The 111,579-nt window shown below is 50.2% G+C and overlaps 6 protein-coding genes across 18 annotated transcripts; 3 read left to right on the forward strand and 3 right to left on the reverse strand.

The window, feature by feature from the left end:
* The first annotated feature begins 12,637 nt into the window (after positions 1-12,637).
* Positions 12,638-15,430, forward strand: Hyi (hydroxypyruvate isomerase (putative)). 3 transcript variants are annotated; one of them, XM_076564913.1, is made up of 8 exons: positions 12,638-12,885; positions 12,957-13,176; positions 14,260-14,374; positions 14,555-14,633; positions 14,722-14,771; positions 14,868-14,937; positions 15,118-15,172; positions 15,270-15,430. In XM_076564913.1, the coding sequence occupies exons 1-7, from the start codon at positions 12,687-12,689 to the stop codon at positions 15,129-15,131; spliced, it is 747 nt and encodes a 248-aa protein (XP_076421028.1). In that variant the 5' UTR covers positions 12,638-12,686; the 3' UTR covers positions 15,132-15,172; positions 15,270-15,430. The 3 variants fall into 3 exon arrangements, with proteins under 3 accessions (XP_076421028.1, XP_076421026.1, XP_076421027.1); XM_076564911.1 differs by having other exon boundaries at positions 12,655-12,885; positions 15,038-15,172; XM_076564912.1 differs by having other exon boundaries at positions 12,659-12,885; positions 12,957-13,068; positions 15,038-15,172.
* Szt2 (SZT2 subunit of KICSTOR complex) lies at positions 15,425-62,050 on the reverse strand. Of its 3 annotated transcripts, none has more exons than XM_015987600.3 (72): positions 61,908-62,050; positions 58,430-58,555; positions 57,604-57,777; positions 57,183-57,353; positions 53,030-53,161; positions 52,078-52,219; positions 51,637-51,743; positions 47,529-47,739; positions 47,155-47,325; positions 46,506-46,740; positions 46,219-46,348; positions 45,407-45,549; positions 45,080-45,232; positions 44,829-44,943; positions 44,394-44,611; positions 44,092-44,307; positions 43,740-43,818; positions 43,448-43,542; positions 43,023-43,191; positions 42,769-42,883; positions 42,561-42,674; positions 42,189-42,359; positions 41,930-42,024; positions 41,583-41,706; positions 41,313-41,477; positions 41,022-41,226; positions 40,656-40,771; positions 40,287-40,533; positions 39,358-39,499; positions 39,106-39,198; positions 38,903-38,981; positions 38,506-38,799; positions 38,187-38,328; positions 37,977-38,084; positions 37,828-37,891; positions 37,432-37,617; positions 36,939-37,106; positions 36,775-36,862; positions 36,583-36,654; positions 36,196-36,397; positions 34,963-35,062; positions 32,849-32,978; positions 30,548-30,700; positions 30,366-30,468; positions 30,171-30,276; positions 29,972-30,083; positions 28,931-29,049; positions 28,659-28,823; positions 28,390-28,474; positions 27,914-28,078; positions 27,640-27,807; positions 27,118-27,251; positions 26,579-26,745; positions 26,213-26,310; positions 25,999-26,131; positions 25,700-25,830; positions 25,474-25,574; positions 25,228-25,404; positions 24,786-25,053; positions 24,605-24,684; positions 24,381-24,506; positions 24,075-24,274; positions 22,082-22,172; positions 21,801-21,881; positions 21,650-21,724; positions 19,157-19,370; positions 18,659-18,812; positions 18,374-18,496; positions 17,859-18,264; positions 17,622-17,738; positions 16,327-16,395; positions 15,425-16,223 (listed from the first exon to the last, which is right to left on the reverse strand). In XM_015987600.3, exons 1-72 carry the CDS (start codon positions 61,932-61,934, stop codon positions 16,080-16,082), a joined length of 10,299 nt encoding a protein of 3,432 aa, XP_015843086.3. In that variant the 5' UTR covers positions 61,935-62,050; the 3' UTR covers positions 15,425-16,079. The 3 variants fall into 3 exon arrangements, with proteins under 3 accessions (XP_015843086.3, XP_042127680.2, XP_076421023.1); XM_042271746.2 differs by having other exon boundaries at positions 25,700-25,833; XM_076564908.1 differs by lacking the exons at positions 53,030-53,161; positions 57,183-57,353; positions 57,604-57,777; positions 58,430-58,555; positions 61,908-62,050 and adding an exon at positions 52,461-52,777 and having other exon boundaries at positions 25,700-25,833.
* Med8 (mediator complex subunit 8) lies at positions 62,001-68,215 on the forward strand. 4 transcript variants are annotated; one of them, XM_076564917.1, is made up of 7 exons: positions 62,001-62,130; positions 63,674-63,792; positions 64,463-64,607; positions 65,197-65,337; positions 65,510-65,591; positions 66,100-66,339; positions 67,151-68,215. In XM_076564917.1, exons 1-7 carry the CDS (start codon positions 62,125-62,127, stop codon positions 67,213-67,215), a joined length of 798 nt encoding a protein of 265 aa, XP_076421032.1. In that variant the 5' UTR covers positions 62,001-62,124; the 3' UTR covers positions 67,216-68,215. The 4 variants fall into 4 exon arrangements, with proteins under 4 accessions (XP_076421032.1, XP_006994141.3, XP_076421033.1 ...); XM_006994079.4 differs by having other exon boundaries at positions 62,002-62,130; positions 66,100-66,348; XM_076564918.1 differs by having other exon boundaries at positions 62,124-62,990; positions 66,100-66,348.
* Positions 68,017-85,964, forward strand: Elovl1 (ELOVL fatty acid elongase 1). 4 transcript variants are annotated; one of them, XM_076564914.1, is made up of 9 exons: positions 68,017-69,530; positions 80,840-81,636; positions 83,890-83,949; positions 84,117-84,307; positions 84,454-84,534; positions 84,629-84,685; positions 84,774-84,879; positions 84,963-85,099; positions 85,250-85,964. In XM_076564914.1, the coding sequence occupies exons 3-9, from the start codon at positions 83,904-83,906 to the stop codon at positions 85,469-85,471; spliced, it is 840 nt and encodes a 279-aa protein (XP_076421029.1). In that variant the 5' UTR covers positions 68,017-69,530; positions 80,840-81,636; positions 83,890-83,903; the 3' UTR covers positions 85,472-85,964. The 4 variants fall into 4 exon arrangements, with proteins under 4 accessions (XP_076421029.1, XP_006994144.1, XP_076421031.1 ...); XM_006994082.4 differs by lacking the exon at positions 68,017-69,530 and having other exon boundaries at positions 79,720-81,636; XM_076564916.1 differs by lacking the exons at positions 68,017-69,530; positions 80,840-81,636 and adding an exon at positions 83,163-83,240.
* A 277-nt stretch (positions 85,965-86,241) lies between these two features.
* Cdc20 (cell division cycle 20) lies at positions 86,242-90,227 on the reverse strand. Of its 2 annotated transcripts, none has more exons than XM_006994081.4 (11): positions 89,982-90,227; positions 89,665-89,853; positions 89,416-89,564; positions 89,230-89,326; positions 88,993-89,121; positions 88,695-88,891; positions 88,515-88,609; positions 88,154-88,382; positions 87,841-87,966; positions 86,791-86,908; positions 86,242-86,484 (listed from the first exon to the last, which is right to left on the reverse strand). In XM_006994081.4, the coding sequence occupies exons 2-11, from the start codon at positions 89,843-89,845 to the stop codon at positions 86,306-86,308; spliced, it is 1,500 nt and encodes a 499-aa protein (XP_006994143.1). In that variant the 5' UTR covers positions 89,846-89,853; positions 89,982-90,227; the 3' UTR covers positions 86,242-86,305. The 2 variants fall into 2 exon arrangements, with proteins under 2 accessions (XP_006994143.1, XP_076421024.1); XM_076564909.1 differs by having other exon boundaries at positions 89,968-90,128.
* A 5,449-nt stretch (positions 90,228-95,676) lies between these two features.
* On the reverse strand, positions 95,677-110,747 carry Mpl (MPL proto-oncogene, thrombopoietin receptor). Of its 2 annotated transcripts, none has more exons than XM_006994084.4 (12): positions 110,669-110,747; positions 110,366-110,498; positions 109,892-110,070; positions 109,053-109,171; positions 108,523-108,685; positions 108,172-108,298; positions 102,823-103,007; positions 102,455-102,597; positions 100,185-100,344; positions 99,905-100,001; positions 97,549-97,636; positions 95,677-97,166 (listed from the first exon to the last, which is right to left on the reverse strand). In XM_006994084.4, exons 1-12 carry the CDS (start codon positions 110,745-110,747, stop codon positions 96,915-96,917), a joined length of 1,725 nt encoding a protein of 574 aa, XP_006994146.3. In that variant the 3' UTR covers positions 95,677-96,914. The 2 variants fall into 2 exon arrangements, with proteins under 2 accessions (XP_006994146.3, XP_006994145.3); XM_006994083.4 differs by having other exon boundaries at positions 109,053-109,351.
* Between the last annotated feature and the right edge of the window lie 832 nt (positions 110,748-111,579).

Here is a 111,579-nt window from a genome sequence, read left to right on the forward strand (position 1 = left end):
GCACTCGGGAGGCAGAGCCAGGTGGATCTCTGTGAGTTCGAGGCCAGCCTGGTCTACAGAGCGAGATCCAGGACAGGCACCAAAATTACACAGAGAAACCCTGTCTTGAAAAAACAAAACAAAACAAAACAAACAAACAGCCCCTTCACCAAAGAAAAGGGTGTCTGAGCCCCTGGAGCTGGAGTTATAGGTGATTGTGAGAGACCCACCATGGGTGCTAAAAATCTCAGGCCCTAGGCAGGATCAGAAAGTGCTCTCCAACCCCCATCAAGGGTTTTCTTAACCCTTGTTTTATTGGGTTTATCTAACAGGGACTAGGATGACGGAGGAGGTGGGGTGACCGGCAGATTCACACTGGAAGGGTCTGAGGCTCGGTGGTCTTGACTTTATTGGGCTGCAGTTTCCCGCTGACCAGGACGTTCCTAAACATGGTCGTCCCTGGCACGTGTTGTGCAGAAGGAATGCAATTTCCCCTTAACTGACGGGATTCATCAGCCCAGACCAGAAACCGCCCTTCCTCACTCTCCTGTCCCAGGCTTCTCTCTGTGGGCTTGCCTCAAGTTGCTTGTGTCCTTAGCCTGAGGGTCTCTTGTCCCCTTAGCCATCCATACAGGATTTTTCTCCTGGATTTCAACACTGCCTTTGGCACCTTCTTGGACCCCGAGGCCCTAGCTTGCTACAGTATCTCATGTATACTCCTCTGCCTCCTGCCCACACCTTCACAAATAGTCCCATTATGAAACCTCGGGAATGATCCTAATTTGAATATGCCATCTGTTTTCTGTCTGGGCTCTGACTGCTACAAGAACCTATTAGGGATAGACACAGGGCCACAGCAGACAGGGGCACAAACATTACTTATTTTACCATCAAAACTGATACTGGACAACAGGGCTTAGGTCTGGTGGTAAGCGTGTTTGCTAACTCGTCACTCCGAGGTCAGCCCTGAGAGGCCTTGTCCCTGTGGTGCCCTGGTGTGAAGAAATGACAGAGGATTCACATTTCTCACTCAGGGAAAGACCCAGCTGAGTGGAGCAACTCCACTCTTTGAAAAGATGTGTTCTTTTCATGTGTATGAGTGTTTGGCATGTATGTATGTGTGTACACTCCATTTGTGACTGGTGCCCATGGAGGCCAGAAGAGGGCACTGGATCTGGACAGTTGTGAGCCACCGTGTGGGTTCTGGGAATGAACCTGGGTCTTCTGCAAGAACAACCAAGTACTCTTAACTGTTGAGCCTCAGCTCCAGCCCTGGACTCTATGCCAAATTACCAGCAGCCAGTTAAATCAGTCTCAGCCCCAGGGCAAGACCAAGGAGAGGAGCCAAGGGGCCAAAGACTCATTCTGGAAGGACTCTGTGCTGAATAGTTTCATGTCAACTTGACACAAGCAAGAGTCACTGGAGAGGAGGGACCCTCAACTGAGAAAATGCCTCCATAAGACTGGGCTGTAGGCAAGCCTGTAGGGCATTTTCCTAATTAGTGATTGATGGAGAAGGACCCAGTCCATTGTGGGTGGTGCCATCCCTGGCCTAGGGGTCCTGGGTGCTATAAGAAAGCAGGCTGAGCAAGCCATGATGAGCAAGCCAGTAAGCAACTCCCCTCCATGGCCTCTGCATCCGCTCCTGCCTCCAGGTTCCAGGCTTGCCTGAGTTCCTGTCCTGATTTCCTTCAACGACGGAGTATGATGTGGAAGTGGAAGCCAAATAAACCATTTCCTCCCCAAGGTGCTTTTGGTCATGGTATATAGCACCAGCGTCTTGGACAGTGAATGACGTTTTAAAAAGTAACAGGAGCCTACCACAGTGGCGTTCAACTATAGTTCCAGCATGTGGAAAGCTGAGGTAGGAGATCACTTGAGCCTAGGAGTTCAAGACCAGCTTGGGTAATGTAACAGGACTCCGTGTCAGAAACAAAGGGGTGTGTGATAAAGAAAGCAAAAACAAGCAAAGGCTCTGAAATATTCCGATTATTTATCATTAGAGCTGCAAACTGCTTAATTAAAACACCAAGAATCCCACTGAAAAGTAGACAAAACCTACAAATGAATATTTCACATAAAAGGAATGCAGGTTTTTGTTTTGTTTTGTTTTTCTTTTGAAATGCTGGAAATCAAATCCAGGTTCTTACACATGCTAGGCAAACACTCTACACCCCAGCCATGGAAATAAAATACTAATGGCTTAAAAAAAAATTGTGGAATGGTGCAGTTATTCAACTTCAACTTAAAAAGAAGTTTCTGGGGGTGGGAGGAGCTGGCTCAGGCAGCAAAGTGGGTGTAGACCCCCAGCATCCACATGAAAGTTAGAGCGTCTACAGTCCCAGGGCTTGGGAGATGGGGGCAGGAAGATCCCTGGGGCCTGCTAGCCAGTTAGTCCAGCAGAATCTATGAGATACAGGTTTAGCGAGAGACTCTGTCTCGAAATATAAGATGGAGGGGCTGGACAGATGGCTCAGTGATTAAGAGCACTGGCTGTTCTTCCAGAGGGTCAAGTTTGATTCCTCATGTGACAAGTCACAACCATCTGTAATCTAGTTACAGGAGATCTAAAACAGGCCTGTAAGTGGTGCACAGTCATACCTGCAGGCAAAACACCCATACACACAAAATTAAAATAATTTAATAGAAGACTAACAAGCCAGGCATGTTGGCACATGCCCCTTTAATCCCAGCACTCAGGAGGCAGAAGCAGATGGATTTCTGAGTTCTAGGCCAGCCTGGTCTACAGAGGGAGATCCAGGACAGCCTGGGCTACACAGAGAAACCTGTCTCAAAAACACCAAAGGAACAAAAAAACCAAAGTGACTTGAAAACATTATACCTGTATCCTATTTTAAAACATATGTGCATGGGGTGGGGTATGTGTGTGTGGGGGGGGGCGTGGTATTGCTGGGTTTAGAGTTTTCATGATGACATGCAATTAGTCGACATTCCATTAGGCTGCCAAGAGCCTTTGTTTGTTATTAAGCATGCATATGCAAGAGAGGGAAAGAAGGGCTTCTGGATGTGATCCAGCCACTCAGTAAGAGGTTAGAAAGGAAGGATAAAGGGCCAGTTACAGGAGCCCCCTTTGAAAGAGGCACGCATGTAACAAGGAATAGCAAATATTGTAATATTCTTCCGAGAATATAGATAATTGCTTATGCAAGTGCAAATTTTGTAAAGTGATTCAATTCTGTTTTGTATAATGATGCTATTATTCAATGTATGGTGCATGTGAGATTATTCTGTTTAAATGTGCTGACATTTTAGTTACAGGGTCCCAAATGTAGATGTATCATGGATATTCCTGTATAAATGCTTGGGTACAATAGGAGGCTATGAAAGAAAAATTTTACCCAAGATTTCCACTCCTTTTTTAACACTGTCACAAGCTGCCGTGTATCCATGTGATATGGACTATTACTGCTAAAACTGAGTGTAGTCAGAGAGTCAAATTCTGAGGAGTTAGAAATATAAGGCTCAATGGTTCAAAAAAATAATAGCAGAGTGACACTTGAATGGGGATATTCTTAAATGGAAGCAGCTATAACTGAATACATGGCCGGATGTGGAAATATATAGTGTGATGTATAGGCTCTGATTTGAGCATATTGTATAAAATGATAGGAAACTAACAGTTCAGAAAAAGAAAGTTGAAGAGAAATGAAAATGTTCTTGTACAGGGCGAGATAATAAAGCACTTAATGAGGAGAGTGAACTGAAAACACTGTTATAATCTGTGACTATGAAAGACAAAGGTCTCCTGTTAGACACTGGAATCTTTACATCACTCTTGGGGTCACCCAAGTGGAAATGCTAGTTATGTGAATTATACAGATTCATGAAATGATGTAAATCCGTAATCCCAGTGCCCCAAGGTTAGATCTTTACATTGTCTAAGTTATCTTCTGATTGCTGTAATAAGATACCATGACCAGGCAACATATACAAGAGTTTATTTGGGGCTCACAGTTTCAGAGGGTGAGTTCATGACCATCATGGTGAGGAGCAAGGCAGCAGGCAGGCAGGTGTGGCGCTGGAGCAGTTGCTGAGAGCTCACATCTTGAGCCACAAGTATAGGGCAGAGGGGCACTGGGAACAGCTTTTGAAGCCTCAAAGGCAGTCCCCAGGGACACACCTCCTCCTCTAAGGCCACACTTTCCAATCCTTCCCAAACACTTCCACCGACTGGGGACCAAGTATTCAAATCTGTGAGCCTCTGAGGGCCATTCTCATTCAAACCACCACCACATCGCTCTTTACAGAGGGACTCAAAGGTTTATTGACATGCACTGGGCTGGAGGCTGGGAGCCGGGAACATCAAGTTAGTTCTGGGACATCTTGATTTCTGGAAAGGGTTAAGAGAAAACAAGGCAGGTAGGCTGGTTGTTTCCCTAACAGAGGCTCCGAGTGACAGATGCAGTACTTTGCTTTGCTTTGCTTTGCTTTACCTCTGCCCTCTGACATCAGTGCTAGTCTCCTGGGCTGACTGTCTCCACAAGCATGGTGATTTTTGCCAAGGTGAAGATAAACTCCATATAGAATGTCTTTGATGCTCATCCTCTTCTCTGAAGTAAATCAGTGCTGCCAGGAGCAGGCTTGTCTCATTGTCCAGAAAGTCTAAATTTTTAAAACATTTAAAATGTCATATTCTGTAAGTCTTTGAAGTATTTGAAGATTACCTACCTATCTGAAATATATCTATGTATACCTAGAAAACTTAACATGACTATAAGTTTAACTATCATAGAAGACTAATTATTAATCTGTATTTCTTAATTATCTATTCCAATCTAAATGAGTTACATAAACATAATACCTATAATGAGAATAGAAATATATATACAGTATAACAAAATTAAGTTTAAACTTGTATCAATAGACTAAAATCCATAGCAATGTAAAACATTTTAAACAAGTTGTTGTTCTTTAAAAGTAGGTTCAACAGCCAGGCAGTGGTGGCACATGCCTTTAATCACAGCACTCGGGAGACAGAGGCAGATGGATCTCTGTGAGTTCGAGGCCAGCCTGGTCTACAGAGTGAGTTCCAGGAAAGGTGCAAAGCTACACAGGGAAACCCTGTCTTGAAAAAACAAAAAAACAAAACAAACAAACAAACAAACAAAAGTAGGTCCAACAATCTATCCTTTTATCCTATCATTATCTATACTATCCCCCTTTCTTCTTTAGAAAAAGATATTGTATTTATAATTAACCTGTTTTAAATAAAAATATTGGTTTTTCTCTGTCCCACACCTGAGGGCTCTTCTGATATGGGACAAAAGAATCTCTCAACCTTTTATTTTAGGAATATGCTTGGGTTTAGAGAGGGAGTGAGCCAATTCCACCTCCAAAGACAGCTTGGTATATTTGGGAATTTGGGCGTAGCTTCTCTTACTACTTCCTGCTGGATGGGGGCGTGCTGTACCTTATGGGGACACAAAGAAAATTTTAGGATTATGGAGTAGTCTGTGAGGGTGTATCGTCTGAGCCAGTTGCCTTGAAATGGTTCTGGATGTTGGATCATCTGGGCCTTGGTGTTACTGGAGACCTTTCAGGGGATCTTGGCTGGTCAAACCTGATATATCTTAATCAGGAACAAATCCATAGCCTCTGGCTTTCTGTGGAAACAAAAGCAGAGCCTCTTTTCCAAAGCAACATATCCTTATATCCAAACTTTGAAGTCAAGGTACCTTTAAAATATACATATTGGTTTAACTCAACAGCTTTTACCATCAAATATTTTTCTGCAGTTAAAAATCCCAAAGACAACACAATCCAGATTCTCTGTGTAATATCCATCTTTACGTGGTTTATTTTTATACTACCTTTACTGTCTCTTTAAAGACTTTATTTTTTAAAACAATGTTTTTCTTTGTATAACTGTATATATCACTTTTTTTCCTTTCAAGCCTACGTATATTTTACACACATTGTAAAGCATTTAAAGTCTTGTTCCATCTGAATCTGTCTTATTGTGAACCTATTGCTTTAAAATGCAGCATTCTAAGACTGAAACGGCACTGTGGCTGCTGGCTCTGCCCACCTCAGCTTCCCAACATGGCAGTGGTACAGTTTACCACCAGCTCTGGGTCTGGAGTCATGTGTACCATCAACTACCAGAAGCAGTTCTATCAAAGCAGCGTGTAGCCCAGAAACCACTTTTTTTTTTCACTTTTTTTTTATACTAGCAAAGACTAAATCCACACAGCAGTGTAATGTGCCACTTGCAGATGCCTCATTTCCGCCATACTGCTGGTCAAACACACATGCCAGGAACCCGCCAACTTGAGAGAGACAACTAGGAAGCTATTTTTAGCTCCGTTTTGAATTGCTTTTTAAATATTCTCAGGTTTAAGGTGGAAACTCGAGCTGTTGGGCGCCATTTGTAGCTGGAGAGTTTTCTCTCTGGGTCCTGCCAAGCCCCAGCAGTCCGACAGCCCACTTATGAAATAAACACACAGATGATTATAGTTAGCAATTGCTGCTAACAAATTATCCCCAAACTCAGAGCCAAGGAGCTTCTCTGGGTCAGGAAACCAGGTGTGGTTTAGCTGGCTTTCTCCCACTCAGTGTCTCCTACAAGGTTCTACTCCAGCTGTTGGCCACTGGGGGAGGATCTGCTTCTGGGCTCATCCTTGTGGCTCCTGGTCAGCGTCAGACCCTTGCCAGCTTGGGCCAGTGTATCTGTTTGGACTGGGTCATGATTGTATTTTATGTTTCTCCCAAAGGCCCATGAGGGACATACTTGGTACCAGATTGGCTCTGTTAGAAGGCAGGGGAATCACTAATGTCTTCAGATATTAGGGAGTATAGGACCCCCAACTCCTCTCTTTCATTTGCTGGCGGTGAGGTGAGCAGTTTTGTCCACCAGATGTACTGCTTGTCACAAGCCCTAAGTATCAGGCACAATCAAGGACCACAGCCTCAGAAATCATGAACTAAGTCCTCTTTGTGTGTGTGTGTGTGTGTGTGTGTGTGTGTGTGTGTGTGTGTATGGTGTGTGTATGTCTCTATGTGTGTATGTGGGTGTTTATGGTGTATCTCTGTGTGTGTGTGTTTTGTTTTATTTTTGGGGACAGGGTCTCACTGTATAGTTCTGGTTGGCTTGGAACTCTCTCTGTAAACCAGGCTGGCCTCAAACCCATGAGGATCTGCCTGCCTCTCCCCCCACCCCTCAAGTGCTGAGATTAAAGGTGTGTGCCACCACTGCTCGGCTTCCTTTTTCTTCGTAAATTGGTTAGCTCGGGTAAGGAAAGCTAACACAGACTGATGAATTAATTAGCATAGCTTCGATGGCTTTAACAACAGGTATTTCTTAGAGTTCTGCAGTCTGGTAAGTTAGAGACCCAGGTTCCTGGGGAGGACTCTCTTTTTTGCCTTGCAAATGGCTGCCTCACTTGATGCAGAGAGAGAAAACCCTTCTTGTCCCATGGCGCCTCTTATTATAAGGACACTAACCCCATCTTGGAATCTTACTTTCACAATCTTATCTACATCTAATTATCTCCCAAAGTCCCCAGTTCTAAATACCATCATGTTGGAAAGTAAGAGCTTGTAAATGGTTAATCTTAGTTATCGACTTGATCTATTGAGAGATGCATAGGTCCTTAGGAAAACACACCTGGGTGTGTCTTCTAGGGCATTTCCAGAGATGATTAGGTCACGAGGTTTAATCCGAGGATGGATTCTAAACTTGAATATGAGCTGTGAGAGGTGGGGCCTGGTTAAAGGAAACAGGCTGCTGGACTGTGGGTTTGAAGGATGCATAAAGCCTCACCCCTTTATTTATTTATTTATTTATTTATTTATTTATTTATTTATTTATTTATTTATTTGTTTGTTCATTTGTTTGCTTGTTTGTTTGAGACAGGATTTCTCTGTAGTCCTGACTGTCCTGGAACTGGCTCTGTAGCCCAGGCTGGCCTTGAACTCAGAGATCTGCCTGCCTCTGACTCCACACACACCTCTCCCCTTCCTCTTAAGCCTCTCTGCTTATTGGCTTCTGGGAGGTGAGCAGCCCCCTGTTCTGAGCCTGTGGTGATATCCTGCCTTGCCTCTAGCCTAAAGCAATGCATCCGATGAATTTTAGATAGAAACCTTTGAAATCATGAGACTAAATAAATCCTGTCCCCTTTCTATTGTTTTTCTCAGGTGTTTGTCACAACGATAAAATGTCTGACTGACACAGAAATTCAACATGTGAAAAGGTGGGGGGTGGGTGACATATTTTGTCATAATAACCACAGATGTCAGAGTTTCTAACATGTAGTTTTTTCTGCAGGGCCCTTTACAACATGGTACCTTCCTAAGAACAGGTGAGCAAGATACCCAAGACAGAAGCCACAGCTTTTTTTGTTTTTTGTTTTTTTGTTTTTCACTACGGGGTTTCTCTGTGTAGTTTTGGTGCCTGTCCTAGATCTTGCTCTGTAGACCAGACTGGCCTCAAACTCACAGAGATCCGCCTGGCTCTGCCTCCCGAGTGCTGGGATTAAAGGTGTGCGCCACCACCGCCCAGCCAACCATCTAATTTTTTTTGCAAGTGAGTCACATATTCAAGAGTAAAGGGGTATCCGGGCATCTGGGTACCAGTAGGCACAGATCACCGGGGACCATGCTGTAGGATGCTTACTATAGCATCTGAGCAGATAATAACTAAAAGGCCACCCCGTACTGAGCAGTGACAATCTCAAAAACCATAATCATAGCCCAAACTATACAAATGTTGCAAGGAAGAGACTGAAGCAAAACCTTGAGATTCTGATGATCCCACAATGAAAATGTTAACATAGAACGCGCTAGCAGGTGGTAGGCATGCATGCAGAAGGTTTTAAAGTTCTGTTTTTATTAAATATGAAACAGATACACAAGATGGGTGCCTATAAAACATGTGTGAGTGATAAAGAAGCGTGATATTATTAGCACATGTGGCTGTGCCACCAATCTAAGGCAAGGGGTGACAATGACTTTCTAGGTCTCTGCCCCACCCCTCAGCACAGTCATGCTGTGTTTTGTGGTCGCTACTCACGTTATTTTTTTTGAAACAGAAATGTTTGTATCTCCTCATGTGATATCGGTTTTTCCCTGCCTTGTATGAATGGAAGCAGGGCTGCTGAGGCAGCTTAGTGGGTAAGGTGCTTGCTGCACTAACCCGGTGACCTGAGTTCAAACCCAGGATCCCATGATAGAAGACGAGAATCAAGTTTGGGTCCCAGCACCCATGTCCTGTCTCAGGGAATCTGACACCACAGGCACCCACACTCACACTCACAGACCCACACCCATACTCACACACATACCCACACTCACATGCACACACCTACACACTGACACACACATAAATCAAATCAAATATTCAAAAGAATAAGACCGGAAGCAAACTGTGCACATTTCTCTCAAAATTATGTTTCTGAGGTTTTTATACCATCACATTAGTGTTTGCAGTTGGAGCCAAACCTCAGATCCTCAGCTCCACCAAACTCCACATTGCTCTAGTACAAGAGCAAACTCAGGGCTGGAGAGATGGCTTAAAGGCTAAGAGCACTGGCTGCTCTTCCAGAGGTCCTGAGTTCAATTTCCAGCACCCACATGGTGGCTCACAACCATCTGTACTGAGATCTGGTGCCCTGTTCTGGCCTGCAGGCATACATAATAAATAAATAAATAAATCTTTAAAAAAAAAGAGAAAACTCAATATTTCATTTGAGCCACCTCTCTGTGTGACACGGTGTGACTGTGCTACAACTCATCTACATGTGTCTCAATGGACACATGGCTCGTTTCATCCTTGTGCTGTGTAAACGTGCTGCTGTGAACATCATGGGGCTTGTTCCTGACACACTTGTGCAAATGTTTCTTCAGGGAATACACCTGGAAGAGGAACGTTGGATCAAGGGCATACCGGCTTTAGGCGATCATGCCAAATTGTTTTCCGCAGTGGTTAGAGTGATTTACATTCCTACCAACAGCGAGGAAGCACCCCAGTTGCCTGACTTTCATTTCCGCCAATCCGGATGGCATCAGATGGAATTTCACCGTGGGTTTAATTTGTACTGTACATGGGCTTGTGAATGTCTCAATACCGCACTGGCAGAAACGATCACGTGACCAGATGAGACTCTGCACTCTGAACTCTACACTCAGGTTTTAGCTGTCATCCATTAACATTTACAGGTTGTTGATACCGTAATGAAATTCCTGTGCAAATTCTCTGGGTAAAAGTTAAACACAGTCGAAACTTGAAATGATAATTTAGTACAAGCCCCATGGTGCCGAATGCTAGAAACTATAGACGACCAAGTTAGGAGTGAAGAAAGTAGTTTGTAGGCTGGGATGTAGTTCAGTGAAGAAGCATGTGCTCCACGTATAGTCGCCTGGGCTCAATCACTAGTAGCATGGGGAAAAAGAATGAATTTCATGGACATTATGCCATTATCTATTTATTTTAGTGAAAATCATAAGGGAATTGAGAGAAAAAGGGAGTCCTGTCCATCTAGTTCATACACCCTGTCTGCCGCCATAAAGGACTAGGAAAGAGGGTGTGGATCACTGTGGGTCCGAGCATTTCATCCCTGATTCAGAACTTAGGACGTAGTGGTGCTATTAGGATTTAAGAAGAATTACCTTGGTACAGGTGAGGGATTTACAGTGAAGAGTTAATAAAGGAATTCCTTCCCTTAGATGTCATCCTGGATTGTAAACCTGCTGACAGATTAAAAAACCTGAACTTAGTAAAGAGGCCACAACCTCATCAGATTCAAGCCAAGAAACATGCTCCAGAATAAGCCAAAGGTCCAAGAGAAAATTCAACAGTAAATGGGTAAGAAGTCAGGCGAGCTGGTGGGTCTGTCCTTGAGACAGAGCTGCAGGAGTATAACCTCCAATCATGTGGCTTAAGGCTGAGAAGAGACTGGACCCGGTGTCTGTGTGGGTTAGACTTGAGATGAGGCTGAACAGGACAGTGGGAGCTGGCTGGGTGCACTTGGAGCTCTCAGAAAGGAGGCTGAGATGAATTCTACTTATGGGGGATGTGTGGTATAAAATTATGTTTTAAAACTACTTTCTTTCTCTCAGACAAGGTCTTGCTATGTTGCTCAGGCTGGCTTTGAACTCACAGTGCACCCTGAGCCAGTCTCCCAAGTATTGGGGATTATAGGTGCACACGATCCTTATGAATTTACCCTTTCAGAAAGCACTCTAGAGTAACTATCAAGAATTCAAGGGGGGGCTGGAGAGATGTCTCAGAGGTTAGAGCACTGGCTGCTCTTTTAGAAGTCCTGAATTAAATTCCCAGCAACCACACAGTAGCTCACAAACATCTGTAATGAGATCTGGTGCCCTCTTCTGGCCTGCAGGGACACATACAGGCAGAACACTGTATACATAGTAAACAAATAAATCTTTAAAAAAGAAAAAAGAATTTAAAGGGGGTTGGGGCAGATGTGCACTTCCAGGGGACCCAAGTCTAGTTCCCAGCACCTAATTAGCAGCTAATTCCAGGAGGCCCCATGCCCTCTTCTGGCTTCCGTCGGTACTGCATGATACACAAATAGGCAAAACACCCACACACATAAAATAAATTAAAAAAAAGAATTTAAGCGTGTTTCCATTTATGGACTATATAATTCTATGTGGTCAGTAAGTTGGGTTTTTGGTGGTGAAAGGAGATTTGTTCAAATTGTTTCAATAAACACGGGAGGCTTTGCAGGTGAGGTGGCATCCCAGCCAGGGAAAGGCCCCAGCTGTGGAGCAGCTGGCCCAGGACAGTAGGTTTTCCCGGTGCCTTTACTTAAGGGCTCCATTACACTCTTCTGGTCTCTGTTTCACTTAATTAAAAAAAAAATTTTTTTTTAATTAAGTTTCTACATACCCAGTCTTCTGGCAAACCCAAGTCCAGATAAGGGGATCTTGATTGGCCAGGTTGGCTGCCCTTGGAGATCCTCCAATCAGCGGGGGAGGAGACCGCCCCGCCCCCAGCTGCTGGCCGCCGTTACCCTGGTGCAGCAGTTACTTTTATGGACAAACATCCAGGACTGGCAAGCACTGTGATGGACATCGTTAAAAAGAGAATCTAAGAAAAAGATGGGGACCCAGAGGTGCTTTAAAATGCTCCTACAGTCCGCGCGCGCACGCACCTCCCCCCCACATCCACAGCGACATGATAATTATGGGTTGTCTGAGTGTGCAGTGCAACAAGAAGCAGCGATTGGCATGAAGAGTATTGAAGAACACGGGGGATGCTAATAGACGTCGTTTGAAAAAAGATAGGCTATAAAACGATATACAACATGATCCGAATTTTCTGAGAAAAAAAAATTGCTCATACTGTGTTTCATCTGTAAGGGAAAACCAATGGGCTGGCGGTGTGATAGCTGCTGGTATAAAGATCTGAGTGTGGTTGGGGTAGGCCTGTAATCCATATATACTGAGGCTGAGGCAGGAGGATGGGGCGGGAGTCCTGGGCCAGCATTTGTGACATTGTGAGACTCTGACTCAAGGCGATTTGCTCACAGCTTTCGGACGTTACTTGTTGCAAAGCTGCCTCCTTTTCGCCAGGCGACTCGTTCAGAGGTCCCCCTCTCTTTGAACCCGGCTGGGGCTGCGGCTTCCAGCGCGGTCACCGCCGGGGCGGCCTCGCTCCGCCCCTCGCCGGTCGCCCCGCTTCCTGACCCGAGGCCGCGCCCTCGCCACCGCCTTCCGCCCACATGGCTCCGCTGCGCTTCTCGGCCAACGTTTCCTGGCTGTTCCCGGAGCTCCCCGGGCTCCCCGAGCGGCTGCAGGCCGCGGGCCGTGCGGGCTTCGAGGCGGCCGAGGTGGCCTGGCCGTACGTCGAGCCGCCCGAGGCGCTGGCGAGCGCCGCCCGGGCCGCGGGGATGCGGCTGGTGCTCATCAACACGCCGCGGGGTGCGCACCGGGGCGGGGAGCGGCAGGGCTGCGGGGAGCCATGCCTGTGCTGACGCTGGTTCTCTCCGCAGGAGACCAAGAGAAGGGGGAGATGGGGCTGGGGGCCGTCCCCGAGAGACAGGCGGCCTTCCGAGAGGGGCTGGAGCAGGCTGTGCTGTACGCCAAGGCTCTGGGATGCCCCAGGTACCCTGCCCTGCCCTCCCTTGACGGTGGGGCCGGGTCGACAGAAGCTCGGAGCGGAGACACCGCTGTGGGCTACCGTCTTTGGAGACAGCTTTTTGTATTTCTTCTGTTAGTGTCGTTCTGTATGCCATGTTTCCAGGCTCATCTCATACTGGGATCCCATGATGGGTGTTGGGGTCTGATGAGGGATTTTAACAAGGACGAGAAAGCTGGGAGCAAGGTGGGAGTGGGAGGCGGGCAGGGCGGGCACCTAACCCTGACTAGAAGAAAGCTGTTTGCAGAGAGTGATGCAGGAACTGAATCGGGCAGGCCCACGCATCCACTTTATAGGGAGAGAGCTACGCTATTCAGGCAAGGAGGCTGGCTGGGCCAGAGGAAGGTTGTGTCCAGTTGAGTTAATGGGGCGAGGGGTGGTGAACGGAGTTCCAAGGGTCTGAACGCCTGCAGGGCCTGCGGGGGTTTGGATGTTGCTGAGATGAGGAGGTGCTGTGCTGCAGTCTCAAAGTGGGATTACGGGAACAGGAGTCAATCCCAGAGGTCAGTTAGTGCTGGGAAGCAACCAGCGGCAAGAGGTCAGCAGCAGGGGCAGAAAGCATTTGGGAAGAGGCTAAGAGGCAAGGAGAAGAAGCAGCGTTAAGCAACATGGACTGTCTAGAAAGGGCAAGGGTCAAAACCACTTTTAAAAGGTGAGCCTCAGGGCTGGAGAGATGGCTCAGCAGTTCAGAGCACTTGTTGCTCTTGCAGAGGACCTGGGCTGGGTTGCCAGTACCCACATGGCAGCTCACAACCATCTGCAAATGCAGCAACAGTAATCCAGTAACACCTGACCCCCAGGGGCACCAGGCACACACTGGTACACATAGACACCTGCAGGCAAAACACTCACACACAAATAAATTTTTAAAATCTGAAGAAAAAAAAAAAAGTGAGCCTCAAGCATGCTTTTGAGCTGAGCAGGAACAGGGACAGGAGAGGTTCAGAGTCCTCTCCTTTGATAGGCAGGGGCCCTGATGGCGACTTGCCGTGGGCTGACACAAGTGTGGGAGGCTGCTGGGATGCCTGGGCATCATGCCTCAGATGGTCTGAACAGAAGATCTGGGGAGCTGGGGGTGAGGCTGGCATAGTCAGAGGGCATCTAGAAGATGCGCAGGGGGTTGGGGGCCTGAGCCCTCCCCACCGCCTTCTCTACAGGATCCACCTGATGGCTGGCCGAGTGCCCCAGGGCGCTGACCGAGCTGCCGTCAAGGGTGAGATGGAAACAGTTTTTCTGGAGAACCTGAGGCATGCAGCTGGGGTTCTGGCTCAGGTAAGAGGTGGAAACACATAGCTGACGTGTTGGGGAGCGGAGGGGGTACATAGTGGGGACAGTAGATGAGGGACAAAGCTGAGCAAGAGCACAGGTCAGAGGAACAGATGAGGTTGCTGACCAGTGACCGACTGGGACAGATGTGGGGAGGAACCCTGACGGCCTCCAACATGGTTCTAGGAGAACCTCGTGGGACTGCTGGAGCCCATTAACACCCGCATCACGGACCCCCAGTACTTCCTGGACACACCCCAGCAGGGTAGGACTCGAGTCCTACGCCACCTCCTCTCCCTCTTTAATTCACATGTTCCAAGGCCTCATGGCTTTCTCCCTGGCTTTCCCCACAGCGGCAGCCATCTTGCAGAAGGTTGGGAGACCAAATCTTCAATTGCAGATGGTGAGTGAAGATGGGTGCTTCTTCGGGTCACGTCTTCCAGTCTGGGGAGAACTGGGGAGGACACCCAAGGGTTCTGACTGGTGTTCTCTTCCCTAGGACGTATTCCACTGGCAGATCATGGATGGGAATCTGACAGGAAACATCAGGGAGTTCCTGCCCATCGTTGGTGAGGGCTCCCCCTCCCAAGCTCCTCCCGGGTTGATGCTGTGTCTTGTGCTTGCTTCCCTTTCCACCCCTGTCCCATGTCTCTCCTCATCTGTCCCCAGGGCATGTGCAGGTGGCACAGGTCCCGGACCGAGGGGAGCCAGGCAGCTCTGGAGAGCTGGACTTTTCTTACCTGTTCCAGCTGCTAGAAGATGAAGGCTACCAAGGATTTGTGGGCTGCGAGTATCGGCCTCGAGGTGAGGCTTGGGGAAGGGGACATTGGAGGGACGGAGGTTGGCAGGGGCTGTCCTTTCCCTTATGGGTTGAGATGGCATTGTCTCTCTTTTACTGCAGGAGACACGGTGGAGGGTCTGAGTTGGCTACGTTCATACTGGGACAGAAAGGGCCGCCCACGGACTGGCCAGTAAGGTTCTACAGAGCACCTGGATTGCCGCCCTGGGGCAGCGGACGAGTGTCCTGAGGCTCCTCTGAATTAAAGACACACTGAGTGTTTTCATATGTGTATATTACAGGGGGGGGGACACACAGTGTCTAATGCTTCAATGTCTCTGAGTTAATTCCCTCCTACTGAGAAGGGACACACAGCCCAAGCTCAAATCCTCCAGTTGGTGCCAGGGTTACTGTGGCTACAGAGAGCTTCTGAGCCTCCTTTTTATCTACAGACAGGAACCAAAGGTCCCGTGGGGGTGGGGTGGCAAACACTGGTGACAGGCGCTTGAGAGGCAGGGCCAAGATTAGAACCAGTGTTGCAAGAGTAATGTCCAACAGTGATAGCCAAGTGGGAACAAAGACCAGAGGGCCAAGGATGCAGGTGGCATACGGTGACAAACTGTGAGTCAGGTCACTAGCAGAGCTCTAAGGGGCCAGTGCCGCCAGTTCATCTGAGGCTCCCTGGGACTCCACCAGCTGGGCAGGAAGAAGGCCTTGACTTCTGGATGGGCCCAGGGGCCTAAAGTGAGTCCAGGCTGTTCAGCAGCTGTGTTCGGGGAGGGCAGTCCCTGTTCCAGATCGTAGCAGCAGTTCCCCAGACACACTCAAATCCCTGGCGTCACTCTGCGTCTGAGGACTTGGGGTTCATAAGTGCCTCAAATGGGCAAGCTTATAGGTCCACAATTCAGCCAATGAAGTCCGTGGTCCACTTTCTCAGAGGAGGCGGGTCCAGAGGGTGAAACAGGCGGTGTTGATGACAGACTCCAAGTGGTGGTAGGTGGAGACCAGCTGGGCCGGGGGACTCTCGCTGTCCTGGGGCTGCACCGGGAAGGGCTCTCGGAAGACCACCGTCAGGGACTGTGGGGGGAAGGCAGGTGAGAGGGTGCGTGGGAAGGACGGAGAAGGCTGAGGGGAGCACTGGGGTGCAGCCTCCAGGAAGTCCCTCGCCCTTTGTCCTCACCGTCTTTCCCAAGTGTGAGTCCAGAAACACTAACACAAAACAGTCAGTGAACTTCTGATTCAGCACAACCTGAAGCAACAGATAGAAGAGAAGAGGGAGTGAGGCCCGTCTCAGGCGCGTGGGTGTGCGCCCTCCTGCAGGCCTTCTCACAGAGGCAGAGGGTGAGGCCTCCTTCTGTCACAAGCTGATCCTATCTGCGAGCCTGGGTCCCTCAGGATGGTGTTGCCACACCGGGCCTCAACCTGTCTGTCAGCGGCCTGTCACAGTCTTGTAGAGGACATGGCAGGGAGGCCAGTCAAGGAAGGGCAGTTCTAGACCTTGGCGTGACCCTCCAGCCAGTTCTAGGCCTCCTACGGCGCCTTGTCACAGTCTTGTGGAGGACATGGCAGGGAGGCCAGTCAATGAAGGGCAGTTCTAGACCTTGGCGTGACCCTCTAGCCAGTTCTAGGCCTCCTATGGTGCCTTGTCACAGTCTTGTGGAGGACATGGCAGGGAGGCCAGTCAATGAAGGGCAGTTCTAGACCCTTGGCATGACCCTCCAGCCAGTTCCAGGTCTCCTATCGCCTCCTGACGTCAGCTGCTCCCGAGCACTCAGCTCTGGATTTACCACTGCGTGATTTCTCCTGGGGCTTCTGTACCACCTACTAATCTCTCTCTTGATCCCAGATGTCCACATTCCTCACGGAGGAGACTCAGCCTGCCCCAAGAGCTCACCACCCTCCTCTGTCCCGCTCCAGCTCCAGTGCTCCCATCACTGGTACCCCTTGCCCCTTTGATGCCCTGCTGCAGCCTGGCTTCTCTGGCTGACCTGTGGTCGACCAGACACATCTTGTTCCGGGCTCACTCCTCCTCTCACTCGCGGTCTCCCTACCCACGGCTGTGCCCATCTCTACTCTAGTTTCCCACGCACATTCTCAGCCCCGGAGCTTTCCGCTTCCTGTCCGTCACAGCTGTGCCTTCACGTCAGCGCGCACAGACCTGGGGATGGTGCTAAGACACAGACCCCAAGACAGTGGTGGAGGGCGAGCATCTGCCGAGTGCCACACTGGAGTAGGCATCAAGAGCCTTGTCCAGGATCTCAAGCCAAGGCATGGCACTTCCCAGCAATCATGCACTCAGGCTCACTACCCACTGCTCAAAGGCTTTACAGGCCGGCCATCAGTGTGGCCAAACTCCAGCAAGACATCAGTGTAAGGCAGAGTTTGTTTGGTAAGCTTGGGCTCCTGAATGGTCCTGTAGTGTCAGGTGAGGATTTCTGCTGGTTTTCCTTTTAGAGTGGGGCCAATGGGACTCACCAGGTACTGGGTTCCCAAGTCCGGGCTCTGAAAATGGCGGCAGCTTTGGGGGAATCGGCTCAGGAGAACCTTGATGAGGCTCTGGTACCAGGAGACCGTCATAGACAGGAAGCAGTCCTGAGGGGGGCCACAACCCTGAGCCTACCACTCCAGAGTCACCCACGATGGTCCCTCCCACCCAGCCACCTCGGGAGCCGCTGGAAGCAGTGCTGGCCCTCGTGGGGTCAGGTCTCTTACCAGCTGGGGGTCAATGTCCGCGATGGACTTGGCGTGGACTGCCTCCAGGAGCTCCTCCAGCTCTGCCAGGGCCAGGCGGCCCCCTAGCCTTAGGCGGTCGGGGCCTGGTGGCTCCAGCAAGAAGAGGCGCTTCCAGAGGGTATCCCGCCGGCAGTGCCCACCAGCCAACCTAACCAGCTGAGCCAGCCGTGCCCGGGCCATACCCACTTCTGTGGCCAGTGGTGGGAAGAGAGGAGCCGGCCCTGGGGCCAACATAACCCCTGATGCTTCCCCAGGGCTACCAACCAAGCTCCCAGGAGCCTCTGGCTCAGGAGGAAGCCTGGATGGTTTCCGGAATCTGCGCATGTCAGCAGTGAGTCTTGGGAAGAGTTCTCGTTGGCTGGTAAGCACCACGAAGAACTGAAGCCTGGGGAAGGGAAGGGGCACGAGAGTGGGAGAGTGTCACAGCAACAGACTTCTGGGTAGGAGGAGAGGGCAATCTGAGAAATGGGTACATTCGCGGTAAGAGATCTGACCTCAGAACATGTCGCTCAGCTTCTCCCTGCTCCTCAAAGGGTGCAGCAGAGTGACAGACAAGCAGAGACACATCAAAGTCATCCTGATGGCGAAGTCCCTCAGAGTCCAGATAGGAGCCAGAGCTGTGTCGTTGGGGTGGGAGAGATGTCAACTCCGAGGCTCTGACGAAACCAGTCCCAAGCCTTATGCCCAAGAAAACATCCATCTTCCTGCTCCAAGGATGGCCCCAACCTAGGCCTAGCAGGGGCGTGTTGTGTTGGAAGCTGCCTCCCAGCCTTACTTACCTGTGCCACGCTGACACCAGGGCATATTCGTTATGTTCTGGGCCGCCGGGCCGGGCCATTCGCAGTGGCTTCATGTGGTAAGAACTGGCGTGGTCGGCCACGTAGTTGTACAGCTGGTGGGCAGCAATGAGGGGGGTGGGCAGCTCCAGGGTCCCTGAGGGCAAGTTCCGGGAAAAACGGACACTAAGTCTGGGACAGGCAACCTGCGCTGCTGGGCAGGGGAGGGGAGTACTAAGGTTCTGCTTCCCTGGGGAGCTCCCAAGCGCCTGTGGAATGCTGTGGAGATGGGATCAAATGCCCAGAACAGAGGGCAGGGTAACACAGGATCGAGGGCCTTCATTTTGGTATGAAACCAACCATGAAACACTTAAGAGACAGCCAAAGACCGAAAGCATGCGCGTGGTACAAGGAAAATGAGCAATTCATGGTCTTACCAGACCAGGCCTGGCCCTGTGGCTGTTTTATTTTAGCCTGACTGGCTTGCCCTTGGGCACTGACCTTGGTAAATGTGATTGCGGCCAAAGTGGGGTCCATCAGGGTGGTGGGCCAGGAAATGCTGCAGGAAGGTAGTGAGGTGGTATCCATGCCGCAGTGCCAGGTGGGCACCGAGCACGTGCTGGTGCACCAGGCGCAGGTGGAAGTCGTAGCTGAAGGAGTGCACGTGCATCAGGTCACGGACCTTGTCACACTCCTCCGTGAACAGCATGGACAGCTGCGGAGGAACAGCAGAGGTGGGCTGAGGGTGGGGGATACAGGCCGCCCAATCCATCCTGGGCAGAGAGGAAGTTCGGCAGCGCTTCTTGTTGCTGTGGAAACTCCCTCGGCAGCCAGGGTCTATGGGGAACCTTCCCCTTCTACTTGGTGATACTGTGCTGTACCTCCCTGCTTCTATGGAACTGGGGCCACTTGGGCAGCTGAATTGAGTCTGGCACAGAGTCAGCAATGAGCAGAGACTGGCTGACTGTCTCCTATGTATTTACCAGTGACCATTCGAAAACGCAGAGAGCAGACAGTCCCTTGCCTTCAAGCAGCCCACAGTCTAGTAGTTGGATGTGGGACAACAGACACTATGTGGACGGAATGAATAATGACAAAGCACTGGAAGATAAATACAGGAGATCAGGTGGAGGGCAGGGGAGGCCGGCTGTCGCCTATCGGAAAGCTTTCACCCGCCTTTCCCAAGGACAGGACACTCCTCTCTGCACTCCGTGCCTACGTGCCCTCTGTCTGGAAGGCCTGACACTGAGCATAACTCCTGCTCTTCACAGCAAGGCTTCCTCCGGACACCCGGAGCCAGGCCAGGGTAGGCCTCCTCTGAGTCTGTGTGACTAGCTGGCTGAATGGGCTGATGGCGGAAGGAAGACAGGGCAGAGGCGGAAGGAAGACAGGGCAGAGGCGGGAGGAAGACAGGGCAGAGGCAGGAGGAAGACAGGAAAGAGGCGGGAGGAAGACAGGGCAGAGGCAGAAGGAAGACAGGAAAGAGGCAGAAGGAAGGAAGAAGCCCTTCCTGATGGAGCGCTCCACACCAGTGTTAACAACAGGGTGCGCTGCTGGATCGGCAGACTCCATCTGGCCACCCTTGGGAGCATTAGCAGTCGACAGAAAAGCAAACCAACACCCGAGGAGCCAGACTCGCTGTATGGCCTGGGTAACCAGTCCCTCTAGGCTTCAGCGTCCTGACCTAACTTGGAGATATGCACAGATCCCAGTCAGGGGCCGTGTGATGAGCAGAAACAGACAAGGGTGAGCTCAGCGTACAGAAACTAGATTTCAACAAGTCTGCCACTGACGAGCTGTGCGCCCAGGACAAAAGTTCTCAATTTCTGTGGCCTCACCACCTGCCTAGGAGTAAACTACTTCTTTTCTCTCCTACACGGAGTGGGCAGTTACCGAGCACCTCATCCTAAGGCGGTCTAGACACTTGTGCAGGCTCACTCTTCCCTGCCGCCCGGCCTGGGAGTCCTAGCACTTGGGAGGCGGAGATGGGAGGGTAAGGAGTACAGAGTGAGCCCGGGACAGCCTGGGCTATGTTAGACCTTCGTCAAAAACAAAACCCAAACAAAAGGGAAACCTGAGCGGGGTTAGAGATTAGAGAAGGAGGGATAGAGAGACCCAGGCAACTCTGGAAATCAGGTAATGGGTAGGCAGAGGAAGCTGGGAAGAAGCCCTCCAATCCCACAGGAAAGTGAGTGAGGACCTGTCTAACCACAGTTCCCTTTTGAGCACTGTGGTCCAGGTAGGCTCCTGCACGTGAGGCCACTATGCCTTTCTAGCTTGTCTTATCCTGTGACCTACTGTGACCGCGTATCTATGCTCAAGGTTCAAAGCAAAGGCGACCATCTACAGCTAGGTCTGAGTCACCCAGGTATGGGGCTTCCCCACATTGGAGAGAGGTGGTTCTGACTGCACTGGGTCCCACTAGATCCTGCTCTTTCAGAGGTACGTGTGAACTTACCACGGGGTATAGGCCCTGTTGTGACATTTCTGGCAACCTGAAGAGCCAAACCAAGCAAGCCAGGGCTTCAGGTTGCTGACCTCACTTGCTCCTCGACTAACTCTGCACACTCCTGATTCCTTGCCTCTCCAGGGTACCAAGGGCCTGCCTTGAGCCAGACTGACAGGACATAAATAACAATAATCAAGTGCCAGTGTTGGTGTGTTGGTGACTTCGCTGGCTATGCCAACTGTCCCCAGTTTGCAGCAGACCAGGTCTTGCATGGCACTGACTGGTGTGTCACATCATACACTGTGCTGGCACAGGGCAAGACCATCTCTGTGGTCCTGAGGGCCTCTGTAGCCTTTGTGCTACAGCTGAATGCAGCTTTGGATTTGCCAGGGTCAGACAGAATGGCCCAGGCAGCAATGGTCCATCACCAGGCTATGATGCCCACTACTTGGGGCATGAACCATAGTGCCCACCATACGCTGGTGTGGCAACGAGTGTACCTGAGCTGTCATATCACTCCATATTACTCTGTTCCCATCACATACCTGAGAGTTGACAGCCTGTCCCATTGGTATTCGGGAACATTCCAGAGCAAACTGTTTGACACAGAAGTAACAGCCCTGAAGAGAGGGTGAGATGAGGTGAGGGGCATGAGAGGAAGGTAGAGCTCTTCCCACTCAGTGCTCCCATTCTTACCTGGAATGTCAGCTCCATGAGGATGATGCCCCCAGGCAGTGCCCGCTGCAGGTGGTAGGTGGTGACTAGGCTGCCCGTGCTCTGGAGAAAGGAAAAGGGGACATGTGCTGGGGGCCCACCAGTCTCGAACCAACACCGCAGAGTCCTTTAGGTTTCTGGCTTTAGTACTGATAGTCTGGGGTCAGCCAATCAGTACATTAGTCTGGGTCACTGACTTTGGGTTTGGATGGGGACAAAACTCACGTCATTGCTGATTTCACCATCATGTGACAATAAGTTACCTTAGGGCTCCCTTCAGTCTTGGCCTTAGGGCAGGAGAAGGAGCCTCGGCCCTCTGTTCCAAGGATAGCCATAGCCCGAAGCCGGCTGGTGCTGCAGAGAAGGAAGAGACGAGAGGCTGACTGAAGCGGGCCAGGGGCGGAAGGTCCTGGCACCAGGCCATTTCACATGGACTTCTTTTACAGACAGGAGTCAGGTCTGAGGAAGGAGGAGCTCGCTCAGAGTTCTCCAGTAAACATGGCTGGGGCTAGCGTCCAGGTCCAAACTATAGGGTGGCTGCTGCTGTCTGGCCAGTAAGCTGTGTTCAGGGTGGGTGTAGGCGGCAGTAGACCAAACATCTTTGTTACCTGGGGGAGAGGTCTGCAGAGGGGAAGGAGAAGATGAGGCATGTCTGAAATCTGATCAGGAGATGCTGCATGCCCTGAGGACAGTTCAGAGCAGTCTTCTTCTAACTGGGGAATGGCAGCCCCATTGTTCTTGCTCTTTAAATTTTTCTCACTTATGTGTCTGTGTGACTTATGTGACATGTCTGCACCTGCTTGTGAAGGCCAGAAGAGGGCTTCAGATCCCCCAGAGCTGGAGTTACAGGTGGTTGTAAATTGTCTGATGTGGTGCTGGGAACTGAACCTGGGTCCTGTGGAAGGCAACAAAAACTCCAGCCACTGTGCCATCTCTCCAGCCCCTTCTAGTTCTCAATAAAAAACCAAAGGGAATGAGAAGCAGGGAAGGACTCTGAAAAGCCTGACCGAGCAGGTGAGCCCCACCTGTTGTGTGAAGGAGCTGAAATGCCAGGCTCATGCTGGTAGGTGGGGTAATGAGAGTGCCAATGCTTGAAGAAAGGGAAGGGGGACACATGATAGGGGACCACCAGCCTCGAACCAATGTGCGGGGGATTTCTGTAGGTTCCTGACCTTAATGATGTCATCTGGGACCATTAACTCAGTACACTCAGAACACTGGCAGTTCAGTTTCTATCTACCACCTGCAGTGGGTACTGCTCGGGGTATCTTCACCATGGAAGTGGCTTTCTGACAGAAGAAATGTTCCATTTAATCCTCAAGGAAGTGCTATTAGACTTGACATCACTAAAACTGGTGAGAAAGGAATGCTTGACTTTAAATTCCATTCTAGAAACAGTTTTCTAAAAATTAGCTTCAATGGCCACGTGAAAGCAAGACAGGTCACTCAGTAAGCTCCACCAGGGTCCTCACGCTTGCTGTGTCTGCTCAAACCGCCATGGTCTGATCTGAATACCAGCTGAATGTGTGTGGTCAATGTTTCTGTCAGCACCCAAGAACATCGCCTCATTAAGTTGGACCAAGCACCCCTGAATGGATTATCAACGGTCTACACAGCAAAAAGAGGTCATGCTAATCTTCACGCGCGCGCACGCACACACACACACACTTAAAATAAAAATACAGGTTCTGAATTTGGCCTAAGACAAGAAAGGCTGTTACAGAATTGACAGGCTTGGGGTTGATGGCACAATGTGAGAGAGAACCTGCTTCTTCAGGACTCTGGCTGTCAGTACTAGCCAGAGTTGAGCATGGCTAAGAACAGGCCATGGTGAGGGGTACGAGCAGGACCAGCGCAGAGTGCCTTGGTGAAAACGGACCAAGGTGAAGACGGTAACATGAAGACCAAGACAGGAGTCAACAAGACCCAGATTCAAAAGCCTAGAGGGTATGTAAGATCTGCATGTGTGGCTGTATGCAAACATAGGACAAATGAGCTGTGGGTGGGCACAGCTTGGTGAGAACGTACAGTCTGTGCGTGTGCGTGTGAATTCTACAAACTGCATGAAGTTTGTAGGGCATGCAGGAGGGCCACATGAAACATGTCTAAGGTCTTCACATGTGTGTGCCAGTGTGGTGAGCTAAGATGAACATGCACTATGCCTGAGCTGTCAAAGCAGGGGCCCTAGGAAGAAAGCAAGGCTGTGGGGCCTCACTTGTGGTGGGTAAGTGGTTAGGGAAGGAGGACCAGATTCACCTGCGGGTAGGTGATGGGGGCCGAATCGGTACCAGCACAAAGCCGATGCTCTGTAGATACTGCACATACTGCTGCAGGAAGGTCAAGCTCAGCTCCTTCAGCCATGGCTCCTCTCGGGCTACCGGAGGAGGCACATCTGAGGATTCGCAACTTGTGGGAACCTCTCGACCTCCAGATCCTGACTCAGGGCGATGTCGCCGCTGCAGGAGTGGAAATTAAGGCTCTTCTTATCTATGGACAACGCTGCAGGGATGAAGTGCCGGCCACTGGTGGGGACGGGTCTCTGGGGAGAAAGCTAAGGCTTACCTGCCCCTCAGAGGGTGCGGAAGTCTCTGGGGGTCCATGCAGCCAGGAAGCTGGGTCGAAGAGCAGAGCTGTCGCACAGTAGTGGACCAGGCGGGATGACTGCTTCAGGGTCTCCAGCTCCCCAGCCTGGGGACACAGGGCAGTAAGCGGGGGACACACACACACACACAGTGGCCAAGGGAGAGCCAGAGGTCTTCATGGAGGAGGCGGCGGTGGCTACTCACGCTGATGGGCATGCTGGCTGGCGCAGAACGCTGCTGCCAAGTTACAAAGAGGTTCTCCATCTTCATCTGGCGCTCCAGCTCTGGGGGTGGAGGGCATCAGTAGAAGCCTTCGCAGCTGACCTCCTCTGCCTTCCAATCTCCCCAGAATTTTCCTTCCCCCAGCCTGGCCCCCACTCCTCACCTTTCCGCTCTACCATCTTGATCTCTAAGAACTGCTGCCCATGGTAGGTGACAGGGTCTGGAGGTCTGGGCACGGGACCAACTGTGGAGCTGGGGCGAGCAGCTGTGATGTCCCTTAGGGCTTCATCAAAGGGAAATGTATCCAAGGGAAGGGGACCTCCACCACGAGAGGACGCACTCAGCCGGCCCTGTTCGCGACTCAGCGGAGGGCTTGCATTCCGGATGAGGGTCTCCACCTCCATGGTCGGCAGCAAGAAGGGGTTTGGCTCCTGAGAGGGATGGACGATCACATCCGGCTCAAGCCCTTTTGACCTTGAACCTTTCCTCCCACATCATGGCTTCCTCGTCTACCATCTCTGTCCCCGGTCTGTCCCCCTTTCCCGGCTTCCCTGAACCGGCCACTCGGTGGCCAGACCTGGCAGTGGGAGCTAGGCAGTAGGTACCTTTCCGTCTCGCACAGGAAAGTCCAACTGGCCGCAGTGATGGAAGAGCCCGAGCTTCTGGCTGAGCAGGCAGAAGATGAGGTGGGCCCGTGCATTCTGCCACTGTACGAGGCGGATCAGAGCTCGGCCCAGCGCTGCACCCAGGTCTGGAGCCCAGTTGTAAGTCAGCAGCTGTAGCTAGAGACAAGGTCAGGGTCAGTGAGGTCAGAACTCCTGCCCCCACCCCAGCCGTGAGCACACACTTACCTTCTTGTCTGTGACCTCTAGCAGCAAGAGCCTCTGCCGGGGAGCACTTCGCCCCGAGCTTCCATCTCCCCCTGACTCAAAGCGCTGCACAGCTTTGGCAGCTACGGGGAGGGGGGAGCACAATGGGGGGCTGTGGACAGACTCCCCCCATCCCACCCTCCTCCTGCAGGGCCGGCGACTACCCAGCAGACACTGGAGCCCACCGCCTCCTCACCCCCACCCTCACCCTGCTGGGTTGGTCTCCTCCACTGTGCGAAGTTCCTTCCTAGAAGAAGCAGGTGCCGCTCTGCTGCTGGGCGGGGGGCTGGGCCCAGCTGCCCTGGGGAACAAGGGCTGAAGACCCCTGGCTCGGAGCCTCTGCTGGGAGGAAGGGGTGGGTAAGAGGAAACCACTCCTTGGTCCTGTTCCCAGCCCGCCTCGCACCCACCTCTCAGGGCCCAGGCCCTCCTGGTTTGGCTTACTGTAGTTGCCCGCTTTTAGGGCTCTGGGGAAGGCCATCTCAATCCTACCGGAGCTCAAACTCACAATTGCTGCTCAAAGACACGGACACTGGTATCTCCAGCCATGGAGAGGACTAGAGAGGTGAACTCTGACAAGATGGATGGAAGGAGGAACCGGGACACCATGTGGGTGGAGCTTCTGGACACTGAGGCACAGCCTGGAAGACAGAAGTCACTGCAGGGGTGCAGGGTGGAAAGCAGGTCAAAGGTGAGGAAAGGGGGGGGGCCCTGGGCCTCACCGATCTGAACCATAAATCCCATCCAGCGCTGGACCACACGAGCAAACACAGGGTGCAGGGTCCCCACCTCGCCCTCCTCCAGCTGTGCTGTCCGACGTCTAAAGACAGAGTTAGAATGCCACACTCAGTGTGCCAAGTGTACTCACACGGCACCGAGTACCACTCAGGGACTGTCCTAACACCACACCACACATACCACACCACACTACACCACACCACACCACACTCACCACACCATACCACACCACACCACACCACACCACACTCACCACACCATACCACACCACACCATACCACACCACACACCACACTCACCACACCATACCACACTATACCACACCACACCACACACCACACTCACCACACCTTTGTCTCTGGGCTCCGGAATCTGGGCCTGGAGCCCGCTCAGATCCACCTGGAGTCCGAACGTTCTCAGTTTTATGACGTCTCCGACCCCGAGTGTCTTCTGGCCGATCCAGGACAATATCATCAGTTGTTTTTGGGGAGCCCAAATCTCCACCTTCTGTTTTGCTCTAGCAACAATGCAGGGAATGAGGACGGGCCGTTAGGAAGAGGAGAGGGGAGAGGGGAGCCCTGCAGAGGGGTTAGAGGCCCGATGGCTCAGTCCTGGGGTAACTAAGCAGCCCTGGGCAGGTTACTTCACTTCCTGCTCTCATCTCCCTGTGGGTGAAGGTGCCATGGCTCAGAGGGCTCCCACTTGGAAACACGAAGGCAGCTGGTAAGCTGGACTCTCTAGCAAGGAGAGCTTGCCGTGTGCAAACTCCTATCCAAAGGACAGAGCAGCTTCATCTCAAAAGACAAGCGACAGGGCTGCCCAGGAAGAGGGTCGGGGCACCTAGGAGCAGGCAGGCAGGCAGAAGCCAGCTTCACACTTCCTTCATTACCAGCATATCCCAGAAGCTCCGGCGGCCAGCTTTGCTGGGCGGAGTCACAGGCTCCCCGGAGACAGGGGTAGAGGGAGAGGGGCCGGCTCGGCAGGCAGGGCTCTTAGTTTCCACCGATCCGCTCCTAAAACTTCCTGTGGACACCAAACGTCGCAGGCTCCCGTCACTGATTCCCGTTATGGAAAAGCTTACCCTAGCCTGGCATGAGTGTCTCAACACCTACTCTACCGGCGAGCATATGACACCGATGGTGTGTGCTGCACATGCTTGTGAGACGAGTCCCTGAGGACATCTCCCTCCTCAGGGGTGTGTTGGGGGAGTGCAGCTGAACGTATACACTTCTGCCATTGCCTGCCTTGAGGATGTGCAGACAGGCGGCACACAACTGAACGTGTATTTCTGACGGGGCTTCTGCTTCTTTCTCGGAACCTCATGCCAGCACCCTTGCCCACCATATGATCCTGCCTTGCTTTCTGACTTTCTCTGGACCCAGAACAGGAGTTGGGTTCTTGATTTGCATACCTGGAGGTAAGTCTTCTGTACACAGTGAAGCTGGCAGCAGCCGCAGCTCCATGATGGCGTCAGCCTGGGCCTGTCGGGCTGCAGCCCGGAGCTTCTCCTCCAGCTGTACAATGCTAATGTTCCCCTTTTCCCACACATCCAATCGAAGCCGTGGGGACCCGTCCGGAGCTGGAGGGGAAACGGAGGTCGCCCGTGGTTGTATTCTACCCTAACCAGCACTTTCCCCTTCACAGCATTGATGGGACGGACACTCCACCCCAGCAGGCCGTCTTACCTGAAGAACTGTCCAACACGTTTGGGCAGCGAATGACCTGAGTCAGCTGCTCAAATTCCTCCTCTCGTAGTGGGTCTGGAGGGCCCGGGGAGGAGGGGGGCCACAACGCTAGTGAGATGGGGGTTCCCCCTTCTTCCACAAAGGCTAGAGTGATGCAGGCAACTCCTGTGTAGAAATCCAGAGGAAGGCTCAGCTCTGGCACTTGCACACAGCCCCTCCCAGGTCCCTCCTCAGCAGCAAGGCCCGCAGCCTGAAGGTAAAAAAAGCCTTTCTTAGCCAGGCGGTGGCGGCGCAAGCCTTTAATCCCAGCACTCGGGAGGCAGAGCCAGGCGGATCTCTGTGAGTTTGAGGATAGCCTGGTCTACAGAGTGAGTTCCAGGAAAGGCGCAAAGCTACACAGAGAAACCCTGTCTCGAAAAACCAAAAAAGCCTTTCTTACACCTGGTGTAGTATAAGGCCTAAGTCCAGCAATTTACCTTTGCCTCCGGTGCCCTGTCCACCAGGTTTGTTATACAAGTAGATGTCCAAGTCGGGGAGGCCCCCCTGTGGTGGCAGTGGATGCTGGGGAGAGAGCATGAGCACTAGATGGCGGTCTAGAGTGGGGAAGAGGGTACAGGTATGTGTGGGAGCTCAGCAAGGCACGGGCAGGTAGGCGTGCACAGGCCCACGGGCCAAACCACAGATGCAAAAGTCTGGGTGTGCAGGGAACAGGGTACGGAGTGTGAACAGGTAAGGGCGATCTTACCTGGAAGTGGTTCCGGCTATTGCTGTCTGTGTACTTGGGCGAGTGCAGGAAGGTGAGCAAGTTCTGACGGAGGTACCAGGCCAGGGCAGGGAGCCAGGGTCTGCAGGAGGAGGGTAGGGCCAGATGCAGCACCTCTGAGGGGAGACTTCCGGGAGGCTGGATGAACTGCATTAGAAGAGGCGGAGCTGAAGGCACGGACGGATTCTAGACCAGATATCCCAGCCCCCGTGGCTGGGTCTGAAAAGGATGCTGGTGTCAGAGAGGAAGCTGACCTCGACATCAGCTGGGGTCAGCTTGCAGTTCCGCACCAGCATGACTGTGATGACATCCAGTGTGGCCTCATCCAGACGCCGCCGCAGAACCCTCACCAACTCATCTGTGATTTCAGGACCTTGACGGAGCCATGTTGGAGAGGTGGGGGACAGCGTTAGAGGAGTCAGCCATCCTGAGTTCAGGCCTTAAGCCCCTGACCACAACCACGGGACTGGATATAACTATGCGTGCCAGCTAAAAAGGAACCAGCACCAAGTTCTCCTTTTGTTAGACTACTCAACATGCTTTTGGACACATAAGTTTTACCTAAGATCCTCAGAGTCCTTATCCAAAAAATGGTGACTTTAACACCACCAACCCCAGAGTTGTATTACAACTACTAAAAGAGAAGTGTGCTAGTTAGCTTTAATTGTCAACTCGATACAGCCTGGAGTCATCTGAGAATAAAGTCTCAAGGAGGGACTGCCGGGTCAGATTGGTGTGGACATATCTGTGGGCGACTGTCTTGATTAATAATGAACACAGGCGGACCCAGGACCCAGGACACTACGGGCAGCACCATTCTCTGGGCAGCTGGTCATGGGAACAGGATCCTGGTGAAGCATGAGCCAGTGGGTCACTGAGCTCACACCAGTGTTCCTCCGGGGGTCAGCTCTAAGCTACTAGTGAGCTCCTGCCCTGATTCCCATTGATGTTACCTGTGAGCTGAAATCAACTCCTAAGTTATTAGAGTTTCTTCCAGCAACGAAACGAAACTAGGACAGTACGTGACAGTGCTAGCCTGAGATCCGGGCCACAGCACCTGGACACCTCAGGTTCAGTGTAGCCCCACCTGATCGAGCATCTTCCCCCGTCCATCTCTGGTCTCAGGCCAGTGGGCCCAGCAGCTATTCTGTGATTGTCTTCCCACACTACACCTCAATTAGGCTGTCCCGTCTCACCCGGCTCCTCCTCCAGCCAAGTCCGGAGCATGGCAGGCACTGGAGAGAGCCCAGGGCAGACCAGCTGGCTGCAAGAGAAATGCCTGTCAGAATCCTTACCTGCCTGTCCTACGCCATGCACCAGCAGCTGGATGTGTCTGTCCACTTGGCCCACAGGGCGAACAGCATCAGGACTGCGGCTGGAAGCCATGTCCAGGGGAGAACGAGGACCCTACAGGGACAACAATGTCAGGGTCTAGCTCCAAGAAGCTAGGTTTGCGGGGTGCATGGGAGCAACAGGTAGTGCAACAACACGTGCCATGGCATCCTCAGAGTAGATGGGTTCTTGGCTTCGGGACAGAGCTAGGGATTGGGGCAGAGAATCCCCTTCCCATGGGCGGTCACTGCAGGATGTCTCCAGAAGCCTAGAAAAGAAAGGCAAGGTCTTTGGGCACGTCTCCTCCCGTGCCATCCCTGACTCAAGCTTTAACCCGGGTTCTTAGGGGCCACATACCGAAGGTAGTACACAGCCTTTGTGGCTCGCTCTTGATAAACAAACATATTTTTCCGGTTCACTACAGAGAAGGCGTTGAGCACAGAGCGCAGGGCCTGGATTGCTGGAGAAGGTAACACAGGGTGAGAAAGGCTCCTCCCCACATCTCCCACTCCCACTGCCCTCGCACGCCAATGACATACCCCGAGAGACGCCCATGCTGGGCCCCATCTTGAGGCGTGAATGGACTCGGATCACAGTTCCCCATACCACATCACAGGAGAAGTGACCAGGGACAAACTGCATCGTGGCTGCTAGGTATCCTCGGGGGGCACAGCTCTCATCAGCAGCGTAATCTGCAGGGGGCAGCATGGTGACAAACAGGACATCCAGGCCTCTGCCTCCTGACCCTAGACTTTTTACTCCTGGTTCCTCACCCCTGACATTCTCCTAAGGAAAGGTGAACACAGGTAGGTAGCAAGGATGAGCTAGGCACAGGCACATTCTGAGGGGGCTAGGCTACGGTGCAGAGGCTTCTGGGACTGTCTTCAGGAGACTGGAAGGAGTTAAGGAGAGATGGCAACAAAAGCAATCAATCCTAAAGGTGACGCCTAAGGATTCTGGCTTATCATAACACGTTATGTGTTCTAACACACGCCAGTGGCTCCATAGGCTACTGTCTTCACCAAATGCTGTAGCAGTACCTCATTAAGGAAAACAAGCTATGGATGCCTGTGTACACCAGCTGCAGAGTGGGGGCAGCCTTCCTGTGCTTTGAAGGAAAGATGTCCCGAAGGCTGGTATGGGGTAAGGGCCATGGGCACAGCCCAATGCCCTGTTTGATCCTTGTCATGCTTCTAGGTGAACGGGGAACTTTCTTAAAGATGAAGGAGCAGTTGGATTTCCCAGAAACACTACTGTCAGGGGAAAACTCACTCTGGCCCAGAATGTAGTTCCTAAGGGCTTCAGAGGATACATGGAGACGAAAACAAAGAAGAGCTGTGCCCAGGCTGACTGGCCGTACACCCAGGCTGCCGCAAGTCCTGACGTGGCAGTGCGTGGTTGTCTTGCTCAGTCTCAACGTGCAGAAACTGCCCTCCACACCATGGCAGTCTGCTAATCATGGGGTTTCCACTTTCATACAGGGAAACACCTCAGGATATGCTGACAGAAATACTTCTCTAACAATGGTAAAAATGACTGAGAATATTAAAAATTAGGCGTCTCAAAGCAGAAGGGAGAACTGTAGAGGACATGATTGGCTTTTCTTCTGTGGGCTGGCCTGAGAGCTCATGGTGTAAGAGAAGGGAGCCCAACCTGGAGACTCCAATCACTATCCCCATTAGATCAGTGTTTCCTTCCCATGACCAGAAACCCCAGGAATCCCAAAGAAGCCCTGTGTCTGCCTGTCTGGAGGGACAGCCAATCAGAAGCCCAACTTCGCTATATAGCGTCTTAGGCTCCTCCCCTCTGTCTCCTACCTGTGGAACTGGCTGCCAACTTCTCACTCCCTCACACTCCTCACCTGTCTATCCCCCTGCTGTGTTAGGGTTGTGGAATATTAGTTTAAGATGTGTTATATTTATTTATGCTGTGGAGTATTTGTTTAGTGATGCAAAGATGTGTTGCGTTCTTTTATGTTGCTTTTGTTGAACTTTGTGAAGCTGTGTTACTCTGCCTGCCTGAAACACTTGACTGGTCTAACAAAGAGCTGAACAGCCAACAGCTAGGCAGGAGAAACAGGTGGGGCTGGTAGGCAGAGAATAAATAGGAGAAATCTAGGGAAGAGAGGAGAAGCAAAAAAAGGAGGAGAGGAGAACACTGGAGGCCAGTCACCCAGCCACCCACAGAGTAAGGAGGAAAGATATACAGAGTAAAGAAAGGTAAAAAGTCCAGAGGCAAAACTAAAGCGAAATGGGATAATTTAAGTTAGAAAAGCTGGCTAGAAACAAGCCAAGCTAAGGCCGAGTATTCATAAGTAAGAATAAGTCTCCATGTATTTATTTGGGAGTTGGGTGGTGGGTCCCCAAAGAGTAAAAAAACTACAGGTTAAGATGATTATTTTGGGTATCAAGGCAAGGCCAGGCAAAGGCATGCAGTATGAAGCCAGGTTAGCCTGGAGCTAACCATCTCTTTTCTCTAATATTCTCAACATTGTTCAAGTATGACTTTCCCCTTACTAGACAGAAGCAAGCTCAATTCCACACTCCTTTTCACAGTCTTTGCTTGCCTACCCCCCCCCCCTTCCATCACTACATCCATTCTCTCTGCTGACCGACTTGAAAGCACCGCTCTCTGCTCCAGCCGTCTGTCTTTGCTCTACCTTTTCATCTGGCTTCCATTCCATCTCTGCAGGGAAACTGCTTTCTTTAAAGTCATTGACAAGCCCGCAGCAGCCAAGTGCAGGGATCCTTATCTTCCTACTCTAGCCTCTCACATGAGAACTGGGGAGAAGGACAGCAGTGCCACTGCTGTGTGAGGGAGGTTCCCGGCTGTGATCATACCATCACTGGGCAGGGGTGCCCGCTGACGGGAATGGAAAGGTGTCTCGCTGCGCCACAAATCTTCTTCACTCTCGGCCACCAGAAGGGAGTTACAAACGTGACTGTCATGAAGGTCCTGAAGGAGCAGTCTCTAAGAGAAGGAGCAAGGTGTCAGAAAACCAAAATACCTTCTAAGCGGGTGATGGTCAGGAGTGATGAAAGGCCACAGAGAATGACCACTATTACTAAGGTCCAAGGTCAAAAAGAGCATCAAGAGTCCAGCCTGGACGACCTATAATACACGGTATCAGAAACAAAAGTCCATGGATGCCCTGAGGACTAGGAGGCAGTCAAGGACAGTCTACTTTGATATTGCATCAGCCTTGCGTGCTGGAACATGGAGAACAGCCTATGTTGGTGCTATGGAAAGGTTACATCTAGGCACTGTGAAATGAAAGCCAAGAAACAGGTTTCTCATCAAGGAGACTCAGAGCCCATGGTTTCAGACACTGTTCAATCTGCATGGAGAAAAATGTGATACAGGTGGTTTGGACTGGAGAGGAGAAGAACACATGGAGAACAATGGGCCAGGGGTGGGAAGCCTGGGGAGTCAGAAATACCATTTTGAATTTCTAAAAGTGAAAAAAACAAAATGAAGAACCACTCAAAATAAAACAAAAAGCTGTGCCACCAATGAAGGGTACCAGTGATGAAGGGTACCAGTGATGAAGGGTTCCAGTGATGAAGGGTACCAGTGATGACGGAGCGGGAGTCAGAGAACAGCATCCTACTGTAACAGAGCTCAGGGCTCTGAGGGCAAACCCAGCAAGCAGTTGTCCCTCCTGAGAATCTGGTCACCACCTTTCAGTTCTCAACTTAAAACTGGAGTGGAGGGGAAGGAAGAGTGGGAAAGGGGGTAACTGGGAGGAGAGGAAGGAGGGGAAGCTGTGGTCGGTATGTAAAACAAATTTTTTGTTTTGTTTTGTTTTGTTTTTCGAAACAGGGTTTCTCTGTGTAGCTTTGCGCCTTTCCTGGGACTGACTCACTTGGTAGTCCAGGCTGGCCTCGAACTCACAGAGATCCGCCTGGCTCTGCCTCCCAAGTGCTGGGATTAAAGGCGTGCGCCACCACCGCCCGGCTTGTAAAATAAATTTTTTAAAAAGTTATTTAAAGGGGCTGGAGAGATGGCTCAGCGGTTAAGAGCACTGACTGCTCTTCCAGGGGTCCTGAGTTCAATTCCCAGCAACCACATGGTGGCTCACAACCATCTGTAACAAGATCTGATGCCCTCTTCTGGCCTGCAGTCATACATGCTGTATATATAATAAATGAATAAATCTTTTTAAAAAAAAGTTATTTAAAAAACAAAACAAAACTGCTTTATCCAAGAGGCCCTCCCAGATACTCAGGTCAGAGAGCCCTGTCATGTGCTCTCCTGGCAGCTGCTGCTTTTCCGCTACAGAATTCTTTACAGCTGACACTGAAATCATCCATGTACTTTAGTTGTTCAAGCCCATCTGGCCTCTTCTACACAAGCACCAGACTCAGGGTCCCTGTGTCTGGTTCTCACTGACTTCCTAATATAGCACAGCCTAAGGGCAGGAAATGTCACTGGCAGGGAATGAAAACCTTCCTGTTTGTAGGGAATTGGGAGAGGAACAGCTTTCCAGAACTTGGGAAACTGCATTCCCTGTTGTATAGCAGAGGCAAGATAAAGAGCACTATTGGCTCTCAGAGGCAGAACAAACCGAAGGTTCTCTTCCCATGCATTCAGACCAGCATCATGAAGGACTTTAGTATAGATATGGGTATGTGATTGAATTAACCTGCTACACCCAGCAGAGCCAGCTGGGCATTTCAAATGGAGGTTCAGCACAGGGGTTATTCAGAAGCCTTAAGGACCCTCACATTCTCTTTCTCTTTGGTGGTTGACTAAAACAACATAGATGCTTCCATTGAGAATGACTTCCATTGAGAACTATGAAAAGTGGAGAAACACATATAGGTGCCAAAGAAAAGGTCTCCGTCATTGTTAAGTCTGATACAGACTATCAGGCTCTGTAAGTTTGGTTCCTAGAAGCTCCTTCCTCTTCTGCTCTGCCTCAGTGCCTGAGTCCTGCCCCTGGCTGACTTACCTGGTTGACCTCTCTGCAGATCTCCCCAACTCGCCTCACCAGGAGTTGCTGCAGGTGGCGACACTCAGTGCCAGGCCCGCCATCCTCCCGAATCAGGCTCCTGGGCAGGGAGGACAGATATGACAGAGGGAAGAAGCTTTAGGTTTCCTAAGGGGGTGGGGTCATGGTGCTGGGAGCCAAAGGACACTGTATGAAGGAGGGAAACATGGACAAAGGAAGTGAACTTCCTGGGAAGGGGAAACGGGCATTTCCAGCAGTTCTGGAGCCCTAGGCTCTATGCTTGCCTTCCCAGCTCCCTCATGGAACTAAACTGAGGCTCCCATCAAACTGAGGCTCCCATCATCCAGCATGCCCCTTGCTTATTCTCAAAGCTTGGTCAAAATGGTGGCCTTTATACCACCTCTGAGAACAGGTATTTAAGCAGATGCCTGTATTTAAGTGAGTCCTGGCTCTGTCACTGACCGTGACCTGGGCAAGTATTCAATTCTCTGTACTGAGTTTCCTCATCCACACTGTTTGGGCAATGCTCTGTGGAGTTGTTCTGTAGATTATGAGTTGTTCTGCAGCTCCCTGCACACGCTGGACAGGCACTTACACGTTCACACACTTGTTAACCATCAGCCACCACTCCTATTTTTTCAATATCAACTTCGGAAACGTGTATGAACTATGGATGCTCTGAGGGCTCAGGGAGAAGTCATAATCCCCATCAGCTTTTCAACCCCACTGAGAAAGTCAAGCGTGCCGGGCACGGTGGCACACACTGTATTCTCAGAGTTCAGGAGGCAGAGGCAGGTGGATCTCTATGAATTCGAAGCCAGCACGGTCTATATAAGTTCCAGGCCAGTTGTAGCTCAAAAATAAATGAATAAAGAAATAATATAAATTTAAGAGTGATGTTCTTTTCCTAGATGTAGAAAGATTAGGAGTGGACCTCAGACGATCCTTACCAAAGTTCTCAAGCCCCCCTACCCTATCCCCGAACCCCCAATCCCGGCCACCCCACACCTCTAGACAGGGTTTCACTGTAGCCCTGGTGACCTGAAACACAATGTAGACCATGTTGACCTGAAACTCCTAGAGATCTACCTAACTGTCTTCCCGGTGCTGGGATTAAAGGTGTGCGCCACCATGCCCGGCCTTAGGTACTTTTATTAACCCTGGAGAGAGGTACTGTGTGAATATGCACAAGAAGCCGATAGCTTTGCGGTGCAGGCCATGGCTTCTACATACCGTGCATGTGCATACACTTCCACACGATCCTGCAGTATCCTGACGATGAGCCAGAAATCGGGCAGGGAGGGCCCAGGAAGGCCTGACAGCGAAGGCTGCGGAGGCGCTGGTCCAGGTGGAGTCCGAAGTGTGAAGGGGGCTTTCTCCCCAAGGGTCTCGCTGGGACCCTCACTGTCTGAGCCACTGCTGCCACCGTCATAACCTGTGTTAAATGTGCTCACATTTATCCCATCCTTAGCTGAGCCCGCGTCACCTGAATCTCAAGAGCATCAGGCTTGAGTGTCTCTTGAAGAAAGTCCCCTGACACCCTCACCTAGGCCTTTCCCTATGCAGCCCTAAGCCCAGCTGCCACCAACCTGGGGTCCTCCACCCCTACTCTGAGCTTACCTAGGTGGTCTGAGTCCACACTGCCTTGACTGGACATAAGGCTCAGGCCCCGGCTAGGCCCCGGCTGACTGCCTGTATAGAGAAGAGAAATGTCTGGTATGTCTCTGGATCCTGCTGAGGATCGGCCAGTAGAGACGGAAGAAGCTAGGAGAGATAGCTACGGCCCCTAGACTACGCTGCCCATCTTCTTACCTCCCTGTGACAAGCTGGGCAGGCTGATGAGGGGGGTGCCTTCAGAATCCTCTAGGGAGCCAGGGACTTGGGGGCTGGCTATCAGGACCTGAAGAATAGGAATCAGCACTGAGACACAGCTACATGCCAACCGCCACACCTCTTGGTGCTCAGGGCAGACTTACCTCCCCTTCGGCCTCTTCAGCCCTCTCTTCATGGCTTTGCCAAGCCCAGGCTGCTGAAGGGGGCTCCCCATGGAGTTCACCTGGTTGTTGGCCAGCCGCCACAAAGAAGAAGCCACTGTCAGGATCCTCCAGGAGAACATGGCCAGGGAGGTGAAGGCGTCGGAACTCCTGGGGAAGGAGCCGAGATCCCATGTTAGGCAGGACTTCTCAGTTGACACTCTGGCTACCACAGAAGCAGGTGGTAGCATCACCACTGCTGAGGTGAGGAAAGGTTAAGTCACCTCCCTAGTCCAGCAGGCCCAGTAACAAGGTGGGAAGTGGGGTAACAGTCCACAAAACTGGGCTATCAGGCACACGGGAGAGGGACAGATGATATGGCAAGGAGATGCAGGAGGGAAAATTCTGTGGACTCAAACTAAGAGAAGGCCTCTTTCTGGGGTTCAAGGAAGGATGAGCCCCTGGGGAACCATCGAGTGGTCCGAGAGCAGCTTACCTCCTTGAATTGTGTGAGGGAGCGTTCTGGCCCAAACACAAAGCTCAGAGGAGGGGCCTGGCGAAGGCAGGTGGAGCGTCCCGAAGAGCTATGGATGTGGGCGGCTGCTCGGTGTAGGGCAGAGCTCCGGGGGATGCCCCCTCTTCGGAGTGCCCCTACCATCTCATCTTCTAACAACCAGCGGATCTACAGCCAGAAGGCAGGGCCAAGCCCTTACTGGGACACCACCTCAACCCCAAACCAAGAGATACCAGAAGATAGTCTGCCTTACTGACTGAGAGAGGCCTGCCTCAGTCCTCGGATAAAGCAGCACCTCATCTCATTTACCTGACTGAAAGGGTGTCAGGCACAGCGCTGGAGGGCTGTTGCCCACACTGAAGGAAAGAAGGCTCTCACCTCGTTCATGGTGCTCTCCACAGCCAGTCTGTGGGGCCTGGCCAAATTGGACAGTCCTGGGTGCCTAAGTGGAAGAAAGGTTTATAAACTAGTTTCCCAAGAATGAAACTGAGGGGGAGTGAGAAACTGAGAGGGAGATAAGGTTGTACCTCTCTTCTTCTTGGGGTGGTAGTGGGGGCCCTAGGCCATCATCTGACCTTAAAGATGATGGCTGCCCTGGGGACCTCGGGAATGAAGCACTGCTCTCAGACGTTGACCTACACAGGGTGGGAGTGAAAATCAGAGGTCAGGAGTTGCTCTCCTCCCAGGGTCCCCATGGTCTTATTCCCCGCCAAGCCCCAGAACCCGCCAAGCCTTACCGGTGGTGTTGGGGGTCCGAGGCTTGGGGCAGTTCCACTTCTAGGGGCAAGGTCAACACAAAGACATCCAGAGTGATACTGAGGTCCCTCAAGGGGACTCGGCCTCCAACTGGGGGTCCCTCTAGACTGGAAAGCACCTGGGCTGTGAGAAAGGTAAAATGAGGGGTTCCTGGGCGTCCTGGAAAAAGTATAGCTTCCCAAGTTCTAAGTGATACCAAGTCATTCTCCTAGGTTCTCCATCTCCCTGGTCCTCAAGGGCAGGCAGGCAAACAGGCCATATGGGGACCTTTGGCCTTCCTCTTGGCTCCCCCAAACTCACCCAGGCAGGTGGGCAGGGTGCACACAGGCACTGAGCTGTGCTGCCCACGCAACCGCACGGAGCACGTGAGATGTAGGAAGAGGGGTGGCAGGTCATGCATGAGGCTGTCAGGCCCGGTGGGTGAGTCACCCCCTAAGATACTGAAGGAGTCTTCATCGGGGTTCACGGTGTCTGCATCTGACAGTGATGCGGAGTCTAGCCCAGCAGGCCCTAGGTCTGGCTCGCGGCTCTCACGGTATTCCACCTCCAGCTCCGGGTCACTTTCAGTGACCACGCAGCAGGCGGATGTGTCCCCTAGCAGCGTAAGACACGTGGTCAACAGGAGAGGACGGCAGTGGAGAACCACTGAATCGTGGCTTGAGACAGCCATGCTATTTTGACCCGCTTGCTCACACACCTTCCTCTCCCACGAGCTCAGCCTCTGAAAACTCCAGGTCACTGACTTTTCTGTCCACAGTGTCTCGGGGTCCCTCATCCTGGGGAGGGGAAAGGCAGGTAATCAGGGCAGGACATCCACTACTCAAAAGGACTCAGATGGGAAGGGGTTCCTCTGGGGCTCTGGGTTGGGGCATGAGGAGGGCAAGGAGGAAAGCTGCTCACCTCTCGCCGACTGGATGGGGGGCAATAGAAGAAGTAATGGGGATTGGAGGGCACTGTGCGGAAGTGGAGACGACTGATCTCCAGGAACTTCTCCTGTTGTGGGTTTAGAAGGAGGCTATGATGTCAGCCACCCCTTAAAGGACACTGCTCCCTTCACTAGACCAGGACACACGCCCATCCTCAATCCCGGGAAGAATCTGAGGGCCGCAGAAGCAGGACTCCACCTGCTTCCGCTCTCTTCCAAGTTCCCACCTGGATGAGGCCATGAAGAGCATCGTGTGCCTCTCCTCTAAGCTGGCAGACATCCGTCAGAGAAATCTCCGGACCAGGGTCTGGATTTCCAGGGACACGGGTGCTCGGAAACTCAGGCTCACTTAGGTCCTCAGTCTCTACACTGGGGTTGGAGGAGCACATGACTGTTAAGAACCAGCGAGTGCTAGAGCAGCACACATCTGTCTCTCTACAGCATGTCAGAACAATGGCTTGGGAGGTGATGAGGGAATCAAGCCTCTCCCTTGGGCTCTAACCTCCACCTTTCTTAGACTAAGGGTGCCCCCCACCAACAACTCGCATCACTCATGGAGGGTGGTATCATTCGGTGTAAATGGAGACCAGGAGGAGCAAAGCATGCTGGAACCAAGTGTTCACTTAAAGGAGGTCATGGAAAGTAGGGGGGTCTGCGGCTCAGGAGCACTTACTGGGGTGGAGTCCTTGGCACCCTCAGTATTCTAGTTATTTTTCCTCAACAGCAGCACACTGTAGAAGCTAACGGGGCACCAGCCTTCCTGCCTCTGTCCTTCCCTCTAGCCTCCCTTCAGCAAGGACCTGTGGAGGCCCACTGTGGGCCTCAGTAATCAACAGATAGTTTTGTGCTAAACTGATACACTCACATGAGCTGGGGAAATCGTTATGATTAATATGGAAGAGAGCAGAAAATTTCTGTTTTCACTTCTGGGAACGGGTTAGCCCTAACTCAGCTAATCAGAACACAATAGATCAGGAGAGACGGGGTACGCCTGAGAGGGGGACCGCTGTCAGAGCCAAGTGGACAAAGCGGATGCACTGGAAACGAAGCCAGTGACAAGGCACCGCTGCTTCTCGGGTGGAAGGTCTTGCTTGGAGGGACTTGGTCAATGTGTCTCCTACAACCCTGCTCAACAACCTTCAAGAACAGTCCTAACCTGGACTCAGAAACTAAAAGAGCTCGTTCCCGGGGCTCTGGTCCTTCTTCGATGCTACTGCTGAAGGGTCCTGGACTGAGAGGACCAGGGCTTGGGGGTGCATGAGGCAGACCCCAAGTATGGCCACACAGTGCAAGCAGAAAAGAAGTGATGTCCACTTCTTGTAGGAGCTCCTCACAGGCATCTACAGCTGTCAGCAAATCCTGGCAGGTCACGCTCTGTGCCTGTTGCAAGCTCCGGAACAGCCCTAACGGAAGAGGAATGGACCACAGGCTCAGCTCTGTCACTGTCCTTCCGGTCCCTAGCCCTGTGACCCCTTGGTTCCGCCCTCAGAGCCACACTCCTTCCTTGTAGGACATTCCTGCTCACCGCGGACATAGCATCGCTGGGCATGCTCCTGCAGCAAGGCACAGTGGGTGGCTACCTCTTTGTATCTGGGCTCCATCCAGACTGAGGACGAGGAGGGGTGGTCCAGGTACTGAGTCCTGGAATGTGAGGGAAAACAGAGCCCGGCAGACTTCCCTAAGTGACACCTTGGCCTCATCGGTCACTCGCACTCCAGAGGAATGTAGAGACCCTTAGCAAATGCATTCATGATTAGGGTGTCTGATGATGGGTTGGGGGACACAGCTAAGAAGCTGAGCTCCTGACTGTCAACAGCCTGTCTGTCCCCACCTGAGTGTGTACCCAAGCCTTGGCTGGAGGAAGCCAAGAGTCCAAATGGAGTACACTCACCGGAATATGAGATCTCGGGGTGCCTGAGGAGGCTGCAAGCCAACCATTTGCTCCCTCAGTGCTTCCAGGGAGCAGCTGTAGATGTAGACAGGACACCGGGCCCGGGGCCCGTCTGCACCTTCTGTCTGGGGAGCCTGGCGCCCACTGTACGCTGGTAAGTCTCGGCAGGAGGGTGGGCTTGGCTCTCCTGGGTCCTGAGTCCTGTCTGTGAGGAGAGGTGTTCATGGTCTTCACACCCTCTCTTGGCTTCCCAACCCCATTTTCTTAAACGACTCCGGGCGGCAGCCTTACCACTAGCAAGTGTGACACTGAGGATGGGGACTTGGGACTTGGTGGCCTTAGCCCCAGCTCCTCCCAGGTCTTTCAGGCTGGGAGCGCCACTCCAATCCCCAAACTTCGGTTTTGTTTCTTCCTGAAAGGAAGCCTCCAGGCCATAAGCAGACAGATGTTGAACATCTGAAGAGGAAAAGAGGGGTTCCTATTAGCGCTCTCTGGTGGGCTGGGGAGGGAGCCCAAGGGTTTCTATCAGTGGGATTAGTGAGGAAGGTCAGCCATTGGTACCTGAGAAGGTGGCTGGGAGAAAAATCAGAAACACGTGCTGGGGGCTCAGAAGCCTTGCATAGCAGTGCCACTGAGGGGGCTGGGCAGAAGTGGAAGGCCCGAGGAGTCCAGGAATCCCTACCCTCTGTAAGAGACACACAGAAAAGAAGAACAATCTACCAGGAACATTCCAAGTCCCGGTCCCTTCCTCCCCCACCCGGTTCCTCTTAGGTTTAGCGTGAAAGGTCCAGATCAGAGGGAGACGACAGCACCCTGTCAAGGACATGGGACCCCGGGCAGAGGTGCGTGATGACGATGGAAGGGTGTGGCATGGTGGGGGTGGAGCAGGGAAAAGCAGCGGTGCTGACCAGGGCAGGAAGGGTGGAGTCTCCAGGGGCCTGGGAGCTGCTGCCTGCTTGATCCTTTGGGACCGTGTGGCGCCCGACTAGAGGACCTTCTGGACCTACAATGGGGTAGAGATGGTGGGAGAGGACAGGACCAGCCCAGAGGCAGGACTCTGGGGTGGAAGGGTAGGGAAGGGGAGGCTAGAACTCAAGGATGGGAGGCACCCTGGGTAGGGCAGGGCAGGGCGGAAGTGGGGTACCAGGAAGGCGGTGGGGAGCTCACCTGCATCCCGGCAGCTCCGCTGCAGGACCTCATTCAAGAAGGCAGCCTGGTCAGCGGGGGTCAGCGGGATCTCCCGGTCACTCAGCTCCTGTCCCAGGCAGCTGTGCAGCAGGCACAGCACCATGTCGTTGGTGGGACAGGGCCCCTCGGCGAGAGACACACCCTCTGGCTCTGCCCGACACACACTCCGCTCAGCAACGCTGCCAATGCCCCCGGCTCCACCCTGACCAGCAAAGCCCTTCCTTCAGCCTCAGCCGCACCTGCCCGGTCGCTCGCTCACTCGCCGTACTGGACGGCCTGCTTTCTATCCTCTGAGGCGCCCGGGTCTGCTGGCCCCTTAGGTGAGGGTGAGCAGCCCCCAAGTGTACCCACCTCTGGAGAGCAGAAGGAAGAACATCTGCAGGAGCTGGCACTGGGACAACAATCCCAGCAGGTCAAAATGGAACGGGATCTCATGGACACAGCTGTCTCCTCCTTGGTCCAGTCCTGGGAGGAAAGAATAGGGCACGGTGAGATGCAGTTTACCTATCTGTGGCTGCCTTCTCCCGTCTTACTACCCTGCTACACCCTCTCCACTGACCATCTGAGACCCGTGCCTCTGGGGGCACAGGACTCCACTCCTTGCTCTGGCACAGCTGTATCAGGTATTCGAAGGTCAGCAGGGAGCCTATGCAGGCAGCATCCCGTGGGTGGAGCTGGGGGAGAAACAGCAGTTGACAGGAGTCATTCCATCCCAGCTCCCACCTCTGGTCTCAAGGAAGTGCACAGGCTACAGTCTCCAGCAAGGTGCGATCTGGGAGGAGGTGGGGAACAGTGTGTGGGGGGGTCACTCACAGCGCGAGGGATCTCAGAGTAAGTCAAGTCCCGCAGGTGTTGCCAGCTTTCAGGGCCAGGTCCCACTCGGCCATACTGAGGCTCCACCCACACCTCGGTGACCAGATTGAGCTCCGAGTCCCCCTCGAGGGCCTCCACCTCCACATCATTGTCGTCATCTGTTGAGAAGCTAGAAGGGAAGGGGCTCTAAGCCTGGAAGAAGTCCAGTGGCAGCTGGTGGCAGCTGGTGGCAGGAGGGATGCGAAGGCAGGCATTGAGGATGGCTGCGTGGCCTATGTAGATGAGCACTACTCAGCATGGCTCATCTGAAACCAGCAACCCTCTGCTCTGGCTTGGGATGGAGGTCATATTAGAGTATGGCAGCCAGACATTAAGGTGACTGGGGGAGGGGACTATGCAGTGGTTCCCAGAGGTCAGAGCCTCACCTGTCTTTAGTGGAGGTGGAGTGCGGGGGGAAGAGGATGTACTGGACAACACATGTGTGCTTCTCTTCGGCTGCAGCCTGCCCCAGGGGTTCATTCTGCGGATGATAAATGGGAGATCCTGGGCAAAACCCTGGCAGTCAAGAGGCCTGGCCTGCTTCCCATTGATTCTGGCCTGAAGCCTTGGTCCCTAGATCTAGTGAGGCAATGTCTGGTGGTCACCACCCGGCTGAGAGGGAAGTGTCCCGAGGTTGTGATGCTCCCTGGGGTTAGTTTCAGGAGGGATGGCACACACCTGAATGGGAAGCTCCAAAACCATGTTGATGATTCCTTCCCCGCTACAGGCAAAGTGGAACCCTTCAGAGAGCCGGACCCTGAGGCCCCAAAGAGACAGGACAGAAGAGAAAGATGAGGGAGGAAATTCAGTTCAGTGCTCCAACTGCCCACCTCCCGGGAGCTGACATGCAACCCAAGTCCCCTGGAGGCCTGTGCGGCTCAGCAGTTCCCTGGGGCGTACAGGTCCAAGTAGGACCAGAGGCCAAGATTAGCAGAGCTGGGGGAGTACAGAGTGGGAAGGCCACTGTCCAAATCCAGAGCCTACACTTGTCCTCTCCAGGCCCTAGCTGCCCTCTGGCTTGCAGACGTACTCAGTGAGAACGGAGAGGAGCTGGGCGATGGCACTGAGGGGCAGCGTTGGGGCCAGGCCTGATGGGACACTCCACAGCCAGCGATGATGGTAGAGGTAGCGGGAGAGCGATGCGAGGCTGGATGAGGCCGAGCGGCCCGACACCAGGGGCAATGGTCCTGGTGGCTCCAGAGTCAGCAGGAAGGGTGCCCTGTAGTCCAGGGGCAGCTTCTCATACCTGGGAAATAGGGCAGCTCCCCAGTTGATTTCTGCTCATAGCCTTCTCTCGGGCCCCGAAGCCGCCTCCCTGTCCTCTATACCGACCTGATGAGGAGCTTGTCCAGGGGCTTGTGAAGGACCACGAGGCAGGGCCGGTCAGACAGGGCCTGCTGTGGCCCCAGTGTAGGAGGGGACTTGGACGGAGAGTTGCCCCCACCAATGCCCCCTAGCCCTTTTCGTTTCACCTTGGGAGTCGGCTCCTTGCTTTGCACCCGGTGAGGAAAACGAAGGCGCAGGATCTCTTCTTGCAGGCCTGACACAATCTGTGGGGGAAATGTAGTCAGACTCCCCAACTCCCAACCCCTCCAGGTCTGGGATGAGGGATCCACAGCCAAGGAGAAACCTTCCCTTTCATGTTCCTCAAGACTTACTCGGTCTGAGGGCACCTCTCCTTACTGAGCCAGGAGGGCCAAGGAAACAGTTCACCTACACCCCAGAACTCCTCAGTTAGTCAGTCAAGGCAGTCAGAGTCTAGCTTACCTTGTGCCGGGCCTGGGCTGGTGTGCCAATTGGAAACCCCAGACGGAGAACCATGCATGGGGTCTTGGAAATGATGCGGACCATGTAGAAGGAGGATGGGGGTTGGTCTGGCCCACTGGGGAGAAATGGAACCAAGTGGGCAGTCCTGAGCTGGCAGTAAACAGGCTTCAGGGGGAAGGATGAGGTCTGAGGGTAGAGGGAGAGGCTGGGATGAGGTGTGGAGAAGGGTGAGCAAACACCATTTTGCCTACCTGGAGAGCAGCTTGACGTAGGAATAGCCCTCAACCAGCACAAAGCTGCTCCAGTCTCGAAGCAGAGAGGTCAGTGAGGAGTGTGAGATTCTGCACTGGATAGTGCTATAGCGCCCATTGCTGCCCGGGGTGTGCAAGTGCTTAGGGAGTGGTCTAGGGACAGGGTGGGAGACTGAGGTCAGAGCTGCCAGCCCCAATCGCTTCTAGACCCTGAGGTCATGGAAGCTGATGAGCAGGAAGGCTTGGCCATAGTTGGCTCTTCCCACCAGCCCCACTCCCCAGCTTCTTCCTCCATCAGAGCCATGGCCCGAGCCTGAGGGTACCCACGTGTCATGCTCCAGGATTAGCACCAGGCGATGCATGTGTAGCCATCTCTGCCATGAATTAGCATCCATGGAAAGCACTGGCTTCCAGTAGGCAGCAAACTGGGCATGGGATGAGTCGGAACCACTATGCTGAAGGGAGAGCACCTGGGGACAGAAAGGCCAGCCCTTGGAAAACCTTTGCAGAGAAGCAGAACACAACCTCTGAGTAGCAAATAGTTATGGTCAACTCAGTTCAGGGGGGTCAGCATTGGGTTGTGGTTAAGAGACACAGGCCAGCCTGGGACAAAGGCAAGAAGGCTATGTTAGGGTGACTGAGCGGGAAGGGACTGCAGAGCCCTTTAAAGCGGACCCTGCCTAGTTTCTACGGCTGACTTCAGAGGAAACTGCAGAGAGCTGGCAAGATCTAATGATGAGGTCCATGTGCTCACTGCAGCAGGCCATCACCTGGAGGCCGAGTGGAGAGAGCCCAGAACTGAAGCTGTTCACATGGCTGCTGGTGGTTGGAGAACAGGTAATGAATGGGTAGATAGGGAAGCCCCAAGTATGCCACATGGATATGGGCAAGCGCAATGGCAGCCTGCTGGGTACCATCACCTAAACACCCTGCAGAATGTCGATCTACCAGGATGCTCTGTTCAGGTCCTCTTTTTCTATTAATAGCTCTCCTAGGGCCTTAGGATGCAGGAAGAGGAGAGATGCTTTCAAGGCTAATGCTGGTTTGGGTGCCTCAGACTCAAGAGAGAAGGAAGAGCGGTGGTTCCAGCCTCCAGGCTAGAAGGCATGAAAGGGGCTACCGAGTTCAGGACCACTCACCGGGGTGGTGGAGCCAGGAGGGATGTAGAAGAGCGGCACCCCACTCTTGGTGCTGTCTGGGAGTGTGAAATGTTCCGGCACCGAGGAGAAGGACTGCAGGTGGGCAAGCATCTGATCTGTCTGGTTAATGCTGTAGAGCAAGGGCCAAGCTGAGCCACAGCGAACTGCTGGGCGGATGAAGGGAACTTCAGGGCGTCCAAGAACCCTGGACATGCAGCTGGTACACTGGGTCCCTCCCCGCCAGCTCCCAGACTCACAAATCCGTCTTTCTACACAAGTGAGACTACCTCTGTAGTGTGTTCCAGAAACGGCGGATAACATGAGTCCGATAGAGTGAGCGGATAGGTTGTCTCAGTGCACAGGACACATCATGTAAAATGTCATAGCCGCCTTCCATCGTCACTTCTACCCGTGTCACTCGAGGGCCCTCAGGCTCCAGGGGCCAGGGTGCCACAGCCACATACTCGATGCGCATATTGTGTTTCCATAGCAGCACAAGCTTCACCTCCAGCTGGGACCCTCCTGCAAGGGGCAGGAGGGTAAGTGAGGGTTGGAAGAAGCAGGACTCCAGGCCCGAGTCCTACCCAAAGCCTCACCGATCTCATGGAACTCGAGCCTGGCCAAAGTTCCACAGCCAGTTCCATACACTCAGAACCACACAGTCTACCAACTAACGCAGAGGGAAGCTCACAGGAGGGATGTGAAAACAAACCAAGTCCAGGACACCACACCCCTCGGCTGTTTACCTTGGGCAGGAGATGGAACTGGGAACGACATGCTAGGAGAACCCAGCCTTGAAAGCACCTCAAAGCCCACTGTCTCTCACGGGGACACTTAGGTGAGCGGCAGGCGGGTGTCCCCTTTTATCTGGCAGGTCTGCACGCACACAAGTTACCAGCGATCTGTGAGACGGTGGTAGGGTCGAGTGGCCCTCACCTTTGGCTAGCGCCACCTCTCGGACACTGTAGCCCTCTCGCAGGCGAACGGACACAGTGCTGACCAAGTCGGCCGGCACCTCCTTCTCAGTGTGCTTCTTCCTGCGCAAGGCCAGGGCGGGGTTGCTGCTTGCAGAGACCAGGTGCTCGTTAAACAAGCGGTGCTGAGAGCCTGGAGGGTCCATGAGATGGGGGAGGAGGAAGTGGTCTGTCAGCTGATGGACACACAGGGGAGGGCTACCCTGAAATCACTGAGAGAGGGAGTTCCAGAGAAGCCAGCCCCAGTTAGACTCCAGTCCTCCCAGAGCCAGGGTCACACCGTCTCCAAGGCCCTTCTACACCCACCTTTCCCGCACCCACAGGGCCTGCTCTTACCACAGTAGTACTCAGGGTTCAGGGCTTCCCCACTACGCAGGAAGGAGTAGAGCAGAAATGCCCGGTGGTAGACAGTCAGACCCAGGTTGCCTGGCTCAGGCTCAGGACAAGTGGACAGGTAGGAGCCAAATGTCGCCATTGCAATGAACTTCATCAATTCCACATTGGGCACATGGCCAAAACTACAATCGTAAGAGTAAACTCCTCCCACCTGGAGAGAGTGAGTAAGTAAAGACCCTGTCCCACCAGAGGACCAAGAAAGAACAGGAGAGACAAACTACTGCTCCTGAATCCCAGACACTGAGGGACAGCGGGCCGGCCACAATGCTCCCAGGAGGACCACCACCCTACACCTATCTCCAGACCGTCTTTTTTTTTCCCAGACAGGGTTTCTCTGTGTAATTTTGGTGCCTGTCCTGGATCTTGCTCTGTAGACCAGGCTAGCCTCGAACTCACAGAGATCCTCCTGGCTCTGCCTCCCAAGTGCTGGGATTAAAGGCGTGCGTCACCGCTGCCCAACCCAGCCCTTCTATCTAAAACCCATACCGGCTGCCATACCATCCTCTGCTCTGTTCCTCCAGGCCAGACCCTTCTCCCTTCTTTACAGATTTTGGCAACTGCTCCACTGGCTGCTTGTCACTATACTTCTAACAAAGTGTTTCTTAAACTTTGAGGTGCATCCGAAAGCCTTGGAGATTCTGTCAAAGCATATGTCTGGTGTGAGGCCTGTGAGCCTGCACTGACAATAAGCTTTGGTAATACCAACAGCTGTAGATCAAACCACTTCAAATCTATAGGCCAAATCAACCTATTTTTTGTGAGGTTTTGTGAACAGCCATACCTATTCATTTTGCATTTTGTGGCTGCTTCCACACTACACAGCAAAGCCAAGCAGCTATGAAACAGAGACCTGCAAAGCTTAAATATTTACTGCCTGACCTCTGCAGGAAATGTTTGCGGACCAGCTCTACGTGACTCATTGGATTTCCTGCCCATTCGGTCCCTAACCTGCATCGCTCTCCACGCATCCGCAGCTGTCTACACACCGGCCCTTGGCTTCACTTGGAATGAATTCATCTTTGCAATTCCACATTACCACATCCCACGGTACAACAGCCCGCGAGCTCCCTTCCACCCTCTTCCTGCTGCGCTTTGACCTCAGTGAGACTGTCTGCCAGGCATTCGGCCTCTGCTGTCTCCAGGCCTGTCCGCATCCTCCTGACCCTCATTTCCCAGTCCGGACACCACGATCAAGCAATTCTGAAAGCATCACTGTCAAATACCTGACTCTCTATTTTCTTCTGTTCTTCCCTCAAAACCCCAGCCAGGATCACACGTCCACACTGCTGCCCTAGTGAAGGGAACTGTGTAGGCTGCTCCCATCAAAACACAACACCCCACCAGCTACTTCTTCAGGGCTGTCCTCAAAACGGCTCCCTCTTCCCAAAGCTGGCTTTCCCTCCTTATGTATTTACCGTCACCTTCTACTTCTGAGAGGAAGCAGAGACCCTTGGTAGAATTTATATGCATTTTAACTTCTAAATTTTAGTCTCAAAGAAAAAAAATGAGATTTGCTCATAAAGAATTGTCCCATTGCTGGGCGGTGGTGGTGCACACCTTTAATCCCAGCACTCGGGAGCCAGAGCCAGGCAGATCTCTGTGAGTCTGAGGCCAGCCTGGGCTACAGAGTGAGTTCCAGGAAATGTGCAAGGCTACACAGAGAAACTGTCTCGAAAAACCAAACCAAACCAAACAAAACAAACAAAAAAAGTGAAAAAAAAAAAGAAAAGAATTGTCCCATCTGTTTCTAGACTCAAAGTTTTCCTGTCAGTTTAGGGACTATTAGATCCCTTTTCTGTTTTTTTCCCCTAGCTTTTAAACCCTTCTCAGACACCATGACCCCTTAGAACTATGAACAAGCAAACAAAAAAGCAAATTAAAATAATAGAGATTCTATCTCTCTCAGTTAGAATGGCTATCATTAAGAAAACCTCAAATGCCAGTAAGGATGCTGGGAGAAGGGGACCCTCACATGCTGCTGGCACAAATGTGAATTAGTTCAGCCACTATGGAAATCAGCATGGAAGGTCTTCAAAAACTCCAAGTATAACTTCCATATGACCCAGCTTGACAACTCCCAGGTATGTGCCCCGAGAACTCTAAGTAAGTCAACACACCACAGAGACAGCCGTATTTCTACAGTTACTGCAGCCATATTAACAAAAGCCGAGTTAGACGATTAGTCTAGGTGTCCAATGAAAGATCAATAAGAAAATGAGGTCTACATACACAATGGAATTTTTTGTTTGTTTGTTTAATGTGCATTGGTGTCTTGCCTACACTTATGTCTGTGTGAGGGTGTCAGACCCCCTGGAACTGGAGTTATAGACAGTTGTGAGCTGCCATGTGGGTGCTGGGAATTGAACCTGGGTCCTCTTAATCACTGAGCCATCTCTCCAGTCCCTACAATGGAGCTTTATTCAGTGATGAACTAAATTATGTTGCTTATGAGAGGAACACTGAGCTACCTGAAGGTAATCACATTAGGTGAAATAAAAGCCAGACTCAGAAAGGCAAATATTGCATTTCTCTCGTTTGTGGATTCTAGAGTTTATGCAGCTAAATAAATCATTTGCATATCTATGATGACATCAAGGAGAAAGGGCAGTGAGGGAACAAAGGGTAAGTGAGAGGTGGGAGGAAGTGGGGGGCCAGGAGTGAATGTGGCCAAGGCATATGAAATACCGACTTGTATGACAATGTCTGTGAAATCTATCGCTATGCAGTGACTATATGGCAATTAGATAAAAGAACCATGTTTAAGTGTCTACCTTAAAAAGCAAACTAAACCAAACAGAAAAAAACACACCCTGGTCCACCTTTTATTTCCTTTTGGCTACTAATCTCTCTTATTCCTCACTTCAGCCAAATTTCTCACATCAGCCTCTGTCTTTATCTCTTCCTCTTGTGTCCACTGCAATCCACACTTCCCGCACCACCTCTTCACTGAGATGTTCGAGAACAACCTAATCAACAGGTCCAAAGGGCACTTCTCATTCCTCACTCCACTTGACCTTTCTGCTGCCCCTCACTACGTTAACCGCCCCTTCCTTCCAAACCTCCGACTTCTCTGACATCACACTCTCCAGACCAGTGCCTTCATTCCTTGCTGGTGTTCCCTGGGGCTCTTCCGAGACCTTCCTCTCTTCTCAATCAGCACGTGCACCCTGACAAATCTAAAACCTCTACCTCTCAACTCCTGCTAGTTCCTCAGTAGCTGTGTATCCAACTGCCACGAAGAGCCGCCTTTTATGACCCTAGTTTGCACACCCTATGTACTTTAAATGCATGAGCTCGCCCATCGGGTAGGCACTCTTACAATCTCCTTTGACAGAGGAATCCCACCTAGAGAGAAAGCGATGTGCCCAACGTCACAGAGCTAATAAGCAATGCCAAGGTTCAACCCGGCAAGCTTAACTCTAACGGCAACGTGCCTCACTGTTATGCAGAACTGAACTAGAGGCATGACTGACAGATGCACAGATCTGAATGCTATCTTGTCTTTATTCCACCAAGCAGTAAAAATGTCCTGTAAAACAGGAGCTCAACTTCCTTCCACAATCCTTCATCACTCAGGGAATTATACTTAAGCTTCTTTACACAGCAGAATAGGTGTTTCCCGCCCTGGTTATGTCTACCCTCAGACCTTGCTTCCTATCGCTCTTGCTCCCTGCCCTGCGAGTCCACCCATCCAAATTAGTGGTAGGTCCTGAATAGGGCTCCCCTTCCTACTTTGGTTAAGCTAGTCTGAGCTGGGTTTTCTGACCCATGAACTACGTGGGCAGGTGGGATTAGAACTGACGATTTCAAAGTTTCCACTCTTTTCCCCACAACGTTAAGAAAAGGGGACAAATCCTGAGGAAAACCGACAACAATGAGAGTCCTCTCCCACCGCTGTCACCTACCCTGCTCTAGACCTGGCACCTTCTCCCCCGGAAACCATGTCATCATCTTCACTTGGGCAATCTCGCCTGTAAAAAAGTAACCGGCCATTCCTGACTTTGTGAGAGACCCTGCTTCCCACTCCTCCTTCCCGGCAAGTCCTCACCTGCACAAAGGAGCACGCCACAGTGCCACTGCGGAGCTGGTTCAGTAGGGTCTCACACACGGCGACATCCGGGACACTGGTGACCCCATCTGTGATCACGATGATACCTGAGACAGGAAAGAAGACAGCCCTGGGGATGGTGGCTCCTTCAGCCACAGGGAGCCCAAGCGACAGTGCCCTGAAGCCCTGTGTCTGCCCACAGCACCTTTCTTCTTCCCCTTTCCCCCTGCTCTCCTTTAGGTGCTCCTCCCCACAGATTTCTTAGACCATGGCCTTCCCGTCAGGTCTCTGCTAGAGCTGAGGGTCCTGGGAAAACCATTAGGAAGGACTTGCAGTTGGCAAACAAGGGGCTCATTCCTTCTGGGGAAACCTCAGTCATTGCCAACAACCCTCTACTTTCGGAACCCATGTCCCGCTTACACCAGTATATCTTCTACTGACCTGCACTAGAATTTGAGGGCAGTAACTGCAGCGCCAAGATGCCCTGACGAATCATACTGACCAGCCCAAGATCAGCTGTCACCATGGAGACTCCTATCTTCCGGCCCAGGGACTCCCCTGGTTCTGGGGACTGGTCTTCTGCCTGGCCCAAAATTACAGAAAAGAAGAAATGAGACAATCAGTACTGCTACCGCCCCCCCCCCCCCCCACCCCTCCTAGAGCAAAACCAGATTTTCCTCTCTGTCTCTCGTTTGGTGCAGGCGACTGAACCTAGGGCCTCACATGTGCCAGGCACGTGGTCTACCATTGAGTTGACACTGAGCCCTCAAACTGAAACTCAGAGCCCAGTAGTATTCAGGTCAGACAGGTGTAATCCTAAGTACCCCAAGTTCTGGACTCGGCAGCGGAGCTCTGCCGTGTCCTGAACCTCAGACAGCTTGAAGGGAGCAAAGCACCAACCATCTCAAGTGTCAGACTCCACCTCCACCAAGAGAGGTCCCTTCCCCTATTTCCTCATCACTGTTCTCAAGTGTTTCCCAACCAGCCAGACACAGGGCAGTCATCAGATCCTCTGTGTACAATCTCTTCTCCAGTCTCCAAAGTAACGAGGCAGAACACACCAGCAAGCCAAACAGCTTTGCCCTGATTGTGCAAAATGCTAAATAGAGATCAAAGCTGCCCTTGATCACTTCAGATCCAGGACTGGAGAAGGAAAAAGAGAAGAAAAAAAAACAAAACAACCAACTGAACAAAAACCGCACAGGCCAACGGCCTTCATCCTTTCTCCCAGCACGAGTCTGTGGTGTGGGGGATTCCACCCGAGCTGCCTCTGTCACTTTATCCTTTGTCTTAATCCTTTCTGCTCTCCCTGTCTAGTGGACTTAAGGCTCCTCTTCACCCTCTGTCCTTAGCTCTTCTCTGAATGGCCTCGGCCCCTTTCTTCCTCACTTACCTGGCTCTGGGGCTCATACTGCTGTTGCAGCATGGTGGCCACCTTATCCTCAAAGAGGCAGAGCTGTTCATACACCTGCTGCAGGAACGCCTCCCGCTGGGAAGGGTCTAAAAGGCAACCCTGCACCAGAACCTGAGAAGCACAAGGGACAGGCTGAGATGGGGTGGGCAGAGCACTGGGCATGACACCTCTATTCTTCTGCACATATCCCCTCAGGGAGTTCTGACTTCTCGCTCTCCAGGCACCCGAAGTCTAACTTCATATCCTCAGTCTACTCCAGCATCCTCAACCCAGGAACACTGCAATCCTGCTCAGGAGCTCAGGTCACTATCCACCTTAACTTAGGGTCACAATGTGCCTATGTCCGTAGTCCTATACTCTGGGCTTCTCGCTCGCCACCCTTCCTTTAAGGCAGCCCTAGGACCTTCTAGTGCCTTCCACGTTGGTCTATGGAATGCTATCTGTAAACTTGTACTTTCCTGCTTGGCAAAGTCTTTCTTATTCCAACCCATGCCTTTTTATTCCTTTTTCTCCTTAAATATACTTCACATACAAGCTATTTTGGATCCTTTCTCTGCTTAAAGTTCAAACTCTTTATTCCCCCTCAAGGAAAATCCTTTCCTTTCTTCCCCTTAGCAGATAATTCCCACTCTTCTCTGGGGGAGCAAGTGAGTCAGTCACCAGGAGCCCACTGGCCTAGAGGATGCACCACTCTGCATGCTCTGACGGTCGCCCTTGAAGGCGGCTACAGGTGCAACCCCGCCCATGCTCTTTCCTCAAGGCTCTGAAGAGAAGGCTCCTCTCTCTTCCTCCTCTTTTTCCCCCGAAGCTAATCTTATCACCTTGCACCTTTCATGTCTCACGCATTCTCTGTGGGCCCTTTTCTTTTTAGTTCCACCCTGAGTAAGTGCCACCTGCATATGGGCCTGCAGTCCCTATGCGGGCCTCAGGATCCCTTTGCCCTCATCCTTCCCTGTCCTCCTGCCAAACAGCCACTTCTGCTTCTTTGTCCCTGCTTTTGACTGGGGAAGGGACTAGGGATGACTGTTCTCCGGGTCTGTGCAATAGCAAACAGAAGGAGAAATGTCAAGATCTGGAATCACAGAAATATGAGAATGTGCTCTTACTGTTTAGGACCACAGGAGACTGAAATACATCTGCATAAAACCCTAAGTTTTCACAGCTGGAAGCAGCAGTATACACCTATAATCCCAGCAGGAAGACAAGGCAAGATGATCAAGAGTTTGAGCCCAGCCTGGGCTACATGTTGAGTACAACTATATGTTGTGCCACCTTGGGCTAAGATCTTGCTCAAAAGATACCCTACCAAAAATAAGTAAATAAAGTTGTCATTAAAAATCCTAATTTTTTTTTGACATGGGACAATGTTCTTATTATAAAAACACAGGACACGAGCCATCTATTTGGAAGGTACATGACGGCTTTTCCTCCTCTTTTGGATGAAGAGATATGGTAAGGGAGGATTAACCCAGTTAGACTACAAAGAAACTGCAAAGACTACAAAGAAACATTAATAATACCTTTTGAGTATCACATTATGGGTAGGTTTTGTTATTTCTTTATATTTTAAGGTAGCGTTCAAATCTCCTTCAGTGGACATATATTAAAAATGTGATTTAACTTTTTTGAAAAGTTTTTTTTTTTTTTTTTAAGTTTATGTATTTAACTTTTTTTGCAAGGGGAGTGGGGAGGGTGGGGGTGGTTTGCAGAAGCTGGTCCTCTCCTAGCCTGTGGGTCCTGGGGATCAAAGGTCTTCAGGCATGGTGGCAAGCATCATTTAAGCAGAGTCACCTCACTGGCCCTTACTGTTTTTTCTTTTGGAGTAGGATGCTGTTTGCAGCAACTACAGAGAGAAAAATCCTCTTTGCCCATAGTTGCTGTCCATGTCTGGGCCTCGCCCTCTTTCCCACACTTCAATTATCTTCACAGCCTGTTCTTCTCTTGAAGGCTCTCCCCTAATCTATCTTCTATACTGGCCACAAACAAGTGACTTTTCCCTTTGTACAAATCAGAACTTTTGTGGTTCCCTTCTACCTATGGCTTAATCGTTCTAACCATGGTCCCTCTGACTGAAAAGCCCACTACCCCTTCTTCAGATGATTATTTTTTTTCCTCATGCCTCAGTTCATGCTCCAGGACTTGTGGTACAGGCTTACAGTCCCAGCTATTTGGAAGACTGAGGCAGAAGGATCGCACTTAAGGTCAAAGGTATACAGTGACTTCAAAGCATGGAAAATCTAGTCAGATCCTATTACAAAATACAAAGAATAAATAGAGAACTGGAGATATAATTCAAGGGTAGAGCATTTATTCAGCGTGCATGAGGCCATAGGTTCAATTCTTAGTGTACACACACACACACACACACACACACACACACACACACACACACACACACGAGCCAGGTATGATGGTACATGTCTGTAATCTTAGCATTTGGAAAGCTGAAGCAGAAAATAAGAGTGCCAGGCCAGCCAGGTTTATTTAGCAAGATCCTGTCAAAAAAAAAAAAAAAAAAAAAAGGCTCAGTTTCAAGGTGCCTTTGTCTAAAAAACTGGGCTTTGTTGGATGTTCCCTACTGATGTTCTCACAGTATCTATGTCAAAACCTATCAGTGCCCTTATCATACTCAGTTGAAATTATCTGCTTTAATATGTCTCCCTCCTAAGCTCTTAACTGCTCCATCAGGACAGACAGTATCTGGTTTATCTGAGCCCCCCGGACTTAGCCTAGACATGGTGTGGCTCAGGCTCCAGTCAAGAGGAATAGTATGTGAATGATGACCTAACAGCCATGCTCTTCCTGATGGCTATGGGAGTCTGCAAAGCCAGGCCTCCGTCGGGAGATACAACCTACAAGCACCAGTTAATGTTAGTGCTAGGAGACACCTGAAACTCGGGCAGAGGGCTGGCAGTCCTGCCTTGAGACCTGGCAAGTGCCAACTGTTCTCTAAACACTTCAGACCTTTAGGTGCTGTTCTTGGCATCTGACGCGCAAAGAAAAATCTGACTGCTGAGGGTGACACTATAGCCATGAGGAATGGTTTCTGGGAGCTGCGGGTGGTAAAGAGCAGACGAGGGGAAACTGGGCCAATGCTTATCTAAGCCCAAAACAAGTATTTCAGTAACAGAGCTGGACATTTTCCAGAAGGAGTGCTTTCTGATAGGCTGCTCTGCTATCGGAAACTGTTCCATGACTTGTGCAGTCAGCCTGCCTGACACCTGACTGCGCACGGGGCCCTCAGAAAAGAACTCTTTTCTGTCGTTAAAATGAATTATGTTTCTGGGGCTTGTAACAGCTCCGAATTTGCGAAAGTATCCTAAAAGATTGTGTCCTGGGCTCCTCACAGGAGTCAGCACAACAGAAACCATTTCACAGAACTAAAGGAGTCGGTGGGGGAGGTGAGGGTTGGGGTCCTCACCAGGTGTGTGTGTGTGTGGGGGGGTGAGAGCAAAGAAAACAGTCAAGGGCCAGACACCAAGATGTTTACAGGATGGGTAGAGAAGTATGTGTCTAACTAACCAATGCCAACTAACCAGAGGAAAGCTCTTCTACGACCTGAGCAACCAACCAAGGGGAGACGTGCAGGAGTAAATACGATGCACGTTCAGGAAGCCGGCAGAGGCTGGGGCGGAAGCCCCATCGATAGAGTTCCTTTGAGCATGCGTGAAGCCCTGGGTGGCCCACACCCTCCAAGCCCCAGCATTGGAGAAATGGAAGCAGTAATCAGAAGTTCAAGGCCATCTTCGGCTACACAGCAAACTCAAAGTTAGCCTGAGCGACACGGGACTCTGCCACGGGGGTGGGGGAGACAGAGAGCGAGGTGGCTCAGCAGGTAGACACTTGCCACCAAGTCTGATGACCTGAGTTCCATGCTTGTAGAAGGAGAGAGCTGACTCCCATAGGCTGTCCTCTGACTTTCACCAACAAGGTGTAGTCACACAGACAGAGACACACGGACACACAGACACACAGACACACTAAGTGTAATAAGAAGGATGCGGAGAGGGACCGAAAAACTACAGACCTGGTGCCTGGGTACAAACAGTGGAGACAGGAAAAGGGCTTTGTCTCAACAGGTTATATCAGAGATTGAGTCTGCAGGTACAAGCGTGGAGAAAAGATACACTACCTGGTGGGATTGCAGGCCAATAATGGACGAATAGGCCTGGATTGTTACATAGATCTCAGGCTGGAAGTCAATACAGGATCCAGGCACTCGGAAGGGCCGAAGCAGCCCGCCCAGACAACGGGACAGAGCGTGGAAAACTTCATCAAACAAGATCTCCCCCGTAGAGTCATCCTAAGGGCAGTGAAGAGAGAGAGATCTCACAAGAGTGTCCAAAGCAGCTCTAAGCGGAATATAGAAACAAGCAGGCTTCCGGGACCAGCAGGACCCCATTCTTATGAACACGGAGTAGGCTGTTTCTGAACACCCACCATGCATTCACAGGCTTGTCTTTTCCCATAAGGCTGAGGTTGTTTTCATTTCCAGCTCTCCCTGCTTCTCATTCCCATTCCATCTTCGTTACTGTTCCTCTCTAACCACTTACCACAATGCCAGTGGATGGGCTGAGGTCCAGCTCAATAACAAAACGATACTGCCAGGCCAGGAAGGTGACCCGTGTGGAAGGGACAAGAAGGAAGGGCCTTGGGACCACTGGCTCATCTGGCTGCCATCCAGGGGGCAAAACACTGAGGACTTCCAGTTCCTGCTCAGACTGAAGCTGACAAGATAGAGGAGAAAGAAGGGGTCGTGGGCAGGAGACATGACAGTTCAGTGACTAAGAAAACTTGTGCCCTCAAAGAGGACCCCACGTCAGGTGGCTCACAACCACCTGTAACTCCAGTTCCAGGGCATCCGATGCCCTCTGCTGGTCTCTACAGGCACTTACACACATGTGACGTACACTTCGCACACACACATGTGACACACACTCAGACATAGACATCCTAAAAAAAAAGAAGGTTAAGAAGAGTTCCCTTTCTTCTCTGACTCCCAGTTTGGCCACGTTGTAGCTGTGAGGCTACAGAAAAAGTACTCAACCTCTTTAACATCAGTGTCCTCATCTGTAAACCGAACACAATCCTAACAGCAACCTACAGTACTGCTATGCAGTCCAAGGGGATCCTCGATATGAAGTGCTCCCTAGACCTGCCTCCTATATCCAAAATGACCCTCCACTGGCTCCACTTTCAATAAACCAACCACAGATCCTCTGCCTCACTAGCTAGAAAAAGTATGAACACATTTTCTGTAAGGAAGCACTTTGCAGGTAAAGCCACCACCCCTCCCAGCCTTAGAGCTCTAGGGGAAAAAAAAAAAAAAGAGATCCTTCTGGGCCATGCCCTCACCTCCCACCTGTCACTAGGACATACCAGGAATTCTTGGGGTGTGGCCTGAACAGTCTGATGCAGATGATTAAGGAACCAAGCCAGGCGAACATTTCGGGAGATTCGATAATCTTTTTTCATTAACAGAAACACCTGGCCAGCTTCTTCTACCTAATGAGAGAGACAGGAGACCAAGAGGACACTGAGTTCCCAGTATATACACATCCCATGCAAGCAGCTTGCCCAGGAGCCCGCACAGTAAGAGGAACGGCAGCAGAGGTGACGTCTATCCTTGCTGTCATGAGGAGTGTGCTCCCAACAGACCCCACACAGATGCAGGAAACTTAGCTTCTTGCAGTGTGTTTCCACAAACGCTTACGTCTTTCTCTTATAAACCATAAGCTCCCAAAGGTAGGAGAGAGGCTTTGTTCTGTTTGTGTGCCCCTGTGCTTGGCACACTGATTCACGAGACCCAGTCAGTATCCAATCTGCTACATGAACACTTTGTCAGTAACCGTCTCGGTCTTACCCACAGCCGACACTAAAGAAACCTTCACTGAGTATGTTTAAGATTGCTGAGCACATGAAGCCTCCTAGGTGTTATCTCATATCAAGTTCCTGTGGGTCACACTCTCCACTCACATGCCTATCAACTGTCAATGCTTTAGTTTCTTTCCCCTGAGCCTTTGGGGTGGTCAGTTCAACAGCATCCTTATTTTTCTACCATACAAAGCAAATTTTCTACCTGGAAAAGAGCTGTACTCTCACAGGAAGAAACCTATCATTTTGTCAAAGTGGTAAATCTTACTTAATAGGCTTGACTTTTTGGTCAGCAAGCAGCCTTTCTGATTCCCCCCCACTCCCGCCCCGTACTCCCAGCAGACCAACTTACCTATCATTCACAAAAACGGAATAATCACCCTAGTTATTGTATCATTACACACTGAATAAGCATGCTAACGGGTAAGAATGTGGTTTTATGACAGCAAGAAACAAAGTAGCCTGATCCTGTCCAGGGTCTTGGGAGGATGGGATGACGAAGGTCCAGCAGAGCTCTCTACAGGAGATGGCCCAGATGGAGGGCAGAGACCGGCCACTGCATCACTGCATCTGAGCACTCAGTTTCACAATGTACAGCTTCCACTGCTTTACCTTTCTCTTGCTTTCAACGCTCTTTGGAATGACTGATTTCTCCAAAGCCAAACTGAAGTCTGCTTTCATCTGTCAGTTCTTACAGAATCCATCTAAAACCAGACATGTTTGCCTAGCTTTCTGGGAAAATTCCCCTTTATCTGTGATCCTTTGATTCAAACATTTCCAAAATCTCCTAAGTTGTCAGACATTCAAGATGTACTTTATCAGAACCAGAAGGCTGGCTTAATAGAATTTAAGCAGCTGGAATGTTTTTCAAAGTGGGATTCAAGCCCCCCAGCTGCACCAGAATCACCTGAGTTGTTTATTAAAATGCACATTTGATGCCTGGGTACCATCAGAGACCAGCTGAATTAAGAGCTGACAGATACCAAGAATCTACATTTTAACTAGCTCCCCTGGGGATTTTTCCATATTACTGTTTGAGAATTTTTTTAATTAGTTATGTTTCATAGCATTCACATTCATATGGAACTTCAAGACCTCAATACCAACCTCCCTTGAGTCTGATGGTGCCTAACTTTTGAAGTAGTCCAATAAACAAGACAAAGCAGGCTTTGGGAATCAGAGACCTGGATTCTGAAGTATTCTATTACATGCTATGCATGTGATCATGCAGGCGACTGAAAAGTTTTCCAGGCTTCAATCTCTTTACTGTATTATCTAGATAACAATATCTCTGTGGGGATATTGCAATTAAATGGGAGGAAGAACAACGCCGGAGGAAGGCTGTCACTGTTTAGAATAGTCATCGAGGCCTACATACCATTTATGCCAAGCTGACTATCTGCTTCCAGGCACTGTGCTTCCTTTTTTCTGGGTTTGAGATTAAGGGCTAAATTATTCTCCGAGCCTTTTCTAAGACAAACCATATGCTGTCTTCCCACAAAATAACGTGGATACCTCCCTCCCTCCTATGGGAAGCCTCTTGCCATTATAAACCTGAACTTGTAGCATGGCCTCAAGGTCTCAGTCCCCTCGCCCACCACTACAGTAAAAGCAGGCATTCGAGTGTTAAGAGCACCTTGGACCACAGCTGACTCTGCGAGGTTTCTCATTTGTGAACAGGGATAACAAGAGTGACTATTTCATGAGGACTGTACCTGTATTAGATACTCAGAGAACTTACATTTCCTGAGCTCCACCTAACCCCTTATAGAGGAAGGTTAAATGCCCCACTAAACCTTAAACATCCTCATTTGTTCTTCTGAAACACCTAGCATAAGTCAATGTTCATTTCCTCCCCAAAGCCAAGGAGTGCATCAGTCTGCATCCGCCCGAACACGCAGCACAACTTTGGGTCTAGAGCACTACTCATTTTTCTCCTCGGGAGCCTAACATCCCTAAACATCACTTTTTCTTCTCGGTATTCTGTTTCTACACTACTCGTTGAGTTTTCCTATGTGTAGTTTCCCTATCACAGCCACGCAGACACACACGTATGTGTAAGTACTTTGTGTGTGTACGCACACAAGCACACGATGTGTCATAGCGTACATGTGCAGGTCAGAGGACAGCTTGTAGGTCTAGAGCTGCACCTACCTATTTGGGAATTCTAGCCCCAATACTGGCTGTGCAACTGTATTTCTTTTAACAGCTGTACCTCAGTTTCCTGAAAAGGGGGGTGATAATGGTGTTTCCCTCACAGGGCTGAAAGAACTGGTAACGGTAACGTGCTCGGGATGGTGGCTGGAAGCAGTGAGAACTCAGCAAGTTTGCCATTACTGTTTTATCATTACACACATCCATCGCCCTTCCCTCCTAAGTATTCTTCTGCGGCCACGGCCATTGTAGGCAAATCTAAGGTTCTGTTTCTTTCTCAGATCCTCTCATTCGGCTAGAATGAGCAGTCCTCGGGTATCTTAGCATGATCAGGCACCTCACCTGCTCTGACTTTTCAGTTTTCTGCTCTGTACCCGAGAATAAATACCGCCAGATTCCCTACACGAGTTCTTCGCATCGAAGGGGTCCTCATCTGACTTGATCCCCAAGCCACACCACAGAACAAACATTTTTATAAAGAAGGAAACTGGATCTGGGAAGTTAAGACTGCTAGAACGGTTGCAGGGCTTTTCCAAAAGCATGGACTGCTAAAGCGAAATCAACTCATGCTACTGATCACATTCCAGTAGATGAGATGCAAAAAACCCGCCACGTCGGTCAGCTTCGGCGTAGCCCGATGAAAACCGCCAACTAATAGCCCAAACACGAGTTTTGTCAGCACCACTGTATCTAGGTCTGTGGGTGGGAGACGAGGACCAGGATGGCATCTGAGTAAACAAACCAGCTACAGACTCCTCGAGGCTCCGGAGGCTGGAGGCCGCCACACGCCTGCCCTCGGGCCTGGGCCCCGCACCCGCCCGCCCCTCACCTCTGGCTCCGGGCGCTCCGAGGCCATCACACAGCCCTCCCGCGCCGGCCCGGGCCAGGAAGGCTGCTCCACTCCTGACCTCTGACCCAGCTAGCTCGGCACCGGCAGGAACCGGAAGTCGTGGGGATGGCCGCGTTCTGCGCTTTCTGATTGGTGAGCACAGCTGGCAGAGCGAGAAACCGGAAGAGGAAGTGGTTGCGCCAGCCGGGCCGTGGCAATGCAGGTGAGAAGCGGCCTGGGCCTTCCATCCTCTAGCCGCCGGCCGGAGGGTGGGCGGGCGGAGGACTCTGGGAAGCTAGGGATGTGAGGAGAAGGCAGAGGCCTCGGCAGTTTGGGGGAAAGGCGGCGAACCGGGAAGAGACGAGGACAGGTCCGGGAGGCGCGGGGATTGAGCCCGCTAACGCGACCGGGTCAGAGGCCTGCGGGGAGGCACGGCCGACTTGCTTGATCGTGTGAAAGGATCGAGTTGGCCTTTGGGAAGGCTCGAGAAAGTAGTGGGCTGGCACCAGGCTTCGATCCAGGCTCTTGGACACAGGCATAACAAGGCTTCAGAAGGCTGGAGGGATTGTGGGCTGCCAAGGGCGAAAACTAAGCTGTTTGTAATCCGAGGTGTGGGCGGAACCTAGTATTTAACCCCATCAGTCAGTGTCGGGTTTGCAAATCAACTTTGTAACATTCTTCCCGGCTTGTACCCAGTTGCCAAGGGCGGAGAAGTGGAGTAAATAGAGCACAGATGGTCAAGCGGAAACCCTCTGCAGACTCAGCATTTAGAATTGTCTAACGTTCAGAAACAATGTTGGTTTCCTCGCCTTTGTCATTCATTACTCATTTAGTCTGTTGCACCTGGTAGTCCTACAGCGAGTGTTTATGGGTCACCCGCGCTTACAAAAGAGACTGGAATACTGGCACAGAGAGATCCATGAGTACACATTGACTCAGCAAATGCCAAGGATAAACGACCAGTTGGGGATGGGGACCGCAGAGCTTGTATTCAGAGAAAGCCTCACACATAAAGGCAAAATGTGAGATTCTCCAGACTGTGTCGTTGACAGTAGCTGCGCTCACAAGGCAGAGGATCATGATGTACGTATACGTACTACAGAGGTACCCGTGAGATAATGAACTTCAGGAATTCCTTCTGGCCTTAAGTGCTGATAGCACCCCTGCTATCATGGCTAGCACCCCTGCTATCGTGGCAAACCTCTCTAAAATGTACTGAACTTTCTGAAAGAAATGTGGCAACACCAACCCCACAGAGTGACACAATCCAAGGATTCTCCATATGCCCAAGGGAAGCAGAGTCATGACAGCAGGCAGGAGGGTGGTAGGCAGGCTATGTCTATTTTCCAGAAAAGGGCTAGACTTAGAAAGAAGCCTGTGCTCTGACTTGAGCATGGTCTTGTTAACCCTGCTGCAGATCTAAGAGAAGGTTGGCTTTTAAGAGAGGCAAACCTTTTGAGCTGGGAGGAGAAATGATAACAGCTCTAAGCCAGTTTTGTTATGAAGACAAAAAAAAAAAAAAAAACCCATGAAGTCATAAGCAGAAGGGAATTAGGTCTGGTGCAATGTTCCTGTTGAAGTACCGTGGTGTAGGAGGATGATAGAAGGAATCAGTTGGTAGGAGGACTTTAGGCCAGGTGAACAGGTTGAAAGGTCTAAGGGTTGATGCTGTCTGTAACCCAAATACCAAGACAGAAAACAATTGAGCTTTTCCGTATGTGTCACACTCACTTGTATCTGAGTAACCAAACATCCTACTGATGCAGAGGGAGGAGAAGCAGCTTGAGGCATCATTAGATGCCCTGCTGAATCAAGTGGCTGATCTGAAGAATTCGCTGGGGAGTTTCATTTACAAGTTGGAAAACGAGTATGACCGGCTGACCTGGTAAGGATTGCCAGGACAAGCTGGAAAGGGATCCATGGGTGGTGGGGCCAAGCCCCCTGGCTGACAGGACATCTCCAGTGATGTAACTATTTATCAGTTTGCAAATATCCTTTTTGGTTTGGAAAGAACTAGGTTGCCCAACACTGACAAGTATAGTTTGGCTTAAGGCCTCCATGGCAAGGAAGTAGAGAGGTACCCAGTTTCCCAACCGTGGTGGTTTCTAGGTTTTAATTCTTACGCTTGACTTCTTTGGTGAGGAGGTATTCCCCCAGTGGAGGACAATTACAGCTACATTCATACTGGATCTCCTTCCACAGATGGGGCTCAACCTAAGATACAACCTACTCTGGAATGATGGATTCTGTTACTAGACTAGAAAGGAGGCTTTTGTCCACTTTAAGATTACCATAGTATAACCACAGTCTCTGTTTTCCACTACTCCCAATCCCATTCAAGCAATGAGTTGCTTTTTTTTCTATGTCTGTGTCAGAAATTGAAAGTGTGTTCCTCTTTCCCAACTCCATCCTCTCTGCTAGCAAATTTGGTTCTTGCCTAGGCTAGCCATAGGGCTGTGAGTCTTCTGGGGGTGAGTCTGGGTGTTCCAGCATTGGGAACTTACAGAGATTACTTAAAGGGAAAAATAGTTCTGATGACTTCTTACCACCCCCAGGCCTTCTGTCCTGGACAGCTTTGCACTGCTGTCTGGACAGTTGAACACTCTGAACAAGGTCTTAAAGCATGAGAAGACACCACTGTTCCGTAACCAGGTCATCATCCCCCTGGTGCTGTCCCCAGATCGAGATGAAGACCTCATGGTAAGAAGAAAGGATTGAACTTGGGAAATCAAGTCCTTAAATGAAAGTCTAGAGCACAGTTGTTGATTGGATCCTCTGTATAGCAATGAAAAGTAAGGGCTGCCATCTGGAAGACTTGCTTTTTCATCCTTCTGGAGGCTGGAGTCACACTTAAATAATGCTGTGATAACCAAGGCCCATATCACCAAGTCCATGACCTTTCTCCCCCGCCCCCACCCCCCAAAAAAAGTCAGTTCTGCCTGCCTGTGACTTTTTCTGATCAGTCTTTAGAATGTGGGGTTGGGAACTTAGCTCAGTGGTAGAGCAAAGTCCTGGTTTGGTCCTCAGAATGGGGTGGGGGTGAGGAAAAAAAAAATCCCAAACAAAACAGAAACAACAACAAAAAGAAAATTACAATGTGGCTGTGGAGGGTGGAATTTAATTTGCCCTAGTTCTGATGGAGTGTGTGTGAAAAGACAGTGCCACAGAGAGCTACGTTTGTCCCTCGGGTTGTGTTGTCTCTGAAAATGCAGTTGCCTGTGGAAAGGAAACTGGGTTAGAATCTACTTACTTGGATCGCACAATAGGATCAATACACTCTGTGTTGCAGCGTCAGACTGAAGGACGAGTGCCTGTTTTCAGCCATGAGGTTGTCCCTGACCATTTGAGAACCAAGCCTGACCCTGAAGTTGAAGAGCAAGAGAAGCAGCTGACAACAGATGCTGCCAGAATTGGTGCTGATGCAGCTCAGGTTGGACTGAGTCACTGCCCTGCTGCCCCATCCCCATCCCTTCATAAGAAGCAAGACTTTACCAAGCCTGTGTAGTGGGGGTTGGTTAAGCTGGGCTGCCTCTGGAAGAGCATAAGAAAGATGCTTCGCGAGAGTCATTGCTAATCACTACATCGATTCATGTGTGTTACAGAAGCAGATCCAGAGCTTGAATAAAATGTGCTCAAACCTTTTGGAGAAAATCAGCAAAGAGGAACGCGAGTCAGAGAGTGGAGGTAAGGAGGGGAGGTTGGCAACAGGAGAGCTGTACGAGATGGCCAGAGCGGGATGGCAGTCTGCCTGATAGTGAAGGGAGGCCCTCAGAATGAGCTGCTGGGGCTGCCAAGATGGCTCCGTGGGCAAAGGCACCTGCTGCCAGGCCTGACCTAAGTTTGATCCCTGTGACCTCTGTGGTGGAGGGAAGAACCAAAAGTTGTCCTCTGACCACCACACACAAAATAAGTCAGTGTGGTTTTAGAGAAGTGTGAACTGGCAAGGAAAGGTCTGTATCCTGTTAGTGCTCTGTGTTTAAGACTAGCCTGAAAGCAGATGCAGGAAATGGACAAAGTGAAAACTAAAGACAGGTTTGGGGACTTCGAGCTCTTTGATGGGGCTGGAGAGGTTCTAGATGTTTCTGCAGTCAGAACTGTAAGCCTGGTGGTCATCACTGGCCTCCAACTGCTGGGTTCAGTCTAGAACTGAACACACACTTCAGTGTTCTTGCTTTTTTTTTCTTTTTTCCAGGTCTCCGGTCAAACAAGCAGACTTTCAACCCTGCAGACACTAATGCTTTAGTGGCAGCCGTTGCCTTTGGGAAGGGGCTGTCTAATTGGAGACCTTCAGGTAGCAGTGGTCCTGGCCAACCTGGCCAGCCAGGAGCTGGTACAATCCTTGCAGGAACCTCAGGATTACAGCAAGTTCAGATGGCAGGTGCTCCAAACCAGCCGCAGACAATGCTCAGTGGAGTCCAGATGGCTCAAGCAGGTCAGCCAGGTAGGGTGACATGGACTGACTGCAGGAGTGTGAGAATGAGCTAGATTAAGCCCCCATCAACCCCAGACCTGGAGATTTTCCTCCTTTGCATGGTCACTCAAAAGACAGTCAGAAGCCCCGCAACAGGTACCAGAGAAGAAGGCCCTTGACTAGCAGGAGCTGTTGTTACCTTTTACATTCGTCTCAGACTTTTGTCTCCACTGTCCTATTATTCTGGATGGTTCTGTGTGTCTCTTAGGTAGAGAAATAAGTGAGTGGACCTTGATCAAGACCATTTGGTAGATAATCAAGACCATTCGGTAGATAATCAACAAGCTGGTAGTTTTTTGGGTCTGCCTGGATTCTTTCCTCTCACCCTGTCCCTTAGTCTTGGCTTCCTGCCCTCTCTCAGGCTCATTTTTACTTCCTGTGAGAGCAGTCTGGAGGCGTTCACAGGGGCAGCTGCACGGGTATCTCTTCAGGCTGTCCAGGGAAAAGGACAAATAAAACAACAGAGAACACACTACTCTTTACCTGTGACACTAAACAGGGCCACATAGGCCACATGCCTGTCTTCCAGAGGTAGATGAGCAGAAGTCCATTGCGGGGACTGTTCAGACCCCTCTTCTCTTTCCAGAACACCCTTTCCTCCTAGATACCTTCCGTGAGGGAGCCGAGGGAGGCAGCAGCGCACCTGTGACCTCTGCTACCAGGGTCAGAAGCCACAGAGGTTCTGAGGGCCAGGAGATGACAGGAATCTGAGAGCTGCATTTCTCATTTATTGTGAAAATTGATCAGATGCCTTTCTTTGTGTTACTTTTAGGGAAAATGCCAAGTGGAATAAAAACCAACATCAAGTCAGCTTCAATGCATCCCTACCAGCGGTGAGTGTGGACAGCAGCCTCCGCTCTCAGGTGACCTGTGCTGAGTTGGGCAATGAAAGTATCTTTTGCTCAAGGCTTACATAGATGGGGACAATGAAAAGAACACAGGCTTTCAGCAACAGACAAATCTCAGCTCCGCTGTGAATACCTGTGCGACCTTGGGAAAGTGACCTCATTTTTCTGAGCCTGGGTTCTTATTTGTAAATGGTGATAATACCTACCTCATAAGGTTGTTGTGAGGATTAAAATGAGAAAACGAATGTAAAACACTTAGCATGGTATATGAAATACTGGGTCTTGAATAAATGATAGTTTCTTACTTTTCCACCCTGCTATTCGCTGTCCGGCACCCAGAACTTACTGTGATTGGTAAAGCTCCATGACAGTGGTGAGCTAATGGATACGGGATCAAGTAATCCAGGAACCATGGCAGCCTGTATGTCTTGGCAGTGTATTGTTTCTGTAGGCTCTTCTGCCCAGGTTCCATCTTGCTGGCTCCATCCAAGCTACAGGCGAAGAGGTTTCTAGGCTGGGACACTGTCCACCTACAGGTCTGATGAAAGCAGTTCAGCTTTTACCTGGGAAATAGGTAACAGTACCCATCTTTACCCTACTGTTAGGAAGATGTCTAGGGAGCAGCTGGTGGGAGGTTTCTTAGGATAGGCCCTGCCAGGCAATAGCACAGATAAAGTACGTCTTCCTCCTTGGAGAGGAGTTAGGCTTCACGTTGTCACTCACGGGCCTTATTTGTCCTCACAGTAATTACTCCCTGTTTCTGCCCTCCTCCATCTCACTAAACAATGTGGCTCAGGTAAGATCCAGATTGAAAGTGGGAAGGGCAACAGCCCCATTCTCCTTTCCTGCTTTCGTAGAGTTGAAGAACTGAATTTGTGGACAGGCAGCCATGTTGCCTTTCTCAGCGTTCTTTTGTGGGCAAGGGCAGGGATTGAGTCAGCAGAAGTGGGCCAAAGGGTTTCTTTGTTCAATAAAGTTATTTAAATTGATGTTCACTGGCTCAGGGTTGTCTGATTGAAATTTATGAACAGTGTACCAGGCAATTTTAATTTGTTCTCCTTAAAGTATTTCCTTATCTTTAATTTTTCCTTTATTTAAAAACCCGAAGACTTCCTTCCGGCTACACTATGTGAGTTCTCTTCTGTCACACACTAGTGCTTTGGTCTTTGGTCCTTGTTAAACAGCATTCTACCAGGCTGGGGCAGCAAAGGCCTGGAAAAGTGGTCCTCTGTTGCTGGTCTGTGGAGCCGCGAGTGTTGTTGACAAGCTAATTGACCACAACACACTGCACCAGGGGAGTCCTGTCATCTGCTCTGAGGCAATGGCAAACCTTTCCCCCACTTAAAAGGGCTGGCCCTTTAGCCCATCCAGGTGTTGTTTATCTTCTCATCTCCTCCCTTCCCACTAAATGTCAACGCTAACTTGGGTATTGACTAGAGCTCTAGCTGGACTTTTGCGGACTCTCAGAGTATCTTTCGGTGATTGCTGTCCTTTACTCCACCTGTAACCAACCCCAAGTCTTCGCTGTCCCAGATGGACTGACTTCACTGCCACCACGCTATTGAAATGGCTTCCTTGTCCTCCAAGAACAGGAATATCTTCCTGCTGCAGGAGGAGCATTCAGGCCCTCACCTGCATCTCAGGCCCTTAAGCAAACACTTGAGTGGTGAAGGCACCCACACCTCTGTTAGTTGCTCGGGTAGCACATGCTGTCATTTCTAGCACCTCCTCCCTCCAGAGCGCCAGACATCTCAGCATACACATCTGCTGATCTCCCTCTCCGGGGCTCATATACCAGTTCACCCCACGATAGCAAGGATGTCTGGACCCCTACTGCTTGATCTTTCAGGAGCAATGTGTGTGGAGTTGCCTGTGAAAAAGACAACTGTTTACTCCTTAGATTTGGGGTTTGTAGGTGACGGCACTACTTCACCATTCCGGTTTCTGATCATTTTCTGCTTGGGGATTGTCCTTTCTGCTGCATTTGGGGCCCTTGCACAAGGGGATCAGGTGGACAGAGGTCTGCTGCATTGTCTCCCGGGTTCTGGGATAGAGAAAGCAGCAGCGGTGTGACACTTGAAGTCTTCCCACAGCGGTTCATCCCACTGAAGGTGGGAGCTTATGGAATCAACGTCAAGCCCAACAGGGTTGCCTAAGACCTCTCTCTGGTTCTGCCCTGAGGCTGGGATTCAGCCATTGCTGATTGCCTTGGTCACCTGTTCCTTCTCTTCTTCCAGTGTGAACTGCTGTCCTACTTAGCTGGCTCACCACACTCAACTGTGCCTTTGGGGGACAATGGCTAAGGTAGGTCAGTTGTAGCCAAATGGTCGTTGTAGCCCTGTGGATTGCCAGCACTAGCTAGGTACAGGCTAGAGAGGATGTGGTTGCCCACCTTTTACCCTGCTGCTGAAGGGAAGGAGCTGAACTCGGCAAGAATGCCCAATGTGAGGTCGAGCCCTTCTCCACCCCCTCCACACCTCCCCCAAGCAGCTGGAAACAGCCTCTCCCTTTGTCTGAGGTTCTTGTACAGAATAATCCTCCTTATGGACAATGTATTCTCTGTGTCCTGTGGACACAGGAGCCGTGTGCGCTGATCCCAGCACTAGGCTGGACAGAGGCTGAAGCCTTCCAAACGCCCACCCTGCTCAGCCCCGACTGATGTCCAGTGGAACTACTAAGGGTTAGACATTTGTTCCTGTGTGCTCCAGACTGGAGGGGCAGCACAGCCTTCTGTGGCTTGTCACCGGCCAGTAGTATGACCAGGATTTGTGCTCCTTTTCTGGTCTGCCCTGAGCGTTAAGCACCAACTTGTAGAGGTTTGATGTGATTCTATCTTCCAAGTCTGGAATGCGCAGGGGCTAGCGCTTAGAAAATGATAGGGACAGGGAGTGACTTGCCTGGCAGGCCACAGTGCTCCTCATGTCACATGGACATCAACACGTGTCTGATCCACAGGACAAACTTCTTTCTTTAACAATCTGCCTCTCTTGATCCTGGATCCCATGTGTCACGGAGGCAGAGCCTGGGTTCCTCTAATGTGGTCTCTTGTTAAGAGTCACATACCCTGAGAATGTGAACCACTGCTTGGACACTTCCACTTCCTAAACATGGCATAGACCAAGGCTGTTGAGTTTCTTGGGCCTCCCTTAACTCACCTGAATGACCCCAGTGACCTTTCTAGCCTGGCAGTCTGACATTGACTCCCAAGGCGACTTGTGTGGGCTTTCTTTTTATTTTCCTTACTTCATAGCTCTATTGCTTGAATATGGCAGATTTCCCAAATTCTGAAAACCCCTAACAGCTCCTAACATTCTCTGTCATGAACCTTCAATCTAGAACAATGATTCTCAACCTTCCTAATGCTCTGACCCTTTAATACAGTTCCTCATGTGGTGGTGACTTCCAACCATAAAATTATTTTTGTTGCTACTTCATAACTGTAATTTTGCTACTATTAAGAACCATGTAAATATCTGTGTTTTCTAATGGTCTTAGGTGGCCCCCATGAAAGGATCGTTTGACCCCCAAAGAGGTATTGACCCATAAGTTAAGAACTGCTGCTCTAGACCATGCCCCTGGTACTGTTTTCTAGCTTTGCTGCCTTTCTCATGAATATGGGTCAAAGAGGGTGAGGTAGCCAGTGTGGTGACGCATGCTTTTAATAATCCCAGCACCCGGTAGGCAGAGGCAGGCGGATCTCTGAGTTTGAGGCCAGCCTGGTCTACAGAGTGAGTTCTAGGATATCCAGAGCTACATAGCGAGACCTTGTCTACAAACAAACAAAACAAGAGGTGGTGCGGTGGCTGTGGAGTTGAAGTTAACCTCCCACTCTCAAACGTCTGTCTCCTCTGGACAAGATAAAGGTATAGAAAAAGTTTTTCAGTCCAGAAAATTATACTTTGTGTAATTTTGATATCCCTGTCTATTTGGCCCATAGTTACCACAGGCTTTGGATGTCAAGACTCAGTCATCCTTCCCTTCATACCTGTTTTTTAGTTTTCCTGGAAATAATCTAAGCCAGGAATATGGGAGCACCCTAAACCATTTTCTTACACGTTCCCAGCCACCTCCCCATATGGCAGTAACCTCCTCCTGAACCAAATACAAAGCAGCCTGAGTGGGTCCCTTTCTACTCCTGCCTCTCCACTGCCTCCTGTTCACACTAGTTCCTAATGTGTGGCCCTTTGGATTGCTGTGTTTTGCTCACACCCTACATGGAGACCATCTTTTATTCTTTATGCTAATTTCTCTGGAGTACAACTGTTTTCACGGCCTGGTTAATGATGTTTGAAGAGTCTTCCTTAGTAGAAATATTTCTTGGCTCTTATGCCCTTTCTCTGGCTCTGTTCTTACGGTACTTAACCACTCTGTAGCACTCAGCAACGCTGACCATTTCCTTTAAGTCTCTTTCCCTCACTGGCTTCTGCCACACCTCTCCTTGCTCTCCCACCTCGCTGGATAGTTCTCAGCAGCTCCTGACTTCTGCCCCTCTGCCTCCTTGATTGATGTTATTCTCAGCTTGGTCTTAACCCCTTTCTTAAGCTAGCTGCCTTCCACATGACCACCATTCTTTTGTGCACAACTTAAACAAGTTTAATTTTCAGTTCAAATCTCTGCTGAATTGCAGGTTGCTATTTAGATGTCTCTGTTCCATTTGACCCACAGTTACCATAGGCTCCAGGTGTCCAAATCCAGTCATCTTTCTCTCTGCATGCTTGTTTTTTTCTGGTTTTCTTGGGTATTACCTAAGTCAGGGACATGGGAGCACCCTAAACTATTTCTCCCACATGTTCTCAGCTACCTCCCCTATGAGCAGTCCAATGCCAAGCTCTGTCTGTCTCCCCAGCCCCTAACCCATCTGCACTCAGTTGAGTCTCTGAGCCACTCGATGAAGATATTATTCAGTCTCCCTATCTCCACATCTGGAAACTCCAGCTTCTCTACCTAAAAGCTGCCAGATTTTTCCAGACTGCAGAACTGATCCTATTACTCCCTTGCTTAAAATCTTTTTGACAGTTCACTCCCTATATTTCTCAAACTGAGGTTCACACATCTAGCAAGTTGGTAGGGGCAGTGTTCCAGGCTTAAAAGCCATAGGGCAAAACCATCCTGGGATTTTCATTTTTCTTAAGGGTAATTTAAAATGAAATGCAAATCCAGTGTGTGTGTGTGTGTGTGTGTGTGTGTGTGTGTGTGTGTGTGTGTGTGTGTGTCTGTCTGTCTGTCTGTCTGTCTGTCTGTCTGTCTGAGATTTTGGGACAGGGTTTCACTAAGTTGCCCAGGCTGGCCTTGAACTTGGGATCCTCCTGCTTCAACCTCCCAAACAGCTGGGATTAACAACCTGTACTAACAGGCCCAGCCAGGCAGTCATTATTAGGAGGAAATAGATTTCAAGGAAACCAGACTTCCTGGGCTATTTAAAAATGGCTCCCATTTTGTGGAAAGGCAAGGAAATCTCTTTGACCTTGTTGCCTGCTTTCTGGCTCATCTTGTTGATTTGCTACCTACTCAATTCCAAAAGCCATACAAATGGTCTAGTGTGATCAGTTCTTTCCAGCCTCCTTTTCCCCCTACTACCTTGCTTTATTATCCTGTCTGATAAATAGTAAACCATATTTTTTTGTGGGGGAAGGGATTAAGCAGCATCTCATCTAGCCTAGGATGGCCTAGAACTCTTGGCAATCCTCCTGCCTCAGCCTCCTAATCACCAAACTCCAATCAAGTTTTAAGACTGGGCTCTCATGTCATCTCTCTGTGAGGCCTTCCAGCATCTCAGCCTGTCCACAATTCAGTCCACTCCCACCAAGAGAGGTCAGTTCCCTCCACTTTGATGCTTCACATCTGTACCTTGTACCTTGTCTTCTAGCTCCTGCTGTAATTTATTGCCCTTCAAGTTCAAGCACCCCGAACTGTCAGAGTTTGAGTCACAGTTTTTCCACCTGAGAACTATATGGTCTTTGAGAAGATAATGTATTTCTGGTGTCCCATAGCATGTGGCCCATCATAAACACTACCTACAGAAGTGTTGCTATTATTTCTATTATGATTTGGTTTGGGAGTGGTAATATGTAATAACTTTGGAGTGCATGGTGGTGCATGCCAATAAGTATAGCACTCAGGAGACAGAGGCAGGAGGATTGCTGTAAGTTCTAGACCAGCCAGGGCTACACAGCAAGACTGTCTTAAACAAACAAACAAATAAGAACTACAAATATATATATTTGTGCATTTGAATATATTTGTAGTGTCATGTTGCTTGGATTTAAATCCTAGCCTAGCTGCTTACTAGTTATATAGTGCTGGGACATCAAAATATTTGTGCTCTATTTCCTTATTCCTGTAGATATTCTAGAGGGTTGTTTCAAACAATGCCTGATGATAGGAGAACCTTGATACATCTTAGCTATTCCTAGCTAGAAATTTCTCCCTGAAGTTACTTGAATAAATGACTGACCAATCCCTCTAGGAGGCCATAAACTCTTCCCCCTGCCACTCCTGCACTTATGCCTGAGAGCTGCCCTCAGAGACGCCCTTTGTGTAAGCTTCATTCCCAGGGTCTCCTTAGCAACTCCAGAGCTAGCAATGGCACATTTTTACACTGGGTTGCCTGATACTGTGAATCAATTCTGTATCTAGTTTTGTGATTTATTTCTTCCCACTTAGCTTATGCTCTTCTCTTAGGCCCCAGTTTGGTCTTAAATTGTATCATCGAACAAGCTCCCTCACCTAAGATGTTCTTTTTCATTGTTTCTAGTGATGTCTTGTCCCTGTCCCAACCAGCTAACAACTCAGTTTCAGTCTTCTGCCCCTAAAGGGGGCTCTTCACCACTCAGACTCTTCTCCATACAGCTGAGATTACCCCCTGCTTCAATTGTCTGTGCTTCCAAAGCACAGGTTGGGCTGAACTGAATTACTGTGTATCAGAGCAAGAGCTCCACAGTCCCGTGCTTGTCCCTCCCTTCACACTGGCCACTGTTCCTCAGATACTGGTTCATGGCAGCCTCTCCCATTCTCATCACCTGCTATAAATGCTCTCGGCTGTAGCCATCAGGACATTGGGGTGGGTGCTGACCCATGGCTTAAGATGCTCTGCCCATTCAGAACATCCCCCTCCTTCCTGCCTCCACTCACTCGAACAATTCCTTGTACAAGTGTCACCAGGCCTGAAAGTTGGCAGTGCGGCCCCTCTGAACATTTGACCATCCTTCAGCAACCTCTCCACAATTCCATTAGAGCAATTTTTATTATATTGCAATTTATTCTTCTTAATTCAAATCCTGGCCTAGACACTTGCCCCTTGTATAATCTTAGACAAGTTATTTCACTTTGAAGAACCTCAGTTGCCACCTCTGTAAAAAGGAACTTATTTCAAAGGATACTTTCAGCCAAGCATATTTAAACATAACACTTTAAGTAGCTATAGTTTTCAACAGGATGCAATCCAAGCTTCTTACAAGTGCATACAAGGTCCTTAAGGCAAATAGCCCTCAAATGCTATTCTTCTCTTTCCTAAGAAGTCAGTTTTACCTAATTAGACGGTTTTGGTTACAACATTGCATTAAGCTATTTTAACTTAGAGGAGGGTGGTTGGGGGCAAAGCTCAGTGGACAGAGTGGGCAGAGTGCTGGCTGTGCGAACAGGAGGATGGGAGTTTGGATTTCCAGCACCCGTAGCCACGGCTAATAGCAATCTTGTGAGGTGGGCATGGGAAGGCCCCTAGAGCTTGCTAGTCAGCCAACTTAGTCATTCAGTGAGCTACAGTTCAGTGCGATACCCTTCTCCAAAAGTAAGGTAGAGGGCTAGAGACTTGGCTCCATGGTTAAGAGCACTTGCTGCTTTTGCAGAGGGCCTGGGTTGGATTCCTGGTACCCACACTGCATCTCACAACTGTCTGTAACTCTAGTTCCAGGGATCTGCACGTGGTGCACATGCATGTGTGTAGGCAACACACACACACACACACACACACATACACACACGCACGCACGCACGCACGCTTGCACACACACACACAGAGTCAAAAAATTAAAAAAAAAAAAAAAGAGAGAGCCACAGCAGAAGACACCAGACATTGACCTCTTGCCTCTACACATGCACCCATAGGACTATGCACCCACATCTGTGCATACACATGTGTACACACAAAACCACAAAAAGAAAGGAGACCCACCTGTACTAGGGCTGTGTGTGGTTTTTAGATGGGCTTAGGGTCTCCAAGTTCGTTCTCTGCCTCGGCATCTCTCCATTCTGCTTCATTAGGATTCCTCTCATGGGAAAACCCTGGGTTTGCCGGATTAAATGCTATTAGGAGCTTGGATTTAGGGGTATGTCAGGAAAGACATAGACAGAGGAGGTGAGGAATGCCTTGAGAGAAGTGAAAGCAGGGACAGCCCCAAACTAGAGCTGCCAGTGTCTGCTTATAAAAAGATCCTTGGGCCTCTGAATTCACAGCACCGGGCTTCAGATTGCCTGGGATGTGTGTCGTCTCACCTCAGCCTTGGAAAGTCCCAAACTGCATTCATGCTCCATCCACTCCACTTGTAGGGCTTGCATCAGGCCCAGGTTCTCTCTGTTCTCTCCACCACTGTTGTGGGTCAGACACGTGCCACATCTGTGCCTCTGAATGGGTCCCCATTTGGTCTCATTCCTCTCTGCTTTCTTTTTGATAATGCACTTACTGGGGCAGGTTTGTCCATCAGAGTACTAGGTGTCTGCCTTCTACTAGAAATCTTCAAGGGCATCTCTACTCAAGCAACTCGTCATTTTATTTTTTTAAATCCCAAACACTTCATGACTTCAGGCCAACCTCCTTGTTAACCTATGTCATATGAAGATCTTTTCCTCACCATATCTTTTTGTTTGTTTGTTTGTTTGTTTGTTTGAGACAGGGTTTCTCTGTGCAGCTCTGGCTGTCCTGGAACTTGCTCTATAGACCAGGCTGGCCTCGAACTCAGAGATCCGCCTGCCTCTGCCTCCCGAGGGCTGGGATTAAAGGCGGGCGCCGCCGCTGCCACACCGCCCAGCTGTTCACCACATCTTTTAGACAGTGTCCCTTGCAGCCCCCTATGCCTGTCCTATTCTTTCCTGGGTCCAGTCCTTTGTCTGCTTTCCTCAGCTTTGCTCACTATACAACCTTGAGCTATGTCTTCAACCTCTCTAATTCCCCATTTCCATCAAAGGGCGGATGACAGTGCTAACATTACAGGATGCTACCATAAGAGCACAGGGAAAGTACCTGGCCTTGGGCTGTCCAGAGTAGCACTGAATAAAAAGGAAATTTCTCTTTGCCATTCTGAATCCTTCTCACAAATCTTACTAAGTCTTTCCCTTCCATCCTGATATCCTGCTCTGGTTTGCTTCCTAATGAAGAGCCTCTCCTTCCTCCTCCGTGTTCTTCCCCTCCCCAGTCTCTTCAGTTCCATACACATTGATTGATACCCATAGTGCCTGGCACTGGCTGCCCACCTAGAGGTCAGACCTCATCACTGATCATTTAGGGCCTCAAGCACACTTTCGGATATAGATGAAAATGAGTATTTGCATACAGTTTCTCCCTTTTGCCATCTAGATGGCTTTCTAGTCCTAGCCACCTTAGCCATGGTTCTAGCCTCAAGAAGGAACCAGAAATCTGGCGGGGGTCCAGGAGGCCTGCAGCATGATTAACTGGAACACCCTTCACCCATATCTTTGCTCCCCAGGTCCTCACAGGTGTAACCCCCTCTCTGCTTCTCTGGCTGGTGTTGTATTAAGACATGCCCTTTGTCTTTCACGAGATGGGGTAGGTAGGAGCTTGCTGCAGTTCTCAAGGGGCTGCCTTAGAGACCCTGAGTCCCACAGCCTTCCTCCACTGATACACTCATAAACGTGTGGTAGACCTCTGCCCACTCGGCACTGCCATTCCTGCTTCTCCGATCCTTCTTGTGTTTTATTTTTGTGCCCAGACAGCTTCAATCATGTCCTAGAGTTGGTAGAATGTATACAGGTGGTGGTTTTCAGGCTGAACCATAGGGGAAACATCATTGGTTTTTTTCCTTTAGTGCCGTGGTTCTCAACCTTCCTAACGCTGCGACCCTGTAATATAGTTCCTCATGCTGTGGTGACCCCCCAACCAAAAAATTATTTCATTGCTACCTCATAACTGTAATCTTGCTACTGTTATGAATCATAATGTAAATCTGATATGAGACTCCCCCAAGGGGTCATGACCCATAGATTGAGAACCCCTGCTTTAGGGAAAGAGGATAGTGAGTAAGGAGTGAGCCTGTCAGGGCGGCCCAAGAGAGAGAAGCTGCCATTTCACTTCCCCGGGGGACGGAGGGCTCCTTTTAGGAGAAGGGATTGTCGCTGTTAGACTGCAGTCTTGCCCATCATACTGGGACCTCATTCTTATCTATCTTGTGGGTTCTGTTCCTCCAGCCCGTCAGCCTGCTCTGGTTTGCTTTCCTTTCCCCTCACCCCCAAGGCCTTCCATGTAGCTTCAGTGTGGATCCCAAACTGTCCCATTTACACCACTCTCCTAATCTCCTAAATTCACTGGGAGCCTCAGGAAGCTGAGGCAGGAAAATAGAGAATCGCAGGCTAGCCTGAGCTAGAAAGTAAGCTCCTGCCTTGAAAGGGTAGTGGGGCAGCACTGGGAAGACGCCTCAGTTGGTAAAGTGCCACTCAAACAGGACTTGAGTTTGATTCATAGCACCAGTAGAAAAGATTGGTGGTATTACCCTACACACAGACACACACACACACCTTTATAAAAGAAACAAAATAAAACCCTAACCCTGAATCTCTGATGAAGAACACCACTGTGCATGGTCTCCAGTGGGTGGGGTCATCATCTGTGCCCAGGAAGCCTGCCCAGTGCCTGCCATCCGTGTTACCAGACTCTTAGCATTTCCTAAAACCTCTAATCTTACCACCACTCATGCTCATCGACTGCCTCACGTTCTGCTGAAGGGAAAACAGTTCCCTTCATGAAACTCCCTCCATTCCATCCCAACCTTCTGACAGACTTCATTTCAGCCTGTGAGGTGTTTTTCTTAGCTAAAAGCCAATCTCTCTCTCTCTCTCTCTCTGTGTGTGTGTGTGTGTGTGTGTGTGTGTGTGTGTTTTCCTGGTGGGTCCTATTGTCTCTTTCCATACAACCTATAAACAAATTCCAGCCCTTTCCTTTTAAAAACAATCATTAGTACCAGTTTAGAAGCGAGAGGCAGGCACTGATTCCGAAAGCTCCCCCAGGTGATTCCTTTGTGCAGTTGGGGGCCAAAAATTATAAACAGAGGCTGGGTATGGCTGCACATGCCTGTAATCCTAGCACTGAGGAGACTGAGACAGAAGGACCTGGTGTTTGAGAGCCTAGGCTGCATAGTGAGATTGTCTCAAAATGTGTACACACACACACACACACACACACACACACACACACACACACACACACACACGGCGGCGGCGGCGGCGGCGGCGGCGGCGGCGGCGGCGGCGGCGGCGGCGGCGGGGGGGGGGGGGGGGGGCCGGTTAGGGAGGCTTGGATGGCTCTCTGAGCTGGAGCAATACCAAACTACTTAAGGGTTTCCAGTACCTGCCACATGTTTTGCTTCTAGGCCATTATGTGCTTCTCTGTGTCTCAAAGGCTCTCACTGACTGCTAGAAAGTATTCCCTAGTGCTCAACTCAGGTGTCATTCCTGAGAAGCCTTTAAGGACTCACCCCCACCTTTGATTAAGTTCCCCACTCCCCAGAACTTCCACACACCGCTGGGTCTCTCTTTGGGGAGATTCATATGCTACTATGTGTTGTTCATTTATATGTATGTCTGCTCTCCTAGGCCAGAGGCTTTGCAGGAATCCATTGGCCAAGGAGATGCCATTTGGTAGACTTGGGCTATATCAGATATTGGAAGATGCTTTCTGTCAGGACCAGGTTAAGAACTGAGTCATTTGTTCATCCATGTAGTCCGCCGGCATTTATCAAGACCTTGCCATAGTCATTTAGCAATGTGGCCCAAATGAATAGAGGCATATTTAAAGTTTCCTGTTCGTTTGACCTTGGAAGAGTGTCGTCATCTTTCCAGTGTGCTTTCATAATGGCTGTGTTGTCCCAAATGTCTTAGTAGAACTTTCAGGAAGTTTATGTATTTGCACATTGTTTAGGAAAGATGTGTTAAAGGAGTTAATTCCTATGCAGACATGTACTTTGTTGCTGTGTTGGACTGCTTCTTACCTTGTCTGTTAATGGTGAGACAGAGAATGCTAAGCACTCTACATGGATGATCTCCTTCAGCCTTCACAGTGTTCTATCAGCTAGGCACTATTTGTTCTCATTTTTAGGAGGTTCTACAATATATACACGATCACACACATATAAACTAAGACATTTAAACTCAGAACTTCAGAGTTAGATGTGGCCTCAGAGCTGTTCGAGTACACACGAAAGACATTAGGACTTCAGTAAGTATTGGTTAGCTCAATAAATACTGCTCTCGAAGGAAATATAAAGATGGGAATTCTTAGTGTTCTCCCATTTGACTCTGGATTGCTTGATTCTCCCTCTTTCCTTCCATTGTCCTATTCATTCTCCCATTTCATCAACAGGTTTTGTATAGGGGCAACTATATGACAGGCAATGGGCCCAATTATGGAGAGAGAGAGAGAGATGACTAAAATATGAGCTTCCCCTGCTGAAAGGAGCTTGGAGTTGGGAGAGGTGCAGAAAATCGCATGATAGTAAGCCAGAGGCAGGAGTGATTTGCTGCCTGGAGAGCTGACTGTATCTTGTGCTGAGCCAAGCGGAGGCTTGAGAGTTGGAGGCAGTCCCATAGATCAATATATGTTTGTTTGTATGTGAATTTGTGAACATTCATTTAACACGTCTTTCCTAAACATCCATGCAAAGCATCATTCTGAATGCTCTACTGGGAGGTTTGGGGTAAGTATCCATCATGGATGTTCATTGGGAAGATGCAGACATTGTTTGATGGTTGAAGTACAGGCTGTGGCTTCAGAATGAGGAGGCCAGGGAGATTAGGGGTTAGGGTACGGTGCTAAGGGGCCTGGGTTTGGAAGTAAATTCTTTGCTGTTTCTTGTCAAGAGTGGGGACTAGCAGGTAATCTAAGGTATACTCAAAACTGTACCCTGGCTTTCACCTCTTACCAAGCTCTAAGATGACCCTGCCTAGGTAGCTACATCCACCAGTTATCATTGTATTATCCCTCTCAGCCACTGCTTTTTCTGAATTCCCCAACTCGCTACATATATGCAGCATCCAGTTGTCCAGGCTGTATTGGATCATTATAGGCAAGAGATAGAGATTTCATGTCACCGAAACCTGGTCTAATAGTTTGGACTACCTGGTGTGTATGTGGGGGGTGGGCGGGGGGCAGGTAGTGTTAAATTGACAGCTAACTAGAAATCCCCTGTCTGTCTTTCCCAGTCCCATCAGTTTCCTCTTCAGGTCCAAGTTTTCTCTCACCTGATCTCTCTCTGGTACCTTGCACCTGGACTGTAAAATCATTTAAGTGCCAGAACCGGCGCTTAATGTGGTTTTGCACACTGTAGATGGCCAGTAAATGTCTAATGAATGAGATGAGCCGCCTCAAAAATCTTGTTTTCTTCTGCTTTTAGAATAAAAGTCAGCCTCATTTCGCCTCGGAGATCTACTACATTGAACCACAGCCAATTTCCCTTGCCTTCCCCCCCACCTCCACCCCCATCCACTACCTTGAAGGCTAGTTTAGACAGTGATTCACAGTTTTTGCCTGGGGCCACTTGTATTCTCCCATCTCCATTCCAGGAAATCCTTTCCGTGGCTCCTTAAGCTAGGACTCATCTAAGTTTATAGGCTCTGAGAGGCATGGTGGTGGCAAGCTGCTGCTTTCCGCTAAGGCCTCCCGCCACCCCAATCAGCCCTTAGCAGGCACAGCTGGCCCTCCTCTGCCCCTGCTGGATAAGTCTTGAGGGAATGGTTGAACCCTAGAATTTCCCCGAAGTCTTAAGCCGCGCCTGTGGCAGACAGCCGATGAGTGGGTCCTCGTGCTGGACTGGACAGAGGACCGCGAATGAGACCATGCAGGCTGGACGTCAAGAAGGAGCTGGGTGCAAGCCAAGCCACAGTCATCAGCGGGGCAGGCTGAGAGATGCGAAGGAAGGGGTGGAGAGCTAGGGCTGGGTGTGCTTCCTGCCCGGGGATCTGGCGACCCGCCCCTACTCCCGCCCTGGCGGCCAGGCGGGTGCTGGACGGCCCCTCCTGCCTCGGCCAGCCGCCCAATCAGCAGGCGCCCCCCGCCCGGCCCGCCCCCTCCCCCTCTGGTGACAGAAAGTCGGCCCAGCAGATGAGGAAGTGGCCGGCAGGCGGCCCTGGGGACCTCTCTCCGGCCCTGATCCCTCCGAACCCTCTACTGCTGCCCGCCTGGCTCCCACTGGTGAGTGTGGACCTTCCATGGCCCCCCACGTGCCAGCGCCCCCTGCCTGGCTGGCTGGGCCAGCCCTGCCCTGCCCTGCCCGCCCTGCCCTGCCCAGGCTGTGGGCGAGGCTGTTCTTGGGGCGAGTGGGTGGGAGGTCCCAGCTACTGGGGCTGGGCCAGCCCAGCATGCTCCCTCCCCCCGACACCTTGGCCCCTGACCCCCATTCGCTCTCACCTAGTTCTTTTCCAGCACCTCCTGGCCTTGCCCACTCGGCCCCCTCCTCTCCCTTCCTCTCCTTCCCTTTGCGGTGCCCTTTTTCATTCCCATCCATCTTAAAGGAACTGCCCCTGCCCGTGTCCCACTGCGGGGAGCACACCCGGGCTTCCCTCAAGCTTAGGGAGAGATCCTTCCCAGAAGTCTGACTCCCTCCTGCCCTCCAGGGTTCCTGTGTGCTACGGTGTATGTGGTGATGAGGGGGGAGTGAATTGGAGGAGGTGGTTGAGGAAGATAAGGCAAAGCTGGCAAGCTCACGTGTGTCAGAGAGGAACTGTGTGTGAGAGCACATGCCTAAGTGCTAGGCCCTACTCCAACATAAGCCACCAACAAGTGTGACTATGTGTGAAGAAATGACCAGTGTCGCTCCCCAGGAGCCCTGTGTGAAGGAGGGACTGTGAGTGAGGCAATGTTCCCTCCATGTTCCTCTCCATGTGTCCATGCCTGGGGAAGTGTGAGTGCCACTGTGGATTAATTCAGTCCCTGCCAGGTGTGAGATTTAGGAGCCCGGCATGTCATAGTCCAGTGGGGAGGCCTGTTTTGGTGGTGTGGTCAGCAAGAGACGCATGGGCTCCGTATGGAGGTGTGCTAGCCAGCCCTCGGTGTAGTGTCTGTGTCGGGGTGGTTGAGAACGGTGTGAGGCAAGTGTGTAGAAGTGTGAGGGTGCAGATGTGAATAGGAGCGTTGGAGCCCTGAGAAAGGCATGATGGAGGGCACCTGGAGCACTTAGGCGGTTGGGCAATTGCCTGATGCCTCTGGGACAGAGCCCTAGGCTTTCCTGCGTCTAGGCTAAGTTTTTGTACCACTCTAAGCCTTCCTCTGACATTCCTGCCAGCTTTGAGGCCATGAGGATCCCTCCCAGAGGAGGGGAAGATTCCTGAGACCTCCCCCACTCTCCCACCTCCTCACATACCACTGGTGTCCTTACCCCTCCCTGGAAGGGAAGGGTGATGCCCATTCTGAAGTAGGACAAACTGAGAATTCATGGCTGGTTTGGGAGAGAATGCTGGGTGTGGATTTTTAGTAATTCCTCTGGCCAGAGTCCTAGCTACAAGTTTCTGGAGTACCTACAACATTAGCTTATCTGGCTGGTCTAAGGTGGCCAGTCTGGGTCCTTACTTGGCTTTCTCAATTCCAGTGGGTCCTGCTCCTCTAGGCATTGACCTGTGGCCTGGACCCACCCTCCACCCCATGCCCAATGTAGCGGGGGCGGGCAGAGGGCGGGGCTGCTGCAAGATCTAGTCAGACAGGTGGAGCCGCCAGGGCAGGAGTCTCCAAGAGCCAGGCTCCCGGAGTGAAGAGAGAGAGGAGAGCTTGCCGGTGAGAAGAGGGGAGGAGAGAGACTGGAGGTGAGAGCACGGAAGGCAGAGGGACGCTGGGGAGACTTGCGCTTAGCAAGGGAGAAGTGGAACCCCAGGTCTGTTCAGGTACTGGGACAGAAAAGAAAAGCCCATGGAGGTGGGAGTCCTGGCAGGGGACAGAGGGGAGATGGGAGTCTTGGAAGAACCAGAAGGAGTTTACTTGGGAGAAGCGGGGAGGAAGAGAGGAGAGGCTGAGGGAGAATTGCTGGAGAGACGAGTGACCTCTCATGGGGAGATGAGACTGCTTCCCAGGAAGGGTGAAGAGGTTCACTGGGAAGATGAGCTGTGCTGTGAGGATAAAGGATCCAGAAGGAGACCCACCCGGAATTCAGAGTTCTCTCGGAGAGGAAGGGAGGGAGGCCAGGAAGGCGCATTCAGGAGCAGAGAGGAGGAAGGGTGGGACGGCTCTCTCCAGGCAGCAGGATGCTCCGTCCAGACTGCCTTCTTTACTCCCAGGATGTCCCCACCGGCCTCGTGCATGCTAGGAAAGGGCTCTGCCACAGAGCTCCATTGGCAGTCCTACCCTGGCAGCAGTGGGCATCAGCTGTTTGATTCTGTGTCTTGTCTCTGTGGGCCAAGTGTGGGATGCGGGCATGCAGCGATCCCTATCTGATGCCCACTCTCCATCCCTCCTCAGAGTCCTTAGCCAGGATGGAGGCTGTCGTGAACTTGTATCAGGAATTGATGAAGCGTGCAGGTAAGCTGCTGTCCATAGCCATGCCTGCCCACCTTCCCCGGGACCCCAGGGCTATGTCTTAATGAAGTCCTTATGAACTACTTCACCCTTTTGTGACCTGATCTCATGACTAGACCTAGAAAGGCATATTGAACCCTGTGACCCTAACCCCTTTGACCTTTTTACAGATCCCCGGATGCAGAACTACCCTCTAATGGGGTCCCCCTTGCTAATAACATCCATCCTTCTGACCTATGTGTACTTCGTCCTCTCACTTGGGCCTCGAATCATGGCTAATCGGAAGCCCTTCCAACTTCGTGGCTTCATGATTGTCTACAATTTTGCACTGGTGATACTCTCCCTCTACATTGTCTATGAGGTAGGCTGGAATGCCTAGGCTGTAGTTTGTCTTCAGGGTAAGGGGTAGGGCATGGGCCAGTGCATGGCATGTCTAGAGGTTCATTAAGGAAGCGGGAGGGGTTGCTGGGGGAGGGGAACTTTGGTCTAATCCATACTTTTTCTTAGTTCCTAATGTCTGGTTGGCTCAGTACCTACACCTGGCGCTGTGACCCTGTAGACTTTTCCAATAGCCCCGAGGCACTTCGGGTAAGTAGAGCCTTAGGTAAATCCTAAGCAACCTAGATAAGGGAGCAGCCAGAGACCTGTGTGTGGGTATTAAGAGCGACCTAACTTCTTACAGATGGTTCGAGTGGCCTGGCTCTTCATGCTCTCCAAGGTTATTGAGCTGATGGACACAGTGAGTACTTGGAGACCCTACAACTTGGGGGTAGAAAGGCAGGCACTGGACTGGCAGGCCCTCAACCTTCCCTCCTCTCTTCTCTCAGGTGATATTTATTCTCCGCAAGAAAGATGGGCAGGTGACCTTCCTACATGTCTTCCATCACTCCGTGCTCCCCTGGAGCTGGTGGTGGGGGATAAAGATTGCTCCAGGTGAGCAGTCAAGGCCACTGGAGAGGCGGGTGGCCACTGGGAGTGGAGGCCCATCTCCTGACCCCGTTTTCTTTCCATCTTAGGAGGAATGGGCTCTTTCCATGCCATGATAAATTCCTCTGTACATGTTGTCATGTACCTGTACTACGGATTGTCTGCCCTTGGCCCTGTGGCTCAGCCCTACCTTTGGTGGAAAAAACATATGACAGCCATTCAGCTGGTGAGGGGCCTGGTGGGCCTAAAACCAACCCCCCAATATTCCTCCGTTCAATTCTTTATCCAGCCATCCTCACACCATCCTCCCCGAAAGCTTTTCTGTGTCTCTTCTCCTCCCTCCCACCCTCTCTGACCCTTGTCTTGCTCTATCCAGATCCAGTTTGTCCTCGTCTCCCTGCACATCAGCCAGTACTACTTCATGCCCAGCTGCAACTACCAGTACCCTCTCATTATCCACCTCATCTGGATGTATGGCACCATCTTCTTCGTGCTCTTCTCCAATTTCTGGTATCACTCTTACACTAAGGGAAAGCGGCTGCCCCGTACAGTTCAGCAAAATGGAACTCCAGCTATCACCAAGGTCAAGGCCAACTGAGAAGCATGGCCTAGATATTGCCCACCTAAGTGCCTCAGGACTGCACCTTGGGCAGCATCCACAGTGTCCTCTCCACCTACACCTATGACCAGGGCTCATGTGGTCAGGACTGAAGAGGAGGACTGGTTCTCCCCTCCCCACAGCTGGTCTACAGGGACCACTGTTCCCATCCCTTCTCCCAGCCAGCTCCAGGGATGTGGCCTCACTGCTGTCTGCCACCAGAACTGGAGGCTGAAAGGGCTGGACACTTACTTCCCCCCTCCCTGCCTTAAACTTGGGAGAGGAACACTCAGGGCTGGCCCCCACCAGGGTCTTGTGGCCTTTCTCCTCACACTGAAGAGGTCAGCAATAATCTGTCACAATGGACTCAGGCTCCCTTTCTCACTCCACACTGAAGCATGAGCTTCTGGGCCAAAGGTCAGGATGGGCAGCAGGCCTGGCAATACAGGCTGTGTACTCGTTTGTGTCTTAATTAAAGTGACAGAGGAAACCACTGAGATTGTGTGTATGTGTAAATGGAGGGGGGGCACACAGCTTACAGAAGGGAGGGTGCAGGCACTAATTCTAGCTACTGAGGAAGGCTGCTGAAGCAGGAAGCTCACAAGTTCAATGTTAGCCTAGACCTGGTCTCAAAATAAAAATGCTCAGTGGTAAGGCTCTGGGATCAATCTCCAGTTCCACAACAAGAAAATGTGGCCAAAAGTTCCCACAAGACTTCTAGCTCTAACTAGAGTATGGGCAGCCCCTAGGAAGGACGCTTGGGACACAAGAAAGGAAGATACAACTTTATTAGAAAAATAAAAAAACAACAAAAAAACCAAAAGGGGTCTGTTTTCAACGGATGCCCTGGTGGATAAGGCTACTTTTAGCTATACTGGCTTTCTCCCTCTCCCGCCGCAGGGCAGGGTCCAACTCAAAGCAGCGCCACAGCCGCAGAGTCTCATCGGCTGCTGCTGATGCCACTGTGGCCCCATCTGGACTCATGGTAAGACTCAGGACCCGGGCTGTGTGACCTAGGGCAAGAGCAGTGCATTTGAGTATCGGCACATAGCCCTCTAATTTTGTTAGTCACCTTGAGATAAAATTTGAATACCATAAACTCACCTTCTTCACTAATTCAGTGGTTTACTGTATTTACAAGGCTGTGCATTGTTATAACTAGCACCACAGCACTCTAAGTCATACTTCCCATCCTCTCCAAAGCCTCTAGCAAACGATTAATTCTTTACTCTCTCCACATTTATCTATTCTCAACGTTTCACATAAATGAAATGGTACACTGCAGCCTGGCTTCCCTTTGCTTTTCCTTTGCTACCTACCTTTGAGCTCAGCCACCTTGGCCATGGTTGGGTACTTCCAAATAACCAGCTGGTTCTGGGCAAAGCCATGGCCTGAGATAAGCTCCTTATAGTGGGGAGACCAGAGGATGGAACACACCTGTGGAAAAGAGTTGTCATGGGCATGACATACAGCCTGGGCTACTCAGAATCCAGTCCATTCTAGTATTAGCAACCCTATCAGGTGCTATAGATTCAAACAATGGTCACAGTCCTTATGAAGCCCCTTGAGACAAATATCTATTTATGGGAGATATTTGTTCCACCAGTAGGAAGTCCACAAGTTGCCCCAAAGTAACTCCAACTATCTGACATCAGAGCCCATGCCTGCACTGTAGGCTGAGTGTTCGGGAAATGGAGAGGGGAAGCTGGAGTGTTTACAGCAAGGCACAAACCAAGCGAGACCTCAAATGTTCTAATGTATTTGGATCATATGTTTCAGGTTGTGGGAATCCCCACAGGTTTAGGGGCAGTAAGTACCACTCAGATTGTGAAATAAGACTGGAAGAGAGAATGCTTGGGAGCCTGGGCATGGTGGTGTACACTCAGAATCTCAGAACTTGGGATGCTGAAGCAGGAGGATTGCAAGTCTGAGGCCAGCCAGGGCAAAATTCTGTCTCAAAAAAAATAAAGATGATGAGACCCAGTGATGAGGGGACAGATGTGAAGATACTCCAAGATAAAACAATTCTCTTAAGGAACATGAAAGATTCTAGGGGACTTTCAGATTTCTAAGCAATTCTGAAGCAGTCCAAGAGGAACAACAATCATTTCAGGAAGGCAAGGTGAAGTGACAAGCTTCGTTTGGGACATACGGAGGAGGTGATGATACTTTAGAGGACCTATGGTGGAGAGAAGCCAAACTTGGAAGTGGAAACTCAAGAATGAAGGCTGAGTTAGAAGTCAGAAATGATCGGGTATTGAGTTGGAGTGGAATTGGTTTTTCAGTAAGCTCACACAGAAGAACACACCTGGAAACAGCTAGAGTATGTTAAAACATGAATCGCCACTAACAATCACAACAAAAACTACCTGGGAATGGGCGTCCACAGCACTCAGACAGGCCCCAGAGCAGACATTCCAAATTCGGATGTGTCGGTCACTGGTGCCGCCTCCTGTTGCCAGAATATTGGACTGCCAGGGACACCATGCAACAGCCTAGGTGGGATGGACAAAGGCTGGGTCAGGTCAGTGGACAGACAGTCGAGCTAGCCAAGAAGCTCTAAGTGTCACAGTTAAACACGGGCTAATGCCACCGTGTCACCTCCCTTCAGTGTCACCTCCCTTCAACAGTCCCCAGTTTACAGCTGAGGGTCTGCAGACCTCAGCCCAAGTGCTTTCTCACCTTGACAGCACCTTGGTGTTGAGTGAATGTCTGTAAGGGAGCCCAGCCACTTTCTCCAGGACTACTAGGCCACACGTTGACCACGTTATCGTTGCCACCGCTTGCCAGATGACGTCCATCTGGGGCCCAGCGCAGCCCACATACTTCCTGGCTATGGCCACTCAGTGTGGCCACATGGTGTTCTGCTACCCGTACATCATGATGGTGGATGTGGCCAGAGCGTGAACCACTGAGAGAAGAAAAGAGATTTAGTTCTGAGGCAGCACAAAATCAAGTCAGAGCCACTTCAGTTCTAGATGTGCCCTCAATGGCAAGAGGCAAGCAGAAACCAAACTGCTACAGCCTAGCAAAGACCACTGACCTGGACAGAATATAGCTGTTCCAACTTAGGGAGCTTACTCGAGCGTTGTGACTGGTCATGTTCCGAAGCCGTTTCTGCTGCTGCACATCCCAGAGCTGGAGAGGCGAGACCAGAGGATCAGAGAGTGGAGCTGGGCTGGCTCCTCCCTGGGGCTGAGGACAACAGGGCCACCCGTCTGACCTGTACTTCAGCGTTACTGGTGCCCACAGCCAGGTAGTTGCCCTCCTTGATCCAGGCCACGGAGGATATGTAGTCCCCAGGCTGCTCCATTTGCAACAGCTGCAGGATGTCACCAGAACCAGCATTCCATAAGTACACACTGTTGTCCAGTGCCACAGCCAGTACATTTCCAGAGCTCCAATCCACAAGGTTCAGGTCTGCCGGAGGCAGGAAGAAAAGAACACCAGGTCCTTTGTTAGACTGGTCCATCCATGCCCAGGCTATCTTTCTCCATCCGCAAAGACAATGATGCACTTACAGTAGTCATTTCGGATCTCGGGGGCATCAAGTATCCTGTCTGGCAGGGAAGGGATGTATCGGCAAGTCTTCCGGCTGGAGCCAGGCGTGGCTTTCTGGCTGTAGAGTACTTTCAGTCTGTTCTGGTAGCCTGTGGCAACAGAGTAGGTCAAGGCCTTGAAAGTGATACCACCCTTGCCCTCGACTTTGCGCGGGGGAAAGCAGGCACATGCCTCCTTTAGGAGGGACTGACACCAACCTTCTGGGGCATTCTGAGGTTTTCCACTGAGCCTGAGGATCTTGGCTTCCTCCACATCAAAACCGTTCAGGTTCAGAGCCCAGGCTTTCTGATGCTCCTGGCACAGAGAGGTGGCCGTGAGGCATAAGTGGTATCATCCAAGGGACACACAAGGTCTCAGGCATCGTGACCCCCGTGGAATCATACCTTCTTGGTGGGCGTCTCCCCGTCTTCCGGCTGGTTCTCCTTGCTCAAGAGGAAGCTAGCCACCTCCATTTGGGAAGCACTGCGGTGTGGGATATAGCGGTCACCTCCAGGTTTGCTAGGGGTGGTCTGACCCTTGGAATTAGACTTGCCTGGGGCAGGGAGAGAGAAGACAGTCTGTCGAGGCTCCTGGAGGGGGCTCGAAGGCCGACTCTCGGAGATTCTATTTCCCTCCCCGGACCCCCAACTCACCAGGAGTTCGGCCCGGGGTCCGGCCGGCGCTGTGAGATCTGTTGGCAGCCCGCATGGGCGAGGGGGCCGGGCCCGTGGCTTCCTTGGCTTTGCGCTGCCAGCGCGCAATGGGTGCATTGGGGATGGGCGTGTCCAGCTGAAGCAGAGCGTGCAAGTCGCTCTCGAACACGAACTGCGCCATGGCAGTGCCTGCAGGGGCGAGAGGCGACCAAGTTCTGGACCGTGCCGGGCTCCTGGGCTCCTCCGGCCACAGCTCCCACCAGCCCGGCACCTCCCCCGTACGCGGCCTTCCCAGGCACAGACCCCCGGCTCCTCACAGTTCGTCCGTGCGTCCTCCGAACGCGTTCCTGCCCGGACCAGCTAAAGGCACGCCGGGCTGTTGTTCTTAAACTCTCCGCTGCGAGCACTCATTGGCTCCTTCAAAACCCAACCGTCTTAACCGTCGCCCTCGCCCATTGGTCGCCACACTGGAAAGGGGCGAGTCTTCCGGGAGCAAGTCTCAGATCTCACGAGAGTGTGGCGGCCCCGGCGTTTCGAGTGGAATTCCGAACCCACCTCCGGGAGCCCTCCCGAGTCCCAGCCCGAATCGGAGCGCGGGGCGGAGTCTGCACCGCCGGTCAGCCCGCCCTGAGCATCCGCTCCCTGGGTGACGCCCCTCCGGGTGGGATGGAGCGGTTGGGGGGAATCTGAGAGCCTGAGAAAGGTCACACGGAAGCCTGTGTGTGCGTGGAGCTTAGGTTAGATACACAAGGGTAAACTCGAACCTGGGGACCCGGGGACTTTGGGCAGGTAGCAGCCTGAGTGAGGAGAGCGGGAGCTTGCTGGCGTGCAGTCCGTTAGCCAGAAACCCTGCTAGGAAGGAAGGATGCGTGTGTGTGGTGCTTAACTGAGGTTGATGGAGGGGAAGTGGGGGGTCAAAAAAAAGGATCAGGATTCCTGCCTTTCTGTCCTTGAAGATGTTAGGCTGCTCGTGGGAACAGCCTATGATTGACTCTCCTGGGGCTTTAGATTCTTGAGAATCCTAGAGATTCTGTCTTACCTGAGTGACATGCAACCTGCCAGTGAGCAGCAACCATTTTGCTTGTTTGAGACGAGGGTCTCACCATGCAATCCGGGTCTGGAACTCAAGTCTGCTGGGATTTAAGGCGTGTGCCGCCACACCCGGCCCAGAACCAGGTTATGTTGAAGTATAAACTAAAGCCCAATGCAAGGAATTTGCCCATGGTCGTAAAAAGAAGTTGGTAAGAATCCAGGTCTGGGACCTGGAGAGATGATTTAGAGGTTAAGAGCTGCTTGCTGCTCTTCTTCCATAGGACCAGAATTTGGTTTGTCAGGCAGACACACAACTACCTGTAACTCCAGCTCCAGAGCGGAGCATCCGATTCACTCCACTGGAACCCAGTAGAACAGGTGGCATACACTCAGGCAGACTCAGACATTCAGACACACACACACACACACACACACACACACACACACACACACACACACACACACAAATAAAATCTTTTAAGGGGAGGGGGGAGGCCCTTGCTGACCCTATGGGATGCTGGAGGTCAGTCTGCTGGGCCTTATTCCTCACTGTGGAGAAAATGTGCCTATGGCGCCCTGCCCCCACCACTGCTGCCGACCCATGGCTTGGGTTGGTTCCCCTGTGGCTGCACCCCGACTCACAAGCCCCTTTTCCCCTGTTCTCATTCAGCCTTGGGATCATTTCCCCTGTCACTCTTCTTTGCCTTCTCAGGAGACAGCTTAAGAAATAATTATTTCTATATAAGTCATTCAGGATTATAATCTGACTGTACTCAAAGATCAGAACTACAGCTACAGGACCTTAAAAATGGTAATAGAGTCAGATATCACTGCTAACAGCTAACTAAAAAGTGTCTCTCCGGTGCCGGGCGGTGGTGGCGCACGCCTTTAATCCCAGCACTCGGGAGGCAGAGCCAGGCGGATCTCTGTGAGTTCGAGGCCAGCCTGGGCTACCAAGTGAGTTCCAGGAAAGGCGCAAAAAAGCTACACAGAGAAACCCTATCTCGAAAAACCAAAAAATAAATAAATAAATAAATAAATAAAAGAATGTGAACCTCCCTGTCCTTGCTAACTTCATTAAGCTGTAACTAACTAGGAAATCTGTATATTCAGATTTAAGTCATATACATATATATATATATATATATATATATATATATATATATATATATATATATTCTCAAAGTTATAAATACATCTAACAGATTTTGTTCACCCAGTCCTCAAACACCTGTAGATCTGAGAATATGACATTTAATATAAAAGCTTTTTTATGATAAAGAGACATGCCAGCTCCTGGCAGCATCCTGCATCTCCTCCAAGAAGACGGATGGCCGCAGGAGAACCTCCACCCAGAAGCTCATGGCAAGGCTGGCCATGCAGTTGAAAGCTGAGATCCTGTCCAGACTGTGAACAAGTGGAACAATGGAGGACCGATTGCCCCATACTGCAAAGTCAAGGTGGGTCAGTCTCCCCAAATTTCTACTCCACAGAAAAAAATCTGTCAGATCTTCTGGTCTTATGGGGTGAACAAGTGCCTTTGGGGCTTCTGTCCCCCAACAACCATGAAGAGACTTGGGATTGTCGCCTAGGTAGCTGGAAAGCTGTCTCACTTCTTCTTAAATTTATCCTTCTCAGATCTGACGATGTTTGATGACTATGGTGTATCAGTTTAACAGCCCCAATCCCAAGATTATATATATACTCTCCAATTACAGATAGGTATGCCTCATTCACAGACTTCATGGTACAGGATAGACTGGTTTCAGATATAAATCCAGAAGCTCAAAGTTTTAATACTGATAAATATAGCTTTGAAGAGTTCTTAAATGGATTTTTAACCCTTTTGCTATGATGTAAATGCATTCCAGCTGTCTGACAGATTCCTACAGGCTCCTGGGAAAAGTTTTGCTACTGCATCAAGAAATCTGGTCTAAGCTGGGCGGTGGTGGCGCACGCCTTTAGTCCCAGCACTCGGGAAGCAGAGGCAGGCGGATCTCTGTGAGTTCGAGGCCAGCCTGGGCTACCAAGTGAGCTCCAGGAAAGGCGCAAAGCTACACAGAGAAACCCTGTCTCGAAAAAACCAAAAAAAAAAAAAAAAACAAAAAAAACAAAAAAACCCCAAAGAAATCTGGTCTGATGAAAACTAACAATCTCCAAAGCCCATTTCTGACCCTACATGTTATTCAAACATACTTTGCAGATTCACTCTTCCCACCTGACCTCCAGAGAAATAGCAGATACCATGGCTTCTCTACTCAGGATTTGGAGTGTTGCTTCCTCCCAAGCCCCTGGAACACCACTGCTGCAACCTGCCTCCTCAGCTCCCTCAAGAAACGTTCCTGAGATCTTCTGCTATGTGTGACTCTCGGTTCCCCCCTCCCTACTTCACCCCTTGTCAGCTTGAAGTAGCCTCGAGAATTCAGGGCCCTTGTCCCCCCACTTGCTTCCCGAATTCACCTCTTTTTATACTAATTAAAACGGAGGAATGTTAATATTCTGATTCGCCCCTCAAAATCCCACCCCTTGGTGCTGACAAGTCCTGATGTAAAAGCCTCATTCTAAGGAAAAACTCCTCTTCTTCCTCTCGCTCTCTTCCACTTTTCCTCCCACGAGGTGCACACCCTCAACTTCTCTCTCTCTCTCTCTCTCTCTCTCTCTCTCTCTCTCTCTCTCTCCCCTTTTCTCTCTTTCCTATATTTCTCTTCATCTCTCTATTATACTGCTCTCCATGTGGATGCAGCATCTGGGTTGTGAATTACTGCCACCGCTGCTGCCATGCCTGCATGGCGTGCATCTGCCCAGCATGTTCCCCTGCATGCGTGGGATACCGTCAGGGGTCCATCCCTCCATCCCCCAGCAATAATTCATAACACAGTTTATGAACTTTTTTTGGAAGCATGTTCTCATGTAGCCCAGGCTGGTCTTGAACTCCATGAAGCTAAGGATGAACTTGAACACCCTCCCCATACCCCCCCCCACACACACACACAAGGTTTCTGTGTAGCCCTGGCTGTCCTGGAACTCACTCTGTAAACCAGGCTGCCCTTGAAATCAGATGTCTCTGCCTCTGGAGTACTGGGAAAGAGGCATGTGCCCCCAACCTCCCACATCTGGTAAATTCACTGAGCTCTTAAGGTAGATAAATCAACTGTCTTCATTTTACGTAAAAAGGAAATTAGGTCAGTGAACCAGGCATGGTGGCACACACCTTTTACACATTAATCCCAACACTTGGAAGCAGAGGTGGGTGGTTCTCTGTGAGTTCCAGGTCAGGTGGAGACCCTGTTTCCAAAAATCAAAGAAATTAGGTGGGGAATGAGGTCAGAGACATTAACAAAGGCACCCCTTTGCAATCCCAACAACATGCTGCCTAAGGAAGGCATCAGAAAAGACCAGAGTTCGGTCCTTAGCCTAACTAAGGTCATCCCAATGATGGCAGAAGAATCTTCAGCTGTTCGTCTAAACTCCTCGCTGTCTCCAACTCGGAAGTACTCATTTTTCTGTTTCTAATTACCATGGAAAACTAGATATTTGGTGCCCTAGAGTTCCTGAACCTCAAAAAATGTAGAAAAAGGTAGCCTAGTGTCAGGCCTACATGTTAAGCTAAGGCGTTTGGCTTTTGTCTGCCAGGAATTTTGGGAACAGTGGAAGTTCCTATGCAGAAAGACTCAGAACACTGAAGCATGATAAGCAGTTTGCTTTGTACGTGTTGGGTTAGGTCACTACTGTAGAGAGGAGAGACAGGAGCACAGTTGCAGTGAGATGCGTGCCTGAAGCCCGGCACCCTGAGGCAGAGATGTTTAGTGACTGGCCGGGTGGTGGTGGCGCACACCTTCAATCCCAGCACACGGGAGGCAGAGCCAGGTGGATCTCTGTGAGTTCGCAGCCGGCCTGGTCTACAGCGTGAGATCCAGGACAGGCACCAAAACTACACGGAGAAACCCTGTCTCAAAAAACCAAAACCAAACAAACAAACAAATCACATTTGAGGTACTTGGGTTTCAGACCTCAACATCTGGATTTTGGAAACAGAGGACACAATTTACCAATATCCTCCCATAGAAACGAAACAGAAGGCAAAGCTCTAGGAAATCCTCTGATATCCACCCTGTGAATCAACTCTGGATCAACGCAGAGAAGGATGAAATTGTGGCAAACAATGGAATACAATATGCCCATAATTCATCCCCTGCCATTTGTCTATTCCAAGAGACTCTAAACTGGGCACTTGAACTCTTTATTCCTCGGCTCCCTCCTCCTGAAGGCAGGCCTGTCTGTAGGTGTTCCCTCTAGGTCTCCTGTCTCCCATACTGCTTGATGCCTAGGGTTGGTACCAGCTTTGTTATTAGCCCCATGGTACAAGGGACTAGTCCTTGGTGGTTTTCTAAAAATCTTTTTTTTTTTTTTTTTTTTTTTTTTTGGTTTTTTTTTTTTTTTTTTTTTTCGAGACAGGGTTTCTCTGCGTAGCTTTGCGCCTTTCCTGGAGCTCACTTGGTAGCCCAGGCTGGCCTCGAACTCACAGAGATCCGCCTGGCTCTGCCTCCCGAGTGCTGGGATTAAAGGCGTGCGCCACCACCGCCCGGCGGTTTTCTAAAAATCTTACCCTCCCCTTTGTAAAAGTGCCTTATAGTAAGCTTGTCAAATTGACTGGGAGCAGTGGTGCACGCCTTTAATCCCAGCACTCAGGAGACAGAGGATCTCTATGAGTTCAAGTCTAGCCTGGTCTACAAAGTGAGTTCCAGTACAGCCAGGGTTGTTACACAGAGAAACCTTGTCTTGAAAAAACAAACAAACAAAAAACAAAACAAAAAAAAAAAAAAAACCAAACAAACAAAAAATTAGATTAGCTTGTCAGATTACCCAGTTTGTTCATCTGTCCCTGCCAAGACCTTGACTAACAAACTGGGTATATTTGGAGCCAGCAAAGACCCAAACATGATAACATTTGATTGAGAAATTGAATGGCTTAGAGGAATCTGTAGCTTGAGTGGTTTAAGTTTATTTACCATTGCATAAGAGTGGCTTGAAATATGAAGGAAGTTGGCATGGAATTAAGGAAACATCATTTAGAAAGATTTTCATTAATTTAGACAGTATTTATTGATGGTCTATTACCTATCATGCCCCAAATAGTATTCAAGGTGTTGGGGGAAAGGACAAATCCTCGCCCTCACGACTCACTATCCAATAGCAAGAAACACACATGTAAAAAGTCACACAAAGCATCATGGGCACTTTACTAGAAGTCTGGGCTGGAGACAGAAACTTTAAAAAAAATTTTTTTGAGACAGGGTTTCTCTGTAGCTTTGGCGCCTTTCCTGGAACTCACTCTGTAGCCCAGGCTGGCCTCGAACTCACAGAGATCTGCCTGCTTCTGCCTCCTGAGTGCTGGGATTAAAGGCGTGTGCCACCACTGCCTGTCGAGACAGGAACTTTTTAATGATCATCATATAATAAAGGCCAGAATAGGAGATGGGAAAGAAATAATTAGGAGACTAGTTGAGGTACATTAAGTGGTTAACATATCTTTGCCAATGTGCTCTCAATTGTTTTCGCAGGTCTGTGGGGTTCTAGTATTGTCGTGCTTTGTAGATGAGAGGGAAAGGCTGGAAGGCTTTCAGCTATTTGCCTAAGTTTGTGCAGCTAGCAGGTGTGAAAGACAGCGCGGAACCTGGCTTAGCTCCTGAGCTGGTTCTACCGCTGGTGTGCTCAGTGAGGCAGGAGCAGAACCAGGGTGGAGGAAAATGCTGAGAGATCAAATAAATGGATGACCAACAAGACCCTATTGGATCCCATAATTAAAAGGCTTGACATGAACTTGGCCTGCAGTTTCATTAGCAGTGTGGAAGTAGGGGAACTCATTCTAAAGGGTCAATGGGAGGTGGGGAAACAGAGACTTTGTTCCCCCAAGAGTTTGTTAAGAAGTTACGGGCATGGAACCTTTAGTTACAGCAGGCAGATCTCTGAGTTTCAGGCCAGCCTTCTCCATATAGCTAGTGATAGGTCATCAGGGCTATATAATGAAACCCTGCCTCAAAAAAAAGCCCGAGGAGCCTAATATAGTAGTGGCTGTGGAGAGAGGGCTCTGGATTTGTCAGCAGCAGTATGGAGAGACCAGTGTTATAAAACCCAAGGTGATGGGTAAACAGAATGGATGGTGTTGGTGTTAAGGGTGGAGAAGTTAGTATGTATCTATGGTAACCAGGGAACCGCTTTCAGGGTTGCTGCCAATAGCTTAGGGGTAGGTAGGAGTGGTTGGCGATGTGGGTAGTGCAGCAGGAGCCCGACTCAGCCATGGGTGGACACACAGACAGGGGCATGGTCCTCAGGCTAGGTTGCAGTCCCCGGTAGTCCATCTGAGGCTGGGAGGAAGACAAGGGCAAAGGAGTCCTCTCTGAGGACTTAGGCAGGATTTCCAGGAGGCTGGGTTCCACTTCTTCACAGGTATCGGTAACTGTGGCCTTAGGCTGAGAGAGATGAGCAAAAGGAGCTAGATTAGGCAGGCAGGGTGCACACCTTTAATCCCAGTACTTGGGAGGCAGAGGCAGGAGGAGCTCTGTGAGTTTGAGGTCAGCCTGGTCTGCAGAGCGAGATCCAGGACAGCCAGGGCTGTTATATAAAGAAACTTTGTCTTGAGGGGGGGAAAAAAAAAAGCAAAACAAGAGCTGAGCTGAGTTAGAGCTGATCTTAGGGTTTGGGGTGGGCTGGATTATATAATAATAATTAGGCTAGGGAGTAACACCTACGGATAGCACATGTCTAAGCAAAGACCATGAACAAGTTGCATTGTGGGAACAAGAGTCATTGGTGGTGGGGTGACTGGAGAAGGGATAGTTGGGGCGTACTCACAGGACTTAGGGCTGCAGTGTCTCTAAGGTACTGGCCTAGGACCCGGTGTAGGTCTGGAAGGGAGGGCCACACAGCATGCCTCAGTCTTCTACCAGAGAAGGAAGAGAGAGGAATGTGACTCGGGACTGAGCTGGGAGTGATGAGGAGGTACCAAAGTGGGAAGTAGGAGAGACAGTGAGGCAGAGAGCGAAGTTTGGAGAGACGGGCCAACATCACAGCATGCTGGCCTTCCCCAACACTGCCCACACCAGCACATCTTCCTTCCCCATCACCCTCTGGCTCATGGTCTGTTGTTTTCTTTCTTTCTTTCTTTCTTTCTTTCTTTCTTTCTTTCTTTCTTTCTTTCTTTCTTTCTTTCTTTCTTTCTTTCTTTCTTTCTTTCTTCCTTCCTTCCTTCCTTCCTTCCTTCCTTCCTTCCTTTCTTTCTTTCTTTTCTCTCTCTCTCTCTCTCTTCCTTCCTTCCTTCCTTTCTTTTTTGGCTGTTTTTTCGAGACACGGTTTCTCTGTGTAATTTTGGTGCCTGTCCTGGATCTCGCTCTGTAGACCAGGCTGGCCCTGAACTCACAGAGATCCGCCTGGCTCTGCCTCCTGAGTGCTGGGATTAAAGGCATGCACGCCACCATGGTCCGGCCTGTTGTTTTTCTTAACTTACTATATATTGACCGTATTGTTATGGTAGTTTGTTCTTTTCTTACTCCTCCAGAATACAAGCTTCGTGAGAGCTTGAAGATTGTCTATTTTTCCCCATCTCTACCCCTTGTCTTGAGTCCACAGTAGGTGCCTGAGAAATCACAAGAGCGAAAGAAGAAAGAGGGGAGCTTCTTGCCATGTTGCTGCAGAAGGCTGTCTGGGAAGAGTACAAATTAAGGTATATTGGGGATGCTTCCAACTCCTTGCCCAGATTTTCATGTTAAAGGGCTTCCGACAAAGGTATCCAGCCTCTTCCATGACCTCCACCACCTCTTCCCTTTCTCTGCCCACATTTTTTTTCCCCAGATATGGCTACCTTGAAAAGAGGCTCCATTCTCCTTTGCTCTTACTCAAAGGCAGACTAAAGTTCAAAGAAAGTCAGGCATGATGGCTCATGCCTATAATCCTAGGACTCAGGGTGGGGCAGGGTGGGGTGGGGGGAGCTGAGGTATAAGGATTGCAATGAGCTTGATGTTATGCTGGACCATACAGTGAGTTCCAGGCCAGCCTGGGATACAAGTGAGGTCCTGTTTAAAACAAACAAACCAACAACCAACAACAACAACAAAACTTCAAACTGAGGTGTGGAGTCCAGGAGAGGGGCACCTAGTCTAGCCTATAACCAAAACACACTCTCCACTTTGACTTCTGAGCTAGGTGTTCAAGAATCAGCAGATAGTGCCAACGAAATGATTGAGGCTGTGTGAATTTTTTTTTTAGATTTATAATTTCTCCTCAGTCCTCACATAAATGAGTCATTCATTATGACATTTATTCAAGGGCCTTCTACTTGGCAGGCACTATACTGAGGATTTAAAAATGACCAAGTAAGGTATGATGGGGAAGACATGTACAGGAATAAATGCTGGGTTGTGAAGTGTAGGACAGTGGCAAAGCACGTGCTTAGCATGCGTGAACCCTGGGTTCAACACGGCTCGCACCAAATAAATCAATTAATGCAGGAAAACACTATGGGAGCACAAAGGAGCAGCCAATGAGGAGGTCAGGAAAGGTTACGCGTTAGTGAAGAAAGTTGTTTAAAGATGAATGGGTAGTCAGCCAAAGAGGATATTCCAGGCAGCAGGACACTGTGTACAAAGGCACTGAGCAGTAAAACAGCCTACTGTGGATAAAACAGGACTTTGGCAAGGCTGATTATACAGGGTAAAAGAGATTTCTGTAGAGCCTTGTTGGGTTCTATCCTGGGGATCTTCTGAAGGAGTTAGGCAGGTCACCGTAGGTTTGTGTGCATTTAGTTTGTGAGGAAGGGGAGTGAGGAGACACTATTTCAATGAGTCAGGTAGTGTGCGGGGCCAGAGAAAGAAAGCATTGTTCGATCCATTTCCTGAGGTGGAAAGACCAGACCTCAAGGCCAACTAGGTGGGTGGGGATGGGAAGACGCCCGCAAGAACGCTTATTTGGGCCAAGGTTGGACAGTAGCTCTGTCACTAAGTGAGCATCCAGGAGGTGGGGCTGTTGGAGGTGTCCACAGAGTGACCAGGCTCGAGTGTAAGAAGGTGCCACTCCCAGAGGCGTGCGTGAAGCGGTAGGTGTGGATGTTCCGAGGTCCCGAGAGCGGTGTCATCAAGTGACTCCAGAATACTTGTTCAGAGGCCACTGGCCTTGCAGAGACCACACCCCATCACCCTCTTGGCAAGGGCGGTACCTGTAGTGCGCAGGAAACTGCCACTTCAGCAGCAGCAGACCCAGGAGGACACTGAGGCACAGCACCAGGAGCAGAGCGGTCACCAAGGAGATCCAAGCTAGGCGACAAAAAGCTTCTGACCTCGGCTGATCCTCGGCCCCGCCTGGGGGCGTGCCAGCCCCAGCCTTGGCTCCACCCTCAGCCTCCCCAGCACCCAACACCGCACTGAGACCCAGGGAGCTCCGAGCCTAACCACGCCCCCCACGCGGCGTAGACCAGCTTCGGCCCCGCCCATTCTCACCAGTCTCTGATCCCGTGTCCACCCAAGCTGGAGGAGACCAGGCGCTCCAGGGGCCTTGGTAGGTGGGACCGTTGAGCCTGGCGCGCAGCTGTAAGCTATAGCGAGCTCGGGGGCGCAGCTCCAGCGTCCCTCCCCGGGCTCCGAGAGACGGCTCCAGCACCTGAGGGAAGAAGCGTGGAGGGGTCGGGGATCCGCACAAAGAGCCTCATCCACAGAGGCGTGCAGGATCGAAAGCCCTGCCTGAGATCACGCCTGGGAATTCACAGAGCTGTGCATCCTGCCACAAGATGTGGGGACCGGCTACAGGCGCTCACCACCCTCACTGATCAGGCCTTGGACCCTCTTAGAGACAAGATCGGACTCTCAGAGCCACACAGACCGTGCCACAAGTTCTATAGAGCAGAGGACACCAGATTTGTGCTAGGTGCTAGGGCCACAAACACTGTTTTGTGCAAGCAGGGATACTATTATATACTTAGCAAACATTTGAGTTGCTTAGCGTATGCCAGACATTGAGCTAGACGCTAGAGACAAAGTTAAGTGAAATACCTTTTCATCTGAAGAGGTAGGCAGATCACAGTTAATTAGTGCAAGGCACCATGGCAGCACAATGAAACAATACTAACTAGTGTAGCCGGGCAGTGGTGGCGCACGCCTTTAATCCCAGCACTCGGGAGGCAGAGGCAGGCGGATCTCTGTGAGTTTGAGGCCAGCCTGGTCTACAGAGCGAGAGCCAGGACAGGCACCAAAACTACACAGAGAAACCCTGTCGCGAAAAACAAACAAACAAACAACTAACTAGTTTAGTGTGCCAAGAGTGCAGATGGTCAAAGCGAAAACTAGGAGGAGTGTTTGATACGTTATTCAAATTACTGGTTGATAAATAGGAGAGGGGAAGGAGAAAGGAAGAATCAAGGATGCTTCTAGGCTTGGGTAAGAGGTGGCTCCACTGTCAGTGCTGAGAAGAGTAAGTTTAAAAATAAAAATAGCATACGGGTCTACATTATAAAGTTTACAGTCAGAGGAGTTATGCCAAGATAGTGGCCAGCTTTGGTTACTGTGCAGGGCGAGTGTAGGAGGCATAAGAATCTAATGAAGTTTTGTATATGTTATATTCTGTAGATCTGGGTAACTGACAAATTGGCTACATGTATGGCATAGACATGAAAAATTAATGCTATATTTAAGGTTTGTATATATTATTGTATATGAGCTATATCTGGTAAAAACTGGTATTTTTGAGATAGTATATAGTATCAAACTAGTATAGTATGAGCTATAACTAGTAAAATGTAGTACAACTGCTGAGGACAATGCATTTAGCTTTGGATATATTGCATCTGATCTGTTGGGGATGAAGTACTAGGATTGTCTGGTATGGATACATGTTAACTGAGAATAAAAACAATGCTTGTGTATTGAATACCTTTCTATATGCCAGGAATTTAGATATTAAGAGTTTTTATATTTACTTTATGTGTATGAGTGTCTGCATATACATATGTGCATAACTATGTGTCTGGGGCCCTCAGACTCCCTGAGGAGAAACTGGAGTTATGGGTAAACTACCATGTGGGTGCTGGGAACTGACCCTGGGTTCTCTGCAGAAACAAGTGCTGCTAACTGCTGAGCCATCTCTCCAGCCCTTATATTTCATTTTTATCCAACTCCAAGGCAGGTAGCTTTCTCCCCATTTCACTAATGAGGAGACTTCAAAAATTTAGGTAATTTGTATGTGGTGCTTAAATCTCTTTCCATGTGGGGTCTAGAATGATAAAATTGGGGTTGTTAAAGTGTAGTTAATGCATAGTCATTTAAAGCACAGGGCTGAACCACTCACCTAGGCAGAGGAGACATATTTATCTAGGAGAGAGCATTTTGGATGGGGTGCTAGAAAGAACAACATTTCCTGAAAGAGTAGAGAAGGAGGAGCCAGGGAAGAAGTGATAAAACTCAGTCAGAGAGGTAGGAAGGCGATGGGGGGGGGGGCGCCATCCCACAGGCAAAGAACGTTTTATTTAATGGTTCTGGGGTGGAACCTGGGGCCTCTGGCATGCTAGGTGAGTGCTGTGCCACTGAGAAACACCTCCAGCACAGAGAGAGAACAGTTCACACGAGGTAGCCCATGGCGCCACATGCCCGAGAGGGATTTAGATACCAGTTGAATCAGATAAGCAGAGATGTACAAGCCCAGATACTGAGACTGAGACGGCGTTGGCATGGGGAATGCCCTGTGCGGTGTTCCACCGGCATCTGTTGCTGTATGGTACCTTCCAGTCCTCATGGCCTTCGCCCGTGTACCGGAGCTGGTAGCAGGTCTCTTGAGCTGCCCAGGATGACTGGTGCTGCCACTCCAATTCCAGCCTCCCGCTTGAGACCTCTCTCCAGCGCAGACTCGGGGTGGGGAGGAGCACTGTAGGGGTCCAACAGGGACGGCACTAAGCCCTTTTGTGCATTAGGCATTGTGCCGCCAGGGCCATGGGTCAGAAATGTCAGAGCTGGTATAATAATAATAACGATAATAATAGTAATACATGAGCGAAGATGAAAGAATGTAGTTTTAGAGTTCGACTCTCAGCCTTCCAGTTGTTTGATGAAGGCGAGAATTATGTGGGGATACGAGAAGGAAGGTTCTTACCAGCCTGGTGGATCCAGAAAGGTGAGCCCAGGTAGCTGTGAATGTCACCTTGGGCTGTGGTCACCTCTACAAGGATGTGAATAACACTGTCATTTTGTGACTTGAAATGGCAGCGGGAGAACAGAGCAGGCTGTGATCCTGGCTCTGTTTTCTTTTCCTCTTCACATTTCTCCCAGGTAGGATCCCTAAGAATCAACCCGAGGGAGTCGTTAAATCAGACTTGCCCCAGAGACCATTCCCCATCTTCCCTAACACACAGGCACTGTGTCCTGCATGGATCATAATTGAAGTCCTCCCTATGCACCTTGGATCTCTAGGGCTCTCTCTGCCATTATGCCATGAGGTCTAGCCTCTTTCTCTTGAGGAAAAGGCAGGCATGATATGTGAAAATAACGTGGTTATATGATGAAATCTGTGACTTTGTGTACTAACCTAATAATAACACCAATAATAACAATAATAATAAGACATGAACAAAGCTAAAAGAACATAGTCTATAGAGTTCAGACCTCAGCCTACTAGTGCATACCTTGGGCCAATTATGGTGTGATTTATCTCTGCTCCAGTTCCCCTCCTTTGAGGCCATGTTTTGGTACCTACTTTGCAGGCTGTTTCTGAGATGAAAGAGACTTTATCATTCTAGAAGCAAATATCTTTGTATTTTTAATTTTGTTCTTGTTCCTCTGACATTGCTTCCAGAATTTGCTAATACCCAGTATGTATCACAATCTATTTTGACATTTGCCATGGCCACATGAAGTAAAGCCACCGTTATTGCTTGCCTGGGTTAAAGTAAGTTCTGAGGTTGGGGATTTAGCTCAGTGGTAAAGCACTTGCCTAGCAAGTGCAAGGCCCTGGGTTCGGTCCTCAGCTCCAGAAAAAGAAAAAAGAAAAAAGAAAAAAGAAAAAAGTAAGTTCTAATTGGGAAGCATGTTGCTGCTCTTTCTTTCTTTCTTTCTTTCTTTCTTTCTTTCTTTCTTTCTTTCTTTCTTTCTTTCTTTCTTTCTTTCTTTCTTTCTTTCTTTCTTTCTTTCTTTCTTTCAAGACTGGGTCTCCTTATGTAGTTCTGACTGGCCTGGAACTTGCTATGTAGACCAGGCTGGCCTTGAATTTGAGATGCACTTGCCTCTGATTGCTGGGACTAAAGGTGTGCACTTTTGGAGGCAGGGTCTCACTCACACATAGCTCAGGCCGGTCTTAAATGCTTCCTCTTGATTGTAAACCCTTGGTGACTTACCATTCCTAAAATGGTCATTCTTGTATGACCCTTTTGTATTAACATCCATCCACTTAATCAACAAACAGTTGATACTCCTGTGCCAAGCAGTGTGCCAGGCCTGGACAGCATATAGATGAAAAAATAATCTTGAGGGAGCCCTCATGTCAATGGACAGGTCACAAAAACAAGCAGCCATGTGTTTTTGTGTGGAACACTGGCGGACTGGAGAGATCACAGCAGAACGTCTAACTGGGAGGGAGGGTCAAGGAACGCTTCCTGGCTGAGCTAGTGTTTACACTGAGGCTCAGACTATAAATAGGTGAGGTAGGGGGACAATTCCAGACACATGCTGTGCAGACATAAAGGGAGTATTATGCTGTGGGGAAAATTCTCTCTCTCTCTCTCTCTCTCTCTCTCTCTCTCTCTCTCTCTCTCTCTCTCTGGTTTGATTTTTCACGACAGGGTTTCACTGTGCAACAGCCTAGGCTGTCCTAGAACTCCCAGAGATCTGCCCGCCTCTGCCTCCTGGCTGTGATGGGGGTGGTGTGGTTGGGGCGGGGGGATTCTAAATGGTTCAAAATGAGGAATGGTTTTAGGTCCGAGGGCCTGCTAGTAAGTGGTAAACTCGACTGCAGACCCTGCCATGGACTGCCTCTTTAAGGAGCTTGAACTTTTTGGGGGGCGGGGAGGGGTAAGAGAGTCTCACACTACCTAGCTCTGGCATGCCTGGAGCTAGAGGTGATCCTCCTGCCTCAGCCCCCAAAGTATGGGGATTATTGCAGGAGCCTGAACTTAATCTCATAGTTAGGAAAACTCTCAAATATCTTAAACAGGGAAGGGTCATAATTACACTGTATTTTAGAAGACTCCTCTAATTGCTGTGTGTAGAGAGGATTTGGGAGGAGAGAGGAGAAGCAGAGAAATCCATTAGGGCATTGTTGGGATTTTCATGTGCAAAGTAATAAAGGTGAGAACATGGTGGAGACTGAATGAAAGAAATGATGCAAGAACTTTTTGTTTTAACACGGCTATTTCTGACTAGGCCTGGAGGGAATAGGAAGGAGAAAAGTCCAGGGCAACTTAGGTGTGAAAATTGAATTCATGGTAAAATAGAGCAAGAGAAAATTTGGGTAAAAGAACTGATTGATTTATTTGTTTTGCTTTGTTTTTTGAGACAGGATTTCTCTGTGTAGCCCTGGCTGTCCTGGAACTCGCTCTGTAGACCAGGCTGGCCTAGAACTGCAGTTGATTGGCCTATCTCCCCAGTGCTGGGATTAAAGGCTATTCCCGGCTCCAATTTGATTTTATCGCCTTAAATCCACACATGGATTAGACTTCCACACTATGAAAATCTGTGCAGCCATTTAAAAGAATGAGCCGCTTCTTTTGGACTGAGTTCCAAAAAACATGTAAGCGAAAAGGTAAGATACCGAACCTTTTAAGGTTGTCAGGGAATAGCGCGGTAGTACAGTATTCACTCAGCCTGTGATCCTGTCCTCAGCATCACAGAAACAAAAATGAGAACAAAGCTGGGCAGAGGTAATCCCACCCCTCCAGAGGCAGAGGCAGATGCAGGTGGGTTTCTGAGAGTTTGAAGCCAGCTTGGTCTACAGAGCAAGTTCCAGGCCAGCCTGAGTTACATAGTGAGATCCTGTCTCAAAATCAATAGTAAGTAAATAAATAAAACAAATTATATGCATGCACACATATATAGTATGATACAATTTATATTTAAAGATTAAACATTGCTTTTTGTTTTGTTCTGTTTTTCAGGACAGGGTTTCTCTGTGTAGCCTTGGCTGTCCTGGAATTCTGTAGACCAGGCTGGCCTTGAGCTCACAGAGATCTTCCTGCCTCTGCCTCCCAAATGCTAGGATTTAAGCTGTGCACTAACACTGTCCACCGCCAGGCACAGCAAAGCTCTTAAGAATGACTTTTTCATTATTTATTTATTGAGGGTTTTTTTTGCATATGTGTTCTTGTGTATGTGTGTACATATATGTATGCACATTTGTATGAGTGTGAGTGCACACACGGAGGTCAGAGGACATTGTCATGTGTTGGTCTTCAACGTCCACCTTGTTTGAGACAGGATCTCCTGGCTTTTTTCTCTGCTATGTACAGCAGGCTAGCCCTTGAATGTCCAAGGATCCTTCAGTCTCTCCATCACTGGGATCACAGATGTGTTCGACTGTGCCCAGCTTTGCATGGCTCCTAAAGGTCTGATCCTCAAGCTTGCTCGGCAATGGCTTTATCTGGTCATCCCTCCACCTCCCCCCACTATGGTAGGCAAGAATATACTGGTGAGTAAAAAGGGATGCTGATTTTTGTCATGTTCACATATAGTCAAGGATAGTGTTTCTCAACTGGAGAGCCGAGGGAGAATTTTCTGTGTTACTTTGTTTTGCGACTCAGTCTCACATAGCCCAGGCTGTCCTTAAACTTAGTATGTAGCTAGGGTTGACCTCTGTTCCTCCTGCCTCTACCTCCCTAGTCCTGGGATTATAGGTATGTACCACCATGCTCAAGGTTTTTGATTAAATAATCACATGAAGGGTAAACGTTCAACTGTATCCAAGAGTAGTGTTTAAAAAGGAGAGACTGGGTGGTGGTGTCGCACACCTTTAATCCCAGTCCTCAGCAGGCAAAGGCAGGCAGACCTCTGTGAGTTCAAGACTAGCCTGGTCTACAAATCAAGTCTCGAAAACTGTCTCAAAAAAACAAAACAAAAAACAACAGAAAAAGCAGAGTTATGTAGTACAACAAGCATGTATAAACATGCCAGCAAGATGGCTCAGCAGGTAAGGACACTTGCTGCCAAGCCTGACAACCCAGGTTCAATCCCCAGAACCCACATGGTGGAAGAATAAAACTGATTCCCTCAGGTTGTCTTCTAACCTCCACACTCATGCCATAGCACACATGTGCCCTTGACCCCTGTGGCAAAGTAAATAAAAATTTTAATGCATAAATACGCCATGGGACGTAATAAAGAAGGGCAGATGAGGTTCCTGAGCTCGGAAGGGTAAGTGAAAATAAAGAGAGAGACAGATGAGCAGTACATCAGAGGCCAGCAGAACAGAAAAACGAGGTGAATATGGGGCACAGAACCAGTGCTGGAAGGGAGAGCTCAACTGAGTGTAGCATAGATGAAGCCAAAGTCACATGGAACAGTCGGATAGTCCAAAACATACGGCACTACAGTAGTCCAAAACATACGGCACTTACAGCAGTCCAAAACATACGGCACTACAGCAGACTTTGTTAAGATCAACGGGAACTTATCAAGGGTTTTAAAGCAGGGGGTGTTCTGTTCGTTTCGGAGCTTCTAAATCTCTCCAGTTTCTATGTGAAGGACTCTTTGTAGTGAACAAGTAGGAAGATAAAAATCCCCCACCCCCCAGTACTGGAGATTGAACACAGAGCCTTATTCAAGTGCTTTATCAATCATCTATCTCCCCAGTCTGATGGACTGGGATAGGGCCATGGTGGTGACAAAACCGTGATCAGATTCTAGGCACACTTAGTTTGTAAAACCAACAACATGGTAACAGATTGACTTTAGCAAGGATGAAGGATCAGGGAGGTTTGGTAGACGTCCTTGAAGGTCCGGTTACCTAGATCCCAGATCCCAGGACACTGCAGTACATTCTAGAGTAGTAGAGGTGACCAGCAAGTTTCACAAAGATCTTGCAATGTGGGGGGTTAGCATCATGGGGAACAAGCCGAAGGTGGATAGAATTGCCAAGGACGTCTGACTTTTGATATGGTGGGACCACCTTGTTATATATAAAGTTCAAACTTAAGCCCCACACGGTTGGGTTACAAAAAACCTGCGTGTTTTAAGTACGTTGACGATTTTGTGTTGGGCCACGGTCATAGTTGTCCTTTGGGCCCTGTGTTGGACTTGCCTGATAGGCTGTCTCAAGAGTCTAGATGAGGTATTTAAGTCTGATGAAACCAAGCCGTTCCCAGCGGAAACAAAGAGAGGATGAGACAATAAAAACACTCATTGGAGTATGAGAGAACAGAGAACAGCGCCTGGAGGGGACAAGGTAAGCAAGTGAAGAGGACTCATGTTGACGATGTTGACCTGCAGGTTCAAACTCAGTCAACAGTTCTGGTCTTACCTGTCTGTGGGGCAGCACCGTGTTCTGCTGTGGTGGAAGAAGCCTTGGGAGCGAGTGTGGTCTTGATGCTGCCACTGACAGATAACCTTCTTTAGATCCAAGGTAAAACACTGAAGTCCAATTGCCGCTGTGGTCAAAGAAGAGGGCCTTGTGTTCTTACTCAGAGTCCCTAAACTGTCTCCACACACATAGCAGAACATTCTTACCTATTCTTTCTTCTCTTACTGAACATAGTTGTCCTGTGCAGTGACAGGTTTGAGGTCATCAGGAATGACCGTGGCTCCCAGTCTAAGCCTCCGTGGAGATCTTTCTTAACCCCTTCCCCACCTCCTCATTCCTTTGCTGACCCACCTGCATCTCCTGGAAGGTCCACAGTCACAGGAAAGGACCAGGGGCCCCAGGAGCCACGAAGGGAGACCCCATCCGGTTGACTGCGTAGCTGGAGCCAGTAGGAGCTGCCAGGCTGGAGCCCTGAGATGAGACAGCTTCCACCCTTCACTGTCAGAGACGGAGCCTGAGGAGGAAAATCCCAGGCTTGCTTCTCAGCTAAGAATGCCCGCAGACCTAGGACTTGAACCACAGTGCAAAACGGGGCTCCTTGATGCAAAGATATGCACACAGGGCAGGGGCTAGGTTGACAAAATTTGAGTTGTGTTTAGGGATTTTTACGAAATCTCAATTTGGAGGTCTGAAAGCCTTCAATTATGTTAGTGTGAATGATCCAAAGTGGGAGAGCCCTAGACAGGGTTCCTGAAAGCTAGTCAGAGTCTACACTGGCTCCTCAAAGACCAACCCAGTCCAGGATCCCCTAACTGTGACCTTTCTTTTCCAGGGGACATATTGGGGTAGGAAATAGGAGGAGGAGAAGAAAGTTAGACTACTTCTCCAGTTGGGGAGGTCCTGATCGGTCCATGCTGCTGGGGCACTGTAGGCTGAACACATGGAGGCTGGTCATGAACAGGAACCGGATTCAGCATCCACAGAGTGGGGCAGCAGGTTTCTGTGGAGAGCAGCTGAATAACTGAGGAGCCAGTGGAGTTGCTGGGGTCCGTGGGGCCATAGCGGAGTTCATGCCTCAGGAAATCACTGATTTCAGGAGCAGGGGCCTTCCAGTGGATCTGAAGTTCCCCTGGTTGGCTCCCACCCCTAGCCTTGATGATACTGGGGGGAGCTGGCAGGCCTGAGGGCAAGACAAGGCACATCGAATCACTGAGTGCCAGTCTATGGTTCAACCCATGGACTGCAGAGAGGGGTCTGAAGGCTGAATAGAACTGCTCTGAATTTAAAAAGACACCGGTTCTCATTTCCATGGAGGGGAGGAAGGAGCGGGGAGCTGCCTGTCCTGTTCTCCATTCTCTTGAGAATAATGAGTTCGCTATGGTGGAAAGGTTTGTTAGATTTGGGCTTCTTAAAGCAGGGACCTCTTTTCATCTCTGTCTCCTTGTCAGCTAGCACACATTGGCGATCTGGCGGTTGAATAGGTGAGTAAATGTATATGTTAATGAGAGGAGCAAGGCATCTTTGCTGTGAAGTGCTTTATGGGAGAAGTCTAATTCTGGGTGCCAAGGCTGGGAGGAATAATAATGGGGGGTCCTGAGATACCTCTGGGAATCTGATAGAGAAGGGTACCCACATTGTCCTGGCAGACTACAGGCAAGTCTGATTCTGGGAGCTTTAGCAGGCAGCAAATGGAGGGGCAGCGTGGCAGAGATGCCCTTACCTACACTATCCACAAAGAGCACCCGCTGGGTCAGAGTCTGGTTGAGGAACACATTCTTCAGCCAGAGGTGCAGAGGAAAGAAGAGGCGCACTTCATCCTGGGCTGGAAACCGGCACACGTACCGGGTCCCCAAGGTGGGCGCACTCTGGGAATGCAGGGGACACGCACGGGGCTTCTCTCTGTGGGCACAGGAGAGGTTCTACCTACACAGTCATCACGCTCATCCCCGAGGACTCAGGTGGAACCCATGCCCAATTCCCGTCTCCAGTATTGCCGTTTTCTTCTCGCTGCTTGCAGTAAGTGTGATTCGGGGCTCTGTGGGGGCTTGAGCTGGGCCATTTGTAGAGTGGTTATGTATTGGGCATGCATTTGGTGTAATCCTCTGATAGGGCCAGAGACAGGGACGCCAAGAGTGTGACTCAGCTAAATACAGGGACAGATAAATGGGCACTGGGGGGACAGCCCAGAACCTACCCTGGGTAGGCATACAGCAGCTGGTATGTCCCACTGGGTGCTGCCTCTTCCTCATCCCAGAAGCAAGTGAGGTCCTCAAATGTTTGGGAGAAGCAGTTCAGGGGCTCTGTGCCCAAGGCCAGCAAGAAGACATCTGAGAAACAGTCGGGGGGTTGGGCTCTGGATTTTTCCCGTCATGTTTGTGAGTAAGAGTAGGGGACCAGTGGGAGTCTCTTACTCTATGTCCCCTCCCAGGGCTCTTCATCCCCTCCCAGGGCTCCTTTTGCCTGAGCATGGATGATCTCCACCCTCTATACACCTCACCTTGGCTGGTGACTTGTGCCTGGTTTGGAGGGGCCAAAAGGAGGCAGGAGGTGACCATGAAGAGGGCCCAAGAGGGCATCTTCTCCGGCACTGTGTGCCTGCCTTAGCCCATCCTCCCTTCAGGAAGCTGGGCCCCAATCCCCTCCCGGGCCAGCCCCTCAGGTTCCTGTCAGATACAGCCCCACGTCCTGCCCCTGTCTCTGCCCCTCTGGGGCCCATCCAGACCACACGCCAGGGGCCAGGGGCCAGGGGAGGGGGAGTGGGCAGGAGGGTAAGAGGAATTCGAAAGAGAAGACAGGAGCCTTCTTTTGGTAGGGACATGGTGGTATATAATTGCCTGTGTGGGTGTGTGAACTACTGTGGAAGAGCATATAGCCATCAAAACAGTGTTAACCATGCTATATGTGTCGACTCAACGTCCATACAGTACTTTTATTTCCATCAGGAAGATGAGAGAGCTGGGACATAGTGAGGTTAAAAGGTTACTCAAGGTCACACACCCAGCAAGATGGAAGATGCAGGAGATGACACTTCAGAACCTGCGTGCTCAACCGTCATGCCGTGCTCCTGGAATGATCTGCCACGAAGTGCCTGTTTCCCTCACAGACGTGTCTGGTGGTGGCTGTTTCCAGCTTAACAGGTTCTGGGGCTCTGTGTATGAACAAGCCATGCTCCTGGATGGAAATGGCCTGTCCATCATAGGTGGTATCCTCAGCAACCTTAGTGTGTGCTCTATAGAGAGCAGTGACAGAGGTACTGGGAATGTGTCAGGAATGCAGAATCCCAGGCCCTCCCCAGACCTGCTCACACAAACCCTCCATTTACCCAAATTCCCAGATGATTCAGTACACAGTAACGTGTATGTATGAAAACATGTATGAAAGCATGGCCTTCCGTATTTCTGTCTGGCT

This window comes from Peromyscus maniculatus, chromosome 2 (genome assembly GCF_049852395.1).
Source record: "Peromyscus maniculatus bairdii isolate BWxNUB_F1_BW_parent chromosome 2, HU_Pman_BW_mat_3.1, whole genome shotgun sequence".
Classification (NCBI taxonomy): domain Eukaryota; kingdom Metazoa; phylum Chordata; class Mammalia; order Rodentia; family Cricetidae; genus Peromyscus; species Peromyscus maniculatus.

Bases quoted from the DNA above. Each gene is read 5' to 3' on its own strand.
- Szt2 (XM_042271746.2), bottom strand. From the start codon at position 61,934: ATGGCCTCGGAGCGCCCGGAGCCAGAG. The intron at 46,741-47,154 runs GTGAGGGCCACT...TGCCCCTTGCAG, and splicing joins AGAGGTGGCGCTAGCCAAAG to GAGGGTCCCAGCTGGAGGTG. The intron at 26,132-26,212 runs GTGAGGCCCAGG...TCTGTCTTCCAG, and splicing joins GGGATTTATGGTTCAGATCG to GCTGTGCCTCAGTGTCCAGA.
- Cdc20 (XM_006994081.4), bottom strand. From the start codon at position 89,845: ATGGCGCAGTTCGTGTTCGAGAGCGACTTGCACGCTCTGCTTCAGCTG. The intron at 89,327-89,415 runs GTATGATTCCAC...TCTCTGTGCCAG, and splicing joins GGGAGACGCCCACCAAGAAG to GAGCATCAGAAAGCCTGGGC. The intron at 86,909-87,840 runs GTAGTTTTTGTT...TCTTTTCCACAG, and splicing joins CTGTGGACGCCCATTCCCAG to GTGTGTTCCATCCTCTGGTC.
- Med8 (XM_006994079.4), top strand. The intron at 65,338-65,509 runs GTTGGACTGAGT...TGTGTGTTACAG, and splicing joins TTGGTGCTGATGCAGCTCAG to AAGCAGATCCAGAGCTTGAA. The intron at 65,592-66,099 runs GTAAGGAGGGGA...TCTTTTTTCCAG, and splicing joins ACGCGAGTCAGAGAGTGGAG to GTCTCCGGTCAAACAAGCAG.
- Hyi (XM_076564911.1), top strand. From the start codon at position 12,687: ATGGCTCCGCTGCGCTTCTCGGCCAACGTTTCCTGGCTGTTCCCGGAG. The intron at 14,375-14,554 runs GTAAGAGGTGGA...ACATGGTTCTAG, and splicing joins CAGCTGGGGTTCTGGCTCAG to GAGAACCTCGTGGGACTGCT. The intron at 14,634-14,721 runs GTAGGACTCGAG...CTTTCCCCACAG, and splicing joins CCTGGACACACCCCAGCAGG to CGGCAGCCATCTTGCAGAAG.
- Elovl1 (XM_076564914.1), top strand. From the start codon at position 83,904: ATGGAGGCTGTCGTGAACTTGTATCAGGAATTGATGAAGCGTGCAG. The intron at 84,535-84,628 runs GTAAGTAGAGCC...AACTTCTTACAG, and splicing joins ATAGCCCCGAGGCACTTCGG to ATGGTTCGAGTGGCCTGGCT. The intron at 85,100-85,249 runs GTGAGGGGCCTG...TGCTCTATCCAG, and splicing joins ATATGACAGCCATTCAGCTG to ATCCAGTTTGTCCTCGTCTC.
- Mpl (XM_006994083.4), bottom strand. From the start codon at position 110,747: ATGCCCTCTTGGGCCCTCTTCATGGTCACCTCCTGCCTCCTTTTGGCC. The intron at 108,299-108,522 runs GTGGGTCAGCAA...CTTTGACCACAG, and splicing joins GGACCTTCCAGGAGATGCAG to CGGCAATTGGACTTCAGTGT. The intron at 97,167-97,548 runs GTGAGTACGCCC...CATCTCTCTCAG, and splicing joins ACACTGCAGCCCTAAGTCCT to CCTAAGGCCACAGTTACCGA.